Below are 144,179 nucleotides of genomic sequence, written 5' to 3' on the forward strand. Positions count from 1 at the left end.
TAATCTAATAGCACACTCCTTATGTCGTTTCAGTATGACCTAGAAGGCGATGACGTCATTAAAATACATCAGCTTGAATGTTGCCAGTCGGTCAAGTACAGTCCATATATTTGGTTGGGTTTGGTTTATTCTATTAAAATGTTACTTCTGCTGTACGGAGCAAGACTAGCATGGGAAACAAGGTAAGAAAGCGCAACCAAAACGTTTTATGTGGTTGGGTATTCTAGTGGTCATAAATGAATCATCTCATTATTGATATTGTAGTAGCATAAAGTTTATATTTGTTTCAAAGATTGTGACAGTAAGGCAGAAAGTTATAAATGCATGTAGAAAAACACCTTTTCAAGCGATTGGATTTGTTTTCTGTTCTTTACTTGAATCACGTTTTCTTTTAATATCAATTTTAATAGTAGTTTGTGAATATTTTACTTTTCCTCAGAAAAGTCACTATTCCAGAGCTTAACGACAGCAAGTTCATCGGTCTCTCCATTTACAACGTGACGACACTGTGTCTCATCGGTGTGCCGGTCAGCGCCGTGCTCGGCGAACAGGTGACAGTGGCGTACTGCTTGGTGGCGTCTTTCATTTTGTTCTGCACGACAATCACTTTGCTTCTTGTGTTCTTTCCAAAGGTGAGGATTTGGTAACAGAATGTTGTGTAGCCTGCAGCATTTCTGAGAGGATACAAAGTAGTGTGAGGCACTTGTTTTTTAGAATTTATTGTACTTATCGCTAATCTGAGTTTTTATCTTTCTTTTTTCGATCTGCCACATCGCACTATTTTGATTTTTACACGTTCTGCAATGTCTACTAGGTTCATTTGAACCGCTAATATAAAAGAAGTGCGACAAAGCATATGTGCATGTAATGTCCACTCGTACTGTCTTAATAAGCCAAACAGGTAAAGTGTGGAAAAAAGCTCAAGATGTTTTGACTGCAAGTAACTATTATTTTACATTTTTTCCAATTCTATGACGGTATACCAGTATTGTTACAGAATTGATTCAATCGCACATGTGACCAATATGTAAAATTTGTCATAATTATTATGAAATATGTCAAAACGTCTAATACTTATAACCTTTCGCCCAATACACTTATTTACGCCTCGTGACCAATAATCAAGAAGTTATAGACAAAATCATAAAATCATCATAAAATTGAAGAGGCCGTGTCATTTGTGTCTGTTCAAGCATGATATTTGCATATAGAGGGCGTGATGTAATGAGTTTTAAATTAATTTTCTTGAAGAGAAAAATAATAGTTATATATACGAATACAGACAAAGAAGGGAGAATGCATTATAATGTAGCATTTAGGCTTAGGAAACAAGCGGGCGTAATATTTGAAGACTTTGAGCTAATACTCTGTTCACTGTCCCCAGCAATCTCTTGCATTATAATGCAATATATGGGCGTAAGAAATAAAGGGATGTAATCTTAGACTTTGAGCCAATGCTCTCGCTTGAGATTCGCTGATAAGACATTGTTAAATATAATGGTGGAGAATCCAGGAATTAAGTTTAAACTTTACTTAACTGTTGTAATGCAGATAATAAAGGCAAAATCTGGATTTGATGTTTTTGATCAAAACCATTTAACTATGGCATTTGTGTTCTGTTTGGAAGGTAGGCAGAATGTAAACAAAGACAAGCATTTGGGAAGAAGAGAATTTGATTGTTAACAAAGTACTTAAATTATCAAGTAAATTACTATAACTTTGTGAAAAACTAGCAGAAATCAAAGAACGTTTAAAAAACAACTAAAATTAATTTGCAAGAAATACTGTAAAAATAGCAAATGACTCTTGTGATATATAGGAATGTAACAGTTATAAATCTGATGGCGAAATTAAGACCAATAGCCTAATCACTGGTACCCATCATATCATATTCATTCTCTCTCTCTCTCTCTCTCTCTCTCTCTCTCTCTCTCTCTCTCTCTCTCTCTCAGGTCATTTCCCTTAGGAGCAGTCCGCCAGATGAGGCGCTGAGAATAACGACTATAGTAAACCACACGTGTATTCCTACGGGCAGCAATAAAGTCGAACCAGGACCCTCTACGTCAAACGTGAGCGCTAAAATAGCAGAAATGACTAACACAATTTTGTCCTTAGAGACAGCCCTCAGAGGTGTAAGTACATGTCAATTGTATGGAATTTTACCCTCCTATGTTTCTCTATCATAGTAATATTGAAACGATGTATAAAGACAGATAAATAGACAGATATATAGACAGACAGATAGATCGAAAAATATAGTATAATTAGATAGAACACAATGAAAAAGAATTTCCCTTTTACGGAAACTACGAGAAAATCAGATTTTTCCTTGGAAATATTCCAAACTGAAAATTTGGAAAAAAAACGGATTGAAAAGAATGAAATTTTGAAGTGATATTTTTTCAGGAAAACAGTGTAAAAAGAGGATTCCATGAACTGAGTTCCAATTCATTTTCATGAAAAAATCTGACACTTTCCCAATTGTCAGAAACTTCAAGCAGTGCCAGACTCTCGCCGAATTGGCGAGATATTCAGTGCAGCCTCCTGTTAGCCTGTCAATCCGCAGGGGGGTCTGGTACTGCTTGAAATACCTGCAAAGTGGTAAGAGTTTCAAGCAGTATTCGACTTATGCAAAACAAGGGACAAGGAAATTGTGGAGTCAGGTCCTTTGGAAAATTAAACCATCATGCAAAATTATTAGACACGTACAATGAATATAATGATCGATCGATAGATACAGAGATGTACAGACAGACAGACAGACTCTTAGTGAAACAGATGGACAGACAGATACACAATAAATACATACACACATACATACATACATACATACATACATACATACATACATACATACATACATACATTACACTATACAACACTACACTATACAACACAGCACAACCCAACACTACACTTCACTACACTACACTACACTACACTACACTACACTACACTACACTACACTACGCTAATCTACACTAGAATGTACGACACAACACTACACTATACTACACTACGCCATGTTGCACTATATTGCAATTTATCCCAGCCTAGGTCACACAGATAGCGAATGACAAATCGCTTTCCATGCACAAGAAAGGACATGTGTTATTGCAGGAAGCTTTCCCTTTCCTGGAGATACAGGACTAACAAATGGAAACAAGCGAATCTACTAAAACACACGTGTTTTTATTTAGTGTCTTCCATTTTATATTTCTTCTTCGTCTATTATATAAAATTATTTCTTTTAATCATTACTTTCGCCGGAATATTGTTCAGTCTTTGCTAGCTATTAGTTTACAAAAAGTGCTTTCATTTCTTTGCAGAAAGATAACGAAATCAACGCAATGCGAAGACGTGTCGATGAGTTAATGAAAATGGAAATTGCTGACGACATCTCATCGGAAAACAGGAAGTCCGTTGCCGACATTGAAGATAGTGAAAGTAACAGGAAATGACGTCCAGATAAAAAGTATCACGAGATATTGCAACACATCCTACGCAAATAAAAAACAAGTTGAGGCACAGAGACATTCCTTAACAGTCAATGGCGTTTCCTTACACAGAAATTATACACAACATTCGTAAACAAATTACTAATTTTGTTCCAGTAACTTAATTATTTCCTACTGTATAATTCATCATCGCAAAAAAATCACTGTTCAGGTTGAGGCTTTAGTTGCTCATTCAAGACATGACACTTCAAGTTCATGAGGTATTTTCAGTTGTGTCTTGTATTAGCGTATTTGATAGCAAAATATTAAGTTGTCAGATCACGAAAATATTTTATTTCATTGCTCAGCAAACTTTGTATCTTAATGTAATCAAATTTTAGGTGCAATACATTGTACGTTTCCGGAAGTTGGAAAACCATGTCACAAAATCTGTTTTATATTCTGCCGAGGTCATTAGCCTTCAGAGAACCATGACCACCATTGAGTTGCACTTGGGTTTGAGAAAAAAATAACTGAAATAATTGGAATCTACAACCTCTTGACATAAGTATGTGACCATGCATTGCGTTATTTCAACTTGAACGAGTGCACGTTCGGTCTTACTAGTCGTCTGATCAAACCTGATTTTGTTTTACACTACCGAACCTATGTGAAAATATCCCTCATCGACCAAGCGAATCGCACAATCGCGTTCACCAATATTTTCTGTACCCGGCTCTTGTAAACTGGCTTTTACTCTCAAATTTACTGACGCATTATCTACTCTAAATTACTGATGTCTATATTTTCAAAAATAAAAAGATTTGTAACGAAAATTGATTACTCTCAAAGAGACCCGTTGTTACTGAGAACATATTTAAACCATTGAAATTTGTGTTTACCACTTCACTAATGCAAATAGAGGAGGCAATTATATTTAATGTTGGTGATTCCTGATTCTTTTTATTGTTCATTTTAATAGAGAAAAAGAGGGAGGGAGAGATAGACAGTCAGTCAGACAGACAGACATACAGACACTAAAATCATGAATAAAGTTTTCGGAATTTGTGAGGTTTACATTGCTATGTTCATTGACTTTTGAAGACGAAATAAAACAACAACTAGCTGTATGGACCTTGACTATCAGTTCTGTGTCAAGGTGATGAAGGTGATCAATATGTACAATTCTAAGATATCACAATATTATGGACACTTACTCTGAACTAATCATTACCTATAAAGTTTGGATTTTTCTTGCATAAACAACTTTGTCATTCTCATTCGGATCTAAAAACCTGTACAACTTCACATTTCTTGAATAGCGTGGTATGGTCGGCACAGAGTGTTGGGTATCAGTTATTGGAAATATCAGGGTTATTTCATGCAGCAAACATACTTTCACTCAACGCCTCTGCAATACTGTGAAATTTCACCTTCATCACCTCTTTGGACAAAATCTTAGTCGATGTTTAAAGTTTTTCTAGAACTGAATGCCGCCGAGGCATTTTATTTTATGCAAGTAACCTTTATATTTAAGAGGTATAATTACAAATAAGTGCGTAAAAAGGGAGAACTCCTGACAATGTAACTGTACGGCACTGAAGCAATAGAAGGTGTTACCTTTGAAGTCTTTGTTCCAGTATTGGTAAATATGTTTTCGTTTCTCCAAAGCCCATATCTGGCTATTCCCCGATGGGAGACAATGAAATCTAATACGTGGGGGAGAATCCGGGAATAAAGCGTAAGCTCCTTGTTGGAAAAATTGACAAATATACTATCTTTTGACATGTTACACAATAATAGCAAAGTTGACACATCGGCCACATACCACAGTGAATGACCTCTGATTCAGTACTTACAGTGGGTTTCAATTCGGTGCCACAACTCAGTGTACGAGACGGCCACATTGCATGTACAAAGCAACCGATTAGCTTGGGTTTTACTGCACATTAAAAAGTCACCGACTCAATGATTAAGTACAGTAAACCAGCATGGGGTAGCCGGGCTGTCTCGACGGAGAGATAAACAGTTGGTTACACTTGATCTCTAATGTAACTGATTTTTACAATTTTAGCTGGGAGTTAGAGAGCTGAAGATGTTTTCTCAGCTGAAACTAAGTTAAAAAATCAATGTTTTTGTTTTAGCTTTCAACTGAAATTTCAAGACAGCTGAATTGCTTTTCAAGTGCAATTTACTGATCAACCATCGATCTAGATAGATCTACCCCATACTGGTTTACTGCAACTAATCAATGAGTCGGTGATTTTGATTGTGTCGTGATACACAAGCTAATAGTTTGTTTTGTATATGAAAAGTGTCCGTCTCATACACTGAGTTATGGCACCGAATAGAAAGCCACTGTAGAGCTGTCTAAAGGAGGGGATATAGGAGGCAAAGTACATTCCATGTACGAGAACCAAAATGCGATCACGTGTCCTGAGTGATATTCATAAGCATTAGAGAACTGCCCAAGGAAAAGAGTGGAATCATCGTACACAAAGAAAACTGTGCAACATGTTTATACAAGCACGTCTCGAAACCAATGCTAAGTTTATTCAAAGTAGCGGCTATATCAATCACAATGATGACAATGCAAGCAAACCATATCTTATGATCCCACAAGACCGACGACATTTACTCGATGGTACTATTTATAAGCAGACGCACAATTACAGCCGTAAGTTCCTCTTTCTCTATGAAACAGAATTATACCGGACTCTACAATTTGCATATAACTATTCATAATCGGGTCCCGCAGTTTTTCAATGTTTCCTCACAGAGCTGTTCAGTGGAGTTGTACGTAAAACATCCACTTCTCTATTTTGAGTATTTGCCGGATCATTACAGTCAAGTTTTGATCTCATGAAGAAAAACTAAAAAAATAATGATTAACAGCTACAGAACAGGAAGGGCTATATCAAAGTTAAGCATTATTTCAGTGTGTCTTTTAATCAAACTTTAACCGTATTGAAGTCGAAACGCTCTAAATTTTGTCTTCACGGCGGAAAAATTCTGCATAGCTATTCTTCGCCATTAGCAATAATCCAACTCTACGTATATAGTGATAAATGTTGTTTGCTGATCTCCAGTACACAGGTAATCAACTTTTTTATCGTTTGAGTAGTCTGTAGTTGAACCTGAACATAAATTAGAATTTTTTAAGGATCATAAAGATGGTCAACTGGCGACTGTGAATACGCCCTCCTCCCAAGGTACCGAGTTCGTATAAATTGTTTAAACATAAACTGTTCGTAACAAAACTCTATGAAATTCTCTTCCTCATACTGTTAGAACTGATGTGTGATTTCTTAAATATCCGCCATTGGTCACAATGATCACATTCAGAACCGTAGTTTTGTTGCGGAAGTATGCCAGCCAAACCGGACAAAATGGAACGCACTGATTTAGCATACTTGACTGGTTGTACTCTCTCCACAAGTCTACAGCTGGTTAATTTCTGTCCCTAAGCTGCCCTAAAACACAAACACAGTGCGGCATCGTGCAATTAATTATGTTGTCTGAGCAAAATTTGTACATTTGTCCGAGGGGGAATTCTATCATCGTGCTTTGAAGACAGCTTGCTTGAATAGTAATGAGATAGTGCCTGGTTATAAAATTACTTTGTGTGTTTGACATCATAAATATTATGCAAATGACCATATTTTAATTGGCTGTCACGAAAACACCAACCTCTGTACGGCAAAGGACATTACTGTGTATAGCAGCACCCTAGACGTCTGTTAGAAGTCATAAGAATCATGTTGACTACGCAACGTAAGAGACGAAGGGGAAGCACCGGCAGTCAGGACAGTGCCGGTGGCGACGAATACAGTGACCGTGATCGTCAGCGCATTGCTGCTGAAACCGACGCCGCCATTGCGAGTGTTCGCGCCATGGGTCCGTCTGCATTTGCCACGGGTCACCTGCCAGACGACAAGGAAAATGAACCCAAGCCAGATACCAACGAGGGAGGTGAGGCTGTCGCCACTTCTTCAAGTGCAAGAACCCCTTGGAGAAATCCAAAGAAGGTTGGAAAGAAAGACAAGAAGCCAAAGTAAGTGCATTGGTGTTATGCATACTTAGGTGAATAAACTTTAGCTCAGGGTTTAGCTCATTTTGTCTGATACACCGTGGCTGCCAGAGATTATTTAAATGTAGCTTGTACTCATTATGCAGTACTATGGTCATCGACGGGTACGTGTTCTGCTTACAGGTACATTGGAGCTCCTTCACAAGCTCACTCAAGATCAAATTCTCCTTCACGGTCTTTTTTATCATCTTGGATTTTTCGTTCCAAATCTTGCGCGCATACTTGATCCACCTTTCTTAATATAACTTTCAAGAAATAGCAGAGGAATCTAATGATATACCATAATAATCAGTATCTATAGTAATCATTATTCATGATGAGGATAACAACAAAAACAAAAACAATAATAATAACATTATTATTACAGTTATTTTTGTTGCTGTTTTTGTTCATATGGTTATCACTTTCAGGAAAGATTTTGTCAAATATTTTCTCACAGGAAAAACGGAAACAAGCAATATTAGAGGCAGGGCGCTGCGAAGAGAAAGAGAACTGAAAAAAATACATGTACAAAGGGGTGATTTGAAAATTTCAAAGCACCATGAGGAGTCTTAAACTTGTTCACTCAAAGCAAATTATACAGCTGTTATTCCTAATAGGGCAGCAATCAGTTCTTTACTCAACCTGTTCTGTAATGCTGTCCTATGAAAATACTGTTTTTTTGATGACTGAAGATCACATTAATGCAATAATCAAGTATCACGTCATCTCTCTATTTCTCACAATTAGTGTCTAATCAATGACAACGGTTGTATTAGTGAGAACTTACGATGACTTTTAGAGTGCGAGCAAGGAAACAAGAGCAAATTTAGCTGTCATGGAGTTACTAAAATGTCAAAAAATGTGCTGAGCACAAAGATCCTCCTGCTACCCATAGACAGTCGAGAAAGAGGATGAGAAACTGCCGCAAAAAGAACAAAAGAACTGTGGCGAAGCGACGAGCTATCTGGTTTGGAATGATTAGAACGCGTGAATTGATTTTTGCATAATTATCAGCTGGGCGATAGCCGCTGCTCGACATCCAGAAGTTCCCAATAAAAAAACATTATTGAACTTATTTTCAGCATAAAGTTGTCGTTCTGATTGAAGTCGGATTCCGTTATCCTAGAGAATGATTTATTCCTAGATGCGACAAAGAAACATTGCATTCCTTCTTAATAGGATTACATGGTATTAATAAACAATGAAAATACATTGAAGTTTAAATTTTGCCACGCTGAAGCGCAACTCTGGCGATCTAGAGTCACACTCAAATCCGATACAGAAACTGGCGCGATCCCGAATGAACTGCATCATAGCATAGCTTCAAACCTTTCACAGTACATTCCAATGTCCCGCCTAATCGTCATCTTTACTGAAGCTTTCCGTCTTTTGTGTTGAACTATGCAGATTTGTTTCTATCTCAGTGACTTAATGTATATACAAAGTTAACGAAAGACTTGTCATTTATTGTCCATGAAATACAAAGATTGTGTGACCGCAAAGAGAACATCAGCGACCCCATAGCGTATGCATGTAAACAGTCCAGTCGTGTGTCACGTCAGTCCTGTCCAGTCGAGTTTGTGTCCCGTTTCTTCGCAAGACGTACATTGATAATCAGAAAAACTGTAAAAAGTGAAATGCTCATCCAACTACAATTAGTGTAATGGCGTATCACGTTTTCGGATTACTCGCATGATTTTTCAGTTAGTTAGTAAGAGAAAACTATTAACACGCGTTCCAGCGATAGTACAAAATAGGATGTTTTGATTCATGAGAGCAAAACCAGTTTGATCTCTGTGTCGCGAGTTATAATGATTTGTTGCATTTATGTGTGTTTATTTTATTAGTTATCAGTAGTATAGGCAGATGTAATAGTATGTTTTGATTGTGGAGGCTTTGCGAGACTTTGGAGACATCGTGATTTTAAGTAACGCTTTAATTGACATCTTGCCGTTCATGTATAATGCGTGTGTCGTCATAACAGCTAGCGTGTGTCAGTGAATTTGTGTACCATTTTATAGGCTAATTCAAGTTCGATTTGTGCATAGTTTGTTGTTCATGTGTATTTAATGTATGGCAGGTGTAGTCATGCTTTCTGATCTGAAATTTATTGCTGCAAAATTTTACGGTCAGTCCTGCAGAAAAATATGTAAACAATCGCAATGGAGAGAGCAAGCGTATGAACCGGAAATGCAGAACTAGAATGACCATGGCGGTAAAAAAACCTTCGTGGAATGACTGACGAGAGTTTCATCTTTGCGTGGTAGCTCCAAAGTGTGCCGAAATGCATGTATAAAATATAATACCAATTAATACTGAAGAAACACTCTTCTTTGCTACGAAAAAGTTGTGTTTACGACACACTGAATTTAAGGCCTGGAAGCGTGCTTTGCGAGACAGTGCGAAAGTTGGATGGTAATTATTGCACAATCGAGACGCAGTGCATGAGAATGCTCGGCCACCATATGATCAAAGATTGTACCTCTGTTTCTTCAATAGAAGTTTAGCAGATTCCTTGTAAATTAATTTTTATTATAGTATCTTCGATGTACTTAGGAAGTCTCATCGCCTTTTATCAAGTTGATTCAGATGTTTTGTTCTTATTAGGAAAGGTTATCAAATTTGCAAACAGGTAAATAGATAAAGCAAAAATTCTAAAATAACTTTCAATGATATTATAACATAGTATCTTCACAGTACATAACAAGTATCGTCAACATTGATCAAGTAAATTCAGATGTATATCCTTAAATCGGAAGGTTTGTTAGATAGAAAAATTAGTATTCAGCTGATCTTAAAATGGTAAACAAATTTCAGTGATAACATAACATATCATAGTATCTGTAATATACATAACAAGTTACGTCAACTATGGTCATGTAGATTTAAATATATATATATATATATATATATATATATTATATATATCCCTAGTTAGGTAAATTTGTAATTGGCTGACTTTTAAAGGCTAAACAGCTTTCAGTAATATAGTATCATAATGTTTACAATATACATAGCAAGTTTCGTTAACTTTGACATTGTAAATCAAGATATATATCCGTAATTATGAAAGTTCATCAAACGTGCAACTTATCACTTACCCTGATGTTACCTATCAATATATTTAAAGCCCCAATAGCTGTAAATGTTTAAGAAACCAATCTCATAATATCCTTAGTGTTCCAAGATTTTTCTTTTAATAAGGCCCATTAAAGATTGAAATAGTGTATAACGCTGCTATGAGTGTCAAAGTGGCATGTAAATTTAAAGGTTTTAACGTCATTTTAGATTTCCCGCCATTTTCAAAAACTCATCATATAACAGAGAAAATAAAAATTACAACAACAAAATGTTGGCCATCCTGTGTTGTGCATTCAAGTAAATGGCATCATACTTGTTTCTGGTATGATCACCATGTGTATGTGCAGGAAATACTGTTTTTGTATTTTCCCGTGAGGGCGCCATTTTATGGGTGCGGCACCCGTTTATTGTTAAGCTTGTTAAAACATGTAGGCATGAGCCAAATCAGCGAGCAGTGATACTTCTATACACATCCTTCAGTTGGCACATTTACACAAACCAACTTAAAATCAAAATCATTAAAAAAATCATAAAAATAATGCATAAAATTAGCAGCTATTGGGGCTTTAACTGCTAATATATCCTAATGTGATCAATGATGTGACAGAGCTGTTCACGGACATTGAATAGCGCCCCCATTGCTGTGCTTGGACATTGCTTTTAGACACTTTGATACATTTTGTCTGAAATCTGTAGTTGCTTAGCAACATAAAAAGGTACGCGCCTTCATGTGATTGGGCTGATCACGTTGCGTTCTGGTCAAATAAAGACGTTGAGTTTGACCAAACTACCTTGCTATCATTTTTGTGTCCCTAAACTTCATTCTTGGCGCCCGGCACCATCACAGGTAGGCCAGCAGGACGCCTCAGGGCTAACACATCAACGGCTTGGACAGATTGGAGGCCTCTCTTGTGACCAAGATCCATAAGTCTATACGTCAGAGTTTGCGGGGCCAAAACGCTACCATTGTGCAGCCATTGCTGATAATTTTTTGCGACCGTTGACGGTGATAAAAGCAGGGGCCCAAGACGGTTACAATATCTTAAATACATCGATTCGATGGCCCAGTGTAAAAGGGGTGTATCCCTTGTGATAAAGCATGGGAGATATGCGCCCTCTTGCACTGGGCCATCGAATTGTTTTGCAGTCATTCTTGATGTATATTCATTATTTCTTAAATAATTAATTATGCAAATTTTCTTAAAATATGCAAGTCACATCCACTGAAATCATCTCAGTTTTTGCCAATGCAAAACAAATCAATGTATCGAGATTAATTAGAATCTAATAAGTCAATCTAGAGATTTTGTTATAAGACAGACAGATACACCCACTGACGGACAGACGATAGACAGATATAGAGGGACAGACAGATAGACAGACAGACTGACATCGGCTATTAGCTTCAGTGTTTGAACATGTGAGCGAAAATGACGATTTATTTTAGGTTATAAAGCCTAATTCTCAAAATTTCTTAAACTCTTACATGTAGGTTTGACATTTATCACACATTAATGAATCATTTGAATCCCCAAGTAATTCTCACAACATCTGTAATTTCAATTGGCTAAAGGTGAATTAATGTTCCCTTTCTTTTACTTTTTTTGACCTTCATAGGAAGCATATGGGAAACAAGGCCTTGATAGTGAGCTATAATTGGGGAGGTCCAATCCAGGGAGGTGTAAGCGATGCAGTTCATTCATTAGTCCGTCTACTTCGTAAGTACGGAATATCTGTTTACTGCACTACCCTGACAGCAACTGAAGAAGAAATAAAAGAGGCGAGAGAATATGGAGTTGAGCTCATAGCGCCCTCACCGGTTCCTAAATTCAAGAACAGGGATGAAACGCCCGACCCTGACTGGCTGTATCATCACAAAGATTACTTTCCGAATTTGAAAGAGTTGACCAATGTCCGATTTGTCTTCGGATTCGGAATGATAACCTCCGAGGCCGCTTTCGAAATTGAAAGAGATGTCTTCAAGAGGGCAGCATTTTACTTGATAAATCTGTACGACAGTGACTTTATTACCCCTGTCATTGCCAATTGTGATGATGGAGAACTCGAGTTTCGCAGAGAGTGCTTATGTAAAGAAGGCCAAGATTCGAGCTGCGTTTTTTCAAGTGGAGGCAGCATTTTCGAAGAGTACGAAAAGATATATCACAAATATCCTGACATCAAACATTCCAGGCTATCACCGATGATAGATGAAAAGTACTTCAATACCACATCCCCCAAACCTGTTAACATACGTGGAAAATTTCAAATTCTATCTTTGTTTCAAGAACATGAACTAGCTTCTTTGAAAAGTGACAGTCCGATCATGAAGGCCATGAACTCTGTGGCAGAGTCCTTTCACAAAAACAAGAAATCGCCTTTAAAATGGAAAATTCTTGGAGTACCAAAGCTCTGTGAATCCACTCTTCTAGAACGTATGGATCCACATCCAAAATTAAATGTTGTCCTTGGCCGAATGCCATCAGCTGAACACTTGTACAAGGAACTTGGACAATCAAATCTTGTCCTCCTTCATGACTTTTCCGAACATTATGTCAATCTGACACTAGCAGCCATGTGTGCTGCTGTTCCTATCATTATTCCTGAGGGATCTCAAAGCCATGAACTGATCGAGGTGCATCTGCCTGAATATGAAGAAAAACTTGTCGTTGATATGAGTGATACTGATATGTTGCAGGACCGTATCAGTGAATTTCTGTGTAAATACCAAACTACCCTGAAAAGGGCCGATGAAATCAGAACCAAAATAAAGAGTAATGTGAAGCCGGAGCTGGATAACATTAACGACGATTTCTTCAGAGTGGTGAAGGATGACGCAGAGAATCAATATGAAATCACCTTAAAGAAAGAGAAGCATTCTACCTTGAAAAGACAAGGTATTACATGTAATATTGGATTTTGTTTTAATGATTGAAAACATTTAAAGTGTGCTCTAAACTACCTCTCATTTTAATTAATTCGATTCCTTTTCATTTCCTATCACCTTGTTTTCACTTTACATGTCGATGATAATTCTTGTTTTGTAGAAAATGTGATGAAGAAGAACAATAAATAATGAAATACCTTATTCTCGCTCCTAGGTTGTTTGGAGGAAACGCACCATTAATACATTAACTAATTAATAACATAATTTATTCATTTATTATCTACTTATTTATATTTATTGATTCATCAGTTGTCCTACATGTAATAAAGCCAATAAAGAGAACACAGACAGGGCTTCACAAAATGTCCAGAACAAGGAAAATTCAGAAACGTAATCAAGGTATGTGTCATCTCCATCGTTCTGACTAATGGCATTTCTTTCGGTGTTTATGCTGCAAATATTAATGCAGGATATTGCTATTCAGGAAGCTTTGGTTTCAGCGGTTTCAGAAACCAAAGAACCAACGTGTTTAGCTTTTTCTGTGCATTCACGAGTTACTAGTTTCCTTTCTTTGTCACCTTTGTAGGTGACATGAAGGTGAAGGTCAGAGTGAGTGAAGTCGTTCCAGAGAATGGAAGAACAGTTGAGGAAGTCGAGAGGGATTTCTATGAAAGTGATGAAGTCAAGGAGAAGACTGAAGAAATTCGTCAGACACTTGATGGGCAACATGACGAGATGGAAGTGAGGGACGTTAGTCAAGGAAGTATTTCCTATACAATGTCTTGTCAGTCATTAGATGCACTTGACTTTCTACGATCAGAATATGAGAAGGGAAGATTACAAGATATGATGGAAGACACATTTCTGTCTGAGGAACTCTTGGACAGAATTGGAGCATTTCACTTGGCAATTGATACAACCATTGACTACGAGGAATATTTCTTGTGTAGAACGGAGCTGATCGAAAAATACGGTAAATCGAGTAATCAATTCAGGTCTTGTTATCTGTGGCTCTCATGGTACTGATAATGTAATGTTATTCCCAAAATACCGGAATTTATGTCTGAGTACATCGTGCAGCGGAGGTACTGTCGCGTCTCGGACAATACAGAAGCGTACAACAAAATGTCGAAATTTAGGCGTTTTTTCGATGCCCGTAGCGCACTGTGCTGAGCGATCGCGAGCAGACTGGGAACGCGTTGAGCGCGTCTGGTAAGCGCACAGAATGAAATTTCAACCCACGCTGCGCAGTGCACATGGTAGAAATTGTACGTCAGGTTAGAGACGCAGGAGTATAATAATGTAAGGTTATTCAATATATATATTCAATATATATATATATATATATATATATATATATATATATATATATATATATATATATATATATATATATATATATATTTATATATAATCCCATGGTATTTTTCTCTGTTTGACGTCATCGTATACGAGTGTTCGGCTCGAAGTTGTACGGCTCCGCGAAAAACACGAGTATACGATGACGTCAAACAGAGAAAAATTCCATGGGATTATATATTTATCACATGAACAGTCTTCTTATTTTTCTTTGATGTGGATGGATCAAAATTAATGTAACAAAGTGCATGATTTTTATCGCGATTTTGTGTTTTATTTACGCGGATTAGTTTTATTTAATGAGTAAAGCGGCCCGTCACCCAGGAGATTTGCAAATGTTTACAGGTATACTTTCATTCATAAATCCGATTAAGCCTAATTTTGTTACACCGAATGGTATCTCAACCAATCAGACATACGGATTCGGTCACGTGCGCCTGTCAATCATTGTCTCGCGCTGGACCGATGCCGAGGCCATCGGCGGACATAGCTTTCACCGCGCTAGCGACGGATAACAATAGTACTTTGAGTTTTTTAGAATATATACAATCATATTTTGAAGTTCATGCAATGACACGATAGAATCAGTAGTTATCATTCTCAGAGATGCCGTGGCTTTTAAAATATCACATGTTACGACCTTTGCGAGCCCGCAAGATTCACATCAATGACACACAGAGTGTAAGCTTATACGCTTGTAGTGGCCACTGCCGTCACCGGTATCCGCCGGTGGCCATCTCGGTCGTCAATGTTTTCGTATTACGGACTTTGATGTTTGCTGTGACACATATATCGCCCGTAGGTACATCCCAATTTTGTTACTTGACGGGAACTCTGTTCTGTTGTGACTGTTGTCAGAGTCAACTTTCGAAATGCATCGGATTCTACAACGCTGCACTGCAGGTCGACAGCTTATGTCTTCACTACTATACAGCCATACGCTGCAGGTTTGATTCCGATCGAGAAACAACGGAATAATTTGTGTGATGAAGGAAATTTATCGTTGTTCGTCGAATGACTTTATGCTTGTGCCTTCTATGTCGCTTTCCCGAAGATTATACGGTACTCATTTATTAAGTTGAACTTTCGTTGAGGTGTATCTTTCGGGTTTATCGCCCAACCGGGATTGCCAGGGCAGGTACGTCCTGCTTGGCGATCGATCGCCAGGTACGACGACGTCCACATTGAGCCTTACGACTGGAGCCGTGACGTTACTGAGCCATTAAAACGATCGACGGTATCCTCATTCGATTCTTGGGAATAGCTAAAGCTTTAGCGACTCGAAATTTCGTGGGCATGCCTTCTATGTTTCCATATCTGGATATATCGGTCACCTTTTGTCAAAATGCTATGAGAGCACGGCATCGATCACGGCAAATCGGTCTGTGTCGCGACGTGCACGATCGAACGGTACCATTGCAGGAAAAAAGTTCCGGTTGATGACGTACAACAGGGGTAATATGGATTTCTTATCTGTGCTGGTGTACGTCACACAGGTGGAGATACGGGCCAGTTCATGTGATAAATATATATATATATATATATATATATATATATATATATATAATATATATATATATATATATATATATATATATATATATATATATATATATATATATACACATACATTCATAGATAGATAGATAGATACACAAACACATACATACATACATACATACTTACGTTTTTACATGTAAATATATATATATATATATTATATATATATATATATATATATATATATATATATATATATATATATATATATATATATATATATATATATATATATATATACCGTACTCTCTGTGCCCAAGTTCAGAGATTGCCATAAAGCCATTATGGTGATACCCAGGAGGGCACATTGTATACATTTTGTATATATATATATATATATATATATATATATATATATATATTCAGAATGTAGACTTTGAAATGGCATTATTCTTGCCTACATATCTGACTAAGTTACTAAATAGCATAAGCATTTTAAGCGGTAGCCGAACGTCACTGAATGGGACTTTGACATTGTCACTTTTTTATCAAGTGCAAGATACAGTTAAACTTGAATATCGACTTTCTTACTGTGAGCAAAGTTAACTTCTCAAACATTGAAATAGACAATGAAATAATATGGTTTGACAAGTATGTGAGTGTATGTATTGCTAATAATTATTCCCTGCCAATGAGAATAATGACAACTCTGTGTTCATCGGTTCAACTGTTTCTTAGGTCAACGTTATTCAGATGGTATTCAACATTCTGCAATTCCTGTTTCACTTTAATAATGCATTCACAAGGTTGTGTATCATTTCTATTCTTTGAATGTAGGGTTACCTATGCAGCAAACAGATTCTGCTTCAATTCCATCCAAAGAATCAGGCACGACTGAAAGTACGTTCAAAAGGGTGAACAGAGCCAGAGAACTCCTGAAGAATTTGAAAGTCAGGGTGATCAGGTGACTGAGAGCCAGATAAATATGCTTGATCAGCTTTTGAAAGAAAAGGAGGAGAAGAGACGGATAGAGCATGAACAATCCCTACAAGAATCTAAGATGTTTGAAATGCAAAGAGAGCCAGAAGGTATGGCGAATTCAGAATTTATATATATAATATATATATATATATATATATATATATATATATATATATATATATATATATATATATATCGAAGTATAGAGATGTCCTCTTGCTCGATGCTTAGCAGAGCATTATAAATAAACAAGTAACTTCAGGTACAATGTAATGAAATCTATTACTTAAGTTTCATGCATCCTTCAATCATCAGATAAAAGTATCTGAGGATTGCAGGATGCATGAAACTTAAGTAACAGATTTCATTACTTTGTACTTGAAGTAATTTGTATATTTATATATAATCCCATGGTATTTTTCTCTGTTTGACGTCATCGTATACGAGTGTTTTTCGCGGAGCCGTGCAACTTCGAGCCGAAGGCGAGAAGTTGTGCGGCTCCGCGAAAAACACGAGTATACGATGACGTCAAACAGAGAAAAATACCATGGGATTATATATTTATCACATGAACAGTCTTCTTACTTTTCGTTAAAAAATGGGCGACATTATTATTTTATTAGCTTGCTAAACTGACCAAGCGGTCGCTAATTTTCTGCAATGGAACTACTTTGTTTTGTATATGTGATAAGTCCGTCGCCAACGAGATATGCAAATAAACTATGAGCATTTTCATTCATAAATCCCATTGATTTGGAAGTTTGATACTTTTTGCGTCGTTACTACCAATCACAATATCGAGATCAGTCACGTGGGCATGATACTTTCAGGACAAATATGTCAATCATTGTCTCGCGCTGTGGGTCCCGTACGTACGTGCCCATAGCAAATGAAGATCAAAAATAAAAATTACGGGGACAAATAAACGTAGCGGTAGTTCTCTTTCTTGAGGATTTGGTGGCCCTGAAAAGGGCCGTTTATGGTATGGATTGCTAGTCCTGAAAAGGACTGTTTTTGAAGCAAACTGAAATTTAAGCTGGGCTGACTTTGACTGCTGTCGTTGCTACTGTCATAAATGACAGCAACTGTTTGGCGTTTTCTTGCTGGATATCCTTATGCACCGATGTTGATTGCAACGTTTAGTTTGCAGTTGTTTAGGGTCGCGCCTCCAAAACCCCACCGTTTGCTGTTTTAGGAGAGTTTTCACTAGCAGACACGACGTTGTTGATATTTGTGGCGACGGCCGGGGATGGAGTTGATGTCGAAGCGACGCCTTCTGAGCGGACCCCGGGGGGGGGGGGGGGTAACTCAATGGCTAATAGTACGGGGGGGGGGGCTCCGCACGAACATGGAAACCCAAACTGTTGTGATACCAGTTTTGAGCAAAAAAACCTACCCTTTCTGATACCTAGTTGTGGAAACGCAGCTATCTCTTGGCGGGGTAGCGTGAGTTGCTATGTGAGTGGCGGGGTTGACCTTTGACCCGCATAACAACTCACGCTACCCCGCCAACAGATAGCTGCGTTTCCACAGCTAGGCCGTGTAAATAAAATTCTTTGTTTGCCGTCCTTGGATTTTTGAAAAACCTACCAGCCAGCCAGCAAAAAAAACAAACACAGAAAAAAAAAAAACACAACAGATCAATCGCATAAACTCTAACTTTCCCATCGGTTTATGGGTCACAAGTATGAAAAAATCATCTGTTACATTTACAATGCAGTGTTTCTTATGCTCTTCATTAGCACGCTGAAAACAATGCGTGGAAACAAAGGTTATACTTGTGTAAATACAACAAGCATACTTAGAGTTAGGTGACTCTGAGTCTGAACAAAAATTCCATGATAAACAATGGCAATAAACACTATACCAGTACATAATGTACAACATGTACAGTGTGATAGTAATCAACTGGTTGTGTTACGAAGATCTACAGATTGTCTCTGACGGAGATTTATGCACTGGGTGGTCATAGGTGCCAGTAAAACTATTAATTAAAATAACAAGATCTCAGATATGAATAAAAAGCATATTTGCGACAACTGCAACTTACGTATACGAGGATGTTTACAAAGTTTTGAAGAAAACAAAATATATTTGAATTAACACCTAATGAAGGAACCTAAGAATTTCACGTAATGGGTTCAATTTTGCAACGTGTCTAAGTGACATTTGTATATTAATTATAACACGTAAATTTAAGATCGAGACCTGTATTGATGTTTACGATTGGACGTATATTTTTATCTTTAATTTATATCTATCATGATCAAAACCAAGCTTTAAACTTAGTTTAAAATCCCATTCTAAAATAATACGGGAAAGGACAAGAGAGAAAAACACAACAGACAGGGCAGGAGGACACAACGACCAAAGAGTAGTCCAGGGCATTTAGACAATTGGAGAAGCGTAGCTTGGACGGCACCTGTCAAGCTTGTCTACCGAGAAGTAAAGTCTATATAGTACCAACGAAACACTATTTCGAAATGTTGGGGTAAGCTTACAACAAAAAGGTGTTCTTGCAAAACCTGAAAGTATAGATGTCACTCAGAAAACAAATGCTAAACATCTTTGTAAAAGGTGAAACTACTGTCTCTTCCATACAACACAGTCCCTCTATCCATAGTGGATAGAGGGACTGTGCATACAATTAGAATTTTTGCAGTAAGAAGAGTGGGTAGCTGAGCAAATCATAACAGCCTCGAGTACAAATCCTCCTTTTAAGTGTCAAATAAATACAAGTCCTGAGCACTGTTTCTGTTGAGTTAAATGCTCCATTAGCTGTAACTTTAAAGGCTATTTATTCTGAATTTTGTGTATCAACTAGTCTTTTACCCGAATTCTAATAGCGCTGATCGGTGTCAGGTTTGTAACTATATATAGCTGCGCGCGCAACTTCGAACACCGCTTCCTGAAAATCGGACAAATTGTGTTACTGCATGCGCGGTCGTTGTTGCACATTGTAGTCTGAGCCATAAATTCATATGAATTAGTGTGATTTTCTGTATGCATTATGACGCTAGCAGGTTTTGATTTCATTGTTCTTGCCGAAAATGCGGACACATTTTTGCACATTAATGAAAGAAAAATGACGTTAAGTGATCAGCGCTATTGCATACTAAAATGCTGTATATTCTGTTTGTCAAGACAGCGATGCCGAATGGCCATTGCTATTTTTGAAAACTGAATTCTAATCCGGACTTATAAAATGACCACATCGTTTTTAGCACAAAACAGTGTTCAAAGTGAAAGCAACTTATACTGCGTACGAACTATTTGGAGCATTCAAGAACGAACATTTCACCGGCGGTAACTGCTTGCCCCACCACCGGGCTGCTTGCCCCCTCGTGATCAATCGCGGATCGCGCAGAAGCTGATGGAAATTCAGTTCCATTCCTTATTCGAAGCTAAACCAGTCAAGAATTGTTTTCGATCCGTCTTGTATGGAGACCAAGCCAATACAGCGCACTTCCGCCGATTTGGAAACTTTGAGGGAGAAATAAACTTGTGAAACGGTCGATCGATCTTCAGTTACGGTATACTGCAGTCCACTACAACAGGAGGTGCACATGTACACTTTACGTACAGCGGTTGATGTAACCCTTTACGATAGGTAATCTGATTTGTATCGAAACGATCGTACGACATTTGCGTTTTTGAGACATTTGAGTAAGTTGCTGCGTCATTGCCAACAAAGGAAGGACACAACGCGTCGTATTTTCGAGCATACGATCTGTGTTTGTTTTTCATATTTCGTCCAAAAACCTACCCGCACGCGGACGGCAAACAAAGAATTTATTTTACGGCGCCCTATCTGATACCATACAATACCATACGTATACAGATACGACTCACTCGCCTTGCGTACCAGGGGTACCAACAGTCAAACCGACAGATCGGAAATATTGATGGTAGATCTGGGATGTAGATACATGGGTTTCCAGTGTTGACAGCATGATTTTTAGCTACTATAGACTATAGTCTATAGAAGCTATTGGGATGGGTATCCGTCCGGCGTCCGTCGTCAGTCTGTATGTATGTATGTATGTATGTATGTATGTATGTATGTATGTATGTATGTATGTATGTATGTATGTATGTATGTATGTATGTATGTATGTATGTATGTATGTCCGTTTGTGAGGCGTCCGTCCACTCAAATATCTTGAGAACCGCAGTACTTACTGATTTGATATTTGTTGTGTAGATGAAAAATATGATTTTGAGAAACTATTTTTTTTAATTTTTTGATATTGTTGAAAATAGGCAAATTAATGCCAAAAAAGGTGTTTTTGGTAAAAAATCTTCTTCTTCATAACCGCTGGGCAGATAACCCAACTTAGATTTGTTCAAATTGTGATGAAATATGCAAATGTGTATTTTTAAGGAATTTTTTTGTCATTTTGGTCAAAATTTGACTTACATTGTATGTCATTCTTGTACTGTATAAACCCTATCAATTCACCCAGAAAAAAATAATTAATATGATTTTAAATAATTGAATTAATTAGGAAATCATCAAAGCCAAAATAATTTTAGTGTGGAATTATCAGAAAGTTCAACTTTTTTTGACAGTTCATAGTGAAATGCTTACCATCTTGGAGGATTAAAACATGTAAAGGCAACTTTCCTGAATCCCAACTTTGATATATTCTGAACCACCATTTATGTTATCTAAAAGAAATTGCTCATAATAGTTTGTCATGATAGGGTGGTCAAATAAATAGAGATAGAGAAAGTTCTAATTTCCATTTACGGTTGACTTGGTAAGGATAAAATAAGATTACTTTTTGAGGAAAAAATAGAGTGGTCAATTAAAAGAGTGGTCAAAGTGATAGGGTTTTTATGGTAAAGCTGGGCTGTAAGATTCCTCGTGCTATTTATAGCAATTATGCAATCTGTGTAAACAGTGCAATGAAAGTGTAACATGATTCCTTATAATGCTTTTGATGACCTTGAACTTCTTAAGTTACAAACATTTGTCTCTTCAGTGTGCTTTCTCTGAGTACATACAGTCTCAACTTATTCAACAGAACTTACTTACAATGTTAATTTGAAAGTTAAAATGTGCTTGGTTAATAGGATGAAAATACTCATATTAAAAGATTATAACCAGCTCAAGATTCTTTATAACCTGACAGATATGCTGTTTTATTATGACGTAAATCTTGATTTAAGCAAGTCTTGTTTACTTTAATTAGAATGTAAATAACTCTCGTTTATTTGCTATTATAGACTAATATAGTCTGATGAAATATGCAAATCTGTATTTTTACGGAATTTTTTTCCATTTTGGTCAGGCCATCCTGAAATGAGCTATCAAAGATATCCACCTTCTTCATCAATACATGTGTCATAAAAGGTTATTCTCTACATAACACAGCAGAGCTCTGTCAACTGTTGAGTCGCTTGTTTTTTCAAACCGCAGGTCAGGCAGCTTAATATTTGGTTTACGTGTCCCTAGGATGACCTTAGTGAGATAATTTCATACAGTCAGGAAATACTTAATTTTGTATCCATGTCTATAGTAGCTTTAGGGACTTTGGCCCTATGTTTTAACAAATGTCAGTTTGTGTTTAAAATCGGACCCTTTCTCATACCAACACCTCGTGAAAAGTATACCCTTTCTGATACCAAACAGCGCAAAAAACGACCCCTTTCGCGCGGACCCTCCCCGTATAGCCATCTATGGGAGTTACCCCCCCGGGGCGCGGACGTTGTCTGAGACCGATAACACAATGTCACTGTTGCTCTGATGCATGTACTCGGCTTGGTGGTGGTGGTGCTCCAGCCGAAGCAGAAGGCATTATGCGAGAACCCCGCGACCGCGATAAAATCTCGGACATACGATGTTGATCGTCCATAGAATTGACAGCGTAATGATTTATGCTCTGGACGTTTCTATGGCCTGAAAGTTGCATCAGTTTCGTTGGTGGAATGCCGCTGTCGTGTAAACGCCGGATGGTAGAACGCCGAATGCTATGATTTGTTTTTTACCGGCTATGCCCGCCTTGTTACACATTGTGCTGAGGATGGTGTCCAGTTTATTTGCACCCATCGGCTGACGCTTGTACCAGAGATTGGTTTCCGGCTTGTAATTTATCGCGAGATAAATATCTGCATCGCTACCGAGATGTGATGGAGGCCGATGGAGTGCATACTGTTTGTATGCAAATACGGGACAATCGAGTGGGGTCATCGGGAACCGCGAAGGCTTTCGGTGGAACGCGATACGCCCGCAGTGTTCGTTAACTTTGCCGGACGATCTTGTTTTGTTTTCCCGTTCATTGAACTCTAAATACTCGATGTTGTCGACGGTCTTCTTTAAGGCAACGTCACCCCATAACATCTGCCGACTTTCTTGACATCCCCGGAAGCCGAAGTGCTTAAAATTGGTTGTTCAACCAAACGAGAAAGAACAACGCTTCTGGGCTGTGCGTGCCGATGACGCCTTTCTCGTACAGAGTATCTTCTTCACGTTCGGAGAGCTCTTCAGCAGCGATTGGTTTATTTCCCTTACCTTGCGATTTTAACTGAGAACGTTTCGCCTTGAGTGTTTCATGCGAATGTCGAAATTGCAGATCGCGACAGATGGAATACGCGTATCCGTTCTCACTGAGGTAGCGGTCGATTCCCCTCTGATATGATGTCAAGGTGTCAGGTTCATATTCCGCGCCGTCTTTTTGCCGAACACCTGCAAAAAAACTGCCGAGATAGCCGTAAAGTTCGACCGGAGGAATTTCGTGTAAGGGTCTTGTCTCAGTTTGTCGCATTGCTGCCATCCATTTTGAAAACTGGTTGACAGCACAACTCGTAGCTCTTACGGTGTTTTTCTTACGTTGTTCCTCGACGAGATGTTGTTTGTCGATTTCCGAAAAATCGACGTATCGCGAACTTTGGGTCGCGGTCGGAAGCTGAGCTGTGGTGACAGTCGGAGCCGGTTGTATTCGCTCCTCCTCAGTAAAAAAAACCCATTGGTTTCCGTCACGCCGAGTTCTTCAGCTAAGCGAAAGATTTCGCGAATGTCTTCGTCCAGTTCGACTTGCGTTTGATGAGCCATAGTGAGCAGGCCACTCCGTCCGACTTGAAGGACGTCTGGACACTACCGCTGGTATGATATATATATATATATATATATATATATATATATATATATATATATATATATATATATATATATATATATAATGTCGGGAAACTAATGTGCTCGACCCAAAAGTAGAGAATTATAAACAAAAAAAATACTCTAAGTTCAAAGTAATAGTACCTTGTGATCTTCAGACAGATATTCCTTTTCCTTATGCCTTTTTCTCGTTTATGTGTTTGGGTCGTAATGAGATAGAGAGTATAGCGTAGTATAATGTTATGTCCCTGCCATACAAATGAGAGAAAAGACAAAAAATGTAATTTCTTTGTAAAGATTGCAAAATGCATAAAACTTATAAGGAAACATTGTGTGCTTTACCACAACGGCCCTAAATATGCATAGATTCTGAACATCAATCAGGATTCCGATGACTTTATTAATATCATAAACTACAGGAACTTTCACTATTTCTGATTACCCCTTTTAGCCCTGTGATTCATCACAAATTTTCACAATGTGTGTTAAAACATGCAAGGGTAAAAACTTCTAAATAGTTTGTGAAGTAAACTATTTAAAATTCAATTTTTCTCACAATCCGACAAACTTTTGTTTATTTGCAGATCCTGTGATGTGTTCTCAGTTCAAACTACTGCCAGTTGACTCTGCCTTCAGACAGATTCATCTACTTTCAGATGGAGAGATACAGGAGAAGAATGAAGGCCTGGAGGAAAAGGTCAACAAACTTACAATAAGTAGTAGGTTGATAAGATCACAGAATAGAGACAGGGGTCGAAGAAGGATAAATTTACAATCGTTGATAGTTGAGGGAGACAGAGAAGAGCAACTTAAATTAAATACTATTTTCAGCGAGTTTGTAGGTGTGAAGTCGGGGGGCCGAGACGTGGAGATCGACCTTCCTGAAATGGTAATGAAACTTGAGAATTTATCAGCGTATTCAGATGATATTGTCCGTGAAGCAGGAATCCCTGAAGAAGCGAAAGAAGTGTACCTGGATGTGAGAAAAGTTGAGAAAGGTTGGTTTGATGTTTGTATTGTCAATTTACTCGTTGGTGTATCATGTCGGTTATTATCATTATTATTATACATCTAAAACCGAGAACAATTGAATGTTTGCATGCGCTGAAAACGCAGTAAGGAACGCCAGTTCCGTTACATTTTGTATTTTTCCTGCATGTGCTGTTCTGCAATGCATTCTGTGGCTGCTTCTCCGTGTAATCATTGATAATGATAACTTAGTCGATGGTGGTCAACAACTTTATAATAGAATTGTAAAAGAGAAGTCTCTAAATGAGCCTTCAGTAATCATGGGGGTGGGCCGCTGGGAATTCCGTGCCCATCTGTACTGTAAAATGTGAGCCTCCTCCTAACCTCCTAACCTCTTCTCTAAAATCGACCCTCCCTTTGTCCGACTTTCTAAAACCTGACCCTCCCCTAATCACTGCAGTATTCTCCCTAGGAATAACTGAGCCAATATCAGCTAATGTACATCACAATTGGTTTAATTGCCAAGTACTTTAGGAACACAAATTACAGACGGGAGGGCTTGCATTTTGAAAGGATTGGTCGCAATTTATCACGCAAGCATTTTTGAAGGATCATACATTTACAAGAGGGTCACCATGTTATTCGCATCTAAAGAGGCAAGATGTGGCGGATATAGTGCTTCACCCAAAAGTATCAAATTATAATAGATGGGAGTCTTTCAGGCAAACCATTGACAATTTTCCATCTCTAAACAAGCTATATCTGTTGCAATGGAAACATGACATTAACAGCAACATGTATCTGTGATTGATATTAAAACACATCAAAACAATTGAAAAACAGAGTCATTGTATGTATAAGTGATTGAAATCAAAACACAACAAAACAATTTACAACCTGACAACTCTATTTGTAAAACATGAGTTAATCAGCAATACAATGACTTACCTTATGAACTGAAAATCTCATTTCCATCAATAAAATGCAAATATGTTGCCATGGTAACGTGAATTATATTAACAAGTAGAAATGATGTTTCTTTAAATGTTCCGTGTGTTTGTGTAAACCAGAGAAGTTTGCATTCAGTCAAAATTTGTGAGATCAGGAAATACTTGATTTTCATAGAAATAGTAGTTTGCAATTTGACCTGTGACTTTTGTTTATGTTTTTGTTCCCTAAGGCTATCCGGTCAAGGGGAGTGTCTTGAAAGTGTTTGGGTCAGGATCAATGCCAGGACAATTTGATTTGGCCGAGGGAATATACATCAAGAACAACGGTCAATGGATTATATGTGATGTATTGAAACATAGAGTTCAGGTTATTGATCCAATCAAACTCTGCTGTGATCTCATCTTACAATTCCATGCATTCCCAAAGTCATTTAAGCCATGGAATGTCACAGTGGATGAAGACAACGACAAATACTTTATAAGTGATAGAGGGAATGGCCAAGTTGTGGTGAGTTCTGGACAAAGCAAGATTTTAAACTGTTTTGGACGCAAAGAAGGAATTAAACCAAGAGGTATCTGCTTGAGTCATGATGGTTTTATATTTATTGGTGACAGCAATGGATATGTGAGAAAATATAAGGAATCTGGTAAACACATTTCAAAAACTGCAAAAGGACAAGTCAGTCAGCCCTGGGATCTGATTGTGAATAAGAAATGTATTTTTGTATCAGATTATGGCAGGAAATGTGTTTATGTTATGAATCACCAGATGCAAAATATAAGAACCATTGGCAACGGACACTTAGAGGGCCCCTATGGTTTGTGTTTTGATCACCAACAAGATGGCATATATGTTTGTGATTACTATGGGGATAGAGTGGTTCACTTCAATTGTGATGGAGAAATTCTCAGCTATATTGGTCAAGGTCAGTTAGAGAGACCCCGTTACATTGCACTGTGTAATGACAATCCCTGCAGATTAGTTGTAACACAGTATAGCTGTGTTAAACTACTGTACATATAAGCAGACATGACACCACATCATGTCAACTCTGCAGTGATATCTCTAGTGTAAATCTACAAATGTTTTGACAAATTTTACACAACTCATTGCAACTGGCAGGCTGTAAATGTGTAGTTTTTGCTGTCGTTCCAGTGATTTGCATATTTAATAGTAATTTTGGAAGAAACAACGTATCGCTTCTATGGACTGTTTTAATACACTGTTCCGTAAAATACTGTCAATTATATATTTTCTGAAAGCATTCTGTTGCAATATTTTGTGAAATATTTGTCAGAATAATTTTTGACTTTCACATGTGTGCATGAGTGTACAGAAAGATACATAGAAGCAGACATGACAATATAACATGTCAAGACTGCAGGTGTATTTCTTTTGAAAAATTACAGTTTCAAGATGATTTTACACAACACAATGCTACGGATTGGCTGAAAATGTTGAATGCTTGATGTAGAATTTCCCGTTTTAGGTTTTTTCGATCAATTTTGGATCAAACACAAAGATATTTTCCTTACTAAAATAGTTGGATTGTTGGTGCTGATGTTAAAAATAAACACATTTCTCATATTCGTGTTTTTGATGCTGAATCCGGCAGCAGATTTCACATCGTTCGTTACACAGACAGCCCGTTGCATCGTGTTGGCAAAAACGTATCAGAAAAATTGACGATTTCTCACAGAGATGTGAGTGCGAAAACATACCTATGTGGTTATTCAACACCATCTCACATATGTTACAGTGGTTTGCTTTGAAGTATTGGCATTAGACGAACTAGACATATTGTCTAAACCGAGGTGTTGCCAACACTGTAGGGTGCAATTAACAGCTCAGCGGTAACGTGAGTCGATCATAAAAGAAATCAACTCTGCAAAAGTTGAAACATTGTCTAGCAGACGGTCAGACGTAATCTAAACAACACCACCACATATGTCCAAGCACTGTCCAAGTCATATCACTTGCTTTCAGGTGTTGCTATTTTGACTACATCTGACCTGCTGCAAGACAACGTTTCAACTTTGGCAGAGTTGATTTCCCTGTGGTCGACTGGAATTACTGCTCAGCTGATAATTACACCTGACAGTGTTGGCAACACCTCAATTTAGACAATATGTCTACTTCGCGTAATGCTTCAAAGCAAACCACGGTAACTTATATCGAATAAACATCCTCGAGTCAATAGACATCAATAATATCAATGTCGCAATAAATTTATCTTTAAAGGGACATAAGCTGTAACTTGTGGCAAGTTTTTCAGTATACTTCTTGCGTATATCAACTACCGTGCCTAACCCTAAGCTTAATCCGTTTGTCATGCTGAAATTTTAAGTATTAATTTAGTCAACACAGCTTGTTAATGTGTAATAATCATTGTTTATTGTTTAATAATGAATTCTAGTCTGGACTTGAATACAATTTTCAACAATAACAATGTAGATACTTATAAAGTTTGTCTTGATGTGCTAAATACTTGGCATTAAATTACAGTTTAGGGATTCAATGCAGAAAGTATGGGGAAACCACAAAACAAAGTACTGAAAACGTAGTCAAAAGACACAGCTTATGGAGCTTTATATAAAGTCTACTTTGCAGGTGGCAGATTTAAAAGTCAGGGAGGTCTCCCGGACTGTGGACCTTATCGATGTTATCGTTTTTTTTTTCATTCTTGGTAATTAGTAGATATTGTGTAAAATTTAGGGGAACTTTAAGTCTGTCATCAAAGAATACTTCCGTTTTATGGACTGACAGACTATGACAGTGGCCGACAGGTACATACAGAACGGATTAAATCCGATCATGGAGGGGCAGTGACCCTGAGGACTGGAAAGTCGAGAGAGTAATAATACAAAGAGATTTTAGCAATAGAAGACATTAATACTATATGTACAGAAATAGTGTGATTGTGTTCCCTTGAAAAATTTAGTAAATGTGGATAAACGTTTTTAATGACACAGTTATATGTAATCCTTTGTGATTATTTTACGCATCATTTCAAATCTCTATGTTAACTTTTCAGTCGCAGATACTTCACTCTGCTTCCTTTTGAGTGTTGAATGTTCAAAAAAAATAAAACTAAAGAATGTTAATCTTATCGACGGATGTAGGTGTTTTATTACTATTTTGTGCTTGTTTGTATGCTATAATAAAGTCGATGTAACCCAACTTTTCTATATCTCTGCACCGATACTGATTTTTACTATATAATATGCCAAAGCCTATAGATGAAAGGAGACATCAACGCTTAGCTTGATCATCATAATTTTATCTCATAACAATAGTCCCACTATATCCAAATTTGATATTCCATATCTAAACCGTCAAAACGCATTCACTCTACTCGTTTTGGTGAGTAATGATACTGACGTTGCATCGTGAATGTGTTGCATGTGTTGTTCAGTAAATAAGTTCAATTCCTATTCAATATGATTTTCTCTATTATATTTATACACTTCTCTTTTGTTTTTGTTTTTGTTATTTGTTTTGTGTTTGTTGGTTTGAATGTTTGTGATAATTTCTGTTTATTTGTATGTATGTATGTATATATGTATGTATGTATGTATGTGTGTATGTTTGTAAGTATGTTTGTTTGTTTGTTTGTTTGGATTGATGGTTGTCTGTTTGTTGTTTGTTAATTGGTAGGTTGGTTAGGAAAGTTCCTTTTCATTTCAACAAAAATAATAAAGCTCTCATGACTTCTTTGGTTTGATCAGGCGCCTGTTTTTATCAAACGGTTTACTTTCTGTCATAGGCCGTCTACGGGTTAAGAAACTGCGCCTCATAGTCAAGCGACTTCAATGTTCACAGTCGAAATATTTGCATTCCACATGACAAAATGACAACTCGATAGCAAACGTTACGGTACTAAGGGAGAAACCTTTATTCTTCCTAAATTGTTGTAATCTTATCACAGTTGTCGATTACGTATGAATTTTACGCAAATGTGGAAAGTTGAACGTCAATATTGAAATTGCGTAAATGATATTCATCTACTTTGACATAGGCCCTGAACACCTCAAATAAAAATTCCTCTTGAGAAATAAACCCAAAATGTGAATTTCAAAGTCGTTCACAAGATTACATATTTCAGACATTTTCTAACATCGATATACTCACCCTGTCTGCTCCTTTCTCGAGTCCCATGCCATTGCTTCTTGCATTCTTTACAGGCTACAGGTGTAAATGTCAGGGCTACTTTGTGCATTGTAAATGAAATTAGACATAAATCACCATCTAATCCAAACACCCCTTTTTTGATGATCAAAGACTATTGTTACAGTTTCAAGTACAGTGTCATGGTGTGGATGGTACTTTATGGTTTCTTCAAAAGATACTTTTATTGATCCACCGCTATGCTATGAAGATGAACCCCAGATATTTACAAGGGCAGTTTTATTGCTTAACCCATCAACAGACTTTGCGAAAGTCAAATGTAAAGTTATCAGTATATAGACGCATACGGACAGGTCAGCGGTTCTGTTAAAGAAAACACTTTATAATAGGTGAAGAACAATGGGATTCGTGATTTTACAGGATGGCTCTGTGGCCTAAAAAGTTCAAAATTATCTTCAAATACAATGAAAGTGAACAGTAAATACCTCCATAAATGACCCTGTACATGCTTTGATTTATAACAGTAGAACAATAAATGACTTAAATACGTCCCTTCAGGCATTTCATACAAAATGCCATTGTCAGCTTATGTAAGAGGGGAAATGTGTTTCCTTGCCGAGATGACAAGGGAAGTTAGAATCATCTAAGGGGCTTTCAAATGTATTGCTTTCAGAGAAATTCTCTCTTTCGTCATGACCTGTTTTGATTGTATTCTTGGAAATGCACTTGCCACTCTAACCTGCTGCAATTAATCGTCAGAATGGTTCTAAAGAGATGATCACATTCATCATTACAAAAAGCTATAAAGTTGCATTTTTGTCTTTGCAACTATTTTTGAAATTACACGAAGATTAGATGGAAACGTTTACCGTAAACTTGTAGGCGTCGGTACGTATGCTGCAGCTCTGCAGAAATGCGTCAAGACTAAGGGCAGCCTTGTCAACTGAAAACATGATCGTGATAGCCAGTTTGTTTACAACCTCGATTTCGAAAATTATGTCACACATATCGTAATCATGATCGTGCAAATCGAACGCGCCCCGGTACTCCAAACACACCCCAGCAGACACGCTGAACGGGTTTCTGGTGGTGTGCGTGCCGCCGCGCGACGGCAGTACGACTTTGCATTCCGGAAACGATATTATACTTTCGACATTCCGAGTAAATTTCGACAAAAAGGTATATCGTGGTGAACTTATTCATAAAATACCGGTCCCGTACAGCAGACAGATTGTCCGAGAAGACGTGGAGTAAATTAGCGGAAACTGTATTTTTATGTATGCAACTTTTGAAAACCATTATTTTTGGAGATATTAGTTGCAACCCTAAAACTGCCGAAGCTTAAACGAAACTTGACTCGTGTACGGCTTCGTATAAAGGAAAGACAGTCGGACGCTGTCCTGTCATAGTTGGCTTTGTTTGTGCTAACACAAGTCTCGTGTTGAGAGTACATAGAGCGTGCCACTTTTATAAAAAAAATACCACCGTGACGAATCCCGTATGAAATAAATCTGTACTTTAATGGCGATTTACTCTATCGTAGGATTTGAAAATGACATACAAGCGACATGCTAGTATAGAGATCTATCTTGAACAAAAACGTTGAAAATTGAATACGTTGACTGTAGTAGAATAAGCTTTCCCGAAACTTGTGCTCCGACGATGAACTGCAATCAGTGGTCCACTTTATTAATTAGTCTATCCCCCTGGACTGCCTTTGGACAGCCAGGTATGAGTGGTCAACTAGAAAGCTTCATTTGACCCACGTGTTAAGTTTCACATATAGGGTCTGCGCAAAGGGTGGATGTACGGGTTAGAAGTGTTGCAGTGGTTTTTTATTTTCATGACGTCATTCAAAAACTGGCATATGTCAAACGGACGAGACATGGCAATTAGAATCGATATATTACCTCCTGCAGATTGAGTCAACTTTTTATTAATCTTGACGGGAAGCTAGGGAGTCACGTCCTTCAGAAAATTATAACATCATGCAAAACTATTAGATAGATAGGTAGGATTGGATATACTGATCGATCGATAGATATAAAGATAGACAGACAGACAGACACTTAGTGAAACAGTCGGACAGACAGATAGATAAAGGAAAAAAAATTTTTAACGAAAATTCATTACACTCAAAGAGAACCAAATGTTACCGAATGTTACTGAGGACGTATTATCTGTAGGAAACGATTGAAACTTTACCACTTTACTAATTCATTGGAGCATGTTGGTGATTCTTGATTTTTTTAATTTTTCATTTAAAGAGAAAGAGGGAGACAGACAGAGACAGAGAGACAGAGAGACAGACTAACAGATAGACAGACACACGTTCACAAATCATGAATTACGTTTTCGGTATTTGTAATGTTTACATTGCTATGTTCATCGACTTTTGAAGACGAAATAAAACAACAACTAGCTGTATGGACTTTGACTATCAGTTCTGTGTCAAGGTGATGAAGGTGATCGATATGTGTAATGCTAAGATATCACAATATTATGGACACTTACTCTGGACTAATCATTACCTATAAAGTTTGGATTTTTCTTGCATAAACAACTTTGTCATTCTCATTCGGATCTACAAACCTGTACAACTCCACATTTCTTGAATAGCGTGGTATGGTCGTCACAGAGTGTTGGGTACCGGTTATTGGAGATATAGGAGCATTTCATGCAACAAACATACTTTCGCTCAACGTATCTGCAATACTTTGAAATTTCATCTTCATCACCTCTTCGGACAAAATCTTAGTCAATCTTAGCATTTTTCTAGAACTGACTACCACCGAGGCGTTGCGAACAAGGTGCACATAAAATGATGGGCCTGGTTAAACTAGTTATTGCAATAGTAAGTGTGCGAGTATGACGTCATGTGGATTTCGACAAAATAATGCTACGTGCATCATTTCTTGTCGTAAATTGAAAGTTACGACATGCTCGTCGGACGCGTGGATCATCTGTACCAAAAGTGGGTGAAACCGGGTTTTAATGTCGTAGTACCAGGTTAAAAGCAGACAGGGTGGCTGCTATAACTGTATTATGAAATGGGTTAGTATACCTAGGTTGGAAAAAGTATGAATAGAACGGATATTTTTGGCGTTAAGGTAACATTTCGCTGTGGTAAATGAGGACAGGTATAACTCAAGGACTACATCAGTTGCAGACCGCCTTAATGAAGTTTTTCTCAAGTGACCGGAAATGATAGAGAATAAACAGCCCGTTTAAGCAAAGCAATGACAATTTTGAAAGGTTAATAAGTGATTATAGCAGCAGAACCACAATGGTTTTTGATCATAGTCTAATAATATGAGTTATTACGAAAATACCGCAAAGGATGCACGACGACATTGGCGCAGCGTATCGCCCGACACGAAATTATACATCTCATATTCGTGACTGGGGCAACAAATTGTCAGAGTAATGACCGTTTTCGTGCAATGTCAACAATTTTTCTTCCGATTTAGAGACCGAGCACAATTAACGGCAGAGGGGGGGGGGGCGAAAGAGAAATTGTGGGGGGGGGGCACGAAAAAAAATGACTGTTCTTGGGGTGGGCATGAAAATTCCAGGGAAGGTAAGGGTGGGCCACAAAAATATTTTACACCATGACAGACAGAGAATATTTTTCAGCATTTTTGTTCCTTGTTGAAGCTGGAGTTCCTTGTTAAACTTCTTGTAGCATGATGAAATACCAAGTCTTAAACCTCACAATGCAGTTGTTATGTGTAAAATGAGCAATATTATTATTGAAAATTGACTTGAGCTTGTTAGACTAACTTGGAAATGTGCCGTGAACACTGTCATCATTAAAAATAATTCATGTCTAAATCACTGCTTCAACTATACAGCTATAACAACACTGAATGAACTTGTAGATTGTTTATAAGGTATTTGGTAATTTCATCATTCTTTGAGATTAAAATAGCACAACACAGTACTGAAAAAGTAGCTGTAGGTGTTACAAGTAGTAAAGCTTGAACAAACCTTATGTTATTTTGTTTGTTTATTATTTATATATCTATTTGTTTATTATTTATTTAAAGAATGTAAGAATGTTGTTTTCACTAAAGCATATATTAAAAGTTATAAAGATTATATATATGTGTACAACTTTGTACCTATGTAATCCTCCCTTTTTTGGGGAGGGGGGCACAAAAATTTTGTTGCCGGTGATGGTGGAAGGGGGGGGGGGGGGCACTAAAATTTTTGCTGGTGTTAGGGGGACCTGTAAATAATATATGCACCATATATTTTCTCTTCCAGCCCCCCCCCCCCCGCCCTTATAGCACAAGTGTTGAACGCTATCTCAGACGCGCTTCTGCAAGTTCTGGATAGTGTGTGTGGTGCACTACACACGTACTAGTCTGGCAGAGACCCTGCGATTCGCGTTCTTCCCTGTTGGAACACGCGCGCGCCCTTCAGCTGGCAGCGCGTGCTCACAGCTGCACAGCCTTCGAATGCAGGCCCATGCATGGGCTTCATGGCACAATGAAGCGAATTTAGCAGTACGCCCTCACCGATCAAATTGGCGTTATACATTCGTTTTATCCCGTGAACCCTGACCTCCCGTCAAATAGGAAGATTCCGGAACATCAACCTAGCGCAGACGCCTTTCCTAAAGAAACCCAAAATAAAGTTAGCATAATAATCTCTTCTTTAGTCAGTACGTAAACACGATCCATGCTTGTGTACATCCGCACAAGCAGGCATTTGCCCAAGAACGTCACGGCCGGGGTCGATCGACTACACCCGAGCCTGAAATGACGTAATTTCAACCACAACTGAACGCACACCGCCGCCGCACGCGACGGGCACGCGACGGACCAGCAGACGATCTCTGGTTACTAGGGCCAAGACGCGTTTGTACACTGTATGTATTAGGATGGGTATGCAACCGCTCATATGAGTTCTCAGGACGTGCGTTACCAAAAAGGGGGGACAGGGGGGACACTTTTTTCCACGGCAGTAACCGTCACCAAAAGGTTAGTAAAACTCCATTTTTTTAATTTAACCAATGTTTTGAACACTGTAAGCTCAAACAAGGAAAAAATGGAAAAAGATGAAAAATCCGATCGCGCACTCATTTGCATATACAATTACGTCATCACAAGAGCAAGACTACAAAACATGATTAACCTTTAGTTTTTTATTGTCTTGTTTATATACAGTTAGGATACACCTTGTGCATTTTTAGGCTAAAAAAATAGTGGAACACTTGCAGTTCATGCATAAAGTTCTGCTGATGTACAGTAATTTTTAATTATGAAGAAAAGATTTGTAACTGATCTTGATTTTTTTGGCAATGAAATCAAGGAGGACTGATTTTTTCTTCCAACATACTTGGAATACCAATAGTTTTATTATAAAGGACTCAAAACTCTTAGAACAAGCTATAGGCAATCACAATATTTTGAGGCTTTTATAAATTTGGTAATGCAAAACCACTGAACCACCATTGAAGCAAAGTAATAGTTTAAATATTTAGTTTGAAGGGAAACCAGAAGAATAGTTTTAACAATATCCAGTTTAAAGGGACAAAGTCACTCATTTTTGACATTATTTTAGTTTAGTTCCTCTTGAAACATCATTTATTCCATTCTTTGACTGAAATATGCCCAATCACCAGATGATACAAGTAAACTCTCACCCTGTACATGGTTATAACACATGAATTCTTCTTCTATGATACATTTTTTGTTACATACCAAAAATAAAATGATGGAAGAAATCATGCATTATGTCAATGTACAGGGTTGAGCTGTGACAACCAGTGATTGAGCCCATTTCACTGTTCTGAACAAGAAAAGCAATATTTAAAAATCAACTAAAACTTGGAAATGAGCAACTTTGTCTCTTTAATTTCAAGAAAATGTACTGTAAAATTCTACATCAGATAAGGGAGGGAGAAGGGGTGGATCTGAGGAACAGGTTATTTTTCCCTAATGGAAATTTTTAATACAGCTTCCATATGTTGGTGTGAGTGTTTGTGGAGACAACAAAATATTGCTATGACAAATTACATGTATTGACTTTATTTTCATCTCAGATTTCATCAAACATTTGCAGTATGTCAGGTAAAATGGTCACAGTGTCAGAGGCATACAGCCATAATCATGACATCACAAAGATCAGTTTGGCAGGTGCATAATGTCTACCTTCCCACAAGTGCAAAGGATACGAAGAAGATTTGATGGTTCACGACGATATCCTTTTTGTTCATAAAACAATTTTGAGCGAGTCCTTGTCACATGGCATAATGAAAATTTGATTTACATACATAGGACATATTGAGGATGTACAAGCGAGTATCATTTCCCTAAATTGTCAATTTTGGATTCTTCACTGTATATCAAATGTGTACTAAAATATGGGGGTCACTGCGCTCATTTGTGAGATACAAGACTATGAATGTTAACATTTAAATTTCATTTATGAGAAAAACTTGCAAAGTCAGCATTTTTTCACCAATGCCTTTTCTATAGGTGAAATCTTCCAATGCCATTTATCTCCACATTATATTTAAGCATGGTGACCATTCAATATCATTTTATCACTGTTATTTGTTTATTTTGACTTAGCAATGTGCAAATTTTCATGAAAATGGCAATAGGAACTGCTTTTCCAGCAATTCTCAAAGTAAACCTATGGGAAAGGATAAATTCCGACCGTATAATGCTTGTACATCCTTAAGTGATTTTTTTTCTCTTTTTGTTGCAAACATACTGAATTAATGGTGTCCAACACAAATAGGAATGACTGAATTCTGTAACTACCAGTCTAACATTACACTAGGTCACAAGAGGACAATCAGTTTGATTACATTCATATCAAACAGAGAAAATCAATTATTTAAATACACATTTTTTGTGAAGCTTCACAGGCAGTACAATCTCTAGACAATTGAAAACATGACGCAAATATTATGCCACTTGTGTTGACAGGATGAAAGACAATGTAAAATTAAACAATTATGACATGAGATGAATATTTAAGGAAATCAAAGAAACAGTTAAGTAAAAACTTGTACATTGTGTTCATTGTCAGTTCCAGAACCAAACATAGAAATCTGGCATTCAGAGGCCATGTTATGAATAACAGTTATATCAGTGTTAAAATATATCAATAAATGATGTAGCAAGGAATGGTCTGTATAACCAGTACATCCCCCATTACTTGCAGTTATCTTGATAACGTGAACTCTCTAATGGCATAAAGGTATAACACACACATATGCAGTATTGGAGTTGTAGATAATCTGTGAAACATGTTTAACATGAAGAATATTGAAAAATTTCAAACAAAAAAGTATAAAGTCATAAAAGCAAGAGTCAAACCCTAGTAACAGTCAATTTGTTTAACTTAACCCAGTCTTGGGTGGTTCTTTTGAAAATACAGGCTTATTAAAGGTACAAAAGTTCTGCGTTTTTTGTTTTTCATGGTATTGTGATGATTTTCATTTGAATCAAAATACATTTTTATGGTGTTTAGCTCACAAAGGTCCACAAGGTGTAATTTTTGGCAGTCTTGTTTCTAACTTGTATTTGAATCTGAATTAAGTTTGGTCCAAAAAATACCCTTTACACTACCTTAAAATATGTAGAGTGAAGTATTCCCATCTAATGCTAAATTTTGCTAGGTGAGTAAAGCAATTAAAGGATTCTCCCCAAGATTGTCTTCATTTAAAATGAATAATTTTTGTTTACATAAGTGTCAGTGCAGTGCAGTGCAGGTGAATTTCATAGAGCATGAATTCTACTATAGCACAATTTTTGTTATGTACCAAAAACTGGATGGAACAAATCATGAATTTTCTCTATGTACATGGTGCAAGGTTTAGCTGTGTCGGAGATTTTGCCCATTTTAGTGTGCAGAACAAAACGTATTCCAAAGTTATGCCAAATTTTGCTTGGTGTCAATTGTCTGTTCCAGCTAATGACTGCATATTTCAACATCAACTCTGTGTACTACTTTTTAAATAGAGCAATGACATCTTTCAAGATTTTCTTCATGAAAAATGAAGCAATAATTTATGTTTACATTATCTCTCAGGTCACTGTGCATGAATTGTGTAAACAAAGTTCACAGCTGGTCACCTGGTTAAAAATTACCAGTAACTGTTGTTTTAAGAGCATGTACATGTAAATAGTAATTTTAAATTTTACTTGGTAAAATGAGAATACCCGAAGGAACCCCCCCCAATGAAAGTTATTAGATTAACTCTTAGATTAACATATTTTGTAAAGCAAAAGTTTAACCAACAATGGAAAAATTCTTACAAAATGCATGATAAATTTAAAGGTGGCCTAGTCATTTTAAAGGTGGCCTAGTCATAGCTGCACTATGACATTGACAATACACTTTGATGATCAAATTATCGTAAAATACGTCTAAATAAATCACATAGCTTGTGCCTTTCAATGGACACTATACATGTATATAGCTGCTTCAATTACCTACAGATTGCAGAATACAGATCAATTTTACTACATGTCTACAACAGACTTTGATAATGTGTTTGTAACAGTGTGCCTTCTATGTTAATAAAACCTGAAGTGAGCCATATATAACACACCGTTTTTCTGTTGAAAAAGGAAATTCTCTACTTCTTAAATTGATACAAAAACTCACAATTCATACATCTTAAAGGGTAAAACTGGTATACATCAGAAAGTTGTACAGTTCCCTAACTTATATCACATACTAGTATATACTGTTACCTCAATCTGTCACTGAGAGAAAGTGATGAAATCACACTGAATGGTGAGGGAGGATTCAGAGACTTTGATTCATAATCCTGTAAGGGGATATTTGGAGAATCATGTAGCGCTATACAATTGATAAATGATGCAATAATATGCAAGGCTGAAAAACACGGCATAGACGACTGTCACATATATTCAAAAAGTTGTTGCAGTATGGTCCAAAATTTCTCGAACAGATGCGAGGCTTGCAGAACACTGTACAACTGTCTGAACTCAGCACGGTATAGGAGACGTATCAACTGCGAGACAGATGCATCTGGCCAACCGACATACATGACCAGAGAACAGTTGGTGTTGGCATTGAAGGAGAAAAACCAGCTGATAGAAAATGAAAGAGGACAGACCAAACATTACGCAACGTGTGTTGACAGGATGAAAGAAAATATAAAAAACCAGAAGCTTAAATACAATGGAAACCCTAACGAATAAGGTTACCCGGCATTAAAAATAGTACTAGGCTACAATACCAAAGGGAAAATGACACATCGACAGTGTACACAGCAGTCAGCAGAACCATGCTATGGCCTGAGACTGTTCATCACCCAACTAATCGAAGTCGAAAAATGCGATAAAAAATGACGGAAAAACCTAATCCACCTACAAGAAACTTGATAGATAACAATGGTACACTATCAAATAGGAGTAACAATAAATCTACTTAGCTGTATATTCCGAGTACCTGACGAAAACGGTAGACGATCCGACACCCCTGTGCTGTGTGTCATGCTGCCACCATACCCATACAACACAACCATGCAACACACTGATGAAGTCGCGCGAAATTGAACGACGCCGTTCTTCAAGGCAATATTTGATGACGTTTTGCGGTTAATTTTGCGACAGTCCGATTTACCGTAAAACGAAGTTTGGTAACGCACGTACCGAGAAAAAGTGACACACATTATTTCACCATTCTCTCGAATGTTCGCCTAACTAGTGAAAAATAAACAGCTGCACGTTAGTTTTCTTTGTGTTCTAAAACGTAAACTGTGCTTGGGGTGGCGTATTTCGAGGTCTATATAGGCTATATGGGAGAAGGCTGAAAATGTGTTTCATACCCTGGTATATCTAAAACCTTCTCACTCGCTTCCGTGAGACAAGTCGAACGAACGCGCGCGCGACCATAGTTACACCTAAAGACGAAACGTACACTTCAGATCATCGTCGAACGAACGCGCGCGCGTCCATAGATACACCTAAAGACGAAACGTACACTTCAGATGGTCGTTGAGGGCGTCGCATATGCCATCTCTTGCTTTTCATTGTCCCAGGAAGCCCGTGATTATAAGTCCATTCGCCCTTATCAGGTAGCGGCCATATTGGAATGCAAACGAGGATATTGACGCATAAACAACAAACAAACAAACAAAGTCGCATTTAAAAACAATGGCGCCATCGAGAGTCTGGACCCGCTGTTTGTTTTGTTTGCCGGCTTTTTCTTATAGTGATGTCGAAAAGTTCGTGCAAACTACATCAAAAACACCGCTGAGGTCTCTACAGAGAGCACATAAATTTTTCTATGAGGAATATATTCACAAATATGAAGGTAAGAACAATAATTGTACTGACAGTTTTTGGCGCTCATATTTATACAGCAATCGTACCGGGAGGATAGAAACGAAGCATGAATACAGTGGTTTGTTTACGAATGTGAGGTCATTTGAGGACAATTTCTTGAACCGACAGTAATGGCTTATGAGTTACCTACATTGTTTCTTTTAACGCGTCTGTTTCCATTGAGTCAATAGCCGTAATCGCGTTTTATTTATAGTAGGGTCACAGGGGTCATGTACGTGTACCAGCGAAGACAATGTAGCAGTTATCACAAATCTGTGTCACACGCGACGCACGGCTCTGCGGCTTACATTTTGCATACAATGTTTCATTTTTTGGAGGATTCAAAACAACCAATATGTCGTCTTGACCTCTGCTAAAGTATGATGCCTTGGTTTTATTTCCTTCCATAAATTCATCAGTACGGGCTGGAGAAACTGAACCAGACCAGGAAGAGACTGCAATGATTCGGGCAAAATGCTACAGGTCTATGAGGAAAAATGAAACTCCACATAGTGTAACGGTAAGTTTTTAATCTTTTTGCATGACCTCCATTTTTAGAAATGTGTTATATACATGCATGCATGTGTGTATGTATGTATGTACGCATGCCATACATACATACAAACATACATACATACATACAAATGTACATACATACATACATGCATACATACATACATGCATACATACATACATACGTACATGCATGCATACATACAAACACTACATACATACATACATGCATACATACATACATGCATACATACATACATACGTACATGCATGCATACATAAAAACACATCATACATACATACGTAGTGTCCCTCTGAATTAATATACTAATGACTGCACAGAATTACTCCATGTTTTCTCCTTTTTTTATATTATCAGGTGACTCTTTCTAAGACTACACCAGTTACAATATCAAACTGGAACTGCTCCTGTGCAGCTGGGAAAGGCTTATGCAACCACGCGATTGCCCTTCTCTTGCAGACAGCTCAGTATAAGGCCCGAAACCTGAAGTATGTTCCACCGCCGGTATCCAGAACTTCATTACCAAGGAGATGGCACATGCCCTCGCGTCGATTTGGAATCAAGCCCAGACCTATTCATAAGGTTATAATAAAGAGACCCCAAATCAGTCAAATAAACCAAAGCGTAAAAGAAATGTCCATGCCGTGTATAGTAAGCTTTACAATCCAATAAATAATTTTCCTGATTTCAGCGGTCTTATTTCACTTTATCATTCATTTCATAGATCTGATCTTTTGATTTCTAAAGCACTGCTCCCAAATTATGATCATGTACAAAAAGTTGAAACTCAATATGGCCCTGTCCCTGCTGGGAGTATTTTGTCATTTCATCATCCCCTGTTACCAACTGATACACTAATCAAATTGATCCCTCTCCAGATTTTCCTCAATTGCCCCTTGAAAATTATTTAGTGCCTTCTAATTATTTATTGTTTTGTCAAGAAAAGAATTTGAGTTTTATTCTGGAATTGATATTGATAGACCTGATTGTATTATTGTTGAACAAAGTACACGGAAACAAGGTGATTGTGAAGAGTGGTTTAAATTTAGGCAACCAAGGTTAACTGCATCACAATTTAAAGATATCTGTTCCAGAAAACGGGAGTTTGAAAGTCTCGCCCACAGATTAAAAAACAAGAAGCTCATTCAAACACCTGCAATGAGATATGGTCTTGCTCATGAACAAGATGCAATCAAGTGCTATGCGAATGAGAAAAATGTAAATGTGTATAAATGTGGATTGATTATTAATCCCAGTTGTCCTCATCTTGGTGCCACACCAGATGGTAAAGTATATGATCCAACAGAAAATCATCCCTTTGGCCTCATAGAGGTGAAATGTCCCCAAGTTGACTCAGTCCATCATTGTCAATATTTAAAGATGACAGATGGGGTTTGAAATTGAAGACCACTCATCAGTATTATCACCAGGTAATGGGTCAAATGGGTCTTTCAGGTCTAACTTGGTGTGATTTTGTAATTTGGACCCAAAATGATTTACATATTGAACGAATCAAATTTGATGCAAATGTGTTTGCTGAAATGAAAATGAAACTTGATAAATTTTATTTTGAAAATTACCTTCCTCTATTCTTAGTGATAAAATAAATGTTTCCCATGATAAGAAAAAAGTCTGAGTTCATGAAGTTGAATGTCACGCTTTATTTTTGTATAAAAATTAATCTTTTCAAACATTAGCAGTCCACTGTGTAGATTGAAATTTGACTGTAGGCTCTTTAATTTTGTCTGTTCATTCGATGAAACCATGAATGGTTGATTTTGGTTAAGCTGTTGCAAAATTAAGTGTTGCATGCAGTACAGATGTTTCTTTATGTCACAGAAGACTTCTATTTTATCACCAGGCCACAAAAAAATTCCAAGCTATTTGAACTTTCATAGAAAGTGATGTCCACAGAAAAATTCAGAAACATGACATGTACTTTTATTCCAATTGCATGAGAATTAAAGAATATTTATTACATCAGAATAACTTGCATTGTTTGGTTTCATACATTCAGTATATGATAAGAAATGGAGAACAGAAGATGTTTTAACTGACAGAGCATTTCACATGACATGCAATAAGATTATAGTAGTTTTACTAGTATAAATTCACTTGTATTTCATGAATAATATTATTTCAAATTAAATTAAGGTCTAATTTTTGCATTTTAAAACCAACAGAGGTTAAGAAAACAGTGTTTAAGACAATCTACAAATGAGTTGTTTGAACAGGTCAATACAGTTCAATAGGTCAGTGACCTATTAGACCAACTATAATACTGAGTACAACTAAAATCACATGAAAACAGAAACACAATTTGACTTATTTTTCAAACACACTTGTTATCTTTATGTTATGCTGTAAAACACATTTTACAGAGAGTTTGTTTCAAAGAAAAGTGAAAAAGGAAATCCAATGCATAGATACATTAATTTCCTAGAAAAGGGGCCCCCTGAAATTGGCCAGTAGTGCACATACACTCCATATTTGATTGGCTGTCCCAGCTAAAGAAAGTGGAATACAAGTATCAAAAATATGATATTCCCTTACCCTCCTAATTGCCCTTTCAATATGTATCCGCAGATGTGCAATCTGCTGGGTTTCTTCAACCTCTTCCTTTGTAAATTGTCCCCTACTATACCTGAATGGTGGAATATTCAATCCAATCCCTTGCTGAGAAAGTAAATCTGATATTAAAAACCCCTTATCAGCCATAACTGAATCCCCCCTTTCAAGATACGGTAACAAACCTGACTGTAAAACAATTTCCTTATCTGAAATACTACCAGAAAAAAGTGCTGACACAAAAGAAACCAACCCACATGGTGAAATTCCCAAGAGCCCTTTAAATGTTGTTGTACTCTTATAATGTGAATAAAGTTCTGAATGTAAAACTAAAGATGATGGATTCTGTACTTCAAATTCAGTACAGTCAAGAATAACCCTTGTAGTGGGATATGTCAATTTAAAGCACTCTGGCATATCTCTGTCAACTACATCCCTAGATATCCAAACTTTCACTGAACCAAGAAAGAAATACAAATAATTCGACCAGGTGATAATTATTCGACTTACAGTTGAAACTGAAATATTGAATCGGCATGCAAGGTCTTGTTCGAATAAATTTAATCTTACTCTACACATAAAAAGAAACAACTGATCTATCAATGATAAGCATGACTGTCGAAACACCTTTTGGGACACTGAGATGGTCTTTTCTTCTCCCTGCTCTATGACACTTCCAAGCACACTTTGAACCTTAGACCACCTCACCATGTTTACAGCAGTTGGTTGTACAGAATTGAAAAATAAAACAAAATCTGAATATGAAGTAAATCCTGTATGAAAACTTATCATACTATTATCATTAGAAAAACGTTCTAAACAAAACCTATCAGATAATAAACATTTGTTTGCATTCTCCAGTTCAGCAATACGTTCTTTTGCTGCTTCCAATTGCTGTTCAGTAGTCAACTTCTCTGGACTGATGGCATAATCATGTTCTGCTGATGGCGGACTCGTCTTTGTGATATTGGTAATTTTCCTAGAAACACAGAAAACAATAAACGATATATAACCATTGTGAAAAAAGTAAGTAGTTACTCTGCATTCCAACATTATTGCAATCAGAAAATAGGGTTTTCCCTAGAGATGATAAAGTTACCAACGTACTGGTAAAGTTAACCTTTAGTTTTGGCATACAATATAACATGTATTACGATAGAATACTTTATTTTCACTTGGAATTTATTTTCACTGCACTCATCCGCCAAAATCCCAGTGAAAATTCTTATTTCTCTTCTTTACACATACACTGATAAGAAAGAGTGATAATAAAATCTCATCATTGATGTCCGTAATTTAGTTTTCAGCAAAAAAAAATCCAGTGAAAATAAAGTATTGCACACTTTGCAAATTGACCAATACTATCAAAATTTCCAGGGAGAACATTGATGTTTTAACATTTTGAAATGTAACGAAACAGATAGATAACATTTCCTTTCATTTAGATTACTGACAACTATATTCTTCAAATCATATTTACTAAATTACCTACTGGTCATCACATGAGCTTTCTGGGTCTGTCAATGGTGATTTTCTTGGTGTTGGTGGTTTACGTGAGGGCGTCTTTCGTGTCCACGCAAACTGTGATGGGATGGCATTATCCTTCAGGCGTTTTCTACCCGTCAGTGTTTTCACATAATCATCCTTTTCAAAATGGTATTCGCAGACCTTTGTTGCACCAGTTATCTAAATACGAATCAAAATATAATTCCGTTTACAATAAAATTGACAGCTGTAAAAAGGCTGGAGTTCCGAAGATGAAGTTGAGGTTTTGCCTGTACTTAGCATAGGGTGGCAAACCAGGTCCTTCCATTCGATCACTCCACAAGCTGTGGTCTGGCTAACGAAATTTCATTGGCGCCGTCAACGCCAACAACTACAGGCAAAAAACCTCGAGTCATGAAACGGCAAAGGCTACTCCGTAAAGCCAGGCTCTCTGCCCAGTCATTTAGAGAAAAAAAAACCGCTCCATATATAGATAAGGAAGCATGTCAAACAAAATATTCACAAATTACGACCCTGTACTTTTGAAGGTATTTTTTTTCAATGGAATTCATAATGAAAACACAGTAGCATTGCACAGCTACTGCCGTCGGACTGTAGGCCTACACAGTAAAATATTACGAAATGGTTGAACCTAATAGGTGCCCTGTGTAAGGTGTACTCATACTTATACTAGTTGGACCCGCCCGGAACCTAGGCGTTCGATCAAATTTCAAACTAGGCTAGAGTCGAGAACAATATTTACCTTAAAATTAGGACCCTCGTCACGTCTTATTTTTACAATCCATTCTGCTCGCCGTCTGGGAGCAACCGGAAAACTATGAAATGAAATGCGTTGGTATCGCCTGTCACTTCGACAAAACGGTACACAGCAGTGGTGTGAAGCCATAGCGTACAGAGAGTATTCTAGCTGAGGCAAGACTGGCGCGGTTTGTTTTCTGGCGGTAATATAGCTAAATGCTGTAAATGTATCAATTATGATCAAAAGAAAATTGAAACAACTTACCTAAAACACGGTTTGTTTACCCGGCGGGTATTTGCGAATGGTCGACGGCACTATGCTCAAACACTTTGTTGCAATAGTCTAGTAAGAGAAAACCACAGTACTTTGTTTCGGTGAATGTAATGGTAGCGGCAAACATCAGTTTTCAGCGAAATTTGTATGAAAATTCAACACACACGTGTGGTATGGCGCCATTGTTTTTAAATACGACTTTGTTTGTTTGTTTGTTGTTTATGCGTCAATATCCTCGTTTGCATTCCAATATGGCCGCTACCTGATAAGGGCGAATCGCGCACAAAACAAGGCACAGCGACTGTGGAGAGTCTACACACGTACGTACAGAGCGCGCGAGACATGTTCTGGCACGTCCAATGAGTCCCTTGAAACAGTGAACGCGCAGATACAGCCGCAGGGGATAAGGCGCCTTGAAACCGTGCGTATTACGGAACGGGCGTTCCGTACAGCTTTTTTAGCGCACGCAAAATTTATTGTTCTCGATGGTAGATGTATGATTATATAAGGTTATTCCCAAAATACCGGGATTTATGTCCGAGTACATCGTGCAGAGGAGGTATTGTCCTAGACGCGTAGCGTCGAGGTCAATACCGAAACGTACGATGTAAGAAGACATAAATTCCGGTATTTTGGGAATAACCTTGTTATTATACATCTTTTTAGTCCAACTTTACGTGAAAAAAGTCGAAATTTAAGCGTTTTGTTAATGCTTCTCGCGCACTGCACTGAGTGATCGCTAGTCGAGTAGCCCACGAACGCGTTCAGCGCGTCCGCTAAGCGCACAGAACGAAATTTCAACCCGCACTGCGCAGTGCACGTGGTAGAAATTTTACGTCAGCAGCATAACTTCACTCAAATTCACCGGTTTAGGACTGACCATGATTTACTTTGTAAAGTACTGAATGCTTAGAAGCATATGTTTTAGCAAAAAAACATTAAATATTCGCTTCTTTTTTGACGTGTTGATGGAAAGGTGTTTCGAGGTCAAAGGTCAAATAGCGTCCAATAACACCTAAGGGAAGGACCATTAGATCTTGGGAGAGGGGAGTGGTCACAATGAAATTGTGAATTTTTTTTTACTATTTTTAATTTCTAAAAAAAAATTTCCAATTGAGATTAGCTGTGCAAATTTTTTTTTTCAGAGTAAATTTTCAGAATTTTAATTTTTTTTTAGTTCGTCGCTGTCTGAAGATAAAGAGGGCAAACATGTGGTGCCAAGCACCACAAGCGGCCACGCAAGCGGTCACTGGGGGGAGGTCAGGAGAGGGGTGTCCCCCTCCTGCTGTTGGAGCTTTTGAAAAATAGAGATAAAAATGGTGTTATTTGGTGGCACTTTTGGAGCATTTTTTTCGGATTACACATCTTCCTCTGAAACATGGTCTTCTTGCTCCTCAGTAGCTTCGTATAGTTTTGAAAATTGACTATTTTGGTTTCCTGGTTTCCTTTTCTACTGCGTGGTGAAATGCCTACATTCACCCCACCAAACATCATGCATATCTCATGATTTACAATTGATTTTGACAAGCTGAGAAGCTGTTTGCAAATATAGTAAAATTTGCATATTTGTGTTTGAGAGTAATTGTTGCCCTTTTTGATCAAAACATCTATTTCTCTGTAGCAGCATGTCCAAATTGATTAGATGTGTATAGATGTGGTGAAATTTCAATATTTGTCTTTTTAGGGCAATTTATGCCTTTCATGGTCAAAAAATCTGTATTCTCTGAAAGGGCTTGTCCAATTTCTTTGAAATTTGCAACATAAGTCCCTTAAGATTTGTTTAAATCGTGCTCTTTTTTGTGGTGGAAAAATTCTTCAGATAATTGTTATTCAGTATTTGCTACACACAAACAATTATTCATGCAGATTTATTCAGTATTTGCTATCAAGAAACTTTCAAAGTTTAACCCTTTTGTGTGTTTTTTGTGTTTTGATTTGTTGGATGGATGGCATTCTACGTAGTGTATTGTTGAAAGTTAAAAAATGTGTTGCTGTTGTTTTTGAGGCTGTTTTTTGAGAAAAAGCATTGAAAATGACTTTTTAAAAGCAAAATAATGCATAATGACTTGATATGTTGTTTATCATTATTGAAGTGTTTCTACTTATTCACCCATTCTTGCATTCATCATCATAAAATGCTGTGAAAACAATGAACATGATGTGGCCTTCATCTGTTTACCTTGATCTTAAAAGGCAAATATAACTTTCTGTCTTGACAATCATACCATAGCTTCAATGTTTTACCTAGTGTACCTGCTTGGTTTGTACGCAGGAAACAAGTAGAAAACGGGCTCTATAATTTTCAAGTGATAAGAATTCAAAAGTCCTGAAAAGATAAAATAATCACAACTTCCAGTATAAGGGATACAGTCACTCTAAATGTATAGTTTAAAAATTAAAAATGTGCCTGGAGGATATACTAAAAATACAGAAAGTTGCTTCCTGTTGGTAAAATCTAAAAAACAATTCAAGACTTTAAAGACTTTTGCAGATTTTTTTTACGCATTTGTCTTCTTATTTTATTTTATTTTATTTTGCAAACTAGTTTGAAGATTTTTGTTTCCTAACTTTCTGCTCTGAAAATGTTTTTATTCAGTTTTTGACCATCTTCTCCCAAGATCTAATGGTCCGTCTCTTAAGTTATTGTACTCCGCGTTGTAGTCCGCGTTCTCTGATACCGAAACTTACGGTACGATGAAACTCCATAGGTCACAGACGTAGGTGTATAATAATGTGCTTGATTGAGGGTTTTTTTTAACTCGTCACCCCTTTATGTGCTGCTATAGGGTCATTCACTTTGACAAGTGACAAATTTAATAATTTTGCTCTAAATATGCATATGTCAAAAGGTTGTACATGTTTATCTTTCGCCTACAAGCACAAAGTGTAAACAAATCATTAATGATGAAAGTATTAACGGAAGAGGGACTGATAACCTATGATATGCATATTTAAAGGGAATTACATGGTCATTTCATACTTTATTTTATGCAAGTAACCTTTATATTTAAGAAGTGTATTTACAAATACTGTGCGAAGAAAGGGAGAACTCCTAACAATGTACGGCAATGAAGCAATAAAAGGCGTTACCTTTGAAGTCTTCGTGCTAGTATCTGAAACTATGTTTTCGTTTCTTCAAGTTCCATATCTGGCTGTTCTACGATGGAAGACAATGAACTCTAATACGTTGGGGGAGAATCCGCAAAAAAGCGTAAGCTTTTTGTTGCAAAAGGCGACAAATGTACCATCTTTTGACATGTTACGCAATAATAACAAAGTGGACAAAATGGTCACATACCACAGTGAAGCTCCCTTTCAGTGCTTTCAGAGGATTTCAATTCGGTGCCACAACTTAGTGTATGAGACGTACTCAGTGCATGTACCAACAAAAGTCACTGACTCGTTGATTAATTACAGTAAACCAGAGTGGTGCAGCCGTTCTGTCTCGACTGAGAGATAAACATTTGGTTACTCTTGATACATAATGAAAGTATTTTACGATTGCAGCATAGAGTTTAAGAGCTAAAGACGTTTCCTCAGCTGAAACTAAATAAAAAACACATTTTGTTGTTTTACCTATCAACTGAAACTTCAAGACAACTACGTTGTAGATAAAGTGCAATCAACTGATCACCTATCGGTCTACACAGAGCTGTTCCATGCTGGTTTACTGTAATTATTCAATGAGTCGCTGACCTTGAATGTGTCATGATACACATTAGTTTGTACATGCAATGTGTCCGTCTCATACACTGACTTGTGGCACCGAATAGAAAGCCACTGTTAGAGTTGTGTCTGAGGGAGGGGATATAGCAGGCAAAGTGCATACGATTTACGATAACCAAAATGAGATCACGTACGTGTCTTGAGTGATGTTTACGTGCCCAAGAAAACGCAGCGGAACATGCGCAGTGGAACATATCGTTATACACAAAGAACGGCTGTTCACTGTATTCTTACATGCACGTCACGAAATTACGGCTCAGTTTCTTTGAAGTAGTGGCTATATAAATCACAATGGTGACAATGCAAACGCACCTTATCTCGTGACCTCGCCAGACCTGTGACTTTACTCCTTTGTGCGGATAGGTAGACGTACAATTGCAGTCGTGAATTCCTCTCTCACAAAGAAACAGCGTTATACCAGACTCTATAATATGCATAAAACCATTCAATGTCGAGATTTGTTTTTTCAATGTTTCTTCACTGAGCTGTTTAGCTGTTTACGCCTCCCCAAACGCCAACACCTCCTCTATTTTGAGTTTTTGCTGGGTCTTAACAGTCAAGTTTTGATCCCATGAAGAAAAAAATATAAAGTAATGATTAACAGCTACAGCGTAGGAGTGTCTACATCAAAGTTGAGCATTATTTTAAAGTTTCTTTAAATCAAACTTTAACCGTATCGTAGTGAAGAACCGTCTAAATGTTATCTTTATGACGGAGAAATTCTGCATAGCTGTTTCTAACAATTAGCAATAGCAAGTTTTATCGTTTGTGGAGCGGTCTGCAGTTGAACCTGCAGATAAATTACAACTTCTTGGGGATTATATATAGTAATGCTTAAATGGCAACTGTAAGTAAGAACTCCACTCGGATAGTTAATTTCTGCCCCTTAGCTGCCTTAGAAATAAAAACACAGTACGGCCTCATGATGCAATTAATTCACTTTTCTTAGCAAAATTTGTAAGTTGTCTGAGAGGGAATTGTATCATTGTGCTTGAAGACAGTTGAGTCGTAATGGGTTAGTGTCTGGATGTCAATTGAGGTATGCGTTTGACGTCATAAATTTTATGCAAATGTTCACCTTTGGATTGACTCTCACGAAAACACCCACCTCTTAACGGCTAAGGACATTACTGTGTATAACAGCACCCTAAACGTCTGTTAGAAGTTATAAGAATCATGTTGAGTACACAAAGTAACAGTAGAAGGGGAAGCACTGGCAGTCAGAACAGTTCCGGTGGCGACGAATACACTGAGCGTGATTGTCAGCGCATTGCAGCTGAAACCGACGCCGCCATTGCGAGTCTTCGCACCATGGGTCCGTCTGCATTTGCCACGGGTCACCTGCCCGACGACAAGGAAAATGAAGCCAAGCCAGATACCGACGAGGGAGGTGAAGCTGCCGCCACTTCTTCAAGTGCAAGAACCCCTTGGAGAAATCCAAAGAAGGTTGGAAAGAAAGACAAGAAGCCAAAGTAAGTGTATTGGTATCATGCATATTGAGGTGAATAAAATGTAGGTCAGGGTTTAGCTCGTAATGTAGCTACACCATAACTACCAAAGAGTTTTCAAATGTAGCTTACTCATTTTGCAGTGCTATGTTCATCGAGGTGTTATCGACGCTTGCGCGGACGTGATCTGCTGACGGGTACATTGCACCTCCTTGGTGTCTCAGATCTAACTGCATATATTTCTTATTAAATATTTCTGTCTACTGAAAAGGAGTTCAAGGTAATTAAACAGAGGGTTCTAACGGTATTTCATAATTTTAAATATTCTTAGTTAACACCATTAATGATGATGACGATAGTTACAACAATAATAGCATCAACAAAAATAACAACAGCAACAAAATAATAATATATATAGTTATTATTGTTCGTTTTTTGTTGCCGTTGTTCACATAATTATCACACGGTAGGAAGATTTTGTCAAATATTTTCTCACGGAAAAAACGGGAACAGGCACAATTTAAAAGCTCAGCGGTGTGAAGAGATAGGGTGCAGAAAAAAATGTCCGTGTTGAAAGGGGGTGGCTTGAAAATTTCAAAGCATAATGGGAGCCTAAAATTTGTTTACTCAAAGCAAACCATACAGCTGTCATTCAGAATGGGGCAGAAATCAGTTCGTAACTCAACCTATCTTCTGGGGCTAGACAATGAAAATACTATTTTTTCAACGACTGGCGATAGCACCCTCTCTATATTTCTCACGAGTAATATTTTGTCAATGGCAACCTGAACGGTTTGTACCAGTGAACACTTACGATAACGTTCTAAGTGTTGGCATGCGTAACAAGAGCAAAGTAAATTCTTATAGGGGTACTAAAAGGTCATACAATGTGATTTGCCGAAAGATGCTCAGGATAACTAAGCAATCGGAAATATACAACTAGTTATGTTTCGAAAATATGTGTCTAATAGTGTGTACGGTTTACTAACACGTAAATTGTATTGATGTATTGGTAAAACTCCAATATCGTATTTATTATACTACCAGCACCCAAATTTTGTGAAGTCCATCCTGTGGTCTCTAATTTTGAAAATTTTGTTAAATATAAAAGTTAACAATAGCCATGGCAACTTCAATGAGCGTCCGTCAAATCCTTCAAGCTTTATATGCTAATTAAGTTGTAAAAACTCATTAATTACGGAAATTATGTAATATTACCTAACAAGAAAATGCAAATATGTTTCACTACTAGTACTTAACTTTATCATGAACATACATAGCACTTTCATCGACTTTAATAAAGTCCCTCAACTTCTCAAAATCGAGTCCCCGAGTTATCACTCATTTTGAAAATTTAACTAAAACATACAAATTACCTATAAGCAGACATTGTATCAGCTTTGACATGAAATGTAAAAATCATTTTATTGATACAACTGAAGTATTATCCTATCAATGTCTAGGGTAATTTCACGGACTTTGGTAGAGTCCTTCCGGTGTTTTGTCCGTAATTGGGAAAGTTCGTTTAATATGCAAATGAGTAACTAGGTGATTTAGAAATGTCGAGGCATTTTTATAAATATTTATCATAGTATCTTAAATGTACTGACCAAGGTTTGTCATCCTTTATAAGGCCTATTCAAATATATTTCTAACTAGGGAAATTCATCATATATGCAAACTAGTAATTAGTGGAAGTAAAAATGCCAAAACGACTCTCTACAACCGTTGTATGAAAGAATCTTTAAAGTACATGAAAACAAGCATCGGCAACCGAGTAAATTCAGATATAAATCCCTAATTAGGAAGCTGTCAGATAGGCAAATCAGTAATTGGCTGATCTTAAAATGATATATATCAATTTCATTTCTATTATATCATAATATTTTCAATATAAATAGACAAATTAGTAAACTTTGGTTGATTAAATCGAAAATGTATCATACTTATTGAAGTTTACATTATATGCGACTGGGTACAACCTTAAATGTCACCCCTACATATCTCTCACAGTTAATATATCTTAGTAGCCTTTCTTAATGTACATTCGTTCTTTTTCTAAAATAATTAATTATGGAAGCCACATCCACTAAAATCTGATGGGATTTTATCAATGCCAAACAAATTCATGCATCGAAATTGATTTGACTTGGATATACCTATCCAGATATTTCGGGTAATAGACTGACATACAAAAAAACCGGATAGACGTGGATAGATGTCCATCGGTCAATTGCCGACGTGTGTGAACAGATGATCTTAAGCTGACACTATATGTTAGGTACTGAATATTCATTCTCAAAAAATTTGTAGCTCTTTTTAGTACGTTTAAAAGTTATCACGATACAAGATTCACTTCAATCACCAAGTCCGGCTCTTTATTTCATTAGATCAAAATGAATGAATTTGTTCCTTTTCTTTTACTTTCTTGACCTAAATAGGAAGCATATGGGAAACAAGGCCTTGATAGCGAGCTATAATTGGGGTGGTCCAATCCAGGGAGGTGTAAGCGATGCAATTCATTTATTAGTCCGTCTACTTCGTAAGTACGGAATCTCTGTTTACTGCACTACCCTGACAGCTACTGAAGAAGAAATAAAAGAGGCGAGAGAATATGGAGTTGAGCTCATAGCGCCATCACCGGTTCCAAAATTCAAGAACAGGGATGAAACGCCCAACCCTGACTGGCTGTATCATCACAAAGATTACTTTCCGAATTTGAAGGAGTTGACCAATGTCCGATTTGTCTTCGGATTCGGAATGATAACCTCCGAGGCCGCTTTTGAAATTGAAAGAGATGTGTTCAAGAGGGCATCATTTTACTTGATAAATCTATACGACAGTGATTTTATTACGCCTGTCATTGCCAATTGTGGTGATAGAGAACTCGAGCATCGCCGAAAGTGCCAATCTGACGAGGGCAAAGATTCGAGCTGCGTCTTTTCCAGTGGAGGCAGTATTTTCGAAGAATACGAAAAGATATACCAAACATATCCTAACATAAAACATTTCAGGCTATCACCAATGATAGACGAGAATTACTTCAAGATTTCATCCCCTAAACCTGTTGACAAACGTGGAAAATTTCAAATTCTCTCTCTGTTTCAAGAACATGAACTAGCTTCTTTGAAAAGTGACAGTCCAATCATGAAGGCCATGAACTCGGTGGCAGACTCCTTTCACAAAAGCAAGAAATCGCCTCTAAAATGGAAAATTCTTGGGGTACCAAAGCTCTGTGAATCCACTCTTCTGGAACGTATGGATCCACATCCAAAATTAAATGTTGTCCTTGGCCGAATGCCATCAGCTGAACACTTGTACAATGAACTTGGACAAACAAATCTTGTCCTCCTTCATGACTTTTCCGTACATTATGTTAATCTGACACTAGCAGCCATGTGTGCTGCTGTTCCTATCATTATTCCTGAGGGATCTCAAAGCCATGAGCTGATCGAGGTGCATATGCCTGAATATGAAGAAAGCCTTGTCGTTGATATGAGTGATTCCGATAAGTTGCAGGACCGTATCAGTGAATTTCTGTGTAAATACGACACTACCCTGAAAAGGGCGAATGACATCAAAACTGCACTAGAGAGTAAGATAAGGCCGGAGTTGGAGAAAACTAATAAGGATTTCTTCAGAGTGGTGAAGCATGATGCTAAAATTAAATGGGGTATCACCTTAAAGAGAAACACTCTACCTCCGCAACACAAGGTATGAACCGTAAAATAGATTGTGATATAACTCTATCGATGATAATCAAACGTGTATGCCAAATGCCTTAACACCAGAGCCAGCCTGTCATTTACCTCCTTCACTGACATGAGGCACTTCACATTTTTACTATGTTGCCTTGATGGAATAAGATAGGAACATTTGATGGTAAAAAAGTTTCTTCTTGCTCTTTTGTATAGAAAGAGTCGTCGTTTATATGTTCTAGTAACTTGCTTTATATGCTTTTTTATTTACTTGTTTATTTGTTTGTTTATTTGTCAGTTATTCGACAAGTTATGCAGAAAATAATGAAAACGCAAAAGACAGAGCCTTACAAAGTTTCGGGAAACATGAAATTGCGGGAACGTAATCCAGGTAAATATTATCTCCATCATTTCTTCGTTCAAGTAGACTAAACAATTATTCCTTAACTATGTCATTGAGTTCCTTGCTGATACGGAAATTCTAAATGCAACATATTTTTATGTGGGAACGAGCATAATTAGTTGCAGAGGTTTGGGGTTTGGGCAAGAAGAGAAACTTAAGGTGTAGCAAAACAGACTGGGTGTTCCGATGGGGATTTGAAAATTCCAGAGTACCAAGGGGACCTCCAATGCAAATCATATCATAAATCAATCTGAATGAGGCACAACACAATTGTTACACAAATCAGCTTTTTGAGGCTATTTAATGAAAAAGCTGCGTTTCATTGGTTAACGATCACAAACTCTCTGTGCTTGTGAATTCTACAATTATCATGACTGACAATTGTTGGAATGCCAAATGACAGCATCACGGATATCGCTAGTTTTGTTACATTTTGTCCAACAGACTGATAACATTTTGATGAAACTCCAAAATCATTTCGGTTGCATGCCTATAGCACTACTAATTACCCTATTGAAGTGGATTACATTCACGGCAATGGTCAAATGTATACAAATGCACAATTGAAAACGGATTTTCCATAGTTTGTGCCATCGTAGAATGAAATGACACTTCTAGATCGAATTCAAAAAAAATTTCGTGTACACAAAGGCGCTTCTCGTCACCTTAATCTGGTTAAGTACATTCTATTAATTGTCATACAAATGTAAATGTACAGATTAAGCTATGTACTAGTTTGTACCATAACCTACCACATACACAGATGACACTTTCAGGTGAAACTCCGGTGTAAATTTCTTTGTACCAAAATGCGCGTTCAATCACTGTACTCCTGACAAGTATATTTGGTATCTAAATTCATACTGGTATGTGTATGCATCGCCTGTATTGCCTCCTGCTGTGTGTAAACATGTATAGTTTAGCTTTATGTGTCTACCCACCTACCTACCTACCTACGTACCTACCTGTCTATCTATCTATCTATCTACCTACCTACCTGTCTATCTATCTATCTATCTATCTATCTATCTATCTATCTATCTATCTATCTATCTATCCATCCATCTATCTTAGTATCATAAAAAATCATACATATCTACACTATTGATAGATATGCACATAAGCCGTCACTGTATAGGAGCTTATTGGTTAAGTTAGCGCCAATCGGCTCTACATATTTATATTGGCGATCGGTTCGGGCCTCAATATTTTTTATTGCGAACTCTTAGCAGGCTCTGAAAATGTTTAACTTTATTTTTTTAGGGGGGGGGGGGGGTAGCTGCAGAAAAAAATGTTCATGAAATATTTATCTTTCATCCATTCAATCTATTGTGCTCGTTCCCTTATGTTGGCATACCTTGCAACAAATATATCTCACATAGCTCCCATAGCGCAATTGTAAAACGTAACGTCACCTGCTTTCCTAACTGTTGTAGGTGATATGACGGTGAGACTTGGAGTGAGCGAAGTCGTCCCAGTGAGAGGAAAGACGGTTGAGGATGTTGAGAGAGGTTTCTATGAAAGTGAGGAGGTCGGGGAGAAAACTGGAGAAGTTCGTCAGATACTGGATGGGGTACACGATGAAATGCATGTAAGAGACCAGGGTGGTGGAAGCATTTCGTATGTAATGGCTTGTCAGTCATTAGATGCACTGGAGTCTTTAAGGTCAGAGTACGAGAAAGGAAGACTCCAGGACATGATGGAAGATAAAGTTCTCTCTGAGAAACTCCTGGATAAAATTGGAGCATTTCACCTGGAAATTGACACAACCATTGACTATGAAGAGTATTTTATTTGCAGAAACAGAGCTGATCCAAAAATATGGTAAATAGACCAATCAACTGCATGTCTTCGTCTCTCTTGCTCTCCTACTGAGTACAAGGAGTACCAGATATAACTGATATAATGACATGGTTATCTTTGGTTTACAATACACAGTTAAATGTTATTATTGCAGCGCCCACTACGTTGCTAAATAGCCTCACATTGTTAGCAGTTACTTAAAAGAATCCGAGTGGAACACTATGATATCAAGTGCCATATAAAGTAAATATGTCACTTACTTACTGTGAACCATGATAACGTCTTAAAACCAATAAACAATAGAACACAGTTAATAAGTTCATATTGGTTTGATTTTCTAATCACTGTAATCTGTCACTGAGAAATATTGCAACTTTATGTATAGCAGTTCAACTGTTTGGTTTCAATCCTCAGAACAATAGATTTCATTAAACTTGTATAGACCCTATTTCGCTTTAAATGTCTTCATAGCCTTTTCTATCGTTTTTGTCCCCTGTGTTTAGGGTTACCGGTGCAAAAGCGAGACACTAAATGCAATCAAACTCAGGAGCCAGACACGACTGATCGTACATTCAAAAGGATGAATAGAGCCAGAGACCTCCTGAGAGAATATGAAATGGAGGGTGACAAGGTGACTGAGAGCCAGATAAACATGCTTGACCAGCTTTTGCAAGAGAAGGAGAAGAAGAGACGGGAATATCAAGAATCAAAGGAGCAGATGTTTGAACAACAGAAGTTGGCAAAATTTGGTGGCAAAGGTTTGGCATTTACATTTTAAGTGTGAGAGTGCTTTATGCAAAAGCACATGATCGTAAATAATAAAAAAATACAATCTTCAAAGTACTGCACAGTTGCTTATGTTTCATGCATCTTGTAATCGTCAGACAGGTATAGTTGTCCCTTCAGCCTATTATGTTATTTACAGTCTATTATGTTATATGCCGAGATAGATAGATAGATAGATAGATAGATAGATAGATAGATAGATAGATAGATAGATAGACGGTAAATATTGATGAAAAGTTGAAATCAGGACTTGGACATTACTCAAAGTTTCAAGCTACGACGTATGTCCTGTGCAGCAATCATCACCCGAACTTTACAAATCAAAATAATCTTAGGAGATCCAGTAGCTTCACAGAGCCAGAGGTCCCCCTGGAATGCCCCAAAAGTTTCATGATGAAGCGATGACCCAGTGTTTTTCGTCTGGTGATCGCTACAAAGGACATGCGTCGTAGCATGAAACTCTGAATTAGCGTCAAATTCCCAATTTTAACTTCACAATCTTTTACCGTAAAATGTTCTATCAAACAGGTATTGTGTACTGTTGTACCCCGTGTATATTCACTCACATATACACACTGAAGGATTTTGAACTTCTAGTGGCATCTCTACAGACTGTTTTATGCGAAAAATATACCTTCAGGAGTAAATAAATGTCGAGATTGTAGTTACATTTCAGTGGAGCAGAATGGGTAAGCTTATGGGCGTATGCGAAAGGGTGAAAGCAGGGTCAGATGTAAATCAAAAGAATTGTCTGTTGTATCTTCATTAAGAGAGTAGTTATATTCCCCGTTTGTAAAAGTTAATCGGCTCTATACAGAAAATACCTACACAACAGAGCTATATCACCTTGGCCATGTTTTATCACTTGTTGTTGCATATCACGTGAATGAGGCTCAGCTAATCACAATAACTGCATATTACATGCATTGTAACAAATTGTTTATGAACAATGATCATATTGATAAATTTATGAATAACGTAAACTACTTAAACTTTCACTATGACTGATTACCGTTTCTAGCCTGTGATTCACCACAGATGTCCAAAATGTTTGTTGAAAAATGCAAGCTTTAGTGTGTAGCAAAATATTTAAAATCCAAATTTGTTCAAACGATCTGGTATATAATCTTTTTTTTACTTTGCAGATCCTGTGACGCACTCTCAGTTCAAAACACTGCCACATGCCTCTGCCTTCGGAGAGATGACTGATATACATCTACTGTCAGATGAAGAGATACAAGAGAAGAATGAAGTCCTCGAGGCGACGGTCAGAGAACTTTCGATAAGTAAAGGGATAATAAGATCACAGAATAAAGACAGGTATCTAGGAAGGGAAATTTTACAATCGGTGAAAGTTGAGGCAGACAGAGTAGAGGAACGTAAATTAAATACCATCTTCAGTGAGTTTGTAGGTGTGAAGTCGGAGGCCCGTGACTTGGAGATCAACCATCCTGAAGTGGTAATGAAAGCTGAGAAGTTATCAGCGTATGCAGATGATATTGTCCGTGAAGCAGAAATCCCTGAAGAAACAAAAGACATGTACCTGGATGTGAGACGAGTTGAGAAAGGTTGGTTTAACTTTTGTTCAAATTGTCAATGCGGTTGTTTGTGTATCTGCTAAAAGTCGTCATATTCAAATTATTACTGTTAATATTGCTATCATAATAATCTACCATCGAGAATAATCAAATGTGGCCTGCGCTAGAAACGCTTTATGGAACGCCGGTTTCATTCCATTCAGTCCATTCCGTTTCTTACCTCCATATGCTGTTATGCAGTACATACTGTGGCTGCTTCTCGGGTTCACTATTGGACGGTTTCGAGGGACCAATTGGCTATTGCCAGAATCTGTCTCTCGCTGTGTACGTGTAGTGAACTGACTATCCAGTGCGTCCATGATAGCGTTACACACTTAAACAATAATTCGGTAGAAAAGTTGCTGAAATGGCATGAAAATGGTCAATATCAATACCAATTTGACGCCGCAGTGTTGAAATGTAAACTGTACAATAATGTTATTTCGAAAATACCGAAGGATGCACGAGGACTTGGCTGCACGCATTGACTTCATTGGCTGTGCTGTCTTCATGCATCCTTTGTGGCATTTTTGTAGTACCGGTAACCTCCTAGTATCGTCCAACGTCAGACAAGCACTGTCATTGAAATGACGTGAATTATTGATATATTACAACTTAGTGGATGGTTGTCAACTATTTTGTAATTGAATTATATTGCATAAGAGAAGTATCTAAGGGACCGTTCAGTTTTTACGGCCGGGGGGGCGGCAAAATCCAGGGGGGGGGGTCATCATAATTTTGGAATCTGCAAAGGGGGTCATCGTTTTTTCACTGGTAGGAAAGGGGGGTCACCACATTTTCAAAAACATAATACCAACGATAAAGTTCACTTTATGCCATGGCCATGATCGACCCTCTTTACCGGCGGGCCGCCTTCGGCGGCCCACTACAATAAATATACATTATGTATTACCCATGACCCTCTTAACAGGCAGACGCCTTTGGCGGCCCACTCCAATTAGGTTTACTTCATGCGATGGCCATGATCGACCCTCTTTACCGGCGGGCCGCCTGCGGCGGCCCACTACAATAAATTGACTTAATGTAATACCCCATGGCAATCTTAATGGCCGCACGCCTTCAGCAGCCCTGTCCAGTAAAGTTTACTTTATGCAATAGCCATGATCGACCCTCTTTACCGGCGGGCCACCTTTGGTGGCCCATGAGAATAAAGTTGACTTTACGTAATGGCCCATGACCCTCTTAACCGGAGGGCTGCCTTTGGCGAACCACTCCAATAAAGTTTACTTTATACAATGTCCATGGACATGAGTTGTCTATGGAAATGAAGTTAAAAATTGCCTTACAGTCGTCTTAATTAACAGACGTTTCAATGGATGTGGCTGAGAAGTTTGTGCACTGGCATCTCTGCTACACGAATAAAGTGCGCCGCGTACCGGAGTTCAAATCCAATCATGCGGGTAAATTTGACATATGGGTTTTCGTTATTTTTCAGGGGGGGGGGGGGTCATCAATTTTTTTCGTCTGACAAAGGGGGGGTCATCCTTTTTTCACAAAAAATGCAGGGGGGTCTATATTTTTTTGAACACCGGCGACAAGATTTTGTCGCCCCCTCCCCCCCCCCCCCCCGGCGGTAAAACTGAACGCTCCCTAAGTGATGAATCATTGTGTCTGTGGGAGTTGTACAGCCGTTGCTCGGAAGAGCTACCTCGTGCATTCAGAAGGGTTGAATAGCCCTCGCTACCAATTAAAAATAAAGACAGAAAATTATTGGAAATCGCAGATAGGTAGTCTAGAAATAACACGTTTAATGATTGGTTTACATTGAATAATTAAGACGTGTCCGGGCCTGCATAATGCATCCACATGCTTGACACCAGTTCTGGTCATTTCCAAATTTATTACTGCTACTTAGATATCCCATTATTCAATAAGATTTGTACAATCAGCACACGATTGGAACTAATGTAGGATGATTGGATGGTGAAGTAATGTCGATTTTTAGTCCCCACGGACACCGTCCAGGGGGACTTATAGGTTTGGTCATGTCCGTGCGTCCGTTCACGCAGATATCTCAGACATGCCCAGGTCAATTTCTTTCAAACTTTGCACAAGGATAGTTCCCTACCCCATACAGATGCACGTCGATTTGTTTCACAATGCGATCAATTTTGCCGTGTTAGAGGACTTTTTAGTTTTCACCTCCATAGACTCCCATGTATAAGGCAGTCCCCATAGACTCCCATGTATAAGGCAGTCCATAGACTCCCATGTATAAGGCAGTCCCATAGACACCCATGTATAAGGCAGTCCATAGACTCCCATGTATAAGGCCAAGAAAAATAAAAATTTAGTTTCTCATCGTATTCATATTGCAAAAAGGATGCAGTGACACAGTTTTTAGTCCCCACTGATGAAGTCCAGGGGGCTTATAGATTGGGTCATGTCCGTCTGTGAGTCCATCCATTCACGCAGATATCTCAGATATTTTGACAAAATGTCAGGTGACCTTGGTGACCTTTGACCTCAAAATATATATTTGTCAACAACTCAGTAACCACAAGTGCTACACCCTTCGTATATGGTATGATGGGACAGCTTATGACGCCACATATTGTACCTCATTAATTATGTGCATATCTAATTTTGAGCGAGCCAATAGAGCTAGAGGTCTGATTTTTGGTATATAGGGATAATTTAGCGATACTATTTTTTTTCAAAATGTCACGTGACCTCAGTGACCTTTGACCTCAAATATACATATTTGTCCATAACTCAGTAACCACAGGTGCTACACCCTTCATATATGTCATGGTAGGACAGCTTTATGACGCCACATATTGTACCTCATTAATTATGTGCATATCTAATTTTGAGCGGGCCAATAGAGCTAGAGGTCTGATTTTTGGTATATAGGGATAACTTAGCAATACAATTTTTTTGACAAAATGTCACATGACCTCAGTGACCTTTGACCTCAAATATACATATTTGTCCATAACTCAGTAACCACAAGTGCTACACCCTTGGTATGATGGGACAGCTTTATGATGCCACATATTGTACCTCATTAATTATGCGCATATCTAATTTTGAGGATGTTTGGTATATAGGGATAACTTAGCAATACAATTTTTTGACAAAATGTCACATGACCTCGGTGACCTTTGACCTCAAATATACATATTTTTCCATAACTCAGTAACCACAAGTGGTACACCCTTCATATATGGTATGATGGGAGACCTTATGATGCTTCATACTGTACCTCATTAATTATGCGTACATCTAATTCTGAGCAAGCCCATAGAACGGGATGTCTTTGTTTTTGGTATATAGGGATAACTATAGGATAGAAATTTTTTGACCAAATGTCATGTGACCTCAATGACCTTTGACCTGAATATAAGTTATGTCGATAAATACATAACCACAAGAGCTATGTCCTTTATATTCAGTAGGGTGGGAGACCTTATGACAACACACGCTTTACCTCATTAATTATGCACACATCTAATTCTGGGCAAGCGAATAGAGCTAGAGGTCTGATTTTGGCATATAGGGATTAATTAGCAATACAATTTTTTTCAAAATGTCACGTGACCTTATGACATTTGACCTTGATTATACAATATATGCATAACTCAGTAACCACAAGTTCTATACCCTCCAATTCTGATAGGATATTAGACCTTAAGATGTCACATCTTGTACCTCATTATTATGCACATATGTATTTCTTGGCTGGCCAATACAGCTAGAGGTCTGATCTTTTTTCCAGATTTAGAACCATAACTTAGACATGCCTCATGTGTTTCAAATTGGGAACAACGACATAGACCTATGTGCCCATAGATCTCAACATATACACTCCAGTGATACTTCTTAATGACCACATTTCCCTGCCCCATCAAGACTAATACTCCCCTATTACAAGTGGGGACTATGTCATTGTCAATGACTTGTAATCTACAAATTTTATATCATCTGCTGTTCTTTTTATATTACACACATATGTTTTATGAGTAATTTGCGATATTGCAATATTCAGCTATATGGCATCTAAAACTTTTGAGAAATTTGCAAAATATGAAAATTCAAATTTACGAAATTAGTTCCAATTTGTGCTCATTGCAGATCCTCGGCGAACTCTACAATGTCTGCCACGTGGAGAAAGATTCATTGACTAGTTTTAAAAAGTTATATTGAAAATACACTTTAAAGCACACTTTATTTCTCTATTCCCATTTAGATGATTTCGAACATTATGCTTGATTGAGAGAGGAGATAGCACTTTTTTAACATTTTCCACAGGCTGTGTCCTCATCCATACAGAGTAATGTATTTGCAAATGTGTAAATGGAGAGACTAGGTGCACCTTTTTATGAAAAAAAGGATATTATTCCCAATGGAAATTACAAAAGAATTTACTTGCCGACTTTTCCAGGATAATAAACCTAAAATAGAGTTTACATTCAAAACGTTATAGTGGGAGTACTTTGGGTTCTGAATTATTTATAGTTCATGGTTCATAGCAAGTAATACACATTACAAGCTCAAGCATATTTTAACTTTTAGGTTTTTCGGGTAAAGCTGTTTTATTCATACATGTTGCTTGTTCGATCGCTAAAATTAGATGGAAATACCGAATGTTCAAGAAATCAACTGAGCCTCTATGTTGCTTTTTGAAATGTTATTGTTGATGACTACCTTGGTCAAAAATAAATTGCCCACTGTACATATAAGCCACATCTAGCTGTATTTCCAAATATGTAGTTTTCATCATCGTTTAAGGAGAAGAAAAGGAACAATATGTTAGATTGTTCAAGTAAATTTGATTACATGTAACTGAAGTCAAAATAATTGAGCTATTAGAATGTGTGACGGTAAGCATGTGTGTAAATATAGTCACAGCGATGTGTTAATAGGATCTAGTTTTTGTGCCAATTACATGTCTTGGCAAAAGAGCAAAAAAAGATTTGAGACCTGGGACATCATGAACATGCCATCATTTTATAAAAATCTAAAATAGTACTTAATACAACTGACAATTTGTGATTGTCAGGTTACTGAAAGCAATACGATCCAGACTAATACGTCAATCCACATTCCATAAGATACACGATTAACAAATGAATGAAATCTGTCTGGGCATGTCAGTGTACCGGTTAAGGTATGGCCTCCACACATAAAACAGTTAAATATGCAAATGAGCAAATTATAATATGTCACTGAAGTTAGGTATTACCAGTGTTAGTCAGAATTTTGATCAAATTCAGAACATTCACTTTGATACATGACCTAATTACATAAAGTCATTAAATATGCAAATGAGCTAATAAATAATACATAAAATCAATATCGAAATTGAATAATACTTTCAATACGTATTATCCAATGATGTGATGATAATTCTCGTCACCATTCATCTACACACTATTGGATGACCTAGTATGTGCAGCAGTGCTCAAGATGACAATTACACTGTAATTAGATTGATAACAAAAACAAGGGGTAAACATAACTTGGATATTCAAACTCTGACAGAGTTACAATCCTTTTTGGTCTACCATTTGTGTGGTCTCATTTAGAAGCTTATTTTCAGCGTACAAAAGCATGAACGCAGGGAGGCGGCCATTTTAAATTTCAAGTGTCAATCAATGTAGAATACTTTTTCCCTAGTACAGATTTTGGCATGATTGCCCTGATTTCAAGATTAATTTCAAAAGGGAATGGGTTAAAGTTTCTCACGGGAAGTTTGAGCAAAAGTTCTAGCTTTCACGTTGGAGGTACATTAAAACTACTGTAACATCTACCTGAAAATATGCAACGTGTACCGGTACTTTCCTTGAATCATTTTAATACTGCTGTTTTTGCTGTGCGTAAGTTTCTTTCCAGCTTTTATTTTTCATCTCACTTTGAAACATACATTGCACACTTTCTACTAGGGGACAACATCTTTTCTGAAAAGTAATTCACAAAGAAATAAAAAATGTTTGATACAGAAAAAAATGTTTTCAATTAACAACTAAAATTATGACGATGATTCCAAACATTTTGTAAATTGCAGTGTTAAGGTACCCATTGGAATGTGCCTCAGGGACAGATGTTCTGACTCTCAAACTTTTACAATCATTTTCTGATATACCACTTGTTGGGTTCATTTTAAAGCTCTTGGTGTAAGAAAACTTTTTGTCATCTTAGTTTTTTGAAAATTGAACATTTTATTTTTTCAATAGAGTTAACACGGTGCTTGCGGCCATTTTTAGTACTTTGTGCCCTGTGGGCACAAGGTACTAATGTGATGACGCGGCCCAATATGGCCAACATAGTGGGCCGTATGCTGTGGACGCAGGTATCTCAGAAACGCTTCAGTAACCTTTTCTGAAATTTGGTCTGGTGGTCACTTGGGCATGTATCTCAAACGGTCTTTTTTCTTTTTTTGATTGAATCATTTTAAAGTCACTTTTTTAGCTTTTTTCTGAAAGCCACTATTTCCACTTTTTCCTCAAAACCACTGATTGATTATTGTGATGTTTGGCATGGGTGTTCGTATAGTTGATATACCGTCAGAAATGTTCAAAATTTGGTGATACATGCCTTACATTATTTTTAAACAATATTTTTATCCATTTTTATTTTATATTTACTTGATTTTGCCTCACTTTCGCTAAAGCTACCGTCTGCGCATGCGCACAACTGTAGGACAAAATCTGAGTTGAAGAATTGAAACGGACGCCATCTTGTTTCTCGGTATGGGCACATTTTTTACGTTGTGAACGTTTCACTGTGTATTTCAATATGTTCTATAGTTATGAAGTTGACAGTGATGCACTTTTGCAGCTGTCGTGTATTTTTTGGTACGAAAGGCGCCTTTGATCGACTGAAGAATGATGGCCTCCGTAGGCAATAAACACCGGTACTGGCAGGCATATCAGTTCTACTGAGGAAGTAATCCACTGGCCCGTATAGGTCAGGGGCTCACTTAGGGGAGAACCACTTGATTTCTGGGGGGGGGTATGGAGGATTTCGAGGAAAAAAAATTGTCACCAGGTGAAATAAAAGAAAAAAATTAAGCCTGTAATGGCTTGAGAAAAAAATATTCTCATAACAGACGGAAATGAAAAAGGAATTGTCACAATGCTGTTGAAATGAGCAAAATTTTGGAAACTTCATTCTCATGTATTCTTTGCTGGCATGCTGCCAACGGCAAATGTTTTCACCACAAGTAATTCTTATGTGTTTTTTTTCCAGCACTTATGATATAAGCATTCACTACTGTACACCTCGGTGCACTCGATGTTTTCCTTCCCTTTTCTGACCCAAGAAATCATGTTTCAGGATTTCTGTTGCAATATCTCAATGGTATAGGCAATATCTAGATGGGACTATTTGACTTCTGTAAATCGTGAAAATTTACAACACAAGATAGGAGTCAATAAACTAGTGTTAAAACCAATACATTACTCTCTCAATATAAATATGTTAGAAAGATTACAAGTTGACAATGAAATTGAGGAACAACAAATATAATGAAATACAATGTGTGAACCTTGTTTCCCTGACCACAAAAGATAACATCTCCCCTGAGAACTTAAAAGGAATTGACTGTTTTAAAGAAAAGCAGGTATAGTACTGATCACAGTTGATTTGCCAAAAAGTGTTCCATAATTTAAAGTTGTATATATAATAGACTTTCCATTTTGTTTGTCATTTGTTGGAATGTAAAATGAATAAATAAAAACATCCTGTGATATGTGAAACACTGGCTTAAATTTGAAAATTGCACTGCTACACCATTTGAAAAAAAAAATTGATGCAGGTCTGACTGTAGAAATAAAAAATGCTGTCTCTCTAACAAAAAAAAGTTCCCATACCCACTTCCTGCATACCCCCCCCCCCCCGAAATCAAATGGGTCCCCCTTAATATGCGCATGCGCACATAACAAGTTAGCGTTGTTTTTCAAGGACTTTGAAAAATCAAACCGACGCCATCATGTTTCTCGGTCAGTTGCGAATTTTGACGTTTTAAAGGTTTTAGCGTATATTTGATTGCTGTCATGTATTTTTTGGCACGAAACGCTCCTTCGATAGACTGAAGAATGATGGCCTCCGTACTCGGTACTCCCCAGTACCGGCGAACCCATTGCTTTTAATAGCGAGGCAATCCCACCGGCGGCCCGTACTAATAGCTGGGTGAGAGCGAGGGAATGCTCTGTCCTTCTACCCCCGGCCTCCATGTCATAACAAACTAGCGTCTTTTTACGTTGATGTACTGTCCTTTCGACACAGCGATAAGTTTAGTTTTCTGTTGCTTATTTTGGGTAATTTCGACAGTTGTGCATTGATTTTGACATCATTTTTGACTTAATAACCGTCGATGTCGGCAACTCTCTCGCTAGCCCTGCGTACGATGCTGTGTGTTAGGAACGCACACAGGGAATGCACTGCGTACACTGCGTACGTACGCAGGGCTAGCGAGAGAGTTGCCGACATCGACGGTTATTTACGAAAAGTGAATAAAAGACTGGCATTTTTGGAAGCGATCGAGTAGCTGAGGTGGGCAGGGATACGACTTGGGCCCAAGAACGCTGAATTTCGGCAGTAATTTGGCTTTTTACGTCAAGTCCCAAAATGGTTTGAAGTCACCGACCCTACGTACGGGTCTTTGCAGGGCTGTGGTGAGCGGGGCGAATAGCTGTAGCGGAACACACAGCATCGTACGCAGGGCTAAATCCGACATGGTAATTTGGCATGATCATCAGATCATACATGATCCGAGATTGCACTTTAGCAAGCTTAAGGTCACGATAACTAATGTTGTTTGTTTCACTGTCGTTTAATACCTATATTTCCACTAAAAGACCATTAGAATTTCCTCCTGGCTACTTTGAAATCGTGCACTGGCATGCATGTAGTTGTCAACATCACTATGCATTGTCACATACTATGCTTTAATGTACAGTAGACTCTCATACTATGAATATATCGACTGTCACTGCATGTGTGCAAATCACTCCATATCATATCAAAAATGTAGTATTGCGACGTTTGAGCTGCCAGAAGCCAGAAGAATTTACAGTTTACGAAAAAGTTATCTTACATGTAAAACTCAGTTCTACTGTGAACAAAATGCAAGCTATGTTGTATAACTATCGTGAATAGCATAATATTTTGTACCTATCACCGTGTCAGAAAATCAGAAGGAAACAACCAGTCAGACAAACTGTGGTCAGGATGATACTGTCCAATTTTAATATTTGTCTCCCGGCACACACCAGATACTCATGACTGTAAAACAATATTTCCATATAATTGTATATTCAGTTTTTATATTTAGTTTGCTTTTCACCATATTGTATGTCCTTCCCTGCACTACATAATTCAAAATTAAATATTGTTTTTGGCCTATACATACCGGTACTTGAGGGGTAAGCTTATTTAGTCTCATACATTAAAGATGCACTGTTGACCTACAGAGTCCAAACTTTTTATCATTGTATTGTAGATAGGTGTACACTCCAAATACTAAGTACAAGTGTGGTGAGTGTAACAAGCAAATGTTTTTTAGTCAATGGTTCATATCAAGGTTGTTGATACTTAGAATCCACACTTGAACTTATGCTGGAGCGGTAACCAACCAGTTCAAATAACTTTCATTTATGTCAAAACAATTTGACTTTTTGCCAAATTTCACATTTATGGCAATTAATAAACAGTAAGGAGGTACAAAGGACGTCGGTGCCCCCGGGGCCCCATGTTTATTTAAAATATGAGTAAATCTTAGGTAATTTGTTTTGCCAGTTCCAAATGTTGCACGGAAACCCTGATTCATATTCTTTAATTTCAAAGAGAATGGTTGAAATATTTCAAGTGGAAAGTTTGCGGCTGACTCGCAGCGTGTTTGCAAGGTTATATCTGATTGGTCGATTGTCACTATTCACAGCAACTTAGGGAGTTTATTTGTATTATTTCATTATAACGGTACGATTCTGCCAACCAATTGGATAACAGCTTCGAAATCGCTGCGAGTCGGCCCAAAGTTTGAGCAAAATTTTAAGTCTTTCACCTTTAAGGCCCATACTACCCTAAACAGTTACAGTATATCTATTGATGAATCTTGAAAATGGACATGAAAACTTTCTAACTTCAATTTTTTTATCAAAGATTTCTGAATCATAAGAGATTAATGTTAAATACACAACAAGCCCTATCTACACAACCTTCTTGGCCAGTCTGACTAACATACATGTAGATGTATCCTTAATTATATTACCATGCCCTGCCCGTCGCATTTTGATTGGGCGAGCTGAACCACGTGACTGACCACAAATACACAATAATGGTTTGTTTACATGCCCGTGAATATGAATAATAAGATTAACAACTCAAAGTATCGTAACTTTACAGCTCAAACGTAAATCATAATCAATCACAAAATAAAATGGAGCACTTGTAGGTCAAGTTGAGATATTTTTTTCTGAAAACATCTCCGGATTTGCCAATTTTTTACAGCGCGCGTGACAGTGCGTCGTGTATTGCTCAGTTTCTGGGGCCCAGTTGTCGTTCGCTCCTGAAATTTTCGGAAATTTTGACGGTTTTCTTGGGTTCGCTGATAATACAATGGAAATAACAGACTCCGCTCTGACAATTACCTTTATTTGTGGGCGCGGGCTCGGGGAAAGCCAAATCAACGGGCTCGGCCAGCCTCGCCCCTTAATTTTGGGCTTTCCTCTCGCCCTTGCCCACAAATAAACGTTAATGGTCGGCGCGTCGCCCGTTATTTCTATATTATTATACATGTACCATCGAGAACAATAGAATTTTGCATGCGCTAAAAAGTGGTAAGGAATGCCCATTCCATAACACGTACGGTTTCCAGGTGTCTCATCCCTTGCGACTGTATCTGCGCGTTCACTGTTGCAGAGTTTCAAGGGACTCATTGGACGAGTGTCAGAACATGTCTCCGCGCGCTCTGTACTTACGCATGTAGCGCACACACTTCAAAACTTGCAGAAGCGCGCCCGAGATAGCGTTCCATACTGGCGCAATAAAATCGGAAGACAAATTGTTGACATTGCACGAAAGTCACTACTCTGACAATGTGATGCCCCAGTCACTAATGTAAGATGTATGATAATAAGGTTGTTACGAAAATACCGCAAAGGATGCACCCTGACATTGGTGACTCGCATCACCCTCCACTTCACTTCACGCGATACGCTGTCCTCATGTCTCTTTTGCGGTATTTTTGTAATAGCCTCATATTGTTCTGTACAAATGCAAGAGTGATGATATGAACGTTAATATGAGGTTATCCCACGATATCAGCGCTTGGTTGGGACGTATTGCCACGAGTGAGGGTGTGAGCCGCATCACACGAGTCAAAGACGAGTGTGATGCGGCGCGCACCCTCACGAGTGGCAATACGTCCCAACCAAGCGCTGATATCGTGGATAACCGATTTATCATATGCCCATGACCGTATATTTATGTAAAAGGTAATTAAAAATAAAGAAATTTTATTAGTTTTTTCAGTCTTTCGAATTGACTATGTTTTATATTCTGCCGCTGGTCTGAGCGCATTGATACATGTTTGTTTACAACAGCTGATCAAGTCGTCGATCGCATCGTGTCGAGTGTATACGGTCTAAACAGGATTATTTCAGCGCAATTTACCGCAGTTCAGAAAAGGAATGGAGCCAATTTACTAATTCTGGTCACCGTCCCGGTGTTCTGGTGGATAATTATTACACGGACAATATTGTAAGTTTGAATTCACTTTAATAACTCTTGCTGAAACATGGCTGACGTGAACAGGAACGCGAAGTAGCGCGAAATACAACAGATTGTAAACATCAACTTTTAATTTTCTACAACAACCTGTCCTGTAACTCTCTTTAGATCTGAAATAAAGGAACGTTAAATCATATGAACTAAGTAATATGTTTTGTTTTATATCGGTAAATTTTGATTGAATGCAAGGTGAACATCATAACATCAAAATCGGAAATAAACAACAATTGATGACGTATAACGTGCCGTATCAGACTGATATTTTACGTTCCACGTCACGACGCGTCAGAGGAGACACGGATACGGTCATGGGTATATGATAAAGGCCAGTAGATGTAACTTTGATGATTTATTTTGCAATATTTGTTTAGTATCAACTGCAGTTTCTTGTTCTACTCCCCAAAGCATGATGATATACGCAGTATTCAGCTTGTGAACTCAGCCTGTACATGTGTAAACTGCTTTGTTATTATTGACAAGTGAATCCCTCAATAGACTAGAATTCAAATGTAATCAGTAACATTGCTTTTTATATTTATAAACGCTGTGTTAAAAAGCTAAATAGTTGGTGTATCAACACGTTTTGGAGTAGAACGAGAATTTGCAAAATGAAAAAACAAAACAAAAATCTACTGGTCTTTTATCTTTCTTACTCACTGTACTGCTTGATCTTTGGTGGTGCTTTTCACACATCTACATGTCAATTTCCCTGTTATGATCCTTTTCAGCAAAGGTTATAAGTATTGTATATCTGCATTGCCTCCTCTGAATTTTGTCTCAGATCACTGCCACAGAAATCCCCACCATATGGAGAACTCTTGTGAGGCTAAGTCATAACTTTCCTTTATGTCCTGGGTATACTGGATGAGCAATGAATCACTAGGTGGCATCTAGGAGCTCTTGTTGGTGATATATCTAACTTCAGTGTAGTGAGACTTCATATTGTCAATATTTCTGTTTAAATTTTCAACAAAGCCTTGCAAATTTGAAATTTTTGCCAGTTAAAATACCTAAAGGCGGTATTTGACATTTTAGGTAGAGATCAGAATGTAGAGGTATTTGCATAGCTAGTATATTTGACAGGCAATCTACCTGCACCATGGTAACATGGATATGCATAGTGAAGCATGCACCCTAGTACTTTGTGCCCTGGGTACATAAATTGTCTGAGAAATACTTGTTCTAATAAAAAATGTCAAAGAAATGCATGAATGATGTATTCAACAGAGAAAGATGAAACTACCATACAGTATTACTAAGAGACCATGAACAAATTACAAGACTGCTGTATTGATCACCTTACTTTCTTAGACTTTAAAACCAGTATCCTATCATGCCCTGATGATTTGATTCTGCCACTTTGACCAATGGATCTCCAGAGTCTCTTTCTTTACATTCTGATAAGTTATAGCTGATGTGAAGTGGTGTCATTGCTGCCAACAATGCATTTGGACGTCTCTCTCCAACACCAGTATTGGTCATTCCTATGATAAACAATGCAGTTAAATTGTATTAACACCAAAGCAATGAATAATTAAAACCTAAATCAGCATTGCATCAAAATGAAGGATGAACATTGTCATGCCTAATCCAGGGACTCTATTCTAGAAGACATGCCTTTGTAAGTAGTTATGATTTGAGACAAAAATATTTTAACACCTGAACTAAAACTTTGAGCAAAACTGTTCATTTTCTGATTTTGCTTGTTGTGTATACACCTGAAAGACCTTGTCAAAAGTTGGTGTAAGAGTGAGACACATTGTCATAGAAACAAAATCTGACAAGCTAGGGAATCAACAGTTTGTCGTAATGTTAAAGAGTCAAACACCCAGAAAATAGAAACAGCTAGGGCATCAGCAGTTGTGAAAATGTGAGACATGTCACAGAAAAGCGAAGAAGCTGCTAGGGAGTTGGCAGTTTTTTGAAAGAGTGAGACACATGTAATAGGAAAACAAGCCAGGAAGCTAGGGAGTCCACAGTTAGCAAAAGAGTAAAACACATGTCATTGAAAACAAATCATTGTAAAGTTCAGTTCTTGATTTGTTTATATATTTGGAAACCATCATGTTGATGGAAATCATGGTGAAATGAAAATGGTCAAAGTGTATCTAGACAAGGGCTGGCAAAGTATTAACCTATATACCGGTATAGTACATATTAAGCTAAATTGATATAGTAATTTGGTAATACCGGTAGGTGTGGCTTTATGTAATGAGAGTGGAAATTGCTGCTTGGAAGCCATATTAGATTGTATCACTAAGATATTTAAAATGTATATGTAATATTGAATTGCCATTACTTGTGCCAAGTTTAAACGGGAAGTTACAGCATGGCGCACAATAGGTGGATTACTGATGACACAGCCATATGCATACACTTAGCGGAAGTTTTTGAATTCTCAAAGCATTGCTTTGACCATGTGATAAATTTGAATAATCATGATAGGCGCTTTTGTGACATATGCAAAGTGGGGTCAAACGGTCGTACAGGAAACACATTTTGAAAAATATGCATTCCCTGACAAAAAAGGGCACATTTTTTCTGTTTATTTTCAACTCAAGTTTAGTCACAGAGATCATATGCAAGATTCAATGACAATGTACACATCAAACATGGCAAAATTATAGGATTCTGGCACCAAACACGGCACGTCTGATCAGTAGCATGGCTTTTTCACATTTGCATAGATTTACGATAATCCGGCTTTTATCGGGTAAGTTCCTGTTTAAAGGAAATTGGTCCAGGCATGAGCAAATAGTAGCATTGGACATAGAAATCAGAACAAACCATATTGGCACATGTTGCTAAAAATATAAGACAAGCAAAAAACAAGCTAAGAAGTTGGGGATTGAACAATTTGTGAATGAGTGACATACATGTCCTAGAAAATCTAAGAAGCTAGGGAGTCTTTAAAGAAGGAAACACATCTCATAGAAAAACAAGCTGAGAAGCTAGGAAGTCAACATTTTGTGAATAAGTGAGACTTACGTCATAGCAAATCTATTGAAAAACATCTATAGAAAGACATCTTATAGAAAAACATGCTAGAAGCAAGGGAGTCAATAGTTTAAAGTAAAGAAAGGCATGCCATAGAAAAACAAGCTATGAAGCTAGGGAGTCTGCAAATCGTGAAAGCGTGGGACACAAGACAAAGAAAAACAGGCTAAAAGAAGCTAGGGAGTCTGCAATTTGTGAAAGAGTGGGACACAAGTCAAAGACAAACATACTAAGAAGCCAGGGGTCTGCAATTTGTGAGAACCTGGGACACAAGTCAAAGAAATAAGGAGATAGGGAGTCTGCCATTTGTGAAAGATTGAGACACAAGTAAAACAAAAACATGCTATGAAGCTAGGGAGTCTATATTTGTGAAAGAATGGGACATAAGTCAAAGAAAAACATGCTACAGGAGCTAAGGGAGTCTGCAATTTGTGAAACAGTGGGACACAAGTCAAACAAAAACATGCTATGAAGCTAGGGAGTCTGCATTTGTGAAAGAATGGGACATAAGTCAAAGAAAAACATGCTAAGAAGCTAGGGAGTCTGCAATTTGTGAAAGAGTGGGACACAAGTCAAAGAAAAACATGCTATGAAGCTAGGGAGTCTGCATTTGTGAAAGAATGGGACATAAGTCAAAGAAAAACATGCTACAGGAGCTAAGGGAGTCTGCATTTGTGAAAGAGTGGGACACAAGTCAAAGAAAAACATGCTAAGAAGCTAGGGAGTCTGCAATTTGTGAAAGAGTGGGACACAAGTCAAAGAAAAACAAGCTAAGAAGCTAGGGAGTCAGCAAGGAAGGAGCAAACATGCAATAGGATTCAGCATATGTCACTCAATGCTACAGTGTATTCTTGTTGCATAAACATAAAATAGATGACATGATGTAGTAAACACAGATGTGTTATTTAGAATGTCATCAGTGATATTCTTGGTTGACATGGGAATGACTGGCAATGATTCATGCTTTCTCAGTTAGTTTTGCACAACTTGCATATTTTTAGGCATGAATTATCTGTGATGAATTTTTTTCTCTAGTCGGCTGCATTTATGAAAAAAAAAAGACCTTACCCCCAAAAAATTGCTACAAAAGGTTTCTCAACGGATTTTGATAGAGTCAAATGTGCTTAATAACATATTAAAAGTCTACCAAAATCTGACCACCGGAAACGCGTCATTTTCAAGATGGCGTCCAAGATGGCCGCCATATACTTAAAATGGCCATAACTATACCAAAAAAATTGCTACAAAAGGTTTCTCAACGGTTTTTGATAGAGTCAAATGTGCTTAATAACATAGTAAAAGTCTACCAAAATCTGACCACCGGAAACGCGTCATTTTCAAGATGGCGTCCAAGATGGCCGCCATATACTTAAAATGGCCATAACTACTTAAATATTAAACCTAGACTAGTGATGTCTGTGTCTACCACCATGTTTTAGTGGTTTAGGAATCCAACTATCATATCTAGATTATAGGCAAGTGGTCATAAGTCCCATAATTTGCATATTTGTACGTGTATTAAAAATAATCACTGTCACATTCTTCGTCCAGAACATGTTGCTCATGTGGATTTTCACAATTTCCGAGGCTAGGTAGTAAAGGGAAAGCAACTCCACACATCGTTCATATTTTGGGTGTTTGCGTTTTGTGTATGAAATTGTGTATAATATAAGTGTATGTCATGTTTGGCTGTTTTAAGAAAAGTGTTGCTTAGCCATGGTGAGACGTATCCGTAATCTACGTGTCTTGATGTTACTCCACACTGGAGTGGAGAGACAAGTGTGACACTGCGATCCGTTGGCGCTGCATTTCGAAAACAGAGTTTTCTTCATCAGTCGCTTGAAATTCATTCTTGATTGGTGAGACGTGTTGAATGGTTGATTGTTTTTATTTGGTAGTATATTGTTCCACTTACATTTGGTGTTCAAGTAGGGAAGCTAGAATGTCTACTGGTTGGTCTTGTTGTGTTTGTGTAGGTTCGTGTGAACCTGAGTTCGAGCTGTCGTCGCTTTTGTGAAGTCTGGCACTTATAAGTGTATTGCCTATATTTCTGTTCCTTCTATATGCGATTATTGGTTGATTTTGGAACAGTTTTTTATTTAGTGTTTCGTCTTTTTCAAGTTCATTTCTGTTTTCTGTCAAGGCTTGCTTGATTTTTGTCATTTCGATGTTACGGGCTATATGTTGTTATGAAGACTACTGTATTGTTGGTGGCGTTCTTTCTTTCTTTTTGTTGTTCAAGCTGTTTTTTTCTGCTTTTATGATCTGTTTCTCTGATAATGCGTTCTATTTCATTTTTAGCTCATATTTGGTATGTACATAAATAACAAAGACAGCTTTTATGGTGCGTCAGTGGCGTCTGTGTGTCTCTATGTATGTATGTGGGTATGTTAGTGCGGATGTATGTCCTCACACGCAAAAGCTCCCTTACCGCCAAAGCTATCATCTCAGTATTTGGTGTACAGGGTAGATGCAGGGGCTGAGACGTGACGTTCTTCAAATGGACGTCAAAATGTGCAAATGAGTTAAGAAAAAGGGAAATCCTACAAATATGTAGGAGTGGTGGCATGCCAGTGACTGAAACAGGCTACTCCACTGACCTTGATTCATTTCCTGTCATTGTTTTTGAACTGTTACATATTAACAGACCTGCTCAAACTAAGAGGGACTAGCTGTTTTTGCTATGCATAATGCTAAAGTTGACCTCCAGTACCTAAAGTTTCAGACGTTATTTACTTTTGTCATTCTTGTTTTTCTGGTTTATATATTTCTTGTTGTTTTTCTGGCTGTACTGTGCAGAAATCATTGTCATAACATCAACTTGGAATTTTCCTGCACTGATAGAAACAACATTTATTGTTGATCTTTGGTACCCATACTGGTATGTACCAATTCAGATCAATGTGATGGACACCGTATAATTGCGGTATTTTTATATTGTCGGTCTTGTAATTTTTCACTAAATTGTGTGACTTTCTCTGTAAAATCGGTTTCGTTGTTGCATGTTCTGATGTATCATAATGTTTCACCTTTGATCAGACCTTTGAATGTTGCTGCCGGATGGAATGATTTCTTTGTAAGAACTGGAATGTATCTGTTGGTTTTAAGTGTGTCTTGGTGTTGGGAATAATCTTTTTGTTGTATAGACGACCTTTGTAGATAGTCAGGTCTAAATATGTGATTTCTTGAGAGGAGCTTTCAAACGAAAATTTGAAAATAGGATGCATTTTGTTGATGTTTGATATGAATTCATTGAGTTCTTGTTGTGTTCCGATCAAAATCAGGAAAACATCGTCCCTGAACCTCAGCCAGGTCGGCATTTGTTGTTTGTGTTTCTGTATTATTCTCATTTCTGTCTCGTGAAATGTAATATCTGCTATTTCCAGCGACGAGGGAGACCCCATAGAGCATCCCATATTTGCCGGTAGAATTCATCGTTTAATTCAAATGTGTTGTTTTTAAAGATTATTTTTAGCAGAGCTATCATGTATTTTGTACAGTAGTCTTCATAACAACATATAGCCCGTAACATCGAAATGACAAAAATCAAGCAAGCCTTGACAGAAAACTGAAATGAACTTGAAAAAGACGAAACACTAAATAAAAAACTGTTCCAAAATCAACCAATAATCGCATATAGAAGGAACAGAAATATAGGCAATAACTTATAAGTGCCAGACTTCACAAAAGCGAGACAGCTCGAACTCAGGTTCACACGAACCTACACAAACACAACAAACCAACCAGTAGACATTCTAGCTTCCCTACTTGAACACCAAATGTAAGTGGAACAATATACTACCAAATAAAAACAATCAACCATTCAACACGTCTCACCAATCAAGAATGAATTTCAAGCGACTGATGAAGAAAACTCAGCGCCAACGGATCGCAGTGTCACACTTGTCTCTCCACTCCAGTGTGGAGTAACATCAAGACACGTAGATTACGGATACGTCTCACCATGGCTAAGCAACACTTTTCTTAAAACAGCCAAACATGACATACACTTATATTATACACAATTTCATACACAAAACGCAAACACCCAAAATATGAACGATGTGTGGAATTGCTTTCCCTTTACTACCTAACCTCGGAAATTGTGAAAATCCACATGAGCAACATGTTCTGGACGAAGAATGTGACAGTGATTATTTTTAATACACGTACAAATATGCAAATTATGGGACTTATGACCACTTGCCTATAATCTAGATATGATAGTTGGATTCCTAAACCACTAAAACATGGTGGTAGACACAGACATCACTAGTCTAGGTTTAATATTTAAGTAGTTATGGCCATTTTAAGTATATGGCGGCCATCTTGGACGCCATCTTGAAAATGACGCGTTTCCGGTGGTCAGATTTTGGTAGACTTTTACTATGTTATTAAGCACATTTGACTCTATCAAAAACCGTTGAGAAACCTTTTGTAGCAATTTTATTTTGGTATAGTTATGGCCATTTTAAGTATATGGCGGCCATCTTGGACGCCATCTTGAAAATGACGCGTTTCCGGTGGTCAGATTTGGTAGACTTTTAATATGTTATTAAGCACATTTGACTCTATCAAAAACCGTTGAGAAACCTTTTGTAGCAATTTTTTTAGGGTCAAACCATATTTTCAGCCGACTACTCCATCAGTTGAAAGTAATTTGCTGTCATTTAAGCTGAGGAAAGACAAAGGCAAGGAATTGTTAATCTTAATAAATTAATATCAATTTACTCAGCTTTTGAGCTTCTGGTGACAGTCTGTAAAATTAAAACCAGTCCTGTTAAAAGTTTATTTTCTCTGTGAACTGTTAGATATTTGCACTAATGCAAGACTTACCTTGATTTGTTGCCAGCTTTATCAGAAATTTCTTGTGACTTGGACGACAAAAAACTCTTGAATTATTATGCAGAAATATAATCTTGAACTGAAAATGCACAGCAAAGTCTTCTGAAAATAGTGTGAAGTCTGAAAATGAGTAGAAAAGTAGAAAACAATTTACTTTGGATCACACTACATGATATAGAATCTGAATTATGTTCACAGTCTATCCTTATCAGTCAGATTTTCAAAAGTAACCCATGGACATGGGGACATCAGTGCCATCTTGCCAATTTTGAACAAGAATTTGAGTTCTGATGGACAAATACCAAATAAGACAATATTCAATATCAAAGTGAAAGTTACAATGCATTGTAATGCAAATTGCTATAATCACAGCAGTCTTTTCAAATTTAACAACTTATGTACCATTTTTTGCTCCAAACATGCCATACAGCAAAATACAAAATAAAATTAGCCGAGTCACGTAAAATGTATATTGAATCAGATATATTTCTCACATTCCTGGCTGCTGTGAGTGAGGGAGCGACGGTGTAGAAATCTTTCCAAACTGTGTATAAATGTGCACATAAAAACAGTCTATTATTACACGAGCTCTGATTGGATAATAAACATCTTTCACTCGGCATGCAAAATACTATCCTCTGGCGTGATGAGTAGCACACAGACTGCATCTACACAGTAAGCAGGTCACAGTGCAATGGCAGACAACAGTTTTGTTATGAATTTGGATAATGTTGTACGTCATTGGTGACAGACTCACAAAAGACGGTTTAGTTTTCCAAACAACTGGTGAACATACTGTGGGTCACTTGGCCCCAAATTTTCCTGCTGGACATCTCGTCCGGAGCAGAAATTGAAATATCAGCTGTGAAACTCGTCATGAGGTTTACATTAGTGACATGGAATACTTCACAACCACGAAGCATAGTCGCTGATACAATATAAATTATCAATCAATGTTTCCAGTGTGAATTTAAAGCATTTTGTGGTCAGTGTGAGAAAAAGAATCTCACACACCAAGGACATGCATGGGATTAGATTTTACTGATCCAAGGTCCTTGGGATGTGAGATTAATAGAATCTCACACCTCCAAGGACCTGGGATCATATTTCTCACACGAGTTGGGGTTATTTAGTCTCACACGAGCTGCAGGGGAGTAAATATCCCCAACGAGTGTGAGAAATCTGACCTCAGGTCCTTTGTGTGTGAGATTCTTTTTCTCACATGACCATGAAATGCATTAAATTCACTTTGGAAACATTGAATGTTTAACTGTATCAGCAACTATCCTACATTGCGGCCATCAAGCATTCCATGTCACTAACGCGAACTCTGTTGCCAGTTCCTCTGCCGATACTTCAACTTCTGCTACCTAGGAGATGTCAAACAGAAAAATATTGATATATTATGTTCCAAGTAGCCTATGTTTAACAGTTATTTGAAAAATTCAGCAGTCTTTTGTGAGTCTGTTATCAACAATGTACAACATTATCCAAAATCATGATAACGCTGTCTTCTGCCCCATACTCTGACCTGCTTACTTGGCAGTTTCGGTCTGTGTGTTACTCATCGTGCCATTGGATAATATTTTGCGCGTGGAAGGAAAGGCTGTTAATCATCCAATCAGAGCTCCTGTAATATATACTGCAGAGTGTGGGACAGTTTCTGAGAGTGTGGGATCGTTTTCTCCCACACCGGCGATCCCACACTCACAGTGGCCATGAGAATCTATAATTCTCTGTGTCACTTTGTAGTTTAAGTGCCTCCCTGTACATTAGAGACCATGGTGCAAATTCACACTCACAACTTACCTATTTTAATTAACTTGCATCTCACTGGAAAAAAACAAGAAGATCATCAATGAAAATAAACAGAATGAAATGTAATAAATGGATAAATAAATACATATTATATCATAGCTTTCTCAATACCAGTGAATTTTGTGACGTCATACCCTCAGATTATTACTGATAATGTATCCGATTATCCAGCATTGTGGCCCCAGATGTTTTCTACATCTACAAATTCACTGGCATTGCCAAAACTATAAAATAATAGCAATAATGGACACCACTCCCGGCCCATAATGGACTCAAGCAAACTTTGCACTCCATAATGTACTCGGCTCTGCCTAGTTCATTATGTTGTGCAAAGTATGCTTTCTTCCATAATGGGCCGGGAGGGGGGTACAACATTTCTCAAACAAATATTTTTGGTATACGGTAGTTCTCTTTTTGGAGGATGTGATGGCCCTGAAAAGGGCCGTTTGGTTTGTGTGTACAATATGTACACGATATAAAATTTCAGGCTCAGTTGAACCCAAAGACATCTTCAGGGTCTGTTTCCACATCTGGGTTGGGAAATGACATCTCCATTGCCTTATTCATCTGTCTTCATGTCTTCATAAACTCTGACATCTTCAGTGTCACTGGATGTGTCCAAAATGCTGAAACTATGGTGGATTTGTTGATCTTTGTCAGGGAAATCATCTCCAATTCTCTCAGCCAATCTAATTTCACTGTTATATTTTCAGTAATCTGACTGAAAATACATGAGTAATGTCTTCAATAACCTGTGTAAAAAGAAAGGGTAATCTGAGTTAGTTTCAATTGAAAGAAAGAGATGTGCAAAAAGAATTTATAAATTTGGGCGTGATTCACCCAAGGGTCACCTATACAGTGTCAAATTGACATTTTGTTTGGCAACATAAAATCAACAGTGAGATAAATACTGGTTTACAGGTGAAGATACAGGTGAACATCAACTACACAAACACAAAATACCCCGGTACACATCCACAAAAAAGACAAACTTATTCAAAAGCAAGTTCAGAATACTACAGTGTCTAAAAGACAATACCAATAAAAAATAAGGACAGAACATAGAAACAATAGAGAATTAATGCATAATTATATTTTATTAAGAGCTGCCCAACTATAACTGTCAAAAGCTTAAAAAATCAAATAAATCACTGAACAATAGAATGCATCATAATAGTGTTTAGGGTGTGTGTTGATCTGACAGAACAATTACAAAATGTAAAACAAAAAGATAATTCACAATGGCCAACATGACAAAGAAAGAGAAAAATCCTAAATAAGCAATTAAAATTATCATGTTCACAAAGGATGACAAAACCAGGCATTTACACTGAAATAGCTTGAAATATTGAACAATTGAAATTTCAGCATGACCAATGCAAAACAACAAAATATACAGGGTTTGCAATAGTTTTGGGAATTGACAGGTCCCTGGGACCCACCCCTGTTGAAAATGTGGGATCCCTTAATATTTTTGGGGTCCCACATTTTGGTAGTTTGACCAATATTATTATATTATATAATAATATTGGTAAAGAAATACAGCATTTATAGACAAAGACCATCTGGAGGAAATTTTGTACAGGTACAGAGAACAGAAGTGTTGAATTTCAATCAAAAGAAAATTGGAGTGTGGCCTTGACCATAAACCATAAACAATAGAGAAAAGTTAATAACTGTCAATAGGTAAGGAAATGCTACAGAACTGACAGTATCATAGGAGAACAACATTGCAACAGAAATTGAAAATGTGAACAAAATGTTATTTTAGTATGGCCTCCATAATGAAGAAACCTAAAACTGTTTATTAGCATATCATCAATAGATGAGTAAACTTACTCCAGGATTGAAGGTAAACAATGCATAAATATATTGAACATAAAAACTGAAAGACACAGAAGATATAACAAGAACCAATTTCAGTATGGCCAACACAAACAACTAAACAAACAAAGCGTCATACGGTAGGTTGTAAAATTAGGGCCATGGATTAATAAATAATAATAGAATAATAAAAACAACTGTGAATCAAAATAAAATTTGCAAACAAATGACAAATATGTACACACACCACATGAAAATATGGAAAATTTGATAAAATGAGAAAAAAAAAAGACTTGAAAAAACAAACAAAATAAAACTGAGGCCTTGACCGTACAATAAAAAAATCAGCACAGGTATGCATTTTAAAAAATGAGACAGACTTTGAGACAGGGGTGTTTGCAGGACAGGGAAATTCGGATGGGAGACCTTTGAAGAAAATAATTCGAAATTAAAAATACCTGGATTAAAATTTTGAGAGGAAAATTGAAAAAACCCTGCATGTACGGGTAATAGTAACAGTGAAAAACAATAAAAAACACTGTCTGTATCGGTAATTGACATCAAAACACCACAAACAATTTACAACCTGGCATCTCTATTTGTAAAACATGCACTTAACACTGCAATACAATTACGCTATCATTGGGACTGAAAATCACATTTCCACCAGTAAAATACAAATACGTTGCCATGGAAACATGTGACTTAAATCAACATGTATCTGTGATTGACATCAAAACACATGAAAACAATTTACAACATTAATCTGGCAACTATCTGTAAAACATGAGCTAATCAGCAATACAATTACTTACCTTATGGACTCAAAATCACATTTTTATCAATAAAATGCAAATATGTTGCCACGGAAACATGTGATTAACATCAACATGTATCTATGATTGACATCAAAACACAACGAAACAATTTACAACCTGGCAACCATTTGTAAACATGAGCTAATCAGCAATACAATGACTTACCTTATGGACTGAAAATCACATTTCCATCAATAAAATGCAAATACGTTGCCATGGAAACGTATGAGTCACATGTACATGTAAGGTAGTTGTTCCTTTACATGTCCGATTTGTTTGTGTAAACAAAAGAAGTTTACATTCAGTCAAAATTTGTGAGATCTGAAACTATTTGACTTCATTGAAATTGTAGTTTGCAATTTGACCTTTGACCTTTGTTTATGTTTTTGTTTTCCCTAGGTTATCCGGTCAAGGGGAGTGTCCTTGAAGTGTTTGGGTCTGGATCAATGCCAGGACAATTTAATTGGGCCAGAGGAATATACATCAAGAAGAACGGTCAATGGGTTATATGTGATAGAGACAATCATAGAGTTCAGGTTATTGATCCAATCCAACTCTGCTGTGATCTCATCTTACAATTCCATGCATTCCCAGAGTCATTTAATCCATGGAATGTCACAGTGGATGAAGACAATGACCAATACTTTATGAGTGACCTAGGGAATGGCCAAGTTGTGGTGAGTTCTGGACAAAGCAAGATTTTAAACTGTTTTGGACGCAAAGAAGGAATTGATCCAACGGTATCTGCTTGAGTCCTGATGGTTTTATATTCATTGGTGACTGGAAAGGATATGTGAGAAAATATAATAAATCTGGTGAACACATTGCAAGAACTGAAGAAGGACAAGTCAGTCAACCCTGGGATCTGATTGTGAATAAGAAATGTATTTTTGTATCAGATTATGGCAGGAAATGTGTTCATGTTTTGAATCACCAGATGCAAAGTATAAGAGACATTGGCAAGGGACACTTAAAGGGACCAGAGGGTTTGTGTTTTGATCACCAACAAGATGGCATATATGTTTGTGATTACTGGGGCATAGAGTGGTTCACTTCAATTGTGATGGTGAATTTCTCAGCTATAAAGGTCAAGGTCAGTTAGAGTATCCCCTTTACATTGCACTGTGTAAGGATAATCCATACAGATTAGTTGTAACACAGGATTACTGTGTTAAACTACTGTACATATAAGCAGACATGACACCACATCATGTCAACTCTGCAGGGATATCTCTAGTGAAAATCTACAAATTTTCTGACAAATTTTACACAACTCATTGCAACTGGCAGGCTGTAAATGTGTATTTTTTGCTGTCGTTTCAAAAATTTGCATATTTAATGGTAATTTTGGATCAAACATCAACGTTTCACTTGGACTGTTTTATCAAACTGTTTTGTAAAATGCAGTCAATAATATTTTTATTTTTGTATATTTTTAGACAGCAGCCTGTTGCAATATTTTGTGAAATATTTGTCAGAATAATTTTTTGACTTTCACAGATGTGTGCATGAGTGTACAGAAACATACATAGAAGCAGACATGACAATATAACATGTCAAGTCTGCAGGTATATTTCTGGTGAAAATCTACAACTTTCCAGACTAGTTTTACACAACACGATGCTACGGATGGGCTTAGCCCTGCGCACGATGCTGTAAAATTTGAATTTCTAGTTTTTTTTCCATCAATTTTGGATCAAACACAAGGACTTTTCCTTTATATGACTAAAATAATTGGTGATGATGTGAAAAATAAACAAATTTTCACATTTTCGTGTTTTTGACGATAAATCCAGCAGCAGATTTCACATCGTTCGTTAGACAAACAGCCCGTTGCACCGTGTTGGCAGAAACGTCTTCGAAAAATTGACGATTTTTCACAGAGATGTGTGTGCGAAAACATACCTGGATATTCCAATGCTTTTGGTATGTAGCGACGCCTTGATTACTTCGAAGCGAGTATAATATCCGCAGTTTTCATGGATTTCATGGGAGCGCGGACAGCGACCATGTACACAGGTCGCCATGTTTCAACTGACTGGCCAGTTCAACTGAATATTGTGAGTATGTGAGACATGGTATCGCAAGAGGGCGCTATGGCCAATAACGCTATCAGAGAATATTTTGCATTGTATTTCATTTATAAGATGACGAACAAACTGAGGATTTTATCACAAAGTTTTCAAGCCTTGTAAGACTGGAAGGAGAAGAATGCATCCTGAATGCATTCATATGATGATCTTTGTAATCAAACAGCTAATTATTTGTTTTTTCACACAAGACGCATTGTAATTTTAACGCATTCACAGTTATGTAGATTTGTTTTATTTGTGACTATGTTGAAATAAATTTATCTTTTTCAAAAAAAAAAGAATATTTTGCGTCGACTCGACATGTAGATTTGACTTTGTTTGCCAATTTTGTTGGAATAAACTTATCTTCTTCAAAAAGAAGAACATTTTGGCAAATGAATTGCACAATTTGGAATAAAATATTGTAGCTACTCTTTATGGGATCATAACGTTTGACCTTCATTCCTACGTTATGAAATTCAAATGCTATCTATCTTCATGGATGAACACGGTCCCGGGAATACAGTGTACTTTATTTTTTTTGATTATGAACGAAGTCAATAATTTTGTTGTTATGGTTTCAAGCCTGGTAAGACTGGAACAAAAGGGAACGCTTAATTATTATAGCCGGGTTTGGGTCGGCAAATTCTTCTTGTACCGCCATCAAAATAATAGAATCCCCTTCTTACTCGAAAAAGCGAAAACATATGACCTACCAAGAATATTATAGTAATTTTTGACAGCCCCAACATCATTTCTAATGAAAATTTTTGTACTTTGATATTTCAGTATTTTTTTCTTTTTGTACACCTACAATAACTCTATATGTAACACGATTGGAACTAAATTGGGATAATTGGATTGGCAGAATTTCTTAGAATTTTAGAAATTTCTCTAATTTTACACCATATTTGCTTACCATATTTAAAATTGTATTCAAATTTACAATGCTGTTGGAATCTTATGAGTAAGAATCAGTGCATGATAGTATCTAATGCAATATTGTTCAAAACATATGAACAATATTCATATTTGAATGAAAAATTTAAATATGTGAGCTTGTCTGAAGTTTCTTCATTACTGAAACACTAGTAATAATGTCAGTTTGTCATTTTTCTTTGACCAAAATGAAGCTTTTCGATTGATTTACAGTTAAGTCAGTCAGGGTCTTTTAAAATGTGCCCTGACTCAGTTTTATGTTTATGAAGCCTTAAATTCATGAAAAAGTCAGGGGCATTTCAAAAGTGCCCTGGCTCAAATTCGTCCATTAGAGAAATTTTAAGCATTTTGTCTAGTTTCTTCAGTACATTTACACAAAAATGAACTTATTTTCATAAAAATGAATCCGATGAAAGAGGTATGCAATAATCGTTGTGTTTTCGTTGTTTTGTCCGATGAGAACAATATTTCAAATTTTACACTATTCTATCATTTTGTAAAATTTCAGCTGTAAAAAGTTCGATTTCGTTACATTTTCCTAATAATTACTCTCATCCAATTTTCCCAAATTAGTTCCAATCGTGTTATATTGACATTTTTTCGGTATTCTTGTTCTATGTATCAACTACATTTTCTTGTTCTACTTCCTATAGCGTTTTGAAATACCCAGTATTGTCAATTAAACTTGTCAGTGTGCCATGTGCATTAATTGTTATTGTTTAAAACTAAAATTCAAGTCTGGAATGAAGTTGATCACCAATACTAACTTCGCAGGACGCAGATATACAGTCGATGTCAACAAGCTGAGTACTGGGTATTTCAATACGCTGTGGGAAGTACACCTAGAATCCATTGCTGATACATGCAACGAAAACCTGAACACCAAAACTTATACTGGGCCTTTATATACAATGAGCATTATTTGGTGTTGAATCACATTTGGATATATTTATTTACAGTTTATTTTAATCTAGAATTAAGTTAAATTGTGAATAACATATATAGAAGTTTAATTATAAGTTGTTGGCTAAGTCGTATCTCATTTGTAAACACTTCCCAAATTGTCATAAGAAGGCTGTTGATATTGAAAGTTCAAATACATACAGTGTACTAAATGTACTTTTATACCAGCATGGAGTATTATATGTGTCAACTATTGTATGTTTTGTGTCATATGGCTTCTAGTGTATAATGTATAGGCAAAGCTATGTCTCATCTAATTTTTTATTTGAAGGCTATTGAAATTGAAACTTCGTATAAATATAGTGCAATTAATTTATTATTCAAATTGACCTCACTTTGATACAGAACCATCATGAATTGCAAATAACTCGAGTTGTGTCAAGTATCATTATGTTTTGTGTTTATATATGGGTCCTTGCATAAGGTATATGCTAAACCATGCCTTATAGTTTGCATCTTAATTTAGCTACAGCATGACAATAACTTACTTTTGCCACGTGCACTCTGCTGGTAAAAGTTGTCATGCAAACCTGTATAGACTTGCCAAGTCAAGAAATTGATAAGACAGAAAACATATGTACTTGTATTTGACCACAGTGTACTGACTTCAGACACACGGAGAATTACCTTTTATTTCTTGGAATGTTTTTATTCACTGAAACATTGTTTTTTGATATCGACAGGGTGGAATTGTATTTGTTTACTTTTCTGCCTATTTACAGTTATGTAGATTTCACTTTCTATCTTATAAATACTGGAATGAATTCATCTTTCAAAGTAAAGAATATTTTGTACGGTGCAGATCTTGCAGTCGAAGATCATAGTGCCCGTGGATTCTGTCAAAGTTTTTTTTGTTTTAAAATTTGTTTTAGGGTTTGTTTACGTGTATTGGTAATTAGTGAATATGTAATATTTGGAAAACTGGGATTTCTGGCCGTTATTGATGAATATTTGCCTGTAATGGACCGCTAAACTATGAAAGTGGCCAACATGTACATACAGAAGGGACTGAAGTCCGTTCCTTGTTGCGCAGTGAACGCCGAGTACTTTTAGTTAAAAGACTGTTTATGCAAAGAAATATTAGTATATGAAGTATGTATACAAAGTTTTTACAGATATAGTGTAAATGTCTTCCATTCGAAAAGTTTAGTACAAAGTGGAGAAATACTGTAATGAAACAAGTATTATATCAGATCCGTTGTGGAAGTTTTGAGATTATTTGACACATAATGTAATGTCCGTTGAAATTTCTGTTTCGGATTCTATACTGTGGTTTCTATCGAGTGTTGAGAGAAATAAAACAGCAGAATATTAATCTTCATGATTCATTCCATGAATTTTATTTGTTAAGGCATGCATGCATGTACGTACGTCCGTATGCATGTTTGTTTGTCTGTTTTTTGTTTATTTGTCATTGTTTGTTTATCCTACTAGCTTCCCTTTGGTACTTCCATTATCTGTGACGATACCTGTGGACAGGAGAAGATCACCATAGCGCTGATAATATTCCCCGTGTAATGGAATGAAACTTAGAGTTCCTTTTTATTTCGACCCAAAATCATAAAACTTACTTGAATTTCTTTGTTTGATCAGGCGCCTGTATTTATGAAATTGTTTGCTTTCTGTCGTTGTCCGTCCATGGGTGTAGGAAGTGCGTCGTATAGTATAGCGCCCTCAACGATAAAATGCAAGTAGAGATATTTGCGTCTTCTCTATACCCCAATTCTAATAAATGAATTACGTTCCACTTCATCCATCAATTAATGATGGATTAGCCAGAACAGCTTTAGTACAGACAGGTAGAGGAAAGTATAGGGCAAGTTATACCAGGGTGCGAAAGAGAATGAAATGAAATACCCGCTTCACCCGTGTATCCCGCCCAGGAAAACCCATAAGATAAGGGAAATTCTCTGGAAACTTGTGTCCGAAAGCAATGCACAGGACGGCGGGGTTGTAACGAACTTCATCACTTTCGTCCATTCCTTCATTATGCCAACAAAAATAAACACTTTTTTATTTTGGATGATAACTTGGACGAACCCGTCTGCAGGCTGCTAAAGTCTCTGGCTAGACTGAATATCGAATTCCAAACTTATCAATGCCAAGTATCAAATTCACGTAACGCGAAGATCTAGACATCAATTTTTCTCTATACTATCGAACCGAGAGAAATGATATATCCCACTGTATTCCCACATGACCAAATGAGGAAACCGTAGCGTGCAACGGTACAAAGGAGAGTGAGTAGGTATGAAAGGAGTGAACTTACTTTTTCCAATATTCTTGTAATTGTTTGTTTTTTTTTGTTTTTGTTTTTAAATGTTTATTTACTGTTTAATAAAGTTACAATATCTCGTACACATTCATTAATTGTACAAATACAAACGCCATTTCAAAATTCGCTACAATATAACAATCAGCAAAGCGTATGACTAGAGCTAGCAATGCTTCTATTACTGCAATATTTTTTCCATAGTGTATAAAAATTTTTTGTATCCGTTGCATTTGTGAGTTGAATAAATAAACTGTAAATATTTATACAAAATGTCCTATGACAAGACAGATTTCATGCTTCCACTGTTATTTCTAGAATTAGCCCAAGCAGCAAAAATACAATATTTTACAATTGTAATTATAAGATTGACAAATCTGACTAGGGAGGATCCCTGAAGAGGTTTATACCCTAATACAATGGTATGGAAATCTACATCTATATGGATGCCAAGTTTACTTAGAAGACCTTTGATATGTTCCCAGAAATTTCCGAGCTTTTTACAATATAAAAACATATGTTCGTAGGAATCAGATACTTTACAAACTGTACAATTATCACTATTTTCAATTCTCCACTTTAGGAGATTGCAACCATTTGGGAGAATATTGTGTAAAATCTAAAATTGAACTCTGCCAGCTTTCTGTCATATGTTAACCCTATAGTTTGGTGAATCCAAATAGTGCTCCACTCGGAAGGAGAATAAGATTTAATATACTGATTACAAATATATTAACTGTAGGAAGGTATAAAACGCTTCCGTAAGAAGGCTTGATAGTAATAGTTAGTGGTGAGTTTTAAAAGCTTTTGTGAAATCAGGAATTTTCTTCCAGAAACTAGAAGAAAACTAGGGGTACGGCGAATTACATCTATTCGTGTCCCTTGAAGTTTTCTTTTCCAGTTAGAGGCTATGGCTTCTTTGACAATAGCTAATTCAGAAATCCAATTTCTTTTATCTTTCAATTTACTTAAGATACAATGAGATTCAATAGATCCTGCATTCCAGTCTAATATATCATTTACATATATAATCTCAGAATTAATCCATTCCTCAAAAAACAGGCACTGACCATTATATAGCTATAGGATATTTTCATTTCCCCAGATGATTTGATTTCTAATATTGAAGTGGCTAGGATCAGGCAGGTTAGCGTATCCGCCTCCAACCTCATGCCATGCCTTAACAATCTGTCTGTAAAATTCAGAATTACAATATCGAATAAATGGAAACGAGAATTGTTTTGATAATTATAATAGAAAATAAGAAGATAAGGTCCAAACTGGCTAAATCTCATAAAGGGTAGAGCTTTCCACTTAGCATTATCTAAGGAGAACAGCCTACGTACCCACGACGCATATAAAGATTTCTGTAAAATGAAAATATCCGGCATTTTCAATCTTCCGTTTTTTGCTCACGTGTTCACACACGTGGGCATATGTCGCAGCGATGTCTGTCTGTCTGTGTGTGTGTCTGTCTGTCTGTCTGTCTGTCTGTCTGTCTGTCTGTCTGTCTGTCTGTCTGTTGGTCCATTTTCTCAAAAACGGCTGAACGTATTTCAGTCAAATTTGGTAGACATCTTCAGAATTCAAATGGCTAGAACTGAAAAGGTTTTGTGGGCGTGGCTTGCATATTAATGAAGTTATCACAGTTTTAATTTTTCTGATACATGGTAGTCTATGGGAAGCCGGTATCTGTGGTTTGAGGGCGCTATCCCCACGTTACACTCTGGCTAGACGATGCTGAAATTAGACTCGGTTTCGGATTCGGTTTCGGATTCGGTTCGGATTCTAGAGACTGAAAGAAATTTTATATTTTCAGCCAATTGTTACACTGTGGAATACAGGTTTTCCTTACTTTCCCTGGACCCTTTTTCAGCTAAAATAATATCTAATCACACTAAACAAAGTGAAAATAAGTATATAGGGATAACTTAGCAATACAAATTTTTTGACAAAATGTCATGTGATCTCGATGACCTTTGACCTTAAATATGAGTATATGTCCATAACTCAGTAACCACAAGTGCTACACCCTTCATATTTGGTATGATGGGAGACCTTATGACATCACATCTGTACCTTATTAATTATGTGCACATCTAATTAGGAGCCAGCAAATAGAGCTAGAGGTCTGATTTTTGGTATATAGGTATAACTTAGCAATACAATTTTTTTGACAAAATGTCATGTGACCCCAATGACCTTTGACCTCAAATATACATATATGGCCATAACTAAGTAACCCCAAGTGCTACACCCTTCATATTTGGTATGATGGGAGACCTTATGACACCACATCCTGTACCTCATTAATTATGCGCATATCTAATTCTGAGCCAGCCAATAGAGCTAGAGGTCTGATTTTTGGTATATAGGGATAACTTAGCAATACAATTTTTTTGACAAAATGTCACGTGACCTTGGTGACCTTTGACCTCAAATATACATATTTGTCCATAACTCAGTAACCACAAGTGCTACAGCCTTCATGTATGGTATGATGAAACACCTTATGACGCCACATATTGTACCTCATTAATTATGCGCATATCTAATTTTGAGCGAGCCAATAGAGCTAGAGGTCTGATTTTTGGTATTTAGGGATAACTTAGCAATACAATTTTTTTGACAAAATGTCATGTGACCTCGGTGACCTTTGACCTCAAATATACATATTTGTCAATAACTCAGTAACCACAAGTGCTACAGCCTTCATGTATGGTATGATGGGACAGCTTATGACGCCACATATTGTACCTCATTAATTATGCGCATATCTCATTCTGAGCGAGCCAATAGAGCTAGAGGTCTGATTTTTGGTATATAGGGATAACTTAGCAATACAATTTTTTTGACAAAATGTCACGTGACCTCGGTGACCTTTGACCTCAAATATACATATTTTTCCATAACTCGGTAACCACAAGTGCTACACCCTTCATGTTTGGTATGATGGGACACGTTATGACGCCACATACTGTACCTCAATAATTATGCGCATATCTCATTCTGAGCGAGCCAATAGAGCTGGATGTCTGATTTTTGGTATATAGGGATAACTATAGGAGAGAAATTTTTTGACCAAATGTCATGTGACCTCGATGACCTTTTACCTAAAATATATGTTTATGTCAATAAATAAGTAACCACAAGTGCTATGTCCTTTGTATTTAGTAGGATGGGAGACCTTATGACAACACATGCTTTACCTCATTAATTATGTACACATCTAATTCTGGGCAAGCGAATAGAGCTAGAGATCTGATTTTTTGGCATATAGGGATTAATTAGGAATATAATTTTTTTTTTGAAAATGTCATGTGACCTTGATGACCTTTGACCTTGATTATACATATATATGCATATTTCAGTAACCACAAGTTCTATACCCTCCAATTTTGATAGGATATTAGACCTTAAGATGTCACATCTTGTACCTCATTTATAATGCGCATATGTATTTCTTGGCTGGCCAATACTGCTAGAGGTCTGATCTTTTTTCCTGATTTAGAACCGTAACTTAGACATGCCTCATGTGTTTCAAATTGGGAACAACGACATAGACCTATGTGCCCATAGATCTCAACATATACACTCCAATGATACTTCTTAATGACCACATTTTCCTGCCCCATCAAGACTAGTACTCCTATTACAAGTGGGGACTATGTCATTGTAAATGACTTGTTGAGTTAATGGTTGTATCACAGTATTCGATATATCTAATTCTGTATTTTTTCCATTTTATATTCTGAATAATTACATTAAACATATTTCACTGTCTCCAGTACATTTCATTTAAGCATTTCACTTCATGCACTTTATCCCTTTCACACATGTTCAAATATCTGACCATAGAACAAACACTAAATAGTCCAGGATGGGAGCTACAGTGTCATTGACGCTATTTTTACTTCAGCCAATTCCTAATTTGCATATTAAATGAATTTTCATACTTAGGGATATTCATCTGAATTGACTTGATCAAAATTGATGTAACTTGCTATGTACATTTCAGACACTGTAATACAATATTATTGAAAGTCATTAATCATTTTCTCTTCAGCAAATTCCTAATTTGCATGTTTAATGAACTTTACTAATTAGAGATATATATCTGAATTGACTTGACCAATGTTGACAAAACTTGCTACATATATTGCAGATACCATGATACAACATTATTGACAATCATTAAGCATTTTTACTTAAGTCAATTCCTAATTTACATATTTAATGAACTTTGCTTGTTAGGGATATATACTGGGATTTACTTGATCAAAGTTGGCAAAACGTGACAACATTGATGATTATACCGGTACCTGGTTAAAACAATATCGAAAGTCATTTCACATTTTCATGTCAGCTAATTTACAATTTGCATATCTAATGAGCTTTCACACCTCGGCATATATGGCTTGAAGGACTTGGCCAACGGTAATTACACTTGCTATATAAATGACAGCAGTCAAAGAACTTTAATATTTTTATTTCAGCTAATTACATATTTGTATACTTATGACCTTTGAGAATTAATCAGCGGTGATTATTGTTCATTATGTTGATCATAATACTTTCAATGAAGTTGCAAACATGTGGCAAAGGTTCAAATTTACACATAACTGTATGAAACACGTGAGCATTTTCAGTTCATATCTGGTTATACTCTCCGATCATGCGCGCGTCCTTCTTTTGATTTTATCAGGACCACCATTCCACACAAAGTTGTCGAGAATGTGATTAATTTCTTTGAGATAAACATCTGGACATCCAAGTGTTGACATTGTGAAAAGAATTTGTGGAATTGCAAGCGAATGAATTAATTATTGTAATTTTGCCATAAAGCGTTAATTTCCTACTCTTCCATGTGTCCAGTATTGATTTCAATCTCTCTATTTTTTTCTCCCAGTTTAAAAGAACGAGTTTTGCTAGATCATAACCAAAATATATTCCTAAGACTTTTATGGGATCGGTTACCCAGTTAAGACCCGCTATTTTGTCAGTTCTATTTTTCCATATACCAAGCCAGACACCTTCAGATTTGGTAACATTTAATTTTAATCCTGAGTAGTTACCAAATTGTTTAATTACTGTAATTGCGATGGGGATCGACGTATCATCAGAAACAAACAGAGTTGTATCATCGGCGACTTGAGATATTTTGATTTCTGTTCTATATGGAAACTATTAACTTATTTAGGCCAACGTTCACACCGTAAATATCAGAATTATGTCTTATCTCACAGGCCATTATCTCTACAGCGAGCAGAAAAAGAAGTGCCGAAAGTGGACATCCTTGACGGATGCCTCTGTGAAGTTTAAAATATTGGGAACACCAACCATTATTAATAATGCTGCTTTCACAACGGTTGTAGATGGTTTTAATGTATCTCACAAACCTTGAACCGAACCCGAATTTTGAAAGTACTTCAAAAAGGAAATTCCACTGAAGCGAATCAAAAGCTTTCGAGAAATCGAGAAACAGTATAGCGCCAAATAAATCTTCCTCATCAGCATAATCAATTATATCTTTTATCAGACGAATATTTTGTCCGATATAACGGTCTTTCATATATGCAGTTTGATCAGAGTTTATGATGCTGGGTAAAATGATATCACCGCTACAACTTTGTGCATGGGAAATGAACTGAGATATAAATCAGCCCCTAATCCAGACACATTGATGATTGACTAATTAATTCAATGGTTTCTCTTACTGTGTCATGGTATGTGTCACTGTATTTTCAATACAAGCAGGAAGGACATGTCTGGATGGTACCCTATGGTTCCAATGTCAAACGATGCTTTTAATGATCACCGTTATAGTATGACGATGATAACCAGATTTTGATAAGGGCATTTTTTGCTTCAAAACTCATGGACAGACTTTGTTAAAATGAAATGTAAAGTTATCAGTATACAGAAATGTCAGTTGTATTGTCAAAGAAAATAACTTAAGAAGTCATGAACAATAGAATGTTTGTAATTTGTACAGGATATCTCTTTAAATATTTTAAAGTCATCTTCACATGCATTTACGCTGATAATAAATACCTCCATAACTGACACTTGCCGGAGATATTACAGTCATACTTTGATTTACAGCAGTAAAACAATAATGATCTAGTTAAAGTACATGTATATCCCTTCAGGGTTCCATCCACAATGCTATTGTAAGCTTAAGTAAGAAGGAACGTGTGTTGCCTTGCCTCAATGACGAAGGACCTTTAGAATTATTGTAGGGATTTGAAATGCATTGCATTCACAGAAAATGTCCGTTTTATCATGACCTGTTTTGATTTTGTGGGTGAAAATGTATTAAGCGCACTAACCGTCCACAACTAACTACTTAGAATGGTTCTTAAGAGATCATCGTCTTCATTACTACAGATAGAATTTATATGTGCCGTTAATCAAACTCTTTTTGAAGTATCTACTTTCCATGAGCTAGTATAGTGCACCAAATTTGGATTGTTATTGGGTAAAACAACGAAATGTCTGGTAATTCAGAGGTTTTCTGGTTTGCTTCTAGTGACTTGGCGTATGATCACACTTTTTCAGACAGATTTATTCTAATAAATATGTGTTATCATTTCAGGTGAATCCAGATGAAGTTTTTTTTCAGCAAAGATCGACATTCAACCTCGTCCTGCAAGTTTCTTGTCCTTGACGATGGATTGTGATAACGCTGCATCATCCGTCCCGGTTGCTGACTTCCTTGCAAAAACGCACTGTGACGTCGACCCAGCTTCGAAAGGTGATAGGGTAGTTAAAGGCACAGAGGTGAGGGATACAAATACGAATGTACGTATGGTACAAATTCGATATACCTGTTGAAATATCATCCTATATCCTCGGTCGATCACGACGATTAATGGAGTTTCCGAAGCACACTATCGCTATGGCCGCTCTAACTTTCAGGCAGACTAACAAAATATGTAGTAATACGCCACGATACAAAGGTGAGGGAGAGAAAACTTAGTGTACTCGGTACAGAATTGAAAACTACCTTTAATTTAGATACGTTTTGAAGTATCCACTTTCCATAAGTTTATATTATTCACAAAATTTGGATAGTTATCACGCCCTTGCGCAAAATTACGAAATCTCCAGATATACATTGTATAATTGTCAAAGACCCTTTGGTATATTTATCTCAAGTAGGTGTATGGTCACACACTTTTTCATACGTACTTATTTACGATTGCCATAAATAATTGTTATTATTTTCAGGGGAATGCTAATAAGGAAAAAGTAATTAAATTCTTTGTTTTGCGTCCCCACCCGCTTAGATTTTTAAGGTTTTCATGAAAACACACACAGTGTATTTGAAAAGGAAATTTTAGGACATGACCGCTTGGCTTTCGGAACTAAAATTTTGTTACAATTTTTTATTTGCTGCAATCAAATTACATTGTGTTAATTTCCTGTGTGTGTTTTTCAGCCGCCCAGACGCACACCTTTTCCCATTTAGAGGGGACGCAAAACAAAGAATTTAATTACTTTGGCCGAAAGCTTCTTCAGCGAATGTTGACATTCAACTTCATCCAGCAAAATCATTGTCGTTGACCATGGATTGCGGTGGCTCCGCGTCACTCGTCCCAGTTCCTGATATCCCGGCAAAAACGGACTTTACCTTGGCTTCGAAAGGTGATATGGTTTTCAAAGATGCAAAGATGAGGGACACAAAGGTGACGGTACGTAGAACAAATACTCGATTTCTGGTGGAAAATGCCACCAACGTCGGTCGATCATGACCAACATTTGAATGGGCGTAGTTCACTATCGCTATCACTGCTCTATCTGTCAGTACATTTTGTGGTGTAGGCCTACGCCTTCTTTAACAAAAAGCAAATTCTTGAAATGGCGTCGTTATTGCGGCAACAGGCATAGTAAATAATAACACATGAGAGCGAGGGCAAGATAACGATTTATTGCCTGCACAAGGAATGGTGGTCATGATCGAAATATTGATGATGCCATCAATATTTCGATCATGACCACCAGCCCGAGGGCAGGCAAAAAATCGTGATCTTGCCCTAGCTCTCATGTGTTATTATTTTTATTACACCGAACAAACTTCTTCGAGTACAGTTCGCCTTTCTGCATGAGTCCGGACCTCAGCGTAAAATGTTGTCGGTGCCAAATCTAGGGTTGCCGCTGAAAGTTTGCCGATCTCCTCAGTCGCGTATCCAAATTTGTTGCTTGCATAGTCGCTGAACACAGAAATTGCATTCTTTGTTGCCATTTTCGTTCGTTTGCTGTTTACTTGCATCAAAATATCGTCTAACTGTGCCGGTGACAGCTCTGCATGACGTTTCGCAGCGATAGTAGCGAACGACAATTTGTTACGCGCAGAAAGGATGCGCAGTAAGTAAAATGACGTCATCCATGTAATATCAAATGCACAGGGCATCATCAAGTTCGCAGAGGGCATCATCACGTTCGCAGAGGGCATCATCACGTTCTTTTACATGTCACGTGAGTCGTGTTTAACCAATGGCAGTGCACGCTTATTACTAAAATACGGGACGGTATTTTAATGATAATGCCTGAAGTAATAGCAATAGTGAACTATTATTTTGAACAAAAAGGTTGAAAATTAAATACGTTGTCTTTGGTCGATTAAGCTTTCCCGAAACTTATGCTTCGACGATAAAACTGTAATCCGAGGCCCACTTTACTTAGTCTACCGACCATTACCGGGTTTGGACATGCACCCAGGTATGAGTTATTTGCCCCATGTGTTAGGGTTCATATATAGGGTCTGCGCAAGGGTGGATGTAGAAGTTGAAAGCGTTGTAGTGCCTAGCAGTTTGCCCGGTAGCAGGCAATTTCACAAGAATATCCAATACAGAAATCAAATACTAGAATCACAAAGACGTCAATAAAAGTAAAGAGAAAACAAAACCTAGGATGAAAAAACATTGTACAGAAAACATTGTTTTGAATGATTCATTCCATACTCAGTCATTTCAATACAATTATTTTGCAGCTTTCCACCAAAGATCTTAAAATTTGATCCAAATCTGAAGGAGTTATCGCGTCTTCTTCAGTTTGCATTTCTCGCAATTTTTGTACATGGCGTTGTTTTCATTCAACGTCGAAGGAAAAAGAAGACTTTTCCAATTTATACTTCTATGTTCCCTCTAAATCCCCGTCTGTGACCGTAATATATGCAGCGAAAACTTACAAGCTGACCAACTGAACGTGGTCCCAGCTATAGACTAAACCGCGTGTTTAATACCAAATTAATATTTAAAAATAGAATTATTTTAAATTATTTATTCTCAATTTTTGTAAAGCCACTAATGTTACTGAATTTGCATGTTTCCTTCAAGTTTCATAAAAGTTGACTCAATCTGAAGGAGTCACATTGTTTCTAATTGCCATGTCTCGTCCGTTTGCCATTTGACAGTTTTTGAATGACATCGTGAAAATAAAAACCCACTTCGGGTAAAACATATGAAGTATTAAGTATTAACAAACGGTTTGTCACACATCGCTAATGATTTTTTCAACTAGGGTGTAAAGATAATTATTGTATTCAGCAGGTTTGAAAGAAGTCGTTCCATGCATCTCTGAGAAATTTTCCATTATAAGGGAGCCATCACAATTTACTGCCTGGGATCGGGCGATTCTGGGGGTTCACTCAAAAAATTGAAAGCTACAAGGAGGGGTTGCTCAAAATGTGGAGAGAAAGAAGAGGGTTTACTCAATTTTTGGTGCAAAACAGCTGAATCAGCTCTCAGCGATTTCACCATTGCACATATAAACTTCATTAAATTTTCGATACGAGAGGAGGGTGTCCCCTTGGTGTTCTAACAGTTTTACTAGTAAAAACAAATTGAAAAACAACTCTGACATTGCACCAGACTGAATCATTGCAGACATACTACGAAAAACCTGAACTGTTGACAGTGTTGTGAATTCATCCATTATTATCACAGAAACATATAATTTAATTGACTTTAATTCAATAACCATTTTGAACCATACCGTATTCAGATTTTTCATTAGAAACCGGCAGTGGGAGAAATTTCACAACTGGCGAGTTTTAAAACAAACAATGAATGGATTAAAAGCATACTGACTGATGGTCCTCTAATATCGTTTACAGAAATGTAAGATTTAGCAAATGACACAAGAAGGTCTCAGATTTTCCATTCCTATTTATTCTGTGGTCTTCAATCTCTAGTACAAATTTGTATTGTCATTCTTTGGTTGTTGAATTTTGTGATTCAAACACTGATCATGCAAAATAAAGTAATAAAAATATCAGAGTTCAATGTCATTTTCAAAATTTTATCAAATGCAAAACAAATAAAAAGACCTCTAAGATTGCACCATTACACGCATCAATTTCTCAAACTTCTCGATACGAGAGGCGGAACCCCTCTCGTGATTTTCTCGGTCCCTAGGGTGTTCTAACAATTTTACTGAATAAAAGAAATTCAAAACACCTCAGATTGCACAAGACTGCATCGTTGCACACAGAAAGTGGACACCCTCTCTGACACTAAATTCTCCCTCAGCCTCTCGCATGTTCTCTCCCCCTCCCCCGTACTTTCAAATTCTGCCCAGTCAGATAACTTAGTGAAAACCCTGTCATAGTACCCATCGAAATTAAACAATAAACTATATGGTTTGATACTGGTTATAACGTAAGCTTTTATATCCATATTTTGTTGTGACTTCACCTTTTCCAATCGTCATGAGATAACCGATGATAATCTAGCAGGGTACCAATCTGATTAAAATCAGATGTAGAGTACGGCGACGTCTACTTTGCGTACGCGGTATTCTCTTGCTGTCGCCTCTCACTACAAGAGAATACCGCGTACGCAAAGTAGACGTCGCCGTACTCTACATCTGATTTTAATCAGATTGGCAGGGTACACGAGGATTAATTTGAAAAGTCTTTACCATTGCTGTATTCAACTTTTGTAAATTTTACAAATACATGTATTGATATTGAACTTTTCTAAAATTTCTGTGTTAGAGAGAGGTTTACTCAAATTCATCATGGTTTGCGGGGATAGTAGGGGTACTCGACATTTCAGTTTCCAAAAAAACATCCCCAGGCCTTAAATAATGACGGCTCCCTAAGGGACGGACGGACACGACCAAATCTGTAAGTTCCCGAACTTTGTACGTGGGGAGTAATAAAAGCAAGCTAAACTGTCCAATCAGGCGTCTGCTTCTAACGGCTTTGGCAATTTTTAACTTGAATACGTAGGCCTAAACTGTAAGAACTGAAATTATTTTCATTCAGAATCCGAAAACGTACCTTGTAGCATCTGACGATCCCGACCCCCTCACCCTACGTTTCAATATGTGTACTACAAAATGAATACATTTCATATACCTTTTCATTATTTTTCTTGATGTCGGCCTGATAATAAACGAGACGTCAATATAGAGGGTATATAGAGGGCGCACGTCGAAATGCGGAAGTACTTGCCTGGTGACCTTTCCAAATTTTCCCCCATGACATGACAGTCTCCGGGGAATGGACCGTACTGTCCAAGTTATTTACCTCGGCGATCGTGTGGACAGAAGCGGCCACGACCAGTCATACCCTCTGCAGTAACTGTGACGAAGCGGGCACGACTACCACCTTACCCTCCTTCGTTCTGGAATCTTAGGTTTTGGTCTGGAAATCAAGGATTATCCAAGTTAATCGACTGCGGTGTTTCACAGCCGTGCGCCAGCACTTTCGGCATGTTGACATGATCAGCTTCAAACTGACAGTCGATGGACATCGCTAGTATGGACATTGACTCAATGACTGTGTTATGAGAGAGAACATGAAATTTAGGGTTCCAGTGTGAAAATCGAAGGCAGCGATAGATCTCCAGAAGTACTGTACCGATGAACTAGAAGTAAATGGAAGGCTGGCTTGAAAATCACTTCATTGCAGATCGAAATCCACAGGAGTCGTCAGTGCTGCAGTCTTACAAAACATCGATGCCCAGGCAGGTGAATGCCTTGGTACTCCTACTAGAGTCTTGCCCAGGAAATCTTGTCCCATTCGAAGACATGATTTGAGGATTTCAATGCAGAGCCAGCAGTGAAATCGTTCAGGTATTAAAGCTATTTTAACATTATAGGCCACGGGTGTCTTCGTACATACAGTCGCTTGTGGTTCGCTATGTACACTGCGATGGCCGCCGTGGTATGAATGCTCATACCACAGGTGCCATAATAGTATTGATCAACAAGCGACTGTGCTGGTACTGCATGTGTGTGCAATATCGGGGACAGTAGGTCATTATGTAGCCTAGCTCTGCGTGGCAGTGTTGTTGTGTGTAGCCCTGCGTACAGGTCTGTGTGTTACCAGCTGTGGGTCCATAGCTGTGGTGTTTTCAGACGGGATTCATGCCTTGTACGGGCTGGTTTTGACTTTTACGATTTTAACCCCGCCACCACAGCTATGGGATATTCCATAGACTAGCGTCCAAATCCGCCGCAAGCACCCTTTGCGCAAGTTTGCTCGACGATCTTTCAAAAATTTTTCCATCCAAATTACAAATTGCCAACACTCATCGACAGCTTGGTTATTAGGGACTAACCAGACCAGAAGTCCGCTCAAAATTCACTGAAATATCGCCTTTTTTCTAAGTTTGCCCGACATGACTACACGGAGACCGCCATTTTGCTAGCGTAAAACTGTTGGTCGAGGATCCCTGCAGTACGTCACTACAGTGACGTAGGGCCGTGACCTCTCAACTTCTAAACACAAACTGAGAGATTCATCGTGTGATATCACAGGGGGTTGTCTACATGTCCGTCCCCAGGGGTGGGTAGGTGTTTCGTTGTATCGCTAATAAAGATATATTCTACCAACCTTTTGTGTTTCGGTCTTAACTTAGCACTGCCCTTGACAATCTTGCGTATACGTTTTATCAACATGCTGCGTCTATTATCTGATGAGTTTGAGTGCCTAATTAGCCAAAGTAATCAAGGGTAAATTACTAATCTGTGGACGCTCTCACCAGATTATCACCGGATTAAATTTGACAAAGTCAATAACGAACGCACCAGCAAGGTATAACTGAAGAAAGGGCTGAAACTCTCAAAAGCCGTGTCCAGAGGTGGTCCGTAAAACTAGTGGACACTTTATATTCATTTATTCATAAACAAACAGAAGGCAAAACAAACTTGAATATTCATTTGTAAACGAACAGGTCGGAAAGGAGGACCTCCCAGGAATGCGTGGTATGTGTTCAACACACCTTGGTAACGTATCGGAGATGTGTTTATACTCTTCCAGCATGCTGGCCCGGCAAAAACCACGTTGGTCGACGTGTCTAACACCGCATCGAACTGAATCAGACTTCACGGGTATATTGAAAAATTCCATGTTAGTCGAGAACAAGAACAGAAAAGACTTTATTAACTCGACGTTCGAGCTCGCCTTCAACTTGTCCAGTTTATCAACTGCGTTCTTGCAATATGTACACTTTTGTATTAGTCTTTTTTTTCAAATAACAAAAGACATGTTTTACATACGACCGATTATGTGCTCTGCAGTACAAGCAGTGTTGTGGGTTGGTGACTACATGCTTGCAAATGTTATACACCGCGGTATTTTGCTTTGAATTTTTCAATTGACCCCATGTGCTAAGTTACACAAACAAGAAGGTCGAGTGTTCTCTCTGCAAATCAAGAAGTATTTCGAACACGAACGATTCAGATATCTTGACCTCAACATTACTAGCTACGCAGCTCGATAGTTATGCTCGGAAACAGGACGGGAACATTAGTCAAAGCCGGATTTTGCATGGAAAGCATGCAATGTTCTGCGTACTGCTTATGCTCCCTTGGGTCTGAGACTCTCGCCCTCTCGGCCATAAACGTCATTGAGCTGCCAAAGATATGATAGTGCAGTCGCGTGAATCTGTGTATATTTTGAAACATTATTTTATCAATCCTTATACTCAACTATCTAACGCATCAAACAAGGGTCATGTCAGGTTCTTAGGACATTCTCCAAAAGACATATAATCGATTAGTGTCGCGGAATGATTTTCACCAGGTTTGAGAACTAATAAATAACTGGTCGTCAGTGTGCCACGGTCTTCGCATATCAAATCGACAAGTGTATTACGAACTTCGAGGGATCACATCCTTCAATGTAAAGTTGTTTTTATACAAAACACATTTTCGAGAAAGCTGACGTACAAGGGAAAGACACAGCGACTGAGTCCGACGGAGGCGAAAAAAAACAGTGCATTCGCATTTGTGTCCGATGTACACATCTCTGTTATTCCATTCTATCAGTCGACGAAGCCTACGTCAAATTGTAGTGAACTCCGAGCAAAGTCCCACATAACATGTAAAGACGAGCCAGTGGCCATATGATGATGGATTGCATAAACTTCGAAGTCTAACATCCTTAACTGTAAAGTTGCGGTTTTTATACAAAAAACACATTTTTGGTAAAGCGAATGTGCGAGGGAAAGACGGGGAAAGACACCGTGATCGCGCGACTGAGTCCGACAGCGGCGCAAGAAGTGTTTCCCCGACAGTCAGACATATACAGTATGCTAAAGCGTGTCCAAACGTTGACATAAAAAAAAGATATGTCCAAAAGATTTTGATTATATATAGTTATTACATTGTTACGCAGGGTTTCATGCAGGTTCAAAAACTAACATAAAAAGATATGGTGTCCAAAAAATTCGTTTTATTCAGCTGACTGATTTATCGTCTTTGCTATGGCTTAAACATCCCCGTTTTTCCGTTCGACAAGACTGTGACATCAATATCTCCCCAACGTATAGATCAACCTGGTTGAGTATTACTATGCTTCCAATGTGTCTTCGCAGCTTTCATCTCGTCTGGAAACGAATAAGCATATATAAGGCATGAAAATACTTTTGCCGACTAGTCAGTTTTTATGTTTAGCCTACAAGTGGCGAGTTTCTTCCCGCAAACGATGACCGGCTGTTGTCAAAAATACATAGATTGTCATGTCCGTGTTTATAAACACCGATGAGCTTGACCCTCGATCCCAAAGCATGTTGGCTAATTTGTTTACCTCGATCATGTGGGCTTAAACTAAACATTTCTAAGGTTAAAGGTTTGTAGTTCCGGCTTCCGGTCTGACGGACCACATCGGGCACTGACTCCACCGCTTCGATTAGCGCCCTACAGCTCAAAGAAGCAACCGACGAAGGCATAAATTGGCCTGTCCCCGTTTAAACATGTCAGAAAACTGTTGACGTTCGAAAAATTAGGAAATGTTTATTGTAAAGTAGATTTCTGTGAACACGGCTTTTGAGAGTTTCAGCCCTTTCTTCAGTTATACCTTGCTGGTGCGTTCGTTATTGACTTTGTCAAATTTAATCCGGTGATAATCTGGTGAGAGCGTCCACAGATTAGTAATTTACCCTTGATTACTTTGGCTAATTAGGCACTCAAACTCATCAGATAATAGACGCAGCATGTTGATAAAACGTATACGCAAGATTGTCAAGGGCAGTGCTAAGTTAAGACCGAAACACCAAAGGTTGGTAGAATATATCTTTATTAGCGATACAACGAAACACCTACCCACCCCTGGGGACGGACATGTAGACAGCCCCCTGTGGTGATATCGATGACCATCGTTCGTCTTATGGACATTCCCAGTCTCACAAAACTGAAACCAAACTTTTACTTGGGGGAAAAAGTTCAGTCCTAGGATCTATGATTATTCGTGGCGCGCCGCGCGGATGCTGGCATGGCCGTAAGTTAGCCTGCCGAGTCCCACCACAGGCCGTATAACGCCAGTTATACCACTCTCCGCCTCGTGCCCATTGTTCTAACCATGCTCTCTAATTTCCATAACCGAATATTTTATTATATACCACCTGGCTTTCTTTTGTTTAAAAGTGTCCGATTTACTAGTAAATCGGACAGTTCTTTTGTTAAAAACTGTCCGGTTTACTTGTAAATCGGACACTTTTAAACACAAGACAGTGTTTTTGTTAAGGCCGGTACCCCGGTAAATGTTACCGGGGTTCCCCAGTCATGTTACCGGGGTTCCCCAGCGAACACGCGAAGCGAAATCATGTTTCTGATGTTCATATTGTACTTTCATTCATATTCACGCATCGTAATAAAGTATGAATCTCAACATGGTTTCCTTATCGCAACACTGTCCCTCGCGTCCTCTCACTTTACATACAACATTGTTGCACGCGAATGTTGCAATTTTGTTGCCACGGTTTCAGGCTTTCATGTCTTGCTGATGTGGCTGAGCTTGAGAAAACAGCGGGAAAATATTGAGTTACAGAGATAGAGAGCAGCTGAACCGAATCAGTATACATCGTCATGCCGCGCAACTATTTGAAAACACTACAACAGAAAGACGGATTAGGACAAAATTCAATTCAGCATTTCTTCAGCTAAGTTCAAAATGCAGCCTGAGCACAACAGCGAGGTCGGACATGCAGCGAATTCCCCAATAATAATACAGCCAAACGATGTGAATGTAGTCACCGACGCTTCATATCCAGACAAAAATCCTACAACGTCGTCTTTGGATGAAAGTGAACATGACACAGTGAGATTTGGTCCTTCAAATGGCAGCGATGCAGACCTCTACAGAAGGCTTTGCTGACAAACCGGCTCAAAAGAAACGCAAACAAGTGCATTGTTTCCAGAATTGCTGGCTTACGGTACCCCGTCATAGTTTTTAAGCTCTACGGTGGCTCACTTTATGAATTGCACCCGTTACAACCTGATCCAAATCTTGACCTTTAAGGCGTTTAATATCATGTCTGAGATAGTGTTCTACATTCGCACATAAATCGAAACGGTCACTACTCTGACAATTTGATGCCCCAGTCAAGAATGTAAGATGTATAGTAATAAGATTATCGAAAAAATACCTCAAAGGATGCACTAGCGATACGCTGTGTGGATGTCCTGGTGCATCCTTTGCGCTATCTTCATAATTAATAACCTCATATTATTAAACATATGCGCCCAAAGGGCACACCGAAAAATGAAACTGAATGGTGAAAGTTACATCCCAAAAGGTTCTTGCTGATACTGTGATAGATTTTTTTTCTTCCACATTAGCTTGCCAGTTTTTTTTTTCATAAGTCAAAGGCAGAATTTTTTTTCCCTTGTATCTGCTGGGAAGTTTTTTTTTTAAAATCTTCCAGACCCCCCCCCCCCCAGGATATCAAATAGTCCACCCCTAATAATGGTATTTGCAAATAGGTGGACGTTATGTCATCATATAAACTTTACATAATCATCTGTTGATGGCAGCTAACCCTACACAAACAACATCTGATCATAAATTAACACTCTTATAATATAAGAAGGCACCAAATCATCTAATAAAATATCCTTATATAAATTGTCATTACCTAATCATATATTGAAATTAAGTTATAAAATATAGGCCTTATCTCATAGTACATTACGTAATTACACTTGGCAAAATGATTGATATTTGGTCAGTATATTTACGTATATTGACGTATATGGAACAAAAAAATAATTGTATATGTTACGTATATCTTTGTATAATGTATAAAAAATCAGTACATTGATATACATAATGTATACCTTTGCAGAACAAGAGTGTACTTAATTCATATCCTCGCACACCAAGTTTACACTGTATACTTGACGTATTTGACAAAAGTAGAGTATCAGTATATGTGTGTATATATTGTTGGATATCAAGCTTTTTGCCCAGTGTTAGTATCATTTAATCATATATTAAAACTACCTAATCACATTTATTTTACAAACCATACAGTAACAAGTAACATTACCTTATCATATATTGACACAGGAGTATAATATAAGGGTATTACATAATCTTGCATGAACATCGTCTATTCAGATATTTGCATTGACTTATGATATAAAAGGAATACCTACTTATACCATATATTAATTTCATGTAGCAATATAATGGCATTACCCAGTTTTCACAAGAATATGTGACAGGGGAGAATTCGAAAGTACAGGGGAGAACACACAAGAGGCTGAGGGGAAGTGCCAAAGGAGTGCTCCTTCTCTTATATGGACAATTTTGAGAAATTGATGTGTACAATTGTGCAGTCTGGTGCAATCTGAGAAGCATATACAATTTTTTCCCTCAGTAAAATTGTTTAAAAGCAACACTTTGATTGTGGGTGCAATCTGTGAACTGAGGGGTGTTTCAGTTTATTTTGTACAACTACAAGGTAAAACATTGAAAATGACATTGAACTCTGGTATTTTGATTACAGTTTTTGCACAATCAGTGTTTTAGTCACAATAATACAAAACACTTCGTACCTGGTGAAGAACAGTTCTCAGTATGACGAAGATTGTAGATCACAGAATATGCAGGAATGGCAAATCTGCAATCTCACTGTGTCATTTGCAAAATCTTACATTTTTGAGGACCAATAATCAGGATCAGTATTTTTTTATCTATTCATTATTTTGTTTGAACTTTGTAGATTTTATAGCTGGAGAAATGATCTTGCCAGCCATGCAATTTCTCCAGCTGCCGGCTCCTAATGAAGGTCTGCTATGGGGTACATGTATGATTTTAGTTTTTGTTCATCAGATCTAATTTGGTGGCCAGGCTGCTACTTTGTTGTAAGTGTCTTAACCTGTCTATTCATGCACATATCTCAGGCATTCTTAAGGGAGTTTACTCTGAAAACAGACACAAGGATAATTATTCACAAGGGCATTCATATGCATGTAGGCTTGTACCGGTATATCAAAACAATTTCATATGCCCTCCCCCTGGAAACACATTCCGTATATGGCAAACCTTTATTTGAATTCAACTGCAGTATACCAAGATATGCATAACACGATCGGAACAAATTTGAGATAATTGGATCTTCATATTTTTCAAATTTCTCAAAAGTGTTAGGTGCCCTATAGCTCAATGTTAAAATGTTACAAATTACTCATAAAAACAAGTGTAACTTCAAAAGAAAAGCAGATGAGCTTACATTTGCAGATTAACCCTTTTCCTGCCAGACAGTATCACTTCCCAATCAGCCAAGTCAGTAAAAAGCAGTATTGAGCCAAAACATGACGTATTTTCACCCACTTGGCTTGGTCGGTTATAGCATCTTTTGTCCAAAAAAATCAAGTGTACAGTCTTTATGTTTTCAACAGCTTTCAAATGTACAGTATTTTGTTAAAACACACCATATGGAATATGTTTCGTTTCATTAATTTTAACCATCTCGACCTGGTGGTGAAATATGGACTTGGCAGGAAAAGGGTTGAACTGATGTTACTTCACTAGCCAATAATGCGAAATTCGTTACGATTGTATTTCATATGGAAAATCAGCTCTATACTTTTTTCCACCACTACCGGTATGATGATTGTTTGCAGTGAACGTAGTTTTCAAAAAACCCTAACCAACTCCTTGACAGGAAACCAACACAATCTTACGTCATGGGGACTGTATCATCAGCAATGACTTGTTTCATCAAATAGCTCAGGTACAACCTTGCACTGACAGAACACTTGGTATCAAATTGAACACTGACAATTGCCCCTTTCCAACAAACACACATAAGAACTTGAACATGATTATTCCACATGTGTGCTTATATTTCAGAATATTCAAAGATTCCCTTGGTAAAGAAGTCTTTTTACAGCAAGTTCAAGAATCAAAACGAGATGAAATAAGACAGAGATAGACAGGCATTTTGTAGAACTGGTTTCTGTCATCAAGATTACACATGGAGGAAATGCAGTTCAACTGTTAAGTGTGTGGTACAGCGTTTTTGAATGATAGAGATCCAACAGGTCATATCAGGACATCAACAGCTATTCATCCTCTGTAGTAAAGGCTTTTGCTCATAAATGGTGGCTCAAAATTCATGAGGACACATACAGATCAAAAGCGTTTGACCTCAGAGTGAGTAGAACAATTTTGCACATAATGGAGATCTCAAAATTCAAATGAGGACACATACAAATGAAAAGATTTTTGTCTACAAAGTGTGTGTGGTAAGAGGTTTGTTCACAAACTAACTCTCATATACGAATACATACAGATGAAAAGACATTTAAGTCAAAATGTGATTATAGGTTATGCACGTAGTAGAGAAGTCAAAGTCAATATGAGCATGTATACGAAAGAAGAGCTGCTCATCTGCAAAGTGTGTAGTAACAGCTTTGGTCAAAATAGAGCTCTCCAAATTCATATCCGGACACATAAAAGTGAAAGGCCTTTTGTCTGCAACGTGTGTAGTAAGGGCTTTGCTCACAATGAAACTGTCAAAGTTCATATGCCGACAATTGAAAAGCTTTTCGTCTGCCAAGTGTGTAGTAAGGGCTTTGCGCAGAATGGACATCTCAAAGTTCATATGAGGGCACATACAAATGAAAAGCCTTTTGTCTGCAAAGTGTGTGGTAAGGGCTTTGCTGAGAATGGAAATCTCAAAATTCATATGAGGACACATACAAATGAAAAGCCTTTTGTCTGCCAAGTGTGTGGTAAGGGCTTTGCTCACAATGGAAATCTCAAAATTCATATGAGGACACATACAAATGAAAAGCCTTTTGTTTGCCAAGTGTGTGGTAAGGGCTTTGCTGAGAATGGAAAACTCAAAGTCCATATGAGGACACACACGAATGAAAAGCCTTTTGTCTGCAAAGTGTGTGGTAAGGGCTTTACTCACAATGGAAATCTCAAAATTCATATGAGGACACATACAAATGAAAAGCCTTTTGTCTGCCAAGTGTGTGGTAAGGGCTTTACTAAGAATGGAACTCTCAAAATTCATATGAGCACACATACAAATGAAAAGCCTTTTGTCTGCAAAGTGTGTGGTAAGGGCTTTGCTCACAATGGAAATCTCAAAATTCATATGAGGACACATACAAATGAAAAGCCTTTTGTCTGCCAAGTGTGTGGTAAGGATTTTGCTCGGAATGGAACTCTAAAAGTCCATATGAGGACACATACCAATGAAAAGCCTTTTGTCTGCAAAGTGTGTGGTAAGGGCTTTGCTCAGAATGGAACTCTCAAAGTCCATATGAGGACACATACAAATGAAAAGCCTTTTGTCTGCCAAGTGTGTGGTAAGGGCTTTGCTAAGAATGGACATCTAAAAATTCATATGAGGACACATACAAATGAAAAGCCTTTTGTCTGCCAAGTGTGTGGTAAGGGCTTTGCTCACAATGGAAATCTCAAAATTCATATGAGGACACATACAAATGAAAAGCCTTTTGTCTGCCAAGTGTGTGGTAAGGGCTTTGCTCAGAATGGAACTCTCAAAATTCATATGAGGACACATACAAATGAAAAGCCTTTTGTCTGCAAAGTGTGTGGTAAGGGCTTTGCTAAGAATGGAACTCTCAAAATTCATATGAGGACACATACAAATGAAAAGCCTTTTGTCTGCCAAGTGTGTGGTAAGGGCTTTGCTGAGAATGGAAAACTCAAAATTCATATGAGGACACATACAAATGAAAAGCCTTTTGTCTGCAAAGTGTGTGGTAAGGGCTTTGCTCACAATGGAAATCTCAAAATTCATATGAGGACACATACAAATGAAAAGCCTTTTGTCTGCCAAGTGTGTGGTAAGGGCTTTGCTCACAATGGAAATCTCAAAATTCATATGAGGACACATACAAATGAAAAGCCTTTTGTCTGCCAAGTGTGTGGTAAGGATTTTGCTCAGAATGGAACTCTCAAAATTCATATGAGGACACATACAAATGAAAAGCCTTTTGTCTGCCAAGTGTGTGGTAAGGGCTTTGCTGAGAATGGAAAACTCAAAATTCATATGAGGACACATACAAATGAAAAACCTTTTGTCTGCAAAGTGTGTGGTAAGGGCTTTGCTCACAATGGAAATCTCAAAATTCATATGAGGACACATACAAATGAAAAGCCTTTTGTCTGCCAAGTGTGTGGTAAGGGCTTTGCTCACAATGGAAATCTCAAAATTCATATGAGGACACATACAAATGAAAAGCCTTTTGTCTGCTAAGTGTGTGGTTAGAGCTTTGCTCAGAATGGACAGCTCAAAATTCATATGAGGACACGTACAAATGAAAAGCCTTTTGTCTGCCATGTGTCATGCCAGACATGTTAAGGCACGGCTCCCGCAAGGGCGCCCTCTACCAACGAGTGCGTTTCGGTTTTACTGGCTAAATGATCGGCACATCCTTCCATATTAGTCAAACTTTGTATATGTATTTAATAAAAAACGACTCGGCAAAATCGTATTATGTTGATAAAATCCCCGAAATAATTATTAATTTCACTAAATAACGGTATTTTTGGTTCATAAATGGTATTGTCTGTTCAAGCACAGAATCCAGCCGGTAGACTCCCCCATATCCTGTAAATAACCACACTGTCTGCGTTGACCCCACTTTCCATCACTATTGCGACCAATACTGTAAGAAATCTCGCCCCCGTAATAATGACTCACCACAAAATATCAGCTGACCCTTGATGGACGACCTCCATTACGAGCGTAATTGGGGTCAACCTGTGCCTGCACTTGCTTTCTGGGATAAAAATTTGCCAGCATGATATAGACAAACATGTCAATATAATATTCAAATCAGCGATTTTAAAAAAATAACAAGTTTAGCGGCTGGATTTTGGCATTTTTCTTGTCGTAATTTGGGACTCTAGCCGGCCCGGGGAATCCCTGTGCAGGCCCCTGGGGAAGCCCATCCAGGGACCACATACAATGCTTTATGGGTAGAGACAGCTGACTGTATCCTAGTAACGAGGCGGTCGCGTCCATTTCAGCACGCATTCAGCGATTGCGTCGGTGCGAGAGCAGCTCTGGAGATTGATAAAATACTCAACCTTGCTTTTGTTTCTGACGGTTTTTTGTACATGTCGTGAGTAGTCACAACCAGTTGTTGCAAAACACCCCTGTCTGTCCTTGAAGAATGATGGCAAAAACAAGTGGCGGGCTATATCAGGGATCAACCTGTGTTGATTGCGGCAACCCCGGGCGGCAACCATGATGGCATAGCCACAATACCCTTCGTCTTCGATATGTATAAGTCTTCGTTGGCTCTTGATATGCTAATGACAGAAACAGTGAAGTTGGCTGACATAAATAGCCGTTCCAAATCTCCCGTTTGGGTCTTTTGCCCACATGAGCTGAAGCCTCAAAGGCTATACTCACGAGTACTTGCACACAATACACGTCGGCAATCCGGTTGAATCACGCTGAGCGCGCGCGCGCTCGTGGAAACAAAAATATTTATTAGTGCAAATTTGCATATTCATTAGAAATTTCTTGAGCCTCGCCTTAACGTACTCGAGGGGCTTTGCTGAGAATGGACATCTCAAAATCCATATGAGGACACATACAATTGAAAAGCCTTTTGTCTGCAAAGTGTGTGGTAAGGGTGCCCAGAATGGACAGCTCAAAATCCATATGAGGACACATACAATTGAAAAGCCTTTTGTCTGCAAAGTGTGTGGTAAGGGCTTTGCTCAGAATGGACATCTCAAAATTCATATGAGGACACATACAAATGAAAAGCCTTAGGTCTGCAAAGTGTGTGGTAAGGGCTTTGCACAAAATGGACATCTGAGAGATGTGTGATGAGGGCTTTATTCAGATAGACTTTAAAACTACACATGGGCATACAAATGAAGACCTTTATGTCTGCAAAGTATGTGGTAAGAGCCTGGCATAGAATGGACATCTGAGAAGTGTATGGTAATTGCTTTTTTCAGATTGACAATCTAAAAATCCACATGGGCACACATACAAATTTAAAGCCTTATGTTATAAAAATTGTGTTTTAAGCACTCTGCTTGGAATGGATGTCTGTTAATTTTCCTGAGGACACATATACCGGTAAATGAAAAGCCTATTACCTTCAAATTTTGTTGAAAGGGCTTACAGAACGGCTACATTAAATTTGACATGGGCATCTCTATAGAAAATGTTATTCTGTATGCCTGAAAGTAATTGTAATGACTTTGCTCGGAATTTAACTGTCAAGTGAGGACACATACAATTGAAAAGCCTCGTGTCTTCTAAGTGTGTTGTAAGTCTTTGCTCAGAATGGACATCTCACAAATCACATGGTCACACTTACATGTACAAATGAAAAGGGTTTTACCTGCACACAATGTGGTAAGGACTTTGCTCAGAATAGAAATGGATGATTGCAAATCAAAAGCCATTTGTCTGTAAATTCTGCAGTAAGGGTTTTGCGCCGAATACACATCTCAAACTTTACATAAGGTTACATGCAAATGAAAAAAACATTTGTCTGAAAAGTGAGCATCGTAAACATCAGTAAAATTCGTGATGCACACAAACAGCAAGCAAAGTGAGTGGCAAGGGTTTTGCACTGAGTTACATCTCAAACATCACATGATTAAGTCTCATACAAACAAGAATGCGTTTTTCTCGAAAGTGTGTGGTGATGGTTAGAATGGAGTCTGAAACAACTCACTCTCCTGCAATAGTAAGAATGGATTCTGAAAGTTCATATAAGGTCACAGACAAATAAAAAGCACTTTGTGTGAATGCAACCTGTGCTATAGATGTGATTTTGTTCAAGTGATGTTTGCATTGCCCATATTATATAAATGAGCTTAAAAATGTAAAAATGGTCAAAAATTACTAACTCAAGAATCGCTGTTTTGATTGCTTTTAAAATTGGTATGTTAGTACCATAGGTGGATCTTAAACAGTTTTATCAAATCCTAATTTTGTATCTTTCCTGAATTTTTTGGTTATTTTCCTCATTTGAAGTAGTAATTCTTTATCTATGAAACTGCCTGCTGAATTGCTTTCAAATTTGGGTAGGATGTTACTTAGCAAGGTTGTTACTTTTCTATTTTTTTTCTTAGAAGTACCTTGTGTATATAAAATAATGTACCTTATGATGTATGGAACTTATATTGGTTATACAAGGTGAAGGAAAAGATTAAGGGATAACAAATGTAAACCTGAATTTTTTTATAGAATTGGGTGAATTGTACAGAGGTAGCTTTACAGGCAATCAAAAGGGAATATGTAAAAACGTTGATTAAGTGATTTTCTATCCCTGAGGTGTGACAGTCTACAGTTTGTGTACTTAATCTTTTTAAAGATGTTTGTTGTAACATCATCTATGATGTTTTCATTCTAGTTCAAATGTATTACTACAGGCATGTCTTCATACATGTCATACCATTGAATGATGATCATTAGACTGAACTCTAAGTGAAGTCATGATTTCACCAACATGCTTTCTCATTCAGTCCTCCAAGTTTTAAGTGAAGTATATTATTGCTTTTACATGTTATATTGGTTCTAATAAAAAGCATTATCATTTGCACTGTGGGCATTTCTTGAGTTTTGCTGTGTAGTAGATGTTGCGACTCCTTTAGGAAGTTCTCAGTAAATCACCAAGGGTTGCCCAGGAAAAGTCAGGGGTGACCGTCCCTCATACCCTATCTAAATTTTGGCCCATTTCTTTTTAAAAATGTAGAACACGACCCTCCCTATTCAAAGTTTGAGATCTTGAAATGCATGCCTGGCCTCACCAGAATCATTTTGCCGCACACACGTCCATGTTTAATCCAGATTTGGATTTCTTGGGAAATTTTTGGTAAAAAAATCGATTCTCAAAAAACTACTCGTCCAATTGTTTTGGTTGACATGTTCGTAGGGATGATCTTAATGTGATATGTTCTAATTGTGATGAAATCTTCCACTGTGTATTTTTGCAGCCTTTTTGCCATTTTGATCAGGCCATAAAGATCCAGAAATGAGCTGTAAAAGATATCCACCTTCTTCACCAACAAGTGTCACAAATTGTTATTCTGTACATAATGCAATGACCTACATCGGCTGCTATTGATAAGTCGCTTGTTATGTTTATCATACATTTGATTATTACACAGTGTCATTATTCATTACATAAATTCAAAATTACTTATCATTATTGCAAAACATGTCCTGCATCGCCCAATGGAGGAACTTTTCACACAAGCACATGCACACACACAATTTTTTACCCTTGCCTGTCAGTGACGAAATTTCCTCTTTGTTTTCCATGAGAAATATAACCAAATAACATATTGCTCAATCTTACTGTCATAACGTATCTACGAGATTTTCATCTCAATGTATCTGATATTATTTTGTTGCGGTATTATACGCCTCGAAAGTGAAGGACTGAAACTTTTGATCAAAATTTCCTCAATGATATCTCAACTATTCTCTTAGTAAATCAAAAATAAAAAGGAGATGTAACCGTGCAAGTTTAGGTACCAGAGAAACATTATCTGACATTTATCGATTTTTGATATTCGATTTTCTTATATTGAAAATGGCCGCCACCCTCGTGTTAATACTATGATAAAAAATGTACTTTTCAAAAACATTTTAATTTATTTTCTGTTTTTGTTGGCTGAGGCCTATAAAATAATGTAAGATTTAGAGAATTCAGTCGATCTTTTCTTTGAAAGTGCGAATAAAATGTTTAGAGCTATAGTTTTTTTTGTAGAGTTGGTCGGGCTACCGGATACACACAATCATTTTTCATTTGGCCTAATGAACGTTTGAGTGTCGCTTTTTAATGCATTTATTAATGTATATGTATAGCGAACGATAGATAATTCTGAATATGGACTGAAGAAATAGCTTCGTTTGCTGAAATGAATTCAAACGGAGCGATACGTATATACTTGGTATATATTTGGTATATTGGTATATACTTTTGTTTGTGAGACACCAACTTTCCAACAATTTTAACGTCGGTTTTGAGGTTAGTGGACATGATGTGCAATGACTTGTTGGAAACATGAATTGTTATCTTCGGCAAATCAAGTACATGATAAATTGACAAGATGCAGGGGCAACTCTTAACTATAAACATTTAATAATTTATGTACATATGTAAGTTCTATCTATCTCAGTAAGTTACAGAGTGTCCAGTCTCTCGCTAGAGTACACGGCACCAAGTACAAGTTTCTGGTTGTTCAGCCCTTGGTGTGTGTAATGTCCCTGCTGAGTCACAGAACCCTTATCTTCGGATTGTTACAGACCGATACTCTACCAACAAAGCTACGACACCTAGTCTGCCCACCTCATTTTGCCCCTTTCAGAGATGACCTCCTTTTCAACAGCAATGCAACAACTTTTCAGTAGCCTTCGAATTTAATGGATTTTCATATCCAAACTTACATTTCCTTGGTCACATCATAGAGAAATCTAAAACACAGATTTTTGCAAATTTTGCGAGAGTGTATACAGGACGCTGTATTGTTGAAATTCCATTCTGTATATTTTCAGGACTTATTCAGGATACTCAAAAGATGAAGTTAGAAAAACTCGGCAAGCGCTAATGGCTAGCGAAGAATAAATGTTTCCTTTATGTAATATCACCAGATAGAATCATAGTGCTTCACAGGCTTTACATCTTATCAACCAGTAATTCAATTAAATCATCATCTGAAAATAGTAACTGTACATACCATTTCAAGAAATATAGTTCTAAAAAATTGTATGCCCCCTTATTTCATTCTAGAAGATCAATTTTATCCTTTCACCGGCATTTTATACTCTGTCACGGCAAGATCCCCAGCTCCATATCTTGCTTATGTGAGTTCCGTGGCGTACCCATTGTGCCGCGATAGCTCTAAATCCTCCGCCTTAAATTTTACCATATTCAATACAATTTCTTGTACAGCAACATCACATGGTACTAACCTTTATAAAGGCAGTAAGAATTTAAGGAAATCACGACCGTAAATGTATATTTTCCTATCTTTCATTTCAGTTTTTAAACTAGAATAGTCTGTATGATTCATCGACTGACAGAGTGGGATGAAAGACTTAATCAAACTTCCAGGAAATTATTCACAAAGATTATTATGTAAAAACCACGGAACAACAGACACAAGAAGTGTAGAAACTATCTCAAGGAATAACTGCAAGCAACACATTATCTTTTCTAAATATGAAACGATAAAAAGGGCACCTGCGAGAAGTCATAGTCCCAGTTAAATCACCCTGAACGTGCAGTGAATTTAGGGTATAATCTGTCACCCAGTTCCCATTTTTTATTTCCCTTCTCCACAGAGAAAGTGTCGGAAGGAGATTCCATCATATGCCAGCCTGATAAAATTTTCCTGTATATAGGGCGTACACGAACTTGGCACATGCTCAGAATCATTTTGTGATTACTGTTCTGTCGGGAATGTGAAACACGCACTGTATGATTTAGGAGAAAATACAGCAAATGGCATAACATGAAGTATTAGCAACCCTTTTTCAATATTTATTGAAAGAAAAATCCGTCACTTAAGAGCGCCCTCAAGTCTCGCTACCATTGACCTCTATGGCAAGCGATAGCAGAGAGTGGTCTACCCATAATGCTACTGATTCGTGAAAAACTGTCTCCTGTAAAGGTAATGTTGCTATACTATAGACTGTGGACAGCTGACATACGTCATGACGTAACCATTTCAGACAGTTCATCTAGAACTTATCGTTGGGTATCAGCAGTCTTCTAGACTGTTATTTATGTTTGACATGATCAGTGGAATGGTGAAAAGGTCATTGTTAATAACATGGCATTGGTTGTTATGCAGGTACAATTACGAATTACTGGTGACAGTTGACCGAATCCTCTTCAACAGATCTGGACAGATCGGAATTTTGTCGATCAGAATTTTATGTCAAACATCACGTGAGGCAGAGACTAATGTAATACGATGACTGAATATATAACAATCAACTTTTCCATTGCTAGTCTCATTATCTCGTAATAGTAACATGTTACTGGACAGTATAGTTTTATTTTAAAGAAACTTCTATAAAGATGTAACCTGGCATTTTCGATAAACAGGACGTCATCACCAGTGAAACGATTTCTCAACAGATAAACAGGCTCTCAAAAACCAACAAAATTGCGGCTCCCAACCCAGTGCGAACGTGTTTTGCTAGAAGTACTGCAAAATCAAAATGATATGTTTGCTAACCACGGTATCTGGACTCACTTGACTCCAATTTGGCGGAACGAACATAAATTAAACGGCCATATGCGAGATATTAACGTAGAGTACAACCAATAGTCGTTAATTGAAGATTTAAAGCATCGTTTATTTGATAGATTTGATTTAATATCGTAAAAGTGACAACTTTCGTGTACTGCACTCTCACGTTTTGTTTGTTTGTTTTTGTCAATAATTGGAGACTAAGTTTAACAGTGTTATTCGTAGTAGTGAGTCAATTTTGTTTAACTGTATATTCAGTGTTTTACCGTTTTGATGTAAGGATATACACATTAAGATCTTGTGTATATTACGAAGCAGATATCCACATTAATGTTTTGGTCTGAAAGCGGCGTTACTTTGTAACCCTTAATTACTCTGTAAGACGAAAGGTTTATTTAGAAATAGTTTTTCTTTAATGAAATGCAAAGACGATAAACTGGAATTATAGACGAACAGATTCAAAATGTCTTCACTCATCATCCTCCGACAGCAACGGAAGCTCATCGACTGCCAGTGTCCGCGATCGCACAAATGTTGACAAAAACCTCTTCTTTATTAAAGAAAATCTGACCCGTCGTTTTCGATCGGCGTACCATATTATGCACATTTGCTGGTCGTTATTTTGAATTGGTTGTTGTGCATTCTCCTTGCTCCCCATATTGCAGTTGGCTCTATCACCAATGGTTGTAACTTCGATATCTTCACGAATTGAAGCCAATGTGTTGTCTCCAAAGGCTTTATCATCATAATCTTTATACACTGAGTAAGCGAGGCTGGAGTACTGTTAATTGATGATTTCAAGAGCCTTTTGTCATTTCCGTCATTGATTGGTGTGTTGATGTTTCAGTCACTCTCATTACTGAGTTGCCGCTTCTTGTCCTTCTCCATCGTCTGGGTGTCTGAGGCGGCAACTTGATGTTGGCTGCCACCTCAATGAGCGCCTTGGCGTCATGTGGATCGCTTGGTTTACAGAAACCTTCATTTTTCACTGTTTGCATCGAGCCAGCTTTTGAAATGTGAGCATTGAAAGAAAGAAAGACAAGGCAAATCCATTAGTTCTTAACAAGAAGCGGCAGTTACCCTGTCATCAGTTCCATTATTCTGCAAATTTCAAGAAATATAATCAGGAAAATTGAGTACATAAATGGGAAAAAATTGTGATCACTGCAAATGAAATAAGTTTAAGTTTTGCATCTAGGGGAATGATATCAACGTTACCTTTGAAATCAAGGTAGAGTCTGTCTTTGCAATCAAGACAATAGCTGAGACAAGTGACGCAGCGCCATCTCAGTCAGTAGTTGGTAACGAGGGATTTGCTAGACAAGGTACTGCGTTTTTACCGTCCTCAACTGAAAACAATAAAATTTATCACATTATGAAGATAATAATAAGTTTAACAATTGGAAGATTTTATTTAGAGTATGAATACTACTCCTTAGATTCACACAATTAATATGCCATATCCATGGAATACAAAAGCTATGCCATATCCATGGAATACAAAAGCCACGCCATATCCATGGAATACAAAAGCGTGTTCTCTACGAAGTACAGCTTTGCTATGCAAAAGACTCTACAATTATGAATGTGTGTTTGGATCCACATGTTTGAAACGTGCGGTAGGGTGAGTTTCATATCACTTAAATACTATCTAACCGATTCACTGCGGGAAGAAAGAATGCCTGTTTGGGCAGTATTCCGCGAAGCATATTTCCTATCTGAGAGCGCTTTCAGTCGGTTGCTCTTGACGACAGTGAACATTGTATCAATTTATTTTCAATAGTATATCGATCGAATTCTACTCGCGTGCCGGCCGCTCCTGCAATCAGTGATCTCATGAATATTTCCACATTTACCCATATATATTGACGTATAAGCCATACCATCGACGTATCGGTTGGTTTCTTGTACTCAAATTAAATTGACGACACTTTTTTCAGTTTTGGTAATACTTTTACGTTTCAGCATATTTTGGCGCACTTTTGCCAAGTTTGGCGCCATTGTGAGCTGCGAACGACCTGCGAGTGAGCACGACAACAATGTATCAATTTCCGATAAAAGAATATCGATCGATAACGTTCACTACACGATTACAGTGGAGACTCTGTGCCCGTTCGCCTCCGTTCTGTGTTATTTTTTCAATTTTCTGCAATTTTCATCGTTCATATTCGCCCAAATTTTGTATTAATTACAACAACTTGACAGGCATTTGGTCTGTACAGCTTAGAAGACGCTTACTGATTAAAATGCGTCCATTTAAGACCCTTCTTCTGTATATGTAAACGCTGTCAGATCGCCATTTTGTTGAGGGCAAGAGTAAATTTCAGTGATCGGAATAAATACAATGCAAATAAAACAAGTTTCCTTAAGATATTCAACAATCTTTGTTTATCAATCAGAGGATCACCGTGCCAATTTTCACCTTCATTGGTTCAGAATTGAAGAATTTGAACCGGCGAGAAGTGTGCGATCTGTTTGTACATTAGACGCCATTTGAGGTTATTCGCCGCGTCGTAAAATGAAAAATACATCTGAAAAAACCGTTGGTTTTAATAACTTTTTCATTTCACCGTCATTTTTACAATATTTGATATTACACATCTCATGAATGTTAACTAAAACTCTATGGTTTTATTTTTTGAGTTTCCGTTTTATTTTATGAAATGGCGAGTTAACGATCGTTTGTTCTGTGGCTGTGTTTTCACGTACTTTTACATATGATTATTATCGCTTAGGTATTGTAGCAATTTGTCAGTGATATTCTTGCCAAAATAACATAATTGAAAGGGCAACATGTAAAGGAAATGGAGTATGCAACTTTTTCATCAATATTTTACTGTGCAGTGAGGAAATTTTCAACGCGACGCGGGAGGTGGATTTTACTCTCTGTACGCGTACTCAACGTAAGCGTGGCGAAATGTGTTTTGCCCAAAATAGGGCGCCTTTTGGCCGTAGTGATTTAAGCGAAACGACAATTCTATGAAAGATAATTGCTCAAAAATAGACGAGGACAAACCATTGCAGAGTATAGTATTAAAAACTTGAAGATTAAAACCCTTTCTTATATCCTCACATACAAGATGTAAAAATGTACATTAATGTTGTAGAATCTATCTTTGTCAAGAAATCAGTAACCGGGATTGGTGACACACCGTCTTCACAATCAGTAGCTGGGATGGGTGGCACACCGTCTTCACAATCAGTAGTCAGGATAGGTGACACACCGTCATTACAATCACTAGTCAGGATAGGTGACACACCGTCATTACAATCAGTAGCCAGGATAGGTGACACACCGTCATTACAATCACTAGTCAGGATAGGTGACACACCGTCATTACAATCAGTAGTCAGGATAGGTGACACACCGTCATTACAATCAGTAGTCAGGATAAGTGACATACCGTCATTACAATCAGTAGTCAGGATAAGTGACATACCGTCATTACAATCACTAGTCAGGATAGGTGACACACCGTCATTACAATCAGTAGCCAGGATAGGTGACACACCGTCATTACAATCACTAGTCAGGATAGGTGACACACCGTCATTACAATCAGTAGTCAGGATAAGTGACACACCGTCATTACAATCAGTAGTCAGGATAGGTGACACACCGTCATTACAATCAGTAGTCAGGATAGGTGACACACCGTCATTACAATCACTAGTCAGGATAGGTGACATACCGTCATTACAATCAGTAGTCAGGATAGGTGACACACCGTCACCGAACCAGTAGCCGGGATAGGTAATACACCGTCATCGCAATTAGTCGTCAACAATGAGAAACCTGATGTAATGGACGAGGTTGTACGCTAGCTGGCGCTGCAAGGACCTTGATATCAATATCAGCATTTCTCTTTAAATTACAATATGTATTTAATGCAATCATAGATACGTATATCTGAAAAAAGTGGCCACATACGCAGGATCTAGCCAAAGACTCGTTGTCTCAGCACCACCCTAAATTTTCGTTGTTTGTAGACATGATAACGATCCAATTGTGTGAATTATCTTAACATTATTGATGAGGTTATAATGAAACGCTGCAAAACATTTGAAAATTGAAGGAAGGATAATGATTTTATACTGGGTACACTTATATTTCCATCCCACACCTTTATTTTCCCGGGGAAACATTTCAATCATAATCACGTTTATCTTCAAAGCGTGTGACCATTCACCTAGGATCTGGAAGCAAACCATATTGTCTCTGTATTACAGGAAATTTTTTGTGGTTTTGCTCAAAGACATGATAATTGTCTTATTCTCGTGATTTTTACTATAACACGTATTGATATAAAAGTTGTTTTTTTTATTATTATCTACTGGGTACACTAACTTTTCTGTCCCGCACCTTCGTATCTTAGAGAATTGTATCACCTGTAGAAACCCTGGTACAGTCATTTTCTGCTGTGAAATCATGCCAAGATGGGCGACGCAGCGCCACCACACGTAGTCGTCATGGGCTCGACAGATGCTGGACATGATTGTCAATTAGGCTTGGCCCAACGCACCGTAATATCATCATTATCATTCCTCTGAATACAATAACATATTATGACGCAAATAAATGGGTATATAAGTAAAAAGTATAAACGCAGGCACTTGAAACAAAAGAGATTATTATTACTACGACAGATTTTGCAATTTTGCCCGTTGACGCTAAGACGATCCTTTTTGTGATCTATCTTCATGTTGTTGCAGGTATAGTCTACTCCCTTTATCTAAAACTACTAATATCATCAGGATGGTGTGAAAAACGTATCCTAAAGGAACATTAAGCTTTGTTATGCGACTGACTTGAATGTGTAAGAAGTGTTCCATTGCAACATCACACTAGTATAAGTGGTACAATTAAAATAAATTTTACGAATTTGCAATTACTCTGCCAAAAAGTCGATTAAAGGAAGGAAACGGATACAAAGCAATACAAATCACGGTATTGAAAACTTAGTGAATATACAACTATCTGTGCTATGTACATTAGGATTTCTATCTCTCACCTTTCACTAGTAGAAAAATGTAGAGAAATGTTCAATTTCTCACTTTTTTGCGGGAATACTGCGAGATTTAATTTTTTATCGCACTCAATGGGCGAGAATTTATTTTCTCGCTATGAATTGGACAAAAACAAGATTCTTTCAATTGAACAGACAGAAATCATTTTTCTCGCTCACAATCTGTGGGCAAAAGAGTCACGAAAACACAAATTCTCGCTGATTGAGAAAATCAATTCTCGCCCATTAAAGTTCAGAAAAAATGAAATCTCGCAGCATTTCTAGCAGAAAGCGATGAAGTATCAATTTCTCTCTATTTTCTCGCAATATTTTCTACTAGTGTTTGTATCTTGGCAAACCTTATCAACTTTGGAAGCAAACAGAGAATCTCTGTTTGCAATGGAGTCAATAGCCAGCCTGGAGACAGACGACCCAGCTCCATGACAATCAGGAGTTGTTAAATTCGTGGAAGATGCCTGACAGGGTTGTTTGTCATACAGCGCCGAGAGTACCCGTATATCATCATCCCGATGTGAAAATGATCAAATGCGGTTACGATAATGATGACTACATATATCATAAACGAGTTGCTATATACGCAGTCATTAGAATTAAAAAAACTGTCCCTGTATTTTAGTGAACATTCGTTGCTGAGCCTGTTGACGCAATAACGACGCCATTTCATGAATTTGCTTTTTGTTATGAAAAGAGTACACCACAAAATGTACTGACAGGTACAGCAGTGATAGCGATAGTGAACTACGCCCATTCAAATGTTGGTCATAATCGACCGAGGTCAAAGTTAATTGCATTTTTCAACAGCAATTGAGTATTTGTTCTACGTACCGTCGCCTTTGAATTTGTACCCCTCACCTTTGCATCTTTGAAAACCATATCACCTTTCGTTGCAAAGTCACAGTCCATTCTTGCCCGGATGTCAGAAACTAGGACGAGTGACGCAGAGCCACCGCAATCCATGGTCGACAACTGACAATGACATTGCTGGATGAAGTTGAATGTCGACACTCGCTGAAGAATCTTTTTTTAGTATTCTCCTGAAAATAACAACATGTATTTAGGCCTATGGCAATCATAAATAAGTACATTTTTAAAAAGTGTGACCATACACATACGTATGAAAAACAAACCAGAGGATCTTTGTATATCTGGAGATTTCGTAATTTTGTGCAAGGACGTGATAACTATCCCAATTTTATGAATAATATAAACTTATGGAAAGTGGATACTTCAAAACGTATCTAAATTACAGGTAGTCTTCAATTCTGTACAAGTCCACTAAGTTTTCTCTCCCTCCCCTTTGTATCGTGGCGTATTACTGACAAGTTTGTTAATTTGCCTGAAAGGTAGAGGAGCGATAGCGGTAGTGCCACGGAAACTCAAGTAATCGTCGTGATCGAGCGAGATTGTAAGGTTTTTCAACAGGTATATTCGAATTTTTGCTACATACATTCGTATTTGTATCCCTCATATTTGTGACTTTGAACACCGCATCACCTCTGGAAGCTAGGTCACAGTCTGTTTTTATCAGGAAGTCAGCAACCGGGACGGGTGATGCAGCGCCATCACAATCCATCGTCAAGGACAAGCAACTTGCTGGACGAGGTTGAATGTCGATCTTTGCTGAAAGAAACTCACCAGGATTCACCTAAAATGATAACATATTTCCTACAATAAATTGATCTGAAAAAGTGTGACCATACGCCTAGTCACTAGAAGCAAACCAGAAAACCTCTGTATTACCGGACATTTCGTTATTTTACGCGAGGACGTCATAACAATCAAAATTTGGTGAACTATACTAGCTTATCGAAAGTACATAAGTCAAAAAGGGTTGAATTAAAGGTACATGGGGACACTAAGATTTCTGTCGCGCACCTTTGCAACTTTGCGGATGACATCACCGATGGAAAGCCCGGTACAGATATCGTTTATTATATACACCTACATCTGTAACCAGGTTTCAGTGTGTAAGAGAACGATATAACATTGATGCATTGTGACTTAAACACTGATCATGCAAAACCAATATATCAGAGTTCAATGTCATTTTCAAACAATTTTACAAAGTGTAAAATAAATTGAAACACCCCTAAGACTGCACCATTACACACATCAGTTTCTCAAAATTGTCGATGCGATAGGCGGAACCCCCTCTCGTGCTTTCCCTCTTAGGGTGTTCTAACAATTTTACTTCATCAAAAAATAAAATAATAAAAAAACCTCAGATTGCCCAAGACTGCACCTTTGCACACATCAATTTCTAAAAATTGTCCACTCAAGATAGGGGACACCCCGTCTGACACTAAATTCCCTCTCAGCCTCTCGCGTGTCCCCCCCGTACTTTAAAATTCTGCCCAGTCAGATATCCTACTGAAAACCCTGTCATGATACCCATCTAAATTAAACAACACTATATGGTTTGATACTGGTTATAACGTAAGCTTTTATATCCATATTTTGTTGTGACTTTGAATTTCATTTTGTTGGTTTCACCTTGTCCAATCGTCATGAGATAACCGATGATAATCTAGCAGGGTACACGAGGATTGATTTGAAAAGTCTTTACCATTGCTGTATTCAACTTTTGTAAATTTTACAAATACATGTATTGATATTTAACTTTCCTAAGAGGGGTGCCATCAAAATTTCTGTGTTAGAGGGGGTTACTCAAATTCATAATTGTTTGCGGGGTGGGGGTATTAGAAATTTCAGTTTCCGATAACCCCCCTCCCGAGGTAGTAAATAATGACGGTTCCCTAAGGAATGGATGCACACGACCAAATCTATAAGTCCCCGAACTTTTTCCATAAGGAGTTATAAAAGCCAGCTAAATTGTCCAATCAGGCGTCTGCTTCCAACTGCTTATCCCTGCAATTTTTAATATGAACACAAATGTTAGAGTCTCTATACTGTAAGAAAACGGTTTAAGTCATTCCGAAATCATTTCCATTCAGAATCCGAAAAACGAGCCTTGTAACATCCGACGATCCCGGCTCCGTCATCCTACGTTTAAATGTGTGTTACCAAATAAATGAATACATTTCACACCTGTTCATGAATTTTTATGATGCCGGTCTGATAATAAACGAGACGTAAATATAGAGAGCATATAGAGGGCGCACGTCGATATGCGGAAGTACTTGCGTGACCTTTCCAAATTTTCACCGTGGCATGACAGCCTTCGGAGTGGACAGTACTGCCAAAGTTATATACCTCGGCGATCGTGTGGACGGAAGCGGCCACGACTAGTCATACCCTCTGCAGTAACTGTGACGAAGCGGGCACGACTACCACCTTACCCTCCTTCGTTCTGGAATCTTAGGTTTTGGTCTGGAAGTCAAGGATTATCCAAGTTAATCGACTGCGGTGTTTCACAGCCGTGCGCCAGCACTTTCGGCATGTTGACATGATCAGCTTCAAACTGACAGTCGATGGACATCGCTAGTATGGAGACTATGGACATTGACTCAATGACTGTGTTATGAGAGAGAACATGAAATTTAGGGTTCCACTGTGAAAATCGAAGGCAGCGATAGATCTCCAGAAGTACTGTACCGATGAACTGGAAGTAAATGGAAGGTTGGCTTAAAATTCACTTCATTGCAGATCGAAATCCACAGGAGTCATCAGTGCTGCAGTCTTACTAAACATCGATGCCCAGGCAGGTGAATGCCTTGGTACTCCTACTAGAGTCTTGCCCAGGAAATCTTGTCCCATTCGAAGACATGATTTGAGGATTTCTATGCAGAGCCAGCAGTGAAATCGTTCAGGTATTAACAGCTATTTTAACATTATAGGCCACGGGTGTCTTCGTACATACAGTCGCAGGGTTCTCAAAAATTTTTGAAGTAGGCGGAAATTCAGAAAAGTAGGCGGTTAGCTTCTGTGTGCAACCAGAATCATCCTGGGCGGGCGGGGTAGACAGTTCTGAGCAATTTCATGCATTCTTATACAGTGTATAAAAGGCTATTCCAACATACACACAGGGGGAGGGTTTCCTGTGTGCAAGAAATTTTTAAAATTTGAAGGCATTTTGGAGTAATTTCATGCATTATTGTACTGTACGGAAAGACCATTTCAGCATGAGAGTGTTAAGGATTATTTTTAAATTTGAAGACATTTCTGAGCAATTTCATGCATTCTTATACAAGTGTATAAAAGGCTATTTCAACATGCACAAAGGGGAGAGGGTTTCAGGGACGGGGTCCCCGTCCCTGTGTGTGGGCAAGAATTTTTTAAAGTTTGAAGACATCAAAGAGTTTATTCAATTCAATGAATTATAGGAACACAATTTTCAGTGATTTTAATTCACTATACTAATTTCACAATAAAACGAATCCGCGAGCTGATTATTGATTTTTTGCTGATGTTGAATATAATTGAAAATGAAAGCTAAATTTCAGTGTTCATGTTAGATAAAACCTCAAACTAACGACACTGAACGCCAGCCTGTACTACACCGTGTGTGTACAAAGCACCGGTAGTCAGTACACACAACGCGATATCGGTCGACCTGAAATTTGACACTGTGATCGACGTAGCGTTTCAAAAGTACGAAAAGTGAGACCAAGTAATTTTTGTTTATTTAGATTTGATCTAAACCTCCCAAAACCAACAGACAAAGTCAGAAAATCAAAGTTTTCGAGCGTCGACTTTCTCTTCCGCGATGCACACAACCACGGCCCCTCCACAAAACGCGATGTCGATCGACTTGAGTTGACATCGTGATCGACCATGGATAGATTGACGTGGCGTTTCGAAAGTATGAAAAATGAGACTCAGTAACTTGTGGTCGCTTTAGATTTGATCAAAAACCTACCAAACCCATCAGACTAGGCCCTACTCTTACGCAGAAAACCAAAGCTCTCGAGCGTCGACTTTCTCTTCCGCGTTTGAGCGAAACAAAAGTCGGCTTCATTCGGAAATGGTCGGCTATTCGCGGGCATAACGTAATTGTATGTTAGTCCAATTTTCGGCTGTACCCGATGTGAACGTCGGAATAATTCGGGCTGTGATCGGGCGAGCGAGGCTGACCTCGAGAGCGATTCCTAGTCACGGTGTACAGTACAACACGTTCGCTGATTGCGGTACTACAGTGATAGCTACAAGTTCACCGCGTAAATTGCTAGACTACATATAGCCACATCGGCACTTCTGAAATATTATCTGCGGCTTGCAAGACCACCAAAAAATCTAATTATTGTTATCAAAACCAGAATTTCCGGGCCAGAGAGCGAAACAGTGTTGAAAAGTAGCCGGCCAAAATACGAAAGTAGCCGGTCAATTTGGCCGGCATCCGGCTAAAAATGAACACGCTGCAGTCGCTTGTGGTTCGCTATGTACACTGCGATGGCCGCCGTGGTATGAATGCTCATACCACAGGTGCCATAATAGTATTGATCAACAAGCGACTGTGCTGGTACTGCATGTGTGTGCAATATCGGGGACAGTAGGTCATTATGTAGCCTAGCTCTGCGTGGCAGTGTTGTTGTGTGTAGCCCTGCGTACAGGTCTGTGTGTTACCAGCGTTATACGGCCTCCCACCACAGGCCATATAACGGGAGCACACAGCAAGGTACGCAGGGCTAGTCATTATGAAAACTCATTATGGCGGCAATGATAACTTGTGGTAGCGCCTACAAGGTACAATGCAGTATGCCTCCACATCATGCACATGGCTAGCTGTGGAAACGCAGCTATCTGTTGGCGGGGTAGGGCGTCGCTATACGGGTCAAAGGTCAACCCCCCGCCGTGGCACTGCTATGTGCCATGCAGATAGTGTTTTTGGGAATTGAAATCAGCTTCACTGATTTTCATAAACCTGTAGACACACTGTGATAGGGAGAAAGTATAGCCTACGCAGGAAAATTAAAAAGGATAAGCAAGCGTGAAATCATAAAAATTTGAAATGTTACAGTTCCAAATATTTGAAATTCCTTTAAAATGAGAAAATTGTCTATATAACAATTATGTCTGATTACTTCGGTGGCTCACATGTTGTTCAATAGTATTAATATGTACCGGTATGTATGTATGTACAGGGCTCGAAATTAACTTTTTCCCCTAGTAGTCCATTTGGGCTACCAATTTCTGAAGTTTGTAGCCCAGTGACAATGGCTGGTAGCCCATGCATATTTTAGTATAGGCATTTGTTTCATTAACAAGAGAAGAAAAAGCTATTTTTCAAGATTGTGCCCATGAAGTGAGTGAATTTGTTAGTTATTTGATGTGAATACATCACACCTTTATTACCCAAAGGAAACTGGTATAATTGACAACAGTGACACTAAAAAGGTTGGTGACCTATCATTGTATTGACGACCCGTTTCATTCTCAGAGTTGCATGCCAACTTTGATAGTCATCATGGCAATGACCACCACCTTCTCAGCAGGGCTAAAACAGACTATGGGCTTTCTGGGAAGGAGCTTGTTATTGATACATTTTGATCAAAATGCAATGAGAACATGTTTTCATTGACCATCATTTTCTGTGCCTGTCATCCAAGTACCGGTACATCAGTCGTCTTTGTAATTTGCAAAGCAAAGTCATAGACTGGCCTTCCTGTGCCAAGCTGGGTTTGACTGCAGAAAGTGGAAGACCGGACAAAAGTGAAAGACTGAGCATGGCACGCCAAGTACTAAATGAATTCATGTCCCTGGCTTTGGTAGTTGATGTGGGCTACCATTTCATGGACTTTGATAGCCCCACGGAAAAGTTGGTAGTCTGCGGACGCGGGACTACCGCTAATTTTGAGCCCTGATGTACCGGTATGTATGTATGCATGCATGTATGTATGTAAGTACCGATCTATATGATTGTATGTGTGCATTTCAACAGTTCCTACATACACATGTACTTACATATGTGCATACATGTGTAGCCGACTATTTTTGTCTACAGACAATAGTCTGAAAGTTACAATGACACAAAGTCTTTCCAAATTGGATACTGTGTAGATAGGAAAAAATTTGTTGTCCTGACAAGACAATTGTACATGGACCGGTGTTATGCATTGTAATCTCAATCATGTAAAACATTACAACCCTTGGTAGTTGTTCTTGCCTTTGACAGAATTTCTGACTGCATCAAGTGGGCTTAATCAACAGATAAGTGGCCATGGATATATTTCACATCACAACAGGGGACCATGAATGTCCAGTTTTACAGCTGTTCTATCAGCAAAGTTAAAAAACCATGGAGGCAAAAGAAAGCATGATGATAAAACACACTTGTCAAACAATACACTGAGGTAGCACACTGTGCCTCCCTGTACAAATTAATGTATTTACTCAACCCCTCATCAAACACTACAGTACCACAAAGTAATATACGATGTACCTTAACTTCAGTAACGGGCCAGTAGCTGTAACTTTTGATGATTTTTTTTGCCAATTTTGTTTTATACATCTATTTCAAATCCAACACCTCAAAGCATGTCAAAAGACCTACTATTTAGCTCGTTAATTTGCCATCTGTAATCTTGTACATGTAAAAATACTTTTTAGCTCCACTCTCAGCAAACGGAGCTTATCAAATAGGCTGATTTTCCATTGCCGTCATCCGTCTGTCGTCTGTCAACAGTTGCCATCTCCTTTGAAACCTCACGTCTGATTGCTTTGAAACTTGACAGGCAATTTACTTAGGTTGACCTCACTAAAGTTTATACATATATTGGTGAAATTTGCGTATTTGTATTTTTGAGGCATGTTTTGCTTTTTTGGTAAAACAATCATCTCCGAAAACCACATGTCCAATTGCTTTGAAATTTGATATGCCATTTACTTAGGGTGACCAAAGTTAGGTTTGTTCAAATTGCAATTTTTATCATTTTATCCAAAAATCTTGAAATTCTTCTTCAAACTTCGGGTCAGATAGCTGTGATATTTTATAGTTTATAGGTCTCTATTGATGACCTATGTAAGTTTTGTTCAAATTGTGCAGAAATATGCAAATTTTTATTTTTAAGGCAATGTTTGTCATTTCTGGTCAAGAACTTTGTTTCACCAAAACCGCTTGTCTTCCTGCTTTAATCATTGGTATGCAAGTTGATAGGGATGATCAAAATGTGATATATTAAACTATCATGAAATCTGCAATTTAGTAAGTTTTGTGCAATTTTTGCAAATTTTGGTCAAAAAATGTCTTTCTCTTAAACCTAGACATGTGATTATTTTGCTAATTGTTATACAGATTCCTACAGATGAACTACATGTGACATGTTGCAATTGTGATAAAATCTGTAATTTTGTATTTTTGGGGCAATTTTTGCAATTTTTAGTCTGATAGCTTTTATATTTGGTATACAGGTTCCAAGCAGTTGTTTTAATATGATATATTGAAATTTTGATGAAATCTGCAATTTTTTTGGGAGTGGAAGGGGCAATTTACCATTTTTGGTCAAAAAAATTGATTCTCCAAAACTCGCCTAATAGCTTTTTCAATTGTGTATTTTTGACATGTTCTTAGGGATGATCTTAATGTTGTATGTTCTAATTATGATGAAATCTTCAATTGTATATTTTTGCAGCATTTTGCCATTTTGCTGTCAGGCCACTGAAATGAGCTATCAAAGATTTCCACCTTCTTCATCAACGCATTTGTCAAAACTAGTTAATCTCAACATACCACAGTGGACCTATATTGGCCACTAGGTCGCTTGTTTTACATTTGAATTATAGCTGGCAGGAAAAGTAATGTGTAATATTAATAACTATACCGTGTTATTATGTAAAGAGTGAGTTGGCAAGCTGAATACTGTGAGTGAGTTGGCAAAATGAATAATATGTCTCTCAATATGCCTAAAGGGAGTAGAACACCAAAATGTAGTTGACAAAAGACATGTTAACAACAACAGGGATCAAAATATACATCAGAGAAAGTGGCCTTCTGATACAGGATATTATTTGATTGACATTTATTAAACAAGATGATGCAAATTAACTCTTTCAGGCCTGACTTTCTGGTAATTTACCAGAGCCAAAACCCTTAGGCCTGAAAGGCATGATAATATGAGGTTATTACGAAAATGCTGCAAAGGATGTACGAGGACATTGGCACAGCATATCTCCTGATGTGAAACGGAAGGCAAGGCCAATGTCCAAGCAAAATTCATGTGAATGAGCAAAATTTGAGCAAAATGCATGTGAAGTAGCACTCTGAATGAAAGTGCCACAACTCATGCTCCAACCTACATCATATAATGATGTTTGACATCCTAATAAACACATTACGCATACTAATAATGGCATTTGCAAATAGGTGGACGTTATGTCATCATATAAACATTACATAATCATCTGTTGATGGCAGCTAACCCTTCTCAAACAACATCTGATCATAAATTAACACTCTTTTAATATAAGAAGGCACCAAATCATCTAATAAAATATCCTTATATAAATAGTCATTACCTAATCATATATTGAAATTAAGTTATAAAATATAGGCCTTATCTCATAGTACATTACGTAATTACACTTGGCAAAATGATTGATATTTGGTCAGTATATTTACGTATATTGACGTATATGGAACAAAAAAATAATTGTAACGTATATCTTTGTATAATGTATAAAAAATCATACATAATGTATACCTTTGCAGAACAAGAGTGTACTTAATTCATATCCTCGCACACCAAGTTTACAGTGTACCGGTATACTTGACGTATTTGACAAATGTAGAGTATCAGTATACCGTATGTGTGTATATATTGTTGTATATCAAGCATTTTGCCCAGTGTTAGTATCATTTAATTATATATTAAAACTACCTAATCACATTTATTTTACAAACCATACCGGTACAGTAACAACTAACATTACCTTATCATATATTGACACAGGAGGATAATATAAAGGCATTACATAATCATGCATGAACATCGTCTATTCACATATTTGCATTGACTTATGATAAAAAAGCAATACCTACTTATACCATATATTAATTTCATGTAGCAATATAATGGTATTACCCAGTTTTCACAAGAATATGTGACAGGGGAGAATTCCAAGTACAGGGGAGAACACACAAGAGGCTGAGGGGAAGTGCCGAAGGGGTGCTCCTTCTCTTATATGGACAATTTTGAGAAATGGATGTGTACAATTGTGCAGTCTGGTGCAATCTGAGAAGCAAATACAATTTTTAGCTCATATTTGGTTTTATATATAAAAATTCCAAAAAGAGCTTATACCGGTATGATGAGTCTGAGTGGCGTCTGTATGTCTGTATATTTGTGGGTATGTATGTGCGGATGTATGTCCGTTACACACAAAGGCTCCCATACTGCCAAAGCTACCATCTCAGTATTTGGTGTACAGGTAGATGTAGGGGTTGAGATGTGAATTTGTTCAAATGAACACATCAGTGTCAAAAATGTGCAAATGAGGTAAGAAAAAGGGAAATTCTGCAAGTGTAGGAGTGGTGGCATGCCAGCATGCTACTCCACTGAGTTTGAGTCATTTCCTGTCATTGTTTATGAATTGTTACATATTAACAGACCTGCTCAAACTAAGGGACGGACTATTAGATCTTGGGAGGGGGTGGTCACAATGAAATTGTGAACATTTTTTACGCTCCCATATATGCATATGTATATATGCAAATGGGAGGTATTCGTATAAGGTGGCAAAATGGCTTCTGTGTGTATGTATGTAAGTATGCATGTATGTCTGTTAGTCCGTCCACATCAAAAACTCCTAAACCGTAGCACCTACTGTCTTAGCATTTGGTGTACCGGTACAGGTGCAGCTAGGGGTGGAGATGTGAATTTTTTCAAATGAGGGGGAAAAAAGGAAAAATCCTGCAAATGGCTAAAACTCAGTAAGCTTTGGTCAGATTTGGTTGAAACTTGGTATGCAGATTTCTTTAGGTATTCTAAATTACGTGTGCAAACATTGGGATGAAATTTGTATGTTTGTATTTTTAGGGTATTTTTTCCGTTTTTAGTCAAAAAATCTTGTTCTCTGAAATTGCTCGTCTGATTGCTATGAAACTTAATATTCCTGTTCCTCAGAATGACCTCAGTCATGCTTGTACAAGTTGTATTGATATTGTCATATTTGTAATTTTGGAGCAATTTTCCCAATTTTTGATAAATTTTTTTTTAATCCAAAAACTGCTCATTTGATAGCTTTGGTATTTGGTATACAGGTATCTAAGATTAATCTTAATATAATGTATTGAAGGTATGTTGAAACTGGCATTTTTTTTTTATTTTTGTGGCAATTTTTGCCTTTTTTGGTCAAAACATTTTTCTCCTAAAACTTTTGATCTGGTAACTTTGATATCTAGTGTACAGGTTCCTAGTGGTGAAAAAAGAATGTACAATGGATCGGATAAAAAAGATAATGTACCTCATCGATCTTCCAGACACCATCCCTTTGTCAAATGGTCCACCCCGATGTATTTTTGTGCACAATTAACCATGCAGTGTATTTTAGTTTAAGATGTCAAGTTAGGTAAGGATTTGAAAGGAATAGTCAAGTTCACCACAGTTTAACTTTATCTCTTGTGTCATCATCCTTGTGTAATTGGTTAAGTTTGTAAGTTGTTCCAGATGTGGATGTACCAGCTGTTCTGGAAGAAAACAATGTTTACTTTTACCTGTAGGGTTTCTGAGTTGATGATTGTATGTTGAAATTTCTCCATGTATCTGGTGTATGGGCAAAGTGTAAACATTGGTTGCATGTTATGTATTTCAGTCTATGTCAAATATTGTAAATGAAAAATCAAGAACAGTTTACTGTGTGCTTGTAAAAGATAACATATTTGTCAATACATAAACTGCCTTGCAGATTGATTGTCTTAAATATTATCACAGAAGTAGAAAAGGAAAAGAAACTAATCAAATTGCTGTAACATATTCACTCTCAGTGCCTGTATAGGCCTATACTTAACTATTTTATCATTACATTCAGCTGTTTGTTATATCTTTATCACTCTCCATGGGCCAAGGCACACTTGAGGTCAATGTCATCACTCTGTGCCAGTCTGTGTATGTCAGTCTGTTTGTATATGTATGTCCATGTTTCATACAATTGTTGACTTTTTTTGATAACTATATGGGAGCGAACAGTGATGTTGTCACTATTTTTTACAATTGTAAATTTCTAAATAATTTTTTTTCCAAATGAGAAAAGCTGTGCTAATTTTTTTTCTGAGTAAATTTTCAGACTCATAATTTCTTTTAGTTCGATGCTGTCTGAGGATACAATGTACATCCATATCACTAGCGCAAATAAGATTGCGTGCTGTAACTACAACATACATATGGCCCAGTGATTTATATTGCTGATAGATTTCGCGAAATGTTGCAGATCATCTTTTGACAAGCTGAGAAGCTGTTTGCAAGAAATGTGGTGAAATTTCAATATTATTTGTGTTTTTAGGACAATTTTTGCCCTTTTTTGATCAAAACATCTATTTCTCTGTGGCAGCGTGTCCAACTTTTGTCAACTTGTTTTTCTGGTTTAAATATTTCTTGTAGTTTTTCTGGTTGTACTGTGCAGAAATCATTGTCATAACATTGAACGTAGAATTTTCCTCCACTGAACAGATAGAAACAACATTTATTGTTGATCTTTGGTACCCATACTGTTATGTATCAATTCTGATCAAATGTGAGCGACACCGTATAATTGCGGTATTTTTTCCCTGAGTAAAATTGTTTAAAAGAAACACTTGGATTGTTGGTGCAATCTGTGAAATGAGGGATGTTTCAGTTTATTTTGTACAAGGTAAAACATTGAAAATGACATTTAACTCTGGTATTTTGATTACAGTTTTTGCACAATCAGTGTTTCAGTCACAATATTCAACCAACAAACAATTACAAAACATTTTGTACCTGGTAAAGAACAGTTCTCAGTATGATGAAGATTGTAGATAATAGAATATGCAGGAATGGCAAATCTGCAATCTCACTGTGTCATTTGCAAAATCTTGCATTTTTGAGGACCAATAATCAGGATCAGTATTTTTTTATCTATTCATTATTTTGTTTGAACTTTGTAGATTTTATAGCTGGAGAAATGATCTTGCCAGCCATACAATTTCTCCAGCTGCCGGCTCCTAATGAAAGTCTGTTATGGGGTACATGTATGATTTTAGTTTTTGTTCATCAGATCTAATTTGGTGGCCAGGCTGCTACTTTGTTGTAAGTGTCTTAACCTGTCTATTCATGCACATATCTCAGGCATTCTTAAGGGAGTTTACTCTGAAAACAGACACAAGGATAATTATTCACAAGGGCATTCATATGCATGTAGCTTGTATATCAAAACAATTTCATATGCCCTCCCCCTGAAAACACATTCCATACATGTACCGGTATATGGCAAACCTTTATTTGAATTCAACTGCAGTATACCAAGATATGCATAACACGATCGGAACAAATTTGAGATAACTGGATCTTCATATTTTTCAAATTTCTCAAAAGTGTTAGGTGCCCTATAGCTCAATGTTAAAATGTTACAAATTACTCATAAAAACAAGTGTAACTTCAAAAGAAAAGCAGATGAGCTTACATTTGCAGATTAACCCTTTTCCTGCCAGGCAGTATCACTTCCCAATCAGCCAAGTCAGTAAAAAGCAGTATTGAGCCAAAACATGACGTATTTTCACCCACTTGGCTTGGTCGGTTATAGCATCTTTTGTCCAAAAAAATCAAGTGTACAGTCTTTATGTTTTCAACAGCCTTCAAATGTACAGTATTTTGTTAAAACACACCATATGGAATATGTTTTGTTTCATTAATTTTAACCATCTTGACCTGGTGGTGAAATATGGACTTGGCAGGAAAAGGGTTAAACTGATGTTACTTCACTAGCCAATAATCCGAAATTCGTTAAGATTGTATTTCATATGGAAAATCAGCTCTATACTTTTTTCCACCACTATGATGATTGTTTTCAGTGAACGTAGTTTTTAGCTCCCATTTGCCATACATATATGGCAATTGGGAGGTTATATGGTTGAAAAAAGTCTGTATGTGAGATGTCTGTCTGTATGTATGTATGTATGTATGTATGTATGTATGTATGGATGTCTGTCTGTCCAACGCAAAAACTCCAAAACTGCTGCACGTATAAAGCTGATTTTTGGTGTAGTGATGCCATATATGGTCTAGATGTGCCGTTGTTAAAATGAACTTGTTAGTCTCATGGATATGCAAATGAGGTAGAAAAAAGGGCGAAAATGGTCAAAAATCAATAACTCAGGAACTACTCGTCTGATCATTGTCATATTTGGTTTTTAGGTACCTTAGGCCCCATTCATTCAAACATATAGATTTGGTGTCAATATTGGCTGCTTTCTATTTTTAATGAATTTTTTTCTCTATTTTTTTTGCCATTTCAGTATTAAATTGTTTCCTCTGAAACCAATGGTCTGTTCGCTTTAAAATGTGGTTTGCAGGTTTCTTGTGATGACCAACAATAAGACTCATCGAAATTATGGGAAAATTTGCATATTTGTATTTTGGGGCAATTTTTGCCATTTTTGGTCAAAAAAAATCTTCTTTGAAACTGTGTATGCCATTACTTTCTAATTGGATGTGCAGGTTCCTAGGAGTGACCTGAAGATGACTCGGTGAATTAAAGGCGAAATTAGCAAATTTGTGGTACTTTTTGCCATGCTTTCAAATTTGGTACACAGGTGAAATGTAGTAGGTCATTCATTTAAAGTCAAGTACTGCCAATGTGAATGAGCAGATTATGATTGTGCTGTTCCAGGCTGAGGTGTTATTTATAGGAATGATGCAATGTTAGACGGTAATTGATATTTAACTGAATTTGACTTACATTGTATGTAACTCTTGTACTGTATAAACCCTATCAATTCACCCAGAAAAAAATAATTAATATGATTTTAAATAATTCAATTAATTAGGAAATCAACAAAGCCTAAATAATTTTAGTGTAGAATTATTAGAAAGTTCAACATTTTTGACAGTTCATAGTGAAATGTTTACCGTTTTGGATGATGAAAACATGTAAAGGCAACTTTCCTGAATCCCAACTTTGACATATTCTGTACCGTCATGTATTGTTCTCTGTATGTTATCTAAAAGAAATTGCTCATAATAGTTTGTCATGATAGGTTGGCCAGATAAAGAGAGATAGAGAAAGTTCTGATTTCCAGTTGTGGTCAACTTGATAAGGATTAAATAAAATTACATTACGAGGAAAAAAATAGAGTGGTCAATTAAAAGAGTGGTCAAAGTGATAGGGTTTTATGGTAAAGCTGGGCTATAAGATTCCTCATGTTCTATTTATAGCAATTATGCAATCTGTGTAAACAGTGCAATGAAAGAGGTACATGATTCCCTATAATGCTTTTGATGACATTGAACTTCTTAAGTTGCAAACATTTGTCTTTTCAGTGTGCTTTCTCTGAGTACGTACAGTCTCAACTTATTCAACAGAACTTACTTGCAATGTTAATTTGAGAGTTAAAATGTGCTTGTTTAATAGGATGAAAATACTGATAAAGATAGCAAGCTGAAGATTCTTTATAACCTGACAGATATGCTGTTTTTTTTGACATAATCTTGATAAGCAAGGCATGTTTATTTTAATTAGAATGTAATTAACTCTTGTTCATATTGTTATAAGCAGTAGCACCGGGTATCAAGTTGAACAAGCTGATATTGATAGGTTGGGCGGCTGTTGGAGGTTAAAAGCTGTAAAAATGTATGTATGTATGTATGCATGTCTATCTGTCTGTCTGTCTGTCTGTCTGTCTGTATGTATGCATGCATGCATGCATGCATGCATGTATGTATGCATGCAATGTATGTATGTATGTATGTATGTGCAGATGTATGTCCATCCACATTAAAAACTCCTAAACCGCAGCACCTACCATCTCAGTATTTGGTGGACAGGTGCACCCAGGGGTGAAGATGTTAATTTGTTCAAATGAATATGCCAAAGTCAAAAATATGCAAATGTGGGGGAAATAAAGGAAAAATCCTGCAAATTGCTAAAACTCTTTAACCACTGGCCAGATTTGGTTGAAACTTGGTATGCAGGCTCTTTATAGTGACTTTAGTTACATTTCTTCAAATTGTGGTGAAATGTTGAAAGTTGTATTTTTGGGGCAATCTTTCCCATTTTTTGTCAAAAAATCATTTTCTCCCAAAGTATTTGTTGGATTGCTTTAAAACATGGTAGTCTTGATCCTAGGGTTGTTTTCTGTCAGATATGTAAAAGTCATTATGAGATGGAGCATTTCATATTGCTGGGGTATAAGATTAATTTGGACTTACAATGGAATTTTCGTAGTAATCAACCTGTAAGCATGTAATGTCATGTGTGTACTAGTACTTAGTATTTCTGTAAAATGGGAGCACAGTGTCATTGACACTATTTTTCAAAAAACCCGAACCAACTCCTTGACATGAAACCAACACAATCTTACGTCATGGGGACTGTGTCATCAGCAACGACTTGTTTCATCAAATAGCTCAGGTACAACCTTGCACTGACAGAACACTTGGTATCAAATTGAACACTGACAATTGCCCCTTTCCAACAAACACACATAAGAACTTGAACATAATTATTCCACATGTGTGCTTACATTTCAGAATATTCAAAGATTCTTGTAGTAAAGAAGTCTTTTTACAGCAAGTTCAAGAATCAAAACGAGATGAAATAAGACAGAGATAGACAGGCATTTTGTAGAACTGGTTTCTGTCATCAAGATTACACATGGAGGAAATGCAATTCAACCGTTAAGCGTGTGGTATAGCGTTTTTGAATGATAGAGATCCAACAGTTCACATCAGGACATCAACAGCTATTCATCCTCTGTAGTAAAGGCTTTTGCTCATAAATGGTGGCTCAAAATTCATGAGGACACATACAGATCAAAAGCGTTTGACCTCAGAGTGAGTAGAACAATTTTGCACATAATGGAGATCTCAAAATTCAAATGAGGGCACATACAAATGAAAAGATTTTTGTCTACAAAGTGTGTGTGGTAAGAGGTTTGTTCACAAACTAACTCTCATATACGAATACATACAGATGAAAAGACATTTAAGTCAAAATGTGAGTATAGGTTATGCACGTAGTAGAGAAGTCAAAGTCAATATGAGCATGTATACGAAAGAAGAGCTGCTCATCTGCAAAGTGTGTAGTAACAGCTTTGGTCAAAATAGAGCTCTCCAAAGTCATATGCAGACACATAAAAGTGAAAGGCCTTTTGTCTGCAACGTGTGTAGTAAGGGCTTTGCTCACAATGGAACTGTCAAAGTTCATATGCCGACAATTGAAAAGCTTTTCGTCTGCCAAGTGTGTAGTAAGGGCTTTGCGCAGAATGGACATCTCAAAGTTCATATGAGGACACATACAAATGAAAAGCCTTTTGTTTGCCAAGTGTGTGGTAAGGGCTTTGCTGAGAATGGAACACTCAAAGTCCATATGAGGACACACACGAATGAAAAGCCTTTTGTCTGCCAAGTGTGTGGTAAGGGCTTTGCTCACAATGGAAATCTCAAAATTCATATGAGGACACATACAAATGAAAAGCCTTTTGTCTGCAAAGTGTGTGGTAAGGGCTTTGCTAAGAATGGAACTCTCAAAATTCATATGCGCACACATACAAATGAAAAGCCTTTTGTCTGCCAAGAGTGTGGTAAGGGCTTTGCTGAGAATGGAAAACTCAAAATTCATATGAGGACACATACAAATGAAAAGCCTTTTGTCTGCAAAGTGTGTGGTAAGGGCTTTGCTCACAATGGAAATCTCAAAATTCATATGAGGACACATACAAATGAAAAGCCTTTTGTCTGCCAAGTGTGTGGTAAGGATTTTGCTCGGAATGGAACTCTAAAAGTCCATATGTGGACACATACAAATGAAAAGCCTTTTGTCTGCAAAGTGTGTGGTAAGGGCTTTGCTGAGAATGGTACTCTCAAAGTCCATATGAGGACACATACAAATGAAAAGCCTTTTGTCTGCCAAGTGTGTGGTAAGGGCTTTGCTCAGAATGGAAATCTCAAAATTCATATGAGGACACATACAAATGAAAAGCCTTTTGTCTGCCAAGTGTGTGGTAAGGGCTTTGCTCAGAATGGACATCTCAAAATTCATATGAGGACACATACAAATGAAAAACCTTTTGTCTGCAAAGTGTGTGGTAAGGGCTTTGCTCAAAATGGAAATCTCAAAATTCATATGAGGACACATACAAATGAAAAGCCTTTTGTCTGCAAAGTGTGTGGTAAGGGCTTTGCTCAAAATGGAAATCTCAAAATTCATATGAGGACACATACAAATGAAAAGCCTTTTGTCTGCCAAGTGTGTGGTAAGGGCTTTGCTCACAATGGAAATCTCAAAATTCATATGAGGACACATACAAATGAAAAGCCTTTTGTCTGCTAAGTGTGTGGTTAGAGCTTTGCTCAGAATGGACAGCTCAAAATTCATATGAGGACACGTACAAATGAAAAGCCTTTTGTCTGCCATGTGTCATGCCAGGCTTGAGTATGTTAAGGCACGGCTCCCGCAAGGGCGCCCTCTACCAACGAGTGCGTTTCGGTTTTACTGGCTAAATGATCGGCACATCCTTCCATATTAGTCAAACTTTGTATATGTATTTAATAAAAAACGACTCGGCAAAATCGTATTATGTGATAAATCCCAGAAATAGTTAATTCACTAAATAACGGTATTTTTTGGTTCAAAAATGGTATTGTCTGTTCGAGCACAGAATCCAGCCGGTAGACTCCCCCATATCCTGTAAATAACCACACTGTCTGCGTTGACCCCACTTTCCATCACTATTGCGACCAATACTGTAAGAAATTTCGCCCCCGTAATAATGACTCGCCACAAAATATCAGCTGACCCTTGACGACGACCTCCATTACGAGCGTAATTGGGGTCAACCTGTGCCTGCACTTGCTTTCTGGGATAAAAATTTGCCAGCATGATATAGACAAATATGTCAATATAATATTCAAATCAGCGATTTTAAAAAAATAACAAGTTTAGCGGCTGGATTTTGGCATTTTTCTTGTCGTAATTTGGGACTCTAGCCGGCCCGGGGAATCCCTGTGCAGTCCCCTGAGGAAGCCCATCCAGGGACCACATACAATGCTTTATGGGTAGGTACAGCTGACTGTATCCTAGTAACGAGGCGGTCGCGTCCATTTCAGCACGCATTCAGCGATCGCGTCGGTCTGAGAGCAGTTCTGGAGATTGTTAAAATACTCAACCTTGCTTTTGTTTCTGACGGTTTTTAGCGACGAAGTTACGTAACTGAGGAAGCTTATAGAGTTGGGAGAGGCAAAATTGACGTCATTTCCGTCAACAACATCCGTAAAACTATTTTGTCACACCACGTGATCAGTGTTATCTAACGACTATAGCATACCATTCACGCTGCACACTCACTATCAGCGAAAATACCAGATCGTGTTGAATTGACATTATAATTGAACTTATGAGCGTACGTGTGAGTGTATTGGCTTACATGAAAATGCGATAGACAATGATGTATCTACGTTAGAACGTCCATGCTCGATCAAATTGTTTTTGTTCTGTCAGTGTAAATTACGAGATTGGTGGATGTTGACGGACATCTTGCGTGCGTTTGGTTCTGACAAATTGACATGCATGTCGTTTCGATCTCCTTTTTACAGTGCAGGGGAGAATGAATTACGTTCCTCATGGGTTTCAAATGTGTCAAAAAAATACGAAATTGTGAATGGATTTACGATTTCGTTAGTAAAATTACGAGCGAAAATTTCAGCTTCCCATTTCATCGGCGCGACCGTGCAAGACACCTCAGTCTCCTACTACCTCCATGATCACATGTTGTACCACACGAACATGAAAGGCCGGCCTCTGAAACACTCAGTGTGTAAGCGTGTGGAAATTTGCGTAGTGTTTTTTCTCATTTAATTTGGCAAATTATTAGCAAAAACCTCAATAATTCAAGGTAACCCTTTCTTCTCAATCGCTTCCTGGAGTTTCAAAGT

General features: G+C 37.5%; 5 protein-coding genes and 3 long non-coding RNA genes across 8 annotated transcripts in view; 6 read left to right on the forward strand and 2 right to left on the reverse strand.

The window, feature by feature from the left end:
• The first annotated feature begins 443 nt into the window (after window positions 1-443).
• On the forward strand, window positions 444-3,571 carry LOC139129505 (uncharacterized). The gene is made up of 3 exons (XR_011551598.1): window positions 444-632; window positions 1,953-2,132; window positions 3,330-3,571. It is a non-coding gene; the product is annotated as an uncharacterized lncRNA (long non-coding RNA).
• Window positions 3,572-7,111: 3,540 nt separating this feature from the next.
• Window positions 7,112-29,463, forward strand: LOC139129507 (uncharacterized). Its single transcript, XM_070695144.1, has 7 exons — window positions 7,112-7,491; window positions 12,208-13,484; window positions 13,784-13,873; window positions 14,061-14,447; window positions 17,171-17,421; window positions 25,019-25,432; window positions 26,584-29,463. The coding sequence occupies exons 1-5, from the start codon at window positions 7,196-7,198 to the stop codon at window positions 17,299-17,301; spliced, it is 2,181 nt and encodes a 726-aa protein (XP_070551245.1). The 5' UTR covers window positions 7,112-7,195; the 3' UTR covers window positions 17,302-17,421; window positions 25,019-25,432; window positions 26,584-29,463.
• Window positions 29,464-43,639: 14,176 nt separating this feature from the next.
• Window positions 43,640-46,697, reverse strand: LOC139124883 (uncharacterized). Its single transcript, XR_011550083.1, has 3 exons — window positions 46,420-46,697; window positions 45,403-45,596; window positions 43,640-44,889 (listed from the first exon to the last, which is right to left on the reverse strand). It is a non-coding gene; the product is annotated as an uncharacterized lncRNA (long non-coding RNA).
• A 4,596-nt stretch (window positions 46,698-51,293) lies between these two features.
• Window positions 51,294-55,678, forward strand: LOC139124889 (uncharacterized). The gene is made up of 3 exons (XM_070690996.1): window positions 51,294-51,626; window positions 54,044-55,316; window positions 55,599-55,678. Exons 1-3 carry the CDS (start codon window positions 51,331-51,333, stop codon window positions 55,623-55,625), a joined length of 1,596 nt encoding a protein of 531 aa, XP_070547097.1. The 5' UTR covers window positions 51,294-51,330; the 3' UTR covers window positions 55,626-55,678.
• Window positions 55,679-59,442: 3,764 nt separating this feature from the next.
• Window positions 59,443-85,780, forward strand: LOC139129512 (uncharacterized). Its single transcript, XM_070695148.1, has 2 exons — window positions 59,443-59,860; window positions 84,328-85,780. The coding sequence occupies exons 1-2, from the start codon at window positions 59,494-59,496 to the stop codon at window positions 84,678-84,680; spliced, it is 720 nt and encodes a 239-aa protein (XP_070551249.1). The 5' UTR covers window positions 59,443-59,493; the 3' UTR covers window positions 84,681-85,780.
• On the reverse strand, window positions 71,664-85,956 carry LOC139129514 (uncharacterized). The gene is made up of 4 exons (XR_011551599.1): window positions 85,834-85,956; window positions 81,278-82,038; window positions 79,460-79,588; window positions 71,664-73,110 (listed from the first exon to the last, which is right to left on the reverse strand). It is a non-coding gene; the product is annotated as an uncharacterized lncRNA (long non-coding RNA).
• Window positions 85,957-101,652: 15,696 nt separating this feature from the next.
• LOC139129506 (zinc finger protein 26-like) lies at window positions 101,653-112,293 on the forward strand. Its single transcript, XM_070695143.1, has 2 exons — window positions 101,653-102,261; window positions 109,772-112,293. Exon 2 carries the CDS (start codon window positions 110,214-110,216, stop codon window positions 112,158-112,160), a length of 1,947 nt encoding a protein of 648 aa, XP_070551244.1. The 5' UTR covers window positions 101,653-102,261; window positions 109,772-110,213; the 3' UTR covers window positions 112,161-112,293.
• A 15,049-nt stretch (window positions 112,294-127,342) lies between these two features.
• Window positions 127,343-144,179, forward strand: part of LOC139129509 (zinc finger protein 227-like) — a 20,329-nt gene continuing 3,492 nt past the window's right edge. The window contains exons 1-2 of the mRNA XM_070695146.1: window positions 127,343-127,949; window positions 140,778-144,179. The exon at window positions 140,778-144,179 is cut by the window's right edge and continues 3,492 nt beyond it. Coding sequence (XP_070551247.1) covers window positions 141,220-142,578 — 1,359 coding nt within the window. The 5' untranslated portion in view covers window positions 127,343-127,949; window positions 140,778-141,219 and the 3' untranslated portion in view covers window positions 142,579-144,179. The remainder of the gene's footprint in view (window positions 127,950-140,777) is intronic.

Source organism: Ptychodera flava, chromosome 3, assembly GCF_041260155.1.
Source record: "Ptychodera flava strain L36383 chromosome 3, AS_Pfla_20210202, whole genome shotgun sequence".
Taxonomy (NCBI): Eukaryota; Metazoa; Hemichordata; class Enteropneusta; family Ptychoderidae; genus Ptychodera; species Ptychodera flava.

Bases quoted from the DNA above. Each gene is read 5' to 3' on its own strand.
- LOC139129507 (XM_070695144.1), top strand. From the start codon at position 7,196: ATGTTGACTACGCAACGTAAGAGACGAAGGGGAAGCACCGGCAGTCAG. The intron at 13,485-13,783 runs GTATTACATGTA...TTGATTCATCAG, and splicing joins TTCTACCTTGAAAAGACAAG to TTGTCCTACATGTAATAAAG. The intron at 14,448-17,170 runs GTAAATCGAGTA...CTTTGAATGTAG, and splicing joins GGAGCTGATCGAAAAATACG to GGTTACCTATGCAGCAAACA.
- LOC139124889 (XM_070690996.1), top strand. From the start codon at position 51,331: ATGTTGAGTACACAAAGTAACAGTAGAAGGGGAAGCACTGGCAGTCAG. The intron at 51,627-54,043 runs GTAAGTGTATTG...TGACCTAAATAG, and splicing joins AAGAAAGACAAGAAGCCAAA to GAAGCATATGGGAAACAAGG. The intron at 55,317-55,598 runs GTATGAACCGTA...TTTATTTGTCAG, and splicing joins CTCTACCTCCGCAACACAAG to TTATTCGACAAGTTATGCAG.
- LOC139129512 (XM_070695148.1), top strand. From the start codon at position 59,494: ATGACTGATATACATCTACTGTCAGATGAAGAGATACAAGAGAAGAAT. The intron at 59,861-84,327 runs GTTGGTTTAACT...TGTTTTCCCTAG, and splicing joins TGTGAGACGAGTTGAGAAAG to GTTATCCGGTCAAGGGGAGT.
- LOC139129506 (XM_070695143.1), top strand. From the start codon at position 110,214: ATGAAAAGACATTTAAGTCAAAATGTGATTATAGGTTATGCACGTAGT.